This window comes from Chenopodium album, chromosome 2 (assembly GCF_948465745.1).
Source record: "Chenopodium album chromosome 2, dcCheAlbu1.1, whole genome shotgun sequence".
NCBI lineage: Eukaryota > Viridiplantae > Streptophyta > Magnoliopsida > Caryophyllales > Amaranthaceae > Chenopodium > Chenopodium album.
The window spans coordinates 9,358,089-9,502,267 of NC_137835.1; the positions used below are offsets into that span (position 1 = coordinate 9,358,089).

Consider the following 144,179-nt stretch of genomic DNA (forward strand, 5'->3'; position numbering starts at 1 on the left):
GCGAAAAACTTGAAACCCTAAGGGATACATCTTTGTTTATAAAATGTCGTTTTAAATATATCTGATCATTATATGTTGGCATAAACGTCCGTGGTAGGCTTTAGTTTACGAAATCACTACTAGTTGTGAACAGGTAAAATGACTGTTTAAAGGCATATTGGATGGTTCCACCGACCCAATTGACTCTCGGTGGATATTAGGGACCATGGTAAACATCTCGGTAATTTTTATTTTCGAGTGAAAAAGGTCTAAAAATTACAAAATTGAAGGCTATAATCCACGCTTTTTAAGGAATTTTGAGGTTTCGGGGCTCGGTGGCGAAAATCCTTGAGACCCTAAGGGATATATCTCGAGGTCATATAATTCCGTTTGAAACCACATATGATCATTATATGTAGTCATAAACGTCCGTGGTAGGATTTAATTTACGAAATCACTACAAATTGTGAACGGTTAAATGACCGTTTAAGAGCATATTGGATGGTTCCACCGACCCAATTTGACTTCGGGGGATATTAGGGACCATGGTAAACATATCGGCAATTTTTATTACCAGGCAAAAAAAGGTAAAAAAATTACAAAATTGAAGGTTATAATCCACGTTTTTTGAGGAAAAGTTTAGGTTTCGGGGCCCGGTGGCGAAAAGCCTCGAAAGCCTAAGGGATACATCTTAGGGTTATATAAAGCCGTTTGAAACCATATATGATCATTATATGTTGTCATAAACGTCCGTGGTAAACTTGAGTTTACGAAATCACTTCAAGTTGTGAACGGGTAAAATGACCGTTTAAGGGCATATTGGATGGTTCCACCGACCCAATTGGACTCTTGGAGGGTATTAGGGATCATGGTAAAAATCTCGACAAGTTTTATTTTCGGGCGAAAAAAGGTAAAAAAATTACAAAATAGAAGGCTATAATACACGTTTCTTAAGGAAATTTTGAGATTTTGGGGCCCGGTGGCGAAATGTGGCAAAATTGAAGGCTATAATCCACCCTATTGTTCGAGTATAGGCTGGGTTCAGATCATTGTCGGTTAAGGTCGGGTCCTCGGGTCGGGTCTGTTTTTGACAGCTTTAGGGACTCAATATTTTTTCCATCGGGTCCCGAAACCTCAAAAATTCCTCAAAAACTGTGGATTATATAGCCTTCAATTTTGTAATTTTTTTGACTCTTTTTCGCCCGAAAATAAAAATTGTCGAGATGTTTACCATAGTCTCTAATACCCTCTGAGAGTTTAATGGGTGGGTGGAACCATCCAATTTATCTTTAAATGATCATTTTACCCGTTTTCGTACATGCCTCTTGTATTGGCTATAAACTCTCACGGGGCCTTTACGTTGCCGGATAATGGTCATATATATATGGGTCCACACAATATTATATGATCTCGGATTCATCTCATAGTATTTCGTGAAATTCCAACACCAGTTCCCAACACCTCCTAAATCGCTCCATTAAATTTTTCGTCAAAATTTTAAATAGGGGTGGTGCAATAAAAAATTTAGGTAATTAAAAGGTGGTTTAGTAAATAAAAAAAAATATAAAAGGTGGTTTTTTCAGAAAAGTTGGACAAAAAAGGTGGTTTATACAAATTTTACCTAAATTATATACAAAGGACATGTCTATATAACTTTTTACAAGAACATGTTTATATAATTAGTCAATAGTTATTCAATAAATAATTTATTCAAAGGTTTAATGAGAAACTATTATAAATTATAAACAAATAATTAATAAATAAATAGTAAACAATGACCCTATATATCTATTCAATTACAAGTGCTACAAAAAATAACTCGGAGCATCGCTCAGGCCACACATTAGTTAAATAATAAAAAGGCCAGGTTGACATAATAAAAGCGGATGGCCAAAAGATTAGCTTAATAATTACAAATTTTCCAAGAAAATATTGGTAGATTTAACATATATAGGTAAGAGTCACCGAATTCTCACCGAGAATTTGAGCGATTGATCGGAGAATTGTGATTTGGAGAACATAGGGGGGTTTTGGCGAACATAGAGCGATTATTATTAGAAATTTCCATGATTATTATTGGAGATAATGAGTAGTATAAAAAATGATGAAAACGAATAGGAATATGTGTACGGTATAGATAGATAAGAAGTAGGAAGGATACAATAATTTTTATTTGATTATTACAATTAGGAGTTTCGTTGGTTATGGACTGTGTTGACGCTTGAAAAGATGAGCCCATTCAACGCTCAACTCTTCATCTTTAGGTGGTCTGGTGATGTATAATTGGCTGTGAACAATCCAATATTTAATTATTGGAAACTAAAAATATCTAACAAAGTAACAAGTAGCAATACTATCTAATGCACAATTATAGGGTTTGTAGCCTAAAATAAACACGAATACATAGTCGCAAATTACACCAATCTATAATTTTTACTCCTTGAAAGTTGAAAATATACAATCATATGAATAACTAATTAAAGATGAAAAGGGATCTGAAATATAAAGTACAAATAATTGAATAAATTGATAAAATTATTAATAATTTACCTTTGCGCCAAAGTCTCCCTTAAATTGATGAATGATGATAATTGGTAATGTATGTAAACTAAGAAAAGCATTGACACTATGAATTTGTGAAGTTTGCTAGAGAAGAAAGGATTGTTGGAGAATCTACAAAGGTCGAACTCGAAGGCAAAAGGGCGGTTATGTGACGTTTAATTCAAAGGTTTTTCTTATCAAATAAAGCAGCCCATAACTATTTTCGAGTATTAAATTTCGGGTTTGGTCCGGTCTGGGTTTTTTTCCGGGTTTAGAACGGACCGAACCGAAACCCAAAAGGTTAACTTTTGAAACCCAAAGACCGAACCGATTACCATCACATGTTGAGAGTAATGTCTATATAGTCAAATGCAAAGCCTCACGTGTTGAGAATAGCGTTGAATATTTAAAGACAGAGACTCTATGATTAACTATCCAGACCCTATTCTAAAGTCATGTTTGAGCCAAGTCGTATTCAGTTTCCATTTGAGAAATATAATAATAAAATAAAATTAACTTTTTCAAAGCCTCAAAACTACACTTTCTCTCATCTTCAATTTCCCTAACTGTCCAAGCTCCTTTTGTTTCCGCCACATCATATATAATACCTAGCACTGTCAAAACGGTTTGACAGTTCGGTTTCGGTTCGGTTTGAAATTGGTTCGGTAGTTAATCGGGTCGGTTTGGAATCGGTTTAATTGTCTCACGGGTCGGTTTTGGTTCGGTTTAAATAGTTTTCGGTTCGATTCGGTTTCGGTTTATTCTTAAGCGGTTTTAATTCGGTTTGGGTTGTAAACAGTTCGGGTAGTAAACGGTTCGGTGCAGGCGGGTTGCAGTTTGTTAACGGTGCGGTGTAAACGGTTTTTATCCCGGTTCAAACAGTTTCGGGTTGGAAACGGTTTCGGGTTAGAAACAGTTCGGTTCTTTTTTGGTTCAGTTTATAACTGGTTCGGATCTTTATCGGTTCAGTTTTTAACTGGTTCGGTTCTTTTTCGGTTCAGTTTATTACTAGTTTGGTTCTTCGATGGTTTAACCACTTTAACGTTATTCATATCGGTTCCATTTCAAGTTTACTAAATTACGGTTCGGGTCGGTTTTCGGTTTCAAAAAATAAATTGTTTATCGAGTTGTTTGGATTCGGGCAGTTAAATGATTTTGGCTTGAAATTTGATAGTACTTGCTAACCTTTTGCGTTCACAAGTGTTATATAAAGTCGGCAAGTCGCGAATCATTTCATATTTAGGCATCATATTATAAACAAATTTTCATTGATTTTATAAATACATATTATGTTCTGTTTCAAGTTTAGTCATACTGATTTTACTAGTTTATTACGAAGTTGATTATAAGAGTTAGTGTATTAATGTATTATTGTTTTACAATTAGGTTATTATATGCTTCTTATTTAATCATTTATATACTACGCATAGTATCATAATCATGATTTGATGAGTTCTTGACTTCTTATGAAATAGAAATTTGCAATTTGGTAATTCGATACTTGATTAGTCAACAAGACTGATAATTATGACTCGTTTATCATTATATATTTTCATGAAATTATGAAGGTATTACAAAGTGCTTTGATTTGTATAATGAAAGAACACACTAATAACTAATTAACATGGTAATATTGATTAGTTCAATCGATCATATGTACACATTATTAACACATGGCATCTAACCATCTCATAGTTAAATATTCGTATCATCGTTATTCGTATGTATTACTACAAAGTTATAGACTCATTAGTGATCTTTTTAAATTTATCTATTTATACATTTTATTAATATAACGTTTTTATAATTTTTACGTGTATGAAAATAAAGATATACTAGTAATTGTTTTAATACGTGTCTTGGGCACTGATCCCGATCAAATGGGGCAAAAAAATACTAAAGAATTGAAGGAATAATATTTTTGTAGACGAATGTACAACACACAAACACACACGGATCACCACTCTCAACCATAGATTAAAAAATCAATGGTTAGATTCTTTCTCCCACAACACACACGGATCACCACTCTCAACCATAGATTAAAAAAATCAATGGTTAGATTCTTTCTCCCACAACACACACGGATCACCAATCTGAACCATAGATTGAAAAATCAATGGTTAGATTTACATGAAACCCTTTCACTCTCACTTTACCACTATTACATTGACATATTACGATCTAAAAATTTCTTACAATGTTTTCAATTGCTCATTTATTTTGATCCATGGTTTCGCATTTCGAATTGTGAGGCTCGTAATGTGTGGAGCGGCGGAGAAGAGCAAGAAAGATTCAGTATAACTCGAAGAGCAGCAATTTTTGGTTGATTATTGGATGCTAAAATGGTAAGGGAGGAGAAAAAAATGGAAAAACAAACGGAATCTTCGCCGCCGATGTGTATCACTGTGAGATCTATGAGTTTTCCGTTCTTCGACCATTGAATTAGCAAGTGTTTGACTTTCTCCTCACGGTGCATCTATGAGTTCTCCGTTCTTCCGACCATTGAATTAGCACTACTTCTTCAGTTATCTTCCATTGAAGCATTTTTTAGAGGAACAAGAGCAAGGAAAAATTTACCAGTTAGTTATTTTTATTACTTAGATTATTTTGTTATTTGGTTTTCAATTTTAGATCTATTTGTTCTATTAATTACTCCTCTCACCTCAGATTTCATTGTAATTGTTTGTAAAAAGTTTATTTGTTTAATTTTATTTTTGTTAGATTTGTTTATATTTTTTGTAAGAATTTTTAGTATAATTAATTTTTGTAGGGATAATTGTCTTATTTGAACTTGTAAATCTGGGTTTGTAATAATATAAGTTTTTTGTACTTTGTATTTTAATTTTAATTGATTATTACTGTTAGAATTTCATACCAATGTTGGGTGGGTGGAGGAGATGGCGGTATAGAGGCAGTAGTGTGGCTAATAGTTTAAGGCAGGGCCTGAGGCTTGTTTTGCTCTTGTTTGTGAACACTGATTATCCTTAAGACCTTAATGAATGATTTGCCTTGCTATTTTTTAAAAAAATATTCTAAGATTTCTAATATTTAATCCATTTAATTATATTCCCGTCAAAAAAAAAAAACCCCATTTAATTATATAAAAAAGTTTGTAAACGGTTCGATTTAGAAGCGGTTTGGTTCATAAACGGTTCGGTTTATAACCAGTTCGGTTTACAATCAGTTCGGTTTTTAAATGGTTCGGTGCAAACGGGTAGCAGTTTGCTAACGATCCGGTGTAAACGGTTTTTTTGCCAGTTTAAACGGTTTCGGGTTGGAATCGGTTTCGGGTTAGATACGGTTCGGTTCTTTTTCGGTTCGGTTTTCTTTCAGTTCGGTTTATATTTGGTTCGGTTTGTTAACGTGTTCGGTTCTTATACGGTTTAACATTACTCGGGTCGATTCGGTTTCGGGTTCACTAAAATACGGTTCGAGTCGGTTTTCGGTTTCAAAAAAATCGGTTTTTAATCGGTTCGGTTCTCATTTGGGTCGGTCGGTTTCGGGCAGTTAAACGGTTTCGGTTTGAAATTTGACAGCACTAATAATACCAATTATGAACAACACTTTGAGACAAGAGATAACATGGTTGTTGAGTGTTTATTATTGTTGTGGCCGGTTTTAGTTTTAATTTGTTGGATGGGTTATTTGGCAGATTTTTCCGGCCCAAAATTAGGTTGGGTTTGGCCCAATTTTTAATTTTTTTTTTGGATGAGCTAAGAATGTGATTTATGCAATTTTAGTTGTTTTTTTTTTGCTCGGCCCAAAAAGCCCGTATGGCCCGACTGGTTGGGCAGCTTTGGACACATAAAGAAACTACCCTATCTTATCCAAACAACCATATGTTAATGAAACCATCCTATGTTATTGTATCCACCCTACATAATGGAATCCACCTTTTGTTATCCAAACCACCCTATCTTATCTAAACACCATATTTTAATGAAACCACCCTACTCTCAATCAATTAGACCCTACTTTCAATGCGACCCTACCGTCAATCAATTCAATCATTGAGACACTACCCTCAATCATAGAAACCCTGCTCTTATTGCTGAACCACCCTAGGTAATCTAAAGCACCCTAGAATACAAAAATCACTTTAGGTTAGCAAAACCACCTTAGGTTATCTTCACCACCCTAGGTTATATGATCCACCCTAGGTTAGAATTCGCAATATGTCCTAATATAAATACGGTTTAATCTAATACAATTACACAATCCTTACACTTGGATAATTAGCTAAAGGGGGAGTAAAAATTCCACCTTAGCTACAAAGGAAATCCATAAATGAAATCAATGTATAAGTCATAAAAACATAAATGAAATCAAGGTGTAAACTTATCAAGGTTTATACCTATCTATTAGTTTATGCTGCCTTTCAGATTTATTTGATGTTTAGTACACTGGTTCGTTCTTCTTTTAGCTTCTGCCCCCATTGATGCCTCCTCTGCTTGTTTCTGCTTTTTTTCCCACCTTTGCCTCCCCAACTTCTTGTCTCCCCAACTGCTTGTATCCGTTAGGAATCAGGCCAAACGTAGCTCTAGCCGAACCTCGCACAAGTGTGTGTATACCTCAAAAAGGTCTTTTTAAGGGTTATAACGTGGTTAGGCTAAAGGTGAAAGAAGAAGGGGATAAAGGCTCAAGACCCTAGATAAGCCCCCAAGGTGTGCAACATTGCTTTTGTATTTTCATGCTCGAGTTTTTCTCACTTTTGAGCTCTCTTTCTTTTTTTTATTTTATTTTTGCTCTCTGTTTATTTTGCTTTTGCTTTTTTTTTTTTTTTGAATCTTTTTTGTAAGTGTGGGCAATCTCGATCATGCGGTCTATCACTCAATTGGCATTCATGTTTCTCAGGCATGGTACCGAGCACTCGATAAGAGACGCAATCTGAGACGTGTTCTTATCAAAGATATTTTCATATCAAAGACATTGGAACACTTGCCCTTTTGTACACTTTTATAAATTTTCTTATTTTTATTTTATTCTTTTGAGATTACTCAAGCTTTCATATTTGGAACTTGCATAAGTTACACACCATCCCATCCCAAAGTTAGGTAGATGTGTGTTGAAGAAAGAAAGGTCTATCATTAGACGAGGCTCAAAGTGGTTCATCAAGAAAGGGATTATATATTTAAAGGGTGAAGATGGTATGATATGGCTACAAGGGGTGCCTCTAATCATGGGTATACCTTGTGCTTAGTTCGACCTTGATTTTTTTTTTTTTTTTTTTTTTTTTTTTTTTTTTTTTGTGCAATGCAATGATCATATGCAAGAAATTAAAATGTTCATTTTATTAAAAGGAAAAAAGAAAAAATCTATAGAATAAATCTAAGAAAGACAAAGGGTGTCTATGCTAGACTTATTGGGAAAGGTTTGAAAAAAGAAGAAGAAAGCATGAAATCTTAGTGAGAAGCTTGCCTTGTATTTTATCTCATCATTACTTTTTTTTCTTGTCAATCATATGACTCAAACTCGATTCAACATGCATAGATGGGAAGAGATCATGAAAGAATGAATGGAATGATATGTGTGGAGAAAGTATGTGGAGAGTGGGAAGATGATGTAGATGGAGAAATATGGAAGAAAGTATGTGGAGAGTAGGAAGAAGATGTAGATGAAGAAATATGGAAGAATTAGGAATAGAATGGACCCCCAACTCAAATGACGGGAAGACGACTCATGCATGAACCTAAGACATGGTCATGATGACACATACAAAGTGTGCGCTAAGACTAGTGGATGTAGGTGACATGTTAAGACTTGTTTCATGACCACGTGGCTAGACTATGTGACTAGACTCAAGCAAAGACTAAGTTAAGACTTCACGTATGTGCATTAAACTGGACAGGTTGTGGTATGTTAGTCATAACTTTTGATCTGTGACACTGATTGGAACGAAACCAACTCCAAATTAAAGATAAAACTCGGGGCTACAGATCCATAGGTTATAAGACTCGTGGTTCTTCCTAGAACTCCGGCTATGACCAAAACAAGTTGACGCATGTGCAGTATACGGAATAAAAATCCGGGTTGACTAAAAGGAATTATGACTTGATTTTAGGCTTATTTATTAGTTTAAATTAATTAATTAATTAATTAAACAAAGTCTTTTAGTCATTGGTTAGTTTATTAAAATTTATTTACAAACACAAGTCAAACCAAACGGTTAGTTTAGTTACATATATTAGCTATGCACAAGTAAAAGATGCACAAGTAGTCAAGTAGTCACAATATGATGCAATGAGTTTGCAACCTAACCATGGCTCTAGTTCTCTAAAGTAAAAGAGGGTCCATGGTTATGAGTCCGGATGCATCGCGCTGAAGCCTAACCTTGAAGGGTTGGCGCGTATGGATGGGACCCCGCAAGTTAAAAAACTTGCTTCCATGGTTTGGTGGATTAACTAACTTGCATGTACCCGTCGTTGCCAGGAGCGTTCGATTGGGTAGATGAAGTGTGAACCCCCAGAGGGTTATGGCCATATGTAGAACCCATATGGGTTTCAAAAAAGTGAGAAAAACTCAATCAGGAAGTAGAATCGAGCCAACAGTACTAGAATTGGTCAAAACAAGAAGGCAGAGTTCTGGCTCGGCATTGGAAGAACTTGGCGCCAGACTACAGGAACTGTCGCCGCAAAAGAACCTTTGTCGCCAAGCGACAGAAGCTCTTTACAGGCGACGGTCTCTGTTTTCTAGACGCTAGTTCCTACATGCCTCAGCAGGTATCTGTGTTCTTAGAATTTTCCAGATTTCGCAGTATTATTTCGATTCTAGTTGTGAAAGATATTTCTCAAATTTCCTACGTGTAAAATCCTATGTTTTTTACTCATTTCGGATGGTCTATCCAATGAGGACCTTTTTTATGCATATGACAATAATGTTAATCAAAATTACGCACATGAAATACTTAGAATTTTTCGAGTCTCATCCGCTCATTCTAAATCATTGCCAAAATAAATTTCAGGAATTAAATAGAAATCCTCCCCAGTGGAGTCGCCAAAAAACTGTAGGGAATATTTCAAGCACTATGATCCCAAGCTCGAACCCCACTGTGATCATACATTAAAGTATGGTGGCGTTCCAAAGGGAATGAAAAGAGAGCAAAAGAGTCGCCAACAAGTTTTAGGAACTTGTAAACCCAAAACGATCCAGGAGATCGTCAACTCCATAAGGTCAGGAACCAAATAGGGTTCGGGGATGAGGGTACGAATCCAATCCACAAAAGAAAGGACCCGCCCTATAAAATAGGCCTCTACTTTGTTCTGCTCGTATTCATGTGCGCTTTCTGACTAACATGCAAACATTAGATTAACCCTAAACCTGTTTATCTATGTTGGTTGAATATTAATGCACAAATAAATCTATTATTGGCGATCACTTGAATTAAAATCACATTAGCCTAAACCAAATTATTAATTATCTTATTAAGCGTGATTTCAAATACAAATTCCCTTTAAACATGCATAAAAGGCGTGATCAAGCAATAAATAATAATATAATATCAAGCAACATAATAATAATCATGATAATCATAGCATAATTATAATAAGGCATAATAAAGCTTAATAACAATAACAAGATCCTAGGCATGATACTAACAAGATTAATAACAAATCCTAGCATGTCACTAAGCAATAAAGATCAAAGCTTTAAACCTAACATGGTACTAACATGATAACATGATATTAGAAATAATAAAAGGCACTCTAAACATGATTCTAGAAAGCATAAATAACATCCTAACATGATACTAGGAATTAATCAAATCTAAACATGCTTTCTACATTGCGAATAAAATAGGGAGTAAGCTAATCTACTTACTTTGAAGCCTCGTACCTCTTTCTAATAACAAAATACACAAGTTAGTAAACTTCAATGAAAATAATAAAGATTAAAGAATTAAATTAAATAATTGAAAGAAAGAGTTAAAAAGTTTAGACTGGATTTGGGACCAAACCCTCAGAAATTATCAACCTTGCACGTCTAGGGCGAAGGCAATTTCGAATTTGGCTAGATGTTTCAAGATCTTGTGTATGCGGAATTGTGTTTGATAAATAGCTAGTTAAGAAAGAGAGAGAGAATTAAGCTATATTGCTTGAAGAGAGTTGAATAGAGAGAATTGGGTGATTGTTGATGAGAGTTGATTGATTGAAAAAAGGGGAGATATGACCTCTATTTATAGGAAAAAAGAGGGTCGAAGAATTAAGAAAAAAATCCGAATTCGAATCGAAATAAAACTCGTAGACATCAGTTTACGAATTTTGTTTTTATCATATCTTTTGATCCAGAAATCCAAATAAGGCATATAATATGCCGTTGGAAAGCTCTTGAAGTCTACTTTCCAACCCAATTAGAATCAGATTAAAATCTTTTGTAGATAAAAAGATATAGCCGAAATAGTAGGACGGTGTCAGTTTTGGATAGAGTTTCGTATTCCTTTCATATCTTTTTCGTTATAGCTCGGAATTATTATTATAATATATCATTGGAAAGATAATTTCAAGATCTATCCAACCATATAAAATTTGGATAAAAAATATTAGGCACGAAAATAATATCTGACTGTCTTTGAACATGCTTAAATTCGAATAGAATTAGGACTTTAAAAAAGGAAAGTTTATATTTAAATCAAATTCCTTAATCTTATCTTTTCAAAAAAGGATAATTAAGATCTTTTAGAAATTTATAGAAGATTCTAATCAATCCTAATTAGTTTAGGAATAGGATAAAACCTTTGGACCCTCCTCATGATCATTGGGTCGTAGGTAAAATCCGGTTTGGGCTCAGTTTAGTATTTTGGCCATAACTTCCTCATTATTCATCGGAATTGGGCTTATAATATATCGTTGAAAAGGTCTTTTCAAGCCCCATCCAACTACACCATTATTGGACCCTTATCATGGACCAAACTAAACTGGAATGGACATTTTCATAAAATAGAGTGGGTTTTCGAAAACAGAAAGAAAGGATTTTTAATAAAAACTAACCGCAACACTAGACTTTTCACACTTTCACTTCATTCGATGTTTAGTACACTGGTTCGTTCTTCTTTTAGCTTCTGCCCCCATTGATGCCTCCTCTGCTGGTTTCTGCTTTATTACCCCTTTTACCTTATCGTTCTTGTCTTCAGCTTTTTCAGCTTTTGCCTCCATTGTTGCCTTCTCCTCTTTCTTAGAACCATGCTTTTTTACCCCATCGTTCTTCTCTTCAGCTTTTACAGCTTCTGCCTCCATTGTTACCTTCTCCGCTTTCTCATAACTTTTATTTTCACCAGCAGTAACAGGTGTAGTAACAACAGAACTAGAAGAATCATCGTTTTCATCAAGATTGACAGCGTGATGAAGAGAAACATTAACAACTTCTGTACCACACAATTTTTCAAGGAGATTCCAGATTGACCATCTACATACTATCCGCCTTCAAATCGGTTACTAAGAAATCAATGATCTTTTGAGCGAGGGTCGGGACCTATAAAGCACCCAAGTTCTACATGCTGAATTGCATGTAGAACTGACATTTGAAGGAGGGCATCTCTATGATTTAACACTAATAATAGTTAGGGTGTTTTGTGTGTTTAATATTGCATATGCAACAAATTTGGACACACTACTTATTAATGAATAGTTTATCAACTATACTAGTTAGAGCACTGGCGGATCTACAGAGGAACAAGGGAAAAAGAAAAAAAAAAACTCCTTAAAACTACAGTATTAAAATTATTGTTTGGCTACTTGATCAATATAGTCAACGTTGCTTTGTTGGTTCGTAATGTGTGAAGAAGTAGCAAACTATTTCAGGGGTCAAGGTTCGATTCCTCATCTAAACAATTTTTTTTCTCTATTCTATTTTTTTGGGCTTGAACTTTAAGAATGCCTAATGTAAGCTTTTCTAGCTCTTTAGTTTCATTCATTTACAATTTTACACACTTAAACTAGCTTTAATTTTGAAGTACTCCCTCTATTAACAAACATTATTATTTGAAATACTTTCTATATTAATTGAAAAGCTTCCCAATATTTTATTTAATTTTTTTGAAATAGAAAATCTTCCATTATGAAGTAATATGTTTTCTAATGCTCAACTATGACAATTATTTAGTTTTATATAAGTAAACAAAATTTATTTTGGGCTTGAACTTTAAGAATGCCTAATGTAAGCTTTTCTAGCTCTTTAGTTTCATTCATTTACAATTTTACACACTTAAACTAGCTTTAATTTTGAAGTACTCCCTCTATTAACAAACATTATTATTTGAAATACTTTCTATATTAATTGAAAAGCTTCCCAATTTTTATTTAATTTTTTTGAAATAGAAAATCTTCCATTATGAAGTAATATGTTTTCTAATGCTCAACTATGACAATTATTTAGTTTTATATAAGTAAACAAAATTTATTCAACATTAAAATGTACTATATAAAAAATCCTATGTGATAATCTTTTTTTCTTATATACAACACAAAATTTGATTGCATTATTTTGATGTATAGAATATAAATTATTTTTAAGAAATAAAATTCCATAATAATAATAATTATTTAAAATTTAATGATTAATAATTTCTCCGGCCTACTCAATATGATTGACACATATGCCAACATAAATTTTGACTAAGCTAATAATGTCAATAATGTAAACGTTGATAGATGAAAATCAAACTAGACGTTGAGACAATTATACAAGCTAAATATCCATATTTATATATTTAATCGTACTAGTAAAACACCAATATTAGTCAAAGTGATGCATGTGAGTAGTAAAAAAGTCAAAAACGCATTATATAAAAACCTAACTTAGTTTGTTCGACTAACTGTTCTTTTTTTTTGGATCCAGTGCTACCCCTGATTTGAAATCCTGGATCCGCCACTAAGTTAGAGCATTTTGGTATTTCAGAATAGGAAGAAGTCCGTCTTTGCTATTTCTTAATTCGGGCCTCAAAATTTCGAAATTTTCAACTGAATTGCATGCAGCACATCAATAGTGTGAGGACAAAAAAATAAAACAGTTGCACACAAAAACTACCAAGGGCTGTTTCACTTCAGATATATAACTCATGTAGATACCTACAAGCTTTCAATTTGTGAACACCAAAATCACAAACACTCAACCCTTATCATCACCTCCTTAATTAACCATTCAAATACATTCACATTATAAGGGTAGGGAGGACAGAGATCACTCAAATCAGCATAAACAGATGGATCATTGAACTTATGCAATTTCCTCTATGTTGAGCCTTAACCAAATATAAAACATGTTAGGAGCTTAGAACAATTAAATTTATAGTTCGGAATGTAGATTTCAAGATGTATAAAACTAAGGCCCTATTAGCTTTTGTAGACCTTGTAGTAGTTGAGTTATTAGATGTTTATGAAATTAAACCATCCTATGTTATCGAAACCACTCTATCAAATCCAATTAACCCTATGTTAATGAAACCACACTATCTTATCAAACTACCCTCAGTTCATGAAACCACCCTATGTTATAATATCCACCCTATATAATGATATAAACCCTATCCAAACCACCCTATCTAATCTAATTCATCCCATGTCAATGAAACCACACTTGCTATCAAACTATCCTCTGTTCATGAAACTACCCTATGTTATCATATCCAGCTTAACTTATCTAATTCACCATATGTTAATGAAACCATGCACACTATGTTATGTTAAACATCCTAAGTTATCAAATCCAACCTATGTTATCTAATTCGCCCTATATTAAAGAACCCACACTATGAAATCAAACTACCTTCTATTCATGAAACCACCCTATGTTATCATATCCACCCTATATAATGATATACACCCTATCCAAACCACCCTATCTTATCTAATTCACCCTATGTCAATGAAACCGCACTAAGTTATCACATTACCCTCTGTTCATGAAACCACCCTATGTTATCATATCCAGCTTAACTTATCCAATTCACCCCATGTTAATGAAACCACATTATGTTATGAAACCATTCTATGAAATTCTACTTTTTAGATAATTATAAAGTAAAAGAAAATACACTTATTCTATGAAATTCTATGTTATAAAGTAACACACTATGTTACTACTTAGATATCGGTACTCCTATATTCAAAAAACAAGAGCTGGGAGGACATAATTTTAATTTCAGTTCAAATATAAAATTGCTAAGAATTTTAATTTCAGATCCGATAGACCTTATGCTTTGAAAAATACCCTTAAAGATAGTGATAAAGCAAGTTTATAAACATAATTGATGATAACAACTAAGTGGCATCCAACACATTATTAAAACACATTAAGAATTCAATGGCAGCAATCATGAAAAATCTTCTTAGAGTGCAAAGGTAGGTAATTTGTATACCTCCAAAATAGGTGAACAACCTATAAAGCAAAAGTTGGTGGCGGTGACTTTCTTGGCTCATTCATGAATGTTGTTCAATATAGCTGAAGCCTAATTAGTTTTTTCGAAGTTTTGACCATACTTGTAGCCATAAATGTTTTCATTTTATTTTTACTTTAATACAACATTTAACCCTACTTCGTATGATATTTCATGTTCCATTTTAATAAATATTATAAATAAAAGAAAATAAATAGGAGAACACAATGATTTAATGCACACGAAGTTGAAACATGTGTGCAATCTCTACAAAGCCAAATTCCGATTTGTTATACGTACAATTATTGCAATATAAGGATGATACATTTTTTACAATACTAATCGATCTTTTCTAACACTTAAAATCCTAAATACAGCTTAAATTATTATATTATTTAGCTTTTATTCTTTGTTTCTCTCTTTGTATTAAAACATATGCCCATAATATTGTCTTTTTAAAGTGATTTTTACATTATTTTTCATATCCTGTTTCATGTAATTTGTTAATTTTTGTTTTCATGTAAATTTTAAAGTGACTTGGGCAAGGTTAAGGGTTATTGTTATAAATTTTAGTGTAGGTTTGGGCAAGGTTAGAGGTTATTGTTGTAAATTTTAAAGTGGGATTGAGCAAACTTAGGGGTCAAGTTTCGATTCGGAGATCGCCTGCATCAACACAAGATTGAAGTCCATTCTGAAAATCCGAATCAAAACGTACCGCAAAATCATTGTGAGATTTTTTACTTCCTATTTTTTTGTTCAAATTAGGGTTTATATATGATTAGGACTTCCTGTAAATTAGAGTTTATGATTAGGATTTACATTCAATTAGGCTTTATAATTTATGATTAGGGTTTATAGTAAATTAGAGTTTAGCAGTTAGGATTTATAGAAGATCAATATATGTGATAATTATGCTCAGATTTGAGACTTGCTGCATGAATATGATCATTTGTGATGAATTTGAATATGATTTAAGGTTTGTTTCCTTAATCATATTATAATTACTAGGGGTTAGACTCCCGTGCAATGCACGAATATTAAATAATTATAAAAACAATATAATTACGTAGTATACAAAAATATTAAATCAATCACCAGACACTAACTATTAATAAACATGAAATATATTAAAACATGTGAAAGAAAAAATTAAAATATGTTATAGTTATATATAATGTGCAAGTTGATATTTTAGCAAGTTTACTCTAAATCAATCAATCAATTAACCTATACTAAAAGCGAACCTAAAGTGACACTTGTCACGATGTCATTAAAAATTCCCGCCTTTTTTTCTTTCCTTTTTTGTTTTTTTCTTTTCCAAATTTGAATGACTTTTATTTTATAACCCACAATAATACTTATTTTTATTGTGACAACACATTTACTCTAATTAAACTCAATTAATTTTTTTATTACTTTTTTATCATATATTTTATATACTAGGAATATAGTTACAAATATTCTAATATAGATTAAAATTAAGGTATTGAAATATATCATTATCCAAGATTATTATAATATTATTATAATATTATCAATTTTTTTTCGTCCAACTTAAAATTTATTTTAATTAAAAATAGATAAAAATTATTTTGGTAACATACTTTGTATAAATCTTAAAATTATACATAATGTTTATAGAACAACTTAACAAAATTATTTTATTATATTATACTCCTCCGTTTCTTATAAATTATAATTTGATTTGCACATTTGTCGAGACACAATTTTAACCATCAATATCTTTAATTAGAGACTATTATTTTGTTACAAATATTTTTTTTGGTTAAATTATTGTTGAATTAACACCATTCTTTATAATTATTGCTGTAAAGTTTAATTATGAACGTGCATGGCACGGGACTTAACCTAATTTTGTATAAAATAAAAGTCAAAAATTAGATTCAAACTTCATTGGTGGGAAATTTTTTGATAATATAACGCCAAGTGTCCTTTTAGATTTGGTTTTAGTAATATGTAATAGAAGATTATGATTATTTGAGTTGAATGAAACCCCTTTAAAGAGATGTGTTGGGTTTCCTCTCGATTCAGTAATGTAGAGGTAGAGAACTTGTAAGGTTGTCAAATGTTGGAGTAATTGAATATGAGTGATTTTGGGATTGACGAGCTCTAGTGGCCGGGTTGAGGAATGCGCCTTTTTCAGCCAAATTTATGAGTATACCATAGTAATTGAATTGGAATAACCTCTTTCATGGGCTGTGTACGTCCAATCCTTGTTCTACTATTCCTATCCAGTATTCCGTCCTTGATTAGTTTGATCATCTTTAGAGGTGCTTGATAGATGTTGCTGATTGATTTTAATGGAATTGTTTGGATGCAGATGTAATTAAAATTTTTGGAGTATGAGCTAGTTTAGTATTTTTGGTTTCGTGAACTTTTGACCTGAGTTTCTTTATCATTTTGTTATGTTTTGGACCATCAACTCTAGCACTAGGCCACTGATGATATGAATTTATAGTTCACATGCTTAAGAAAATCATAATTGATCAAATGCCTATTTTAATCAGATTTGAGACTTGCTTAATATGAATATGTCTTGTTATGAGATGTACTCAAATTTGAGACTTGCTGCCTATTTCAATTGCCATCATCACCCTCTACCCCTCAGATAGATCAGATGTTCTACGCTACAACTCTACCTCATTTAATTTGCTCTTGTTTAAGTCTATTGTTTATTTTGCTTAAGGGAATGTGTAGTATATTAGTATATAAATTTGATGATAGATGATTGCTATAAATGATGCTTTATGAGATTTTAGATTTAAATATGAATTTTTTTTTGCTGTAAATCTTCCTTGTTCCCCTTGGCATAATGCTTGTGCATATTTCAGTGTTGGGATCATGAAACTGCCGCTGAAGCAATTGGACCAAAATCTTATAACACTCTTATGGAGGGTCTTGTTACCTTGGAACAAGGAAAATGGAGAATGTGGGCAAGGATAAATCTGAAGAGAATGCATTGATTTTGCGGCTGCACTACTGTAACCTTGGGTGTTCCTTCCCCTATCTTTTCAAGAGCTAAATCTTTTGACGAGTCCACACATTCTTCTTATCATGATCAACAAATATTTGGAAAAGGAGATGCTGAGAAAGAGTACCTTCTAATACAGAAGCAGTCCCTGCAGGAGATGTAATGATATAAGAATGTGCATTTGTCAGTCACCTATTGATTCTACTCATGTATCCGAAGGACATAGCACCAGTTGACCATTAGATCTAGAGCCTACTGTATCAGCCAAGGATGATGTGCATGGCCATTTTGACTGTCTGAAGAGCGGGCTCTTTTACTTTTTCTTCACTGATGATAGGGAAAAAGATCATGACCAATTATTTCCTGCTCAACTTGGAGAAGTTTCCTTGTCAAATGATTTGGCAGAATGCAAGCTTGACACAACGATTCTCAGTGAGCCTACTACAGCAAAAGATACAGTAAATGATCACGAAGCTGAAAGCTTGTCTACTCCTGTAATAGATATCAGTGAGGGGTTGCAACAACTATCTTCAGAACAACCTTCTAGTCAGATTGCAGGTCATGCTGATTATGAACCATCTGGTGGCTTAATGCCCAGCATTGAAGCAGTTGAACCTATATATGAAGGGCAGGAGTGTACACTGGATACTGGAAAAACACTATGTGAAGATCGATAACCTGTCTATGAAGGTGAGGTGGTTTTGGCTGAACAGGCTGGCAGTGGAGTTAAAGATGCCTGTGATGTGAGTCCCAAGCATGGAATATCACTTAGACAGGGGATGGGGTACGTGAGGGGAACATCCCTATCTCGGCCAGGAAAGACACCCATTAAGAAGTGAAAAATTTATCTAAAAGAAAATTTAACTGCCAAAACAAAGCAATCTAGAAGGAATAAATCCTAATTCATCTTGACAAAAAAGCCTATTCTTCAAGATAGGAATAAATCCTATACATGTTAAAGCAATTGCTTTCCAAACCAAAATCAGTTAGTATAGCATGTACACAAACAACCTATTTAACAAGGAGGTATAATGCTTTTTAAAAATGGAAATTCACCCAAAAGAAATGCATGTAATATTTCAAGAAGCATCCTAATTCTAACAACTAATAATGCATTGCCCACACTACTTCTTTCCATTAGGCTAGTCTTTATATAGATTAATGACAATTCATGTATTTATAACAAAATTGCATATTGTGAGCAGAATACTTAATTACTAAGTGCTAAACCAGAAGTCTAAACTGACAACAAGACTAATAAATATCTCTAGTTGATGAAAACAATTAAGGAAAAACAGTTAAACTTAGGATCTTGGTGAGATCAGGCATGTGGAATTTATCACAGTTTATTTTTTTAAAAAAGAAGCAAATCCCCATATCACTCACAAAAGGCAGTAAGCGATGCACGTCAACCACAGAGTTCAATAATAAGGAATAAAACATAAAAGCATATTTTTGTGACTAACAGATCTGAATTCTTACATCATGGAAAATAAAATTTCAAAAACCATGATATCAAAGAGGCTTAAATATATCAGAAAAAAGAGCATAACCTAAGGCCTGGTAGAGCATCTTATCAGACATGAGAGAAATCAATAAACATAGTGGTTGATTACATTCCTCCATGATTGTAATCTCATAGTCATAAAAAAAAGGATTCCATGAATTCAATACCAAACTGTAATAGACCCTTAAGAAGAGTACATCTTCAGCAATCACGTTGTTATGCACCCTAAAGAAGAGTGCATCCTGGACTGGACAAACCTGACAATCTTATTTCATCAAAGGGATTTGCTTCATCACTTGCACTATAAAGTGTCACGACCTACTCATCACATCCTGGCACAGTCTCGCCAATTCTAATCTCTGATTTAATGTCCAATGACCTATAAACCAAAAGGGTAACAACTTTCAATTGATATATCTCATGAAAATGGACCCAGATATAATGTAACAACTCAAAATGCAACCAAACCTCAATATTGGACCACTTAATACTTTGAAATTTCAAAGAATGACCACTCATCTTTTACAAAGCTAAGACAACATACATTTAGCTACAATTATTATGGGTTATAGTGTTACACCGCTCTTTTTAGTGTGTCTCACTACTGCTATTATTCATGTAGAGACAGAAGAAGCAGCAAAGATAAATAAGTTCACATCCCTTGGTAACTTCTTGAGAATGATTTTACAGCCATTTATTTGTTTTACAACAAGCATTCCCATAATATTTTTTTGGCTTTCAGTTATATTTGAACAAAATAGGTTTTCTAATATGTTTTTGCATCACCCATATCACAAAAAAATAAAAAAAGAGTAATAAATAGACTACAATCAAAATAGATTATGGTATGTTTTTGTATCACCTATAGGCTATATCACAGTCCAAGAATTAATAGTGAGAGTAATTTAATAAAATTTAAATTATAGTCATTGATACTATAAAATTAAAGGTAGTAAGGTACAACCTCAAAATTGAACCACTAAAAGCTGTTGTGTATTCTCTCTTTCATATTCCTTCCTTTTCCTAATCTAATTTCTCCTTATCTCTCTCCCTTTTCTCCCTTTCTTTTTCCTTCTTCTTTCCTTCCACTTCCATATCTCATCTCTCCATCCTATGACCTATAAAAGAATTCTTGAATGATCTACACTCATATGCAGCATTCCCCACACTCTTAAAGTAATTTTTTCTGTCTCAATATCTCATCTCTGCCCTACATCCTACCCCATCCCCCCCTTCACTCTCATCCTCACCTTTTCTCATTTACTCTATCCCCTCCTCACTTCTGCTTCCTAACCTCCTCAATCTTCCATACCTTCTCTATTCCCTACACGACATTCTTAGCCATATCAGCCCATATGTGGATTGAACTTTGTCAAATTTCCCACATAATTTAGAACATGAATTTCCTAGCAGGCTAGAAGACTATTACAGGCGATAATGGGAAGAGAGGAGAGAAACAAAACTACTCTAGTTCTAAAAAAAAGGCCATGATACATTTTGCCTTTCTATCTCAAAGTATCTTCTTATTTCACATATTCATTAATTCAATTAAACCCTAATATTAAGTTTATAAAAGGAAGAAAAAAAATCAAACACAGAAAAAAAAAATGCTATTTTGAAGGAAGAGAGGAATTTTAAATCTAAATAACAACAAGACACAAAGTTAGGTTAGCAATGAGAACAAACCTAAATGAACCCTGATATTTGAACCCAAAACTGGTAAATCAACCATCAAACTTTCCCCAAAATTCAAACCCAGATTAAAAACAAAGATACCCAACTCAGTGGTTAGTTTAAAATGACCAAGAGCCGAAAGTACATACCTTCCACCAAGAACAAGATACACATTTTGTAGTTCAGCTTCGAGGAAATGGTGTCATGCAAGCACTTCTCATTCTGATATGAATTTTCTTCAGCACCAGAATATGAGATCAGCAATTTCAATCATCTTGTAATTACGATTTATAACGCCTATTATACTTTAGTAATCTCTTAATAGACATGGAAGCAGAGCATTGAGAGCTTCCAAGGGAACACTCAAAAACCTGAAGAGTAAAAATGATTTAAGACTCAAACTAACCTCTTGACATGCTCGTTCAATAGTGTTACATTTCAAGTCGCATTGTCTTGCAACATCTTAATCAACCAGCTGAAACCAACATGTGCAGTGAAATAAAATTAACAACAGAAAAGTTACTGACATATAAAAATAATTTTTTTAGAAATTATAGTCTGATTTGGTAACTCGATCAATACAGTATCGTAGGATAAATTAGACAAATCAGAACTGCACGCAGAAGTTGCTAATTTTTCAGATATAATAGTTGAATCCGATTATAGAACAATCCAGAATTCTTTTTCACAGGTACCAAAGCAATACACAACTTTTATTTTTTCTAACACATAACATTTTACATTAGAGCTATCCTTTTAAGTTACAACAAAAACAATGCAGTTGAAAACTAAGGTTTTAACAATGCAATTGAAGTATTTCCTTGTATATATATAGTAAGCTACTCAGACTTGGTTATTTGTGTCAAACTTCATTGTGTATCCAAGTATAAGACTCAACTATTTCAACAAAAATTCTGTTTTTAGTCCAAAACGGTGTAATCAAGATACATGCGACTCTCAAAACTCAGTTCTTTGAATACTTTTTATCATAGCGTTGGCACTCTATGGAAACTCATTCATCAAAAACCACAGCCATAACAACCTTGACTATATCTTAATTAGAGGGGGGAAAAAAACCCTATATGTAAAGATTCAAACCTACATCTTTGTGTGTAGTGTATACACAATGCTCGACCAACTGAGCTAATAGGCTTCCAACACGCAAAAACAAAACAACTAATTCATTATATTAGGAGCCCCTGTTTAAAGATATATACAAAGTGGTCGGAGGTACAATAAATAATACACATTAACACATAGATTAAAAAACAAAAAATACCTTGTCACATAGAAATAATGAGGTTTAGACAATGCCCATCATAGGTAGCATAATGTAACTATGTAAGCAAGTTCTTCCTCACAAAGAATCAAACATTAAAATACGAAAACATCCCACAAATTATCATATTAGTAACACAACAATTTAATTTATCAACTACCAAAACTTATAAAACCCAAATCAAATTTTACCTGAAATATTATCAAAGTTAAAATCTTAATGCTAAGATATCATCAAAGTTCACATCTTTTTGCTAGAAATTACATAAAAATTACTTTAAAATTGCACCCTTTTTTTCAAATTTCAGACAGATTTTTTACCCCAAAAAATTTAGCTAAAAATGGAAAAAGTTATGGATTAAATGAAAATTACACACAAGATTTTCCTGTGTATAGCAGCCATCATTAGAGGTGTTTGTTGAATCAGTCAACCATTAATCAACAAATGAGTCAACCCATTAATTTTGATTTGTAGAGGCCAATATCAAGCAATTCAATAACCATGTAAATCTACTAAATAATCGAATGAAAATGAACGAAAAGTGAGAAAAAATAAGATGAAAGAGTCAAATCACAAAGATTAATATAGCGATTCTTAGTTTCCTCATTGATTATCCAATCTCTAGCAACCAATCTCATTAGCAGCATAAAATTAGTCAACCCACACAGCATTACTAGTCTCGGTTTGTCCATTACGGCCTAACGCAATAGCAAGACAGCATGATAGCAAGCTAATAACATAATTTACTCAAACCTAGACCTGGTAATCTCTATTCTTTACCTAGACTTAATGCGATAGTAAGATTTCGAGGATTTTTGGTGCTCTAAGGTCACTGATTAATTATATTATCCAAGTTTACTCAAACCAACTAAAATCAGGCTTAAATCACACATAGAAACCAAAATTACACAAATTAAGAAATTTACACCTATGAATCTCAAATAATGTCATACTTCATCATAACTTAAGTTGAATTTACAACCCACAACCTCAACAGAACCTTCGTTTTGTCATTGCCAATCAAGATCATAATAATAATGGCAACAAACACAAAAATCGTGCTCCAAAGGTCGAGAACAACAATAGGAGTAGAGTACCAAGCAAAAATTACACATAAAAACCTAATCTACTAAAATCAAGCAAAATTACACAAAACACAATTCAAAAAATACTAATACGAAACTAAAATTGAAATCGAAACTTAAGAAATTCAAATCGAAAAATCAGTTTGATTTTCTAAAAAACGTACTTGTCACGAAAATATTTTCCGTAGTTTCATTAGAGTGTAGAGTAGAGTATTTATACAAGTGATTAGGGCTCAAGAAATAGGCCCGTTAACTATACAATATAAACACTAATTATAGGCCCTAACACCCCCCCTCAAGTTAGAGCATGCAAATCACAAATGCCCAACTTGCCAAGTAAATACATGAATTGACTTCTACTCAAAGCCTTGGTGAAAATATCCGCTAATTGGTCTGTTGTCTTCACATAAGATGGACTAATGATACCATCTTGAATCGCATCACGAAGATAATAACAATCAACCTCAATGTGCTTGGTACGCTCATGGAAAACCGGATTCTTCGCAATATACAAAGCAGATTGATTATCACAAAACAAACTCATAGCACGGGGATGGGAGACACCCAAACTCAGAAGAAGGGCCTTTAACCATTTCAACTCATCAGTGGTTTTAGACATTGAGCGGAATTCGGCCTCTGAAGAAGACTTGGCCACAGTGTCCTGTTTCTTAGTCTTCCAAGATATAGGAGAAGCACCAAGAAACACCAACCAGCCAGAGATAGAACGGCGCGACAAGGGACAACCTGCCCAATCTGAATCACACCAACCTGTAATATGTAAATCACAATCTGAACTCAAAAGGATTCCCTGACCCGGACATCCCTTCAAGTACCGCACCGTACGAAGAGCCGCTTCCCAATGATCCTGTCGCGGTTGTTGCATAAATTGAGACAAAATATGCACCGCGTATGCCAAATCCGGTCTAGTAAAAAACAAATAAATCAGACGGCCCACAAGCCGTCGATACTGCTCTGGATCAGAAAAGAAAGAGGACTCTGATTTCGCCAGAGTATGATTCTGCTCAATAGGAGTACCTGCCGGACGAGCACCTAGCAAACCAGACTCTGCAATAATGTCAAGTGTATATTTCCGTTGACATAAAAATATGCCTTCCGGACTACGAGCAACCTCAACACCAAGAAAATACTTCAAAACACCCAAATCTTTCATATGAAAACAGTCACTCAAGTATGACTTGAATGTTGAAATCGCAGAAGAATCATTACCAGAAATTATCAAATCATCAACATACACCAGAACACTAAGTTGTATAGACCCAGATTGCAGAGTAAAAAGGGAATAGTCAGAGTACGATTGCACAAATCCGTACCTTTTCAGAGAGGCGGCCAATTTAGAATACCAACAACGAGGTGCTTGTCGAAGACCATACAACGACTTCAGAAGACGACACACCATACCAGGTTGAGAACCATGAAACCCGGGGGGAAGCTTCATATAAACTTCCTCATCAAGATCACCATGAAGAAATGCATTGTGAACATCCATCTGATGCGATTCCCAATTCTTCGCAGCAGCGACAGCAAGAAAAGCACGAACAGTGACCATTTTAGCAACGGGAGCAAAAGTCTCATTGTAATCAATACCCTCAACTTGATGATTGCCAAAGATAACAAGACGAGCCTTCAATCTCTCGAGTGTGCCATCAGAATTAAGTTTGACCTTGTAAACCCATGACACCCAAGAGCTTTCTTACCCGGAGGCAATTTTTCCATTACCCATGTGCCATTTTTTACTAATGCATCAATTTCCGTTTGCATAGCCGCTTTCCACCCCTCATCTTGCATTGCCTCCTTGAAATTACGAGGCTCAACTACCGTATCAACAGCTGCAATAAAAACACGGTGTTGCACAGAAAATTTATCACAATTCACAAAGTGTGCTAAGGGGTAAGGAGTACCTGAGGAGCATGGAGTAGACGATGAACATTGCGAGATAGATGAACTAGGTAGAGATATAGTGTGTGCAACATAATCCCGGTGCCACCCCGGGGGTTGCCTTGGACGTTGAGCACGGTCCAACGCAATAGGAGAAGTAGAAGAGGAGTCCGGAACAACCACATCAAGACTGCCCGCACCTGTGGCCGAGGAGGCAGCAGAGGGGGCAGGGGACACCATGGGACTGCCGTGGTCATGGACAGCAGCCTCAGGTGACCCGTGGGGGGTAGAAGCAGTAGCACGGGGTTGTGAAGAGTTTTCAGGCACAAGAGAACCCTCACCAACCTCTAATACATATTCCAAATCATCAAGAAAATCGTGATACACCAACATAGTCATTAGGCACACTCTCGGCACCCACAGTAGAAGAAACCGAATCACCATCTTTCACAAACGGGAATTCATTCTCATGGAATTTAACATCACGGGAAACAAAAATATCAGCGGTTTCCAAATCATACAACTTCCAACCCTTCTTGCCATGAGGATAACCCACAAACACACACTTCCTACTCCTAGGTGCAAATTTGTCACCCTTAGCTTTTTGGTTATGAGCAAAACAAAGACAACCAAACACCCTCAAAGTATCAAAATCGGGTTCTTTGTCAAAAAGAATTTCATATGGGGTTTTATTGGCTAGCAAAGTAGAAGGAGTACGATTAATCAAATACACCGCCCCAAGGACACACTCACCCCAAAAAGTAATCGGCAAATTACCTTGAAACATCAAAGCACGACTCACATTCAATATATGTTGGTGTTTACGCTCTACCCGACCATTTTGTTGAGGTGTGCCAACACAAGAGGTTTGGAAAAGAATGTCATTTTCAGTAAAATATGGGATCATGGGTTTAAATTCTGTGCCATTGTCACTCCGCACACACTTAACATTGACATCAAATTGACACTTAACCATAGCAAAGAAAGAGAAAAAAGAAGAATAAACTTCGGTTTTGTCATTCAATAAATAAACCCAAACACCACGTGAAAAATCATCAACAATCGTCAAGAAATAATGAGCACCACAAGTAGAAGCCGTGTTATATGGTCCCCACAAATCACAATGTATCATTTCAAGAATACGACTAGCACGACTATCACTATCAGGAAAAACTGGCTCGGGTCTGTTTAGCAAGAGGACAAATTTCACAAGCTTTATGTAAACACTTAGTATCAGTAGTACCTCGAATAGCAGGAAGCAATTTGACAATTTTTTCCGATGGGTGCCCCAAACGTCGATGCCACAACTCAAATGTAGAAATCTCCGGACCCGTGAGTGCACATACTTTAGGGAGACGCCGGAAATAATATAGTCCATCTATCCGTTCACCGCCTCCAATATAATTAAGCTCCCCGAGGATTGATCCTGTATAGCACAAAGAGAATTAGTGAATCGGACAAAGCAATTAGAATCATCAATTAACTTAGACACCGAAATCAAATTGCAATTTAATTGCGGAACAAATAGAACATGTTCAAGAGTAATGTCATCCGCCAAGACAACACGACCCTCCTTAGTAGCCATGGCCTTAGCACCATCGGGAAGACCAACAGGACGAGATAATAGAATGAGCATCTTGTAAAAAATTGTCATTGCCGGTAACATGATGGGATGCTCCGGTGTCAATAATCCATGAGAACGATAAAGAGTTACTAGCCATAGAGTTCACAGAAGGGTCGAACACACCCAAAATAGAAGACAGAGGAGTAGTAGTAAACCGAGGGGCAGCAACAATGGAGGAAGCAGTGGCCGCGGGGTGGGGTCGCGGGATATCCCCGCGGCCTGGCAGAAGAGGTGTGGTGGGTGCAGCAGCCGCGGGACAGAGGCGCGGGATAACTCTGCGACCTGGCTGATCTTGCGACACAGGGGAAGCAATTGCCGAAGACGAAGAACGGCCTTTACTTCCATATCTGTCCAGCCACCAATCGGGTAGGCCGTGGACAAGAAAGCAAGAATTATAGTCGTGGCCCGATCGATTGCAGTGGGTACAATTGAGAATCGAATTGCGGTTGTCATTCACCATTTTTGAGCAAGAAGAAGAAGTAGTAGTATTATGAGAAGCAGCGCACAGATGGAGAGTAGTAGTATGGGAAGCAACGCACAACAATCGAAGGAGTAAACCAGTAGAATTAGGAAAGGCCCAAAATTTGATTTAGAACAGCAAGAAGATTCGTAGAAATTGCTTGATTAAAAAAAAATCCAGAAATTTGATTGTAGAGATTATGATAGAAATTAATTTAGGGATTAGAATGTAGAAAGTAGAAATTGATTTTAGGGATTAGAATGATTTTGGCTCCGATACCATGTCACGAAAATATTTTCCGTAGTTTCATTAGAGTGTAGAGTAGAGTATTTATACAAGTGATTAGGGCTCAAGAAATAGGCCCGTTAACTATACAATATAAACACTAATTATAGGCCCTAACAGTACTCCGTATAAAATACAATATTACACATATATTTAAAAACCTAACAATAACAAGCTAAAATACAACAATATGAATAAATCAATTTAACTACAAAGTTCACTGATTAGAAGCTAAAAATAAAATTACTCAAATATAGCAAAATTAAGAACGAATAACTCACTTGATCGATCGTAAATGATAATGGCAATGAAATTGACGAAGAATAGAAGCATTACAACTTTGATTTGAAAAAATAACGAGAAATTTGAAGAAAATACCAGAGAGTAGAGAAAGCAGGGGAGAAAGAAAAGACGCGTGAGAAATAGAAGAGTGAAAAACAAGCCTTTGGTGCAAAAAATTAGGATAAAAAACCAGCCGTAGGATTTGATGGCTCAAATTTGAGTGATAATCTACAGTCCAAATAGTGCGTTTTCATTCCTTATACTACCTCCGTAACAAATAATGTGCAACGATTTGACATAAAGCAGAGAGGAAAAATGTCTAATCGTCTGTTTTCATATGATCCTACTCGACTATTCCTTGGAAAATTAGGTAAGCATACCCAAAAATACTTCGTATTCCTTATACTAACTCTACCACAACTATTATCGAAAATTGTAATTAATATGTAACGAATGAAATATTATGGTGTGTTTTCATATGATCCTATCCTACTATTCCTAAGGAAATTAGGTAAAGCACACAAAAAAAAAGTTTGGTTTTAATTAGGAAACTTTTTATCTTTATAAATGTAAAGGATATTAGGAAACTTTTTTTAACAACAAAATTAGGAAATTGCAAGTACTATAAATCTGCCTCTCTGGACCCAAAAAATAAAAATAAAAATAAAAATAAAAAACAAATCAGAATTTTACACTTTTACTTGTTTCTGACTTCTGAGGCGCAACAACTCTCCTTAAACTGCTGCAAGCCTCCGAGTTCTTGTCTTGTTTAACTCTCGTACTGTAAGTCTACCTATCAATTTTTGGAAATTTTTTTTTCTCTATATGTTTATTAGATTTATCATTGTGATGCAAATTCAATTTTGTTGATTTAATTTGTATGTGTGATTTTATATTACTCTTATTTTTTGATTGGATAATGTGAAGTGAATCCATATTGATAAGAGTTTCATATTTACCTCTTATTTAAAATTAAATCGTGATAATCAGTTGCTGATTGAATTGGTATGCTCGATTTGAAATCTATTTGTTAATTGAAATTTTATTTAATTTGAATTCTGTTTCTTAATTAAATTTGTATTTGTATTTTGAAATCAAACTGTTATTTGAATTTGTCTTCGATTTGAATTCTGTTTGCTGATTGAATTTTTATTTGTTAAGTTGAAATCAATCTGATTTATGAATTTGAATTGTGATTTACAATGAATCTGTTTATTGAATATGTATATGTGATTCGATATGACTTAGTTTTTTGAATTTATGTTTTATGATAATACAATCTTTCCGATATGTGAAGGACTACCTCCAAAATCTTTGCTATCTTTTTTTTTTTAACTACCTATGAATCCTTGCAACAAAAGAATTCGTTATCTCTCTAATAATACCTTTTGTTGCAACTAATAAGGACTACCAACAAATCGCCCCTGATTTTTTAAGCAATTAATTTTTTTAATTGATTGTAAATAATTGTATTATTTTCCCTTTTGAAGGCAATGGAAAACATGGCAAATTGGAGTGAAATTCCTGAAGAAATTATTAGGAAAATCGCAATGGAGCATCTTGAAAGTTTAGAAGATTTTGATGCTTTTGGGTTGGTCTGTTCAACTTGGAGAAATTCAATAAAGGATGTCAACAACTTCTGTCCATGTAAAAATACCCAACTTCCTTGGTTGATGTTAGCCGACCCTCCCAATAATTCACACCGCAGACTTTACAGTCTCTCCAAACACACGTTCCGTAATATCAATCTGTCTGAGCCTCATGATGACCGATGGATGTTTTTTGCTTCGAATGGGTGGCTTATTTCTACTAGTCTCAGTAATCATAACATCACCCTTTTTGATCCTTCCTCCAGTAAAGTGATCAAGCCACCGAGTATTCTTCCAAAGCTATTGGATTTTTATGAAGATGAATTATTGGATGAGGTTACATCTTTATTTGTGTATCACAAATTCATTATATCGTCTTGGCCGTCTTGTAGTGATGATTTTGTTGTTGCAATGTTGTTCGACAAAACCCAAAGGTTGGCCTTTTGGAGACCTGGGCAGCACGAGTGGAGTATACCTGATGTGCAATTTACGGTTCATCAAGTGTCCGATGTCTACTACTTTAAGGGAGAATTCTATGCCGTAGATATATGTGGACAGGTAATGGCATTTGGATGTGAGGTAATGAAACGACGTTCAAGAATTGTTGCCAACCTCGATGTTCCTAAACTTCCTGAACTTGGTGCTGAAGTCTTTCCATATTTGGTAGAGGTAGAAAACACTTTGTTGGTAATATTTAGGATAGTGTTCATGTATGGTTATGGACATGTGAATGAAGACAAGTATTGGACTGAATCATTTGAGATATTCGAGTTGAATGTGGATGATGGAAAATTCAAACAAGTCCAGGGTGTGGGTGAACATGCTATCTTCTTGGGCTCAAACTCTACTTTCTCCGTGGATGCATCATCGTATAAGCATGGTTGTAAAGCTAATTGCATATATTTTACCGACGTCTATAGAGAAGCATTTCTTACTGGGGATGTATACAAAGGAGGAAGTGATATGGGCATTTACAGCATGAAAGAAAGGAAAACCATTGAACGATTATATGAAGGTCCTTCCCAATTCTGTGATATTACTCCACCTATGTTGGTAGAGCGCCCTCATTTTTAAAAATTGCAACTTGTTAAGGTTACTCCCAGTATATTACTGTAAGTTTATTGCGCCCACTTACTTGATTGTTCCTTATGACGAATTATGTTAGCCAACTCCAAATCATTTTGGGACTAAGTTTTTTTTGTTGTTAAATTGAATTAGTTTTATAATTAAGGTATCATTTCATTGAAGATTTGTAGTGTATGAAGTATATAATTTTCTTTTAAACATCAATCAACTCAAAGAAGCCTAAAGTCATAATTTTCTTTTGGTTATGACTTGATTTCTTCTGACTGATAGGATGACAAATCTTTTTCGTAATGAGTTGTTATATATATATGCTTCCAGTTTCCTGATGATCGAAATGTTTGTGTGTTGCGTTTGGCAGGACTTTGTATAAGTGTAGAGGTAAATTGGCTAGTGTAGCTTATTCTGGTAGCTTTTGAGTTAACTTTAAGAGAATTTTGTCTGTTGAATTAGATCCCAAATTTGGGATGCAAAGCAAAAAAAATTATAGATCAATAGAATTTTGAATCTGTAGAGGAAGTGAAAGTCATACATACGATTGAAACCTAACTGTCAGTTATACATGCAGGACTTTTTTTTTTGGTAGCTTAGAGTCATAGACTGATTTAGTTCTTTATTTTTTTTTTTTTTAGGGAAAGTATAGACTGATTTAGTTGAACCAAGCTTAAATCTTCATCTTTATCCCTTGTTGGGTTCGCAGGATTACCTAAATGATTCTCTCTCCGGTGATTCGCAGAATTGTAAAGTTTTCGATTTCTTTCAGCGAAAAATTGAATCTGGGAGTGAAATATGGAGTGAGAAATAAGAAATGAGAGGGAAAAGGAGGAAGGTAGTATGTCAGGAAATGTGATGTTACTGATATAAATGCGATCAAGAGTTGGTGTACACAGATTTTTAAGGGGTTAGACCATTGTCACATACATGATCTCAAGATCATTCATCGCAATCTTAACTGTGATGACATATTTGTTGATGGAAGATCGAGCATTGTCAAGATTGGAGAATTGGGTCTCGCGCTGGTTTTTGAACAGGGGGATACTACGGTACAGAGTTTTTCTTGCAGACCTGAGTTCATGGCTCCAGAACTTCTTGAAGGATATTATTATAATGAGCTGATTGACATTTACTCGTTTGGGATGTGTGTGCTTCAGATGGTTACTCGGGAAACACCATACATCGTATGCAGGACCAAGCAACACATTCTTGGTAGGGTTGGAAGTCGTAAAATGCTTGATGCACTAAGCAAAGTGACAGACTCTGAGGTTAAGAAATTCATGGAGAAGTGTCTGAGTACTGCATCTGACAGATCCACAGCAAATGAACGCTTGAATGACCAGTTTCTTCAACCGAGTGTTTCTAGCTCCGTAGCAGCAAGTAGTAGTCTGAGAATGAATGAACCTGTAGGTGATCAGCCAGGTAGACTACAAGTACAACCTATGCCTTTTAGGACAAGAGGGAAATCTTCGGACATTGGTCCTTTTGAGATGACTTTGTTTATTGCTGGTGAAGAGCCAATTAAATTTGGTTTCCCTGTCAATGATACAACTCAGGAATTCATGAAGAAAGAAGGCTTGTCAGCAAGCATGTTTGATGCAGAATTGTCATTAGTTTCTGAGCTTATGGAAAAACTGAAAACAGAACTGAGTTCTTTATATGATTCTCAGATGAAATTACTTCTGATGACAATTGAGAAGCATGAGCTGAGAATGAATGAACCTGTAGGTGATCAGCCAGTTAGACTACAAGTACAACCTAGGCCTTCTGGGATAAGAGGGATATCTTCGGACACTGGTCCTTTTGAGATGACTCTGTTTATTGCTGGTGAAGAGCCGGTTAAATTTGGTTTCACTGTCAATGATACAACTCAGGAAGTCATGGAGAAAGAAGGCTTGTCAGCAATGATGCACGGGTACGGCTCTGGGCTGCCGTCTCCCGTACCCGAAACGTCTCGGAGACGGGTACGCGACGGGGACGGCTAGGATACGTCCCCAATCCGTCCCCATCAAAAGTGGTACGGCACGTCATTTTGGGGACGGCTAGGGTCTTGATCGGATACGTTTCGGGTACAGGAAATCCAAATTTCCGCCGTACCCAAGAAGCCCAGCCCAATTTTTTTTAAAAAAAAAAACCCAAATCAGAACAAAACTTATCTCATACTCGATTTCCCCCAATTCTCACAAACCCTAAAACTTCGAACTCCTTCATCTTCTCCTTCCCTGTGCGATTTGATTGACGGCGGCGACCCGGAGACTCGCCTGGAGGCTGCAACAACCGACGCCTGGTTCAAGGCGGCGCCGGAGACCCACCTTCTTCTTCGCTGGAGACCCACCTGCGAGGCTTCCTGCTTTTCTGAGTTCTTTCTTTCTTTCTGACTCTCTTCTTTCTTTCTTTCTGTAAGTCTTTTGTTTTCTTTTTTAATTGTTTTTATTTGTTGTTGATAATATAGTGAATTGTAGTGACATTAAATGAGAATGTCAGTAGGTAATTTTTTCATGTGTTCATGTGTTGTTTCCTTTTTTAATTGTTTCCCCTTTCTGATTAGTTGAATTTACCACTTTTATTTATGGATTTTTTTTTTAAATGGATTTTTTTTTAAATGGATTTTTTTTTGCCGTATCCGAGCCGTACCCGTATCTTGATTTTTTTTTTTTGCCGTATCCAGTCCCCGTACCCGTACCCGTTTTTGTCCCCGTATCCGTATCAGTGCAACCTAGCTTGTCAGCAAGTATGTCTGATGCAGAATTGTCACTGGTTTCTGAGCTTATGGAAAAACTGAAAACGGAATTGAGTTCTTCATATGACTCTCAGATGAAATATCTTCAGATAACAAATGAGAAGCGTGAGGTCAGCCCAATTTTTCGAGTGACCACTGAGCAGCAGTCTGAAGTTGCGGATATGCAAATTGATTGATGAGCTGAGTAAAATTCCAGCATGTCTTTGAAGAGAAAATCAGTGTCGTAGTCGTAAATAGTAAAATTCTTTGCACATACTTCTCTGTTAGATGTAGTCAGTAGAGCAGCATTCTGAAGTTGCGGATATGCAAATTGATTGATGAGTTGAGAGTAAATTTGCAGCATGTCTTTGAAGAGCAAAACAATGCCGTAGTCGTAGATAGTAAAATTCGTTACACGTACTTCTTTGTTAGATGTAGCCAGCAGTAGAGCAGCAGTCTGAAATTGCGGATAGTCAAATTGATTGATGAGTTGAGAGTAAATTCCAGCATGTCTTTGAAGAGCAAATCAGTGTCGTAGTTGTAGATAGAAAAATTCTTTACACATACTTCTCTGTTAGATGTAGCCAGTACTATAGATCTATCTGGACATTTGTGAAGTCTAATTCTTTGCTTGTAAGTTGTTCTTGAGAACATTTAATAAAAGAACTTTTAAGTGTGTTTGTTGAACAAAGTGACTGATGCATCATATGTTATGGCTCAAATTTGCCTTTCTGAATGCAACATATTTGTGCTTTGAAACTAGTTAATTTGATGTGATTTTTCAGTCAAAATCTCTCCTCATGACTCTGATTGTATTTTATTATTTGGATTATCAGTTGGCAGTTAGCACATCATGATGCTGTCAATGCGTTCTTTATATACTACTTCCTCCTTATCAAAAATAAAAATTTTGCAGGGGGGGGGGGGGGGGAGTGACAGAAGCTAGAAAAATCATGGGAATTACAAACAGAACGCAAGTTAGCTAGAAAGAAACTTGATATTTCTTAAGAAGGGTATGTATTGGTATTTCCTGTTGACGTGAGGCAATTCGTGCTAGCAAGATTTAAGGAGATGTGCAGTACTGCAGTGTTATTGGGGACGATGTTGTTGGCAATGCTACCTCAAATAGCTAGATTGCTCGCTCTCATGGCTCCCCTTAACTCTGATTGAGCTGCTAAAGGGCTCCCCTGGACCAGCCGGAAATCGGAATTATACGAGATTGCACTAAGCAGTAGAGTATGGCTTAGAGCTAAGGATGGGGTATCACAAGAAATTCACGAAGCAGCATACCATCTGTCATATAATTATTTAGCCATTAGGCCCATGTTTTTATTAGCAAATTAAATTAATGCAATAAATAAAACTAACACTAGATAACACTCCAAGTCTTCTAAGAAATTAAAAGCACATTTTATTTATGAAATTTGCAACCACTGTCCGCCAGGAAAAAACCTTCCAAACACAATTAACATTTTTAATGCACAACTCTTATGAGGTAGCCAATGCTTGTGGGATGATAGGCTAATTTTATGAGAAAGTCCTTACCTTATTGATAATTACTCTTATCATTAATGATAGTAAAAAATTTCTATTACAGAGTAGTACTTTAATATTTTAATTATGTTGGTATGTACGAAATTAAAATTTCAAAATCTATTTCACATGTCAAGAAACACTTATATTACGTTGATATTGTAACTATTAAACTAATACTACGGAGTCATACTAATAAAATAACTTAGTTTATTGGGGTAATTACAAGATGTCATTATAAATTACTCAAGGCATAAGAGTCCAATTCAAATTCCTACTTAGTATATTCAATTAGCTTGGAAGCAATAGGGAAACGGAAATCCTTAGAGCCTTTGACGCATTAAATAAATTATGAAGGAAGCATGTATCAATGGATTACTTAATTAACACAATTATTATCGATTGAAGAAATATTAGGGATTCAGTTTTATTTTTCTTGAAGCCTCTTAAGGAATCATATGATATGATACTTATTAATATTAGGTTTTAAACTCAAATTTTATAATGCACACGGAGATAAAATAAACAACAAGATTATGAATTGACTTGTGATTGGAGCAATCTGGTGATGAATGATCAAATATTTGTGGAATTCAGCAAACATGATCTCAGTCCCTATATCTGTCCTTAATTTTGTACAAATCATAAAGTGTGTCAAAGCCATTTTATTTTGACATGACAAATATTACATTTTGTAAATGAGAGAGTATTAATAAATGGACCCTTTTAATCAATTAGATGTTGGTGTAGTGGTGATTGGGACTACACTTTATAGGAAGGACTTGTGTTCAATCCCCTGCAACAAAAAAATAAATGACCCTTTAATAGTGATGATAAAAAGCGCTCTTTTAATAAAAAAAATTCAACGAAAAAAAATCTATTGAGTCATTTGTAACTATTTTTACACACATAAAAATAACATTAATTATATATATTTATAATAGGAAAATTGTAAAAAATAATACAATCTTTGATCGGTTCTTTTATATTAATACAATCTTTCGATTATTTTCTAATATTACAGCCTTTAGGGAATGTTCATTTCTAAAAGGCAAAAACCAGATGATGACCTCTTTTAACAAGTTAATGGTACACATGTTGCTTTATTATTTGTTGAGTTTTTTTTTTCAACTTTTCTCCTCCTCCTTCCCCAGGCCATATCAAGGGAAATCAACCATTACCACCCTATAAATCACCACCACCTCGAGATTCAAACCCTTGCAACCACCACGAAAACCACCAAATCAACCCTTACCTCCGCCGCTCCTTAATAGATTCATAGTATAGTGTTAATGCATTGAAAGGTCATTCAGTAGTCATGCATGCTCCATTTCAGTAGTTTGATTTGTTTTAATGCATTGAATTGTCATTCAAATTTCATATTCATTGCTATATATACTTAATACACGATCTATACACAACCCACACAAAAAAATTCAAGATTTTAAAGAAATACAATGTCTTCCATTAGCTCAACTTCTAGCTCATCCGATTAAGATACATATGCCCAATTTGATGAGCTAGTTGATGAATTCTTCACAAATCAATTACCAACTATGTTGCTTTCCCAACAACAAGCCCAACTTCTAATTGAAAATGAATGTGACCCGGAAGCTCCTAGAGGGGATACAAATAGGAGAGATAGGGAACAGGGAAAAGCAAATTGACTATAATGTTTAGAATTGAGATGATTGACTTGGTTTAGATGATGATGAAATAGCTATAGCATAATATGAAGTTGTCTTGCACCTAAGAAAGTAGTATTGTGTCAATTGAGCTTCAGTTTGTCTATGTCAAAATTAACTACTCAACCACTCACTTTTTTTTTTTTTTTTTTTTTTTTTGAAGAAGAAACTCAACTACTCACTTTGTTGAGCCTTAGTTTTAATTTGATCAGAGCTGAGACTAATCTCTTTTGACCTCTACACATTACCGGGCTAGGATTAATAATAGTGGGAATCATTTTATATAATGTACTGTACTAAAAAACCAGAGGCCACAGGGTGTTACCGTCCCACATTAGACACCCCCCTACGGTTTTTTGGCGTCTGGGATGATTCCATTTGTAAATGTTCAGCTTCTGAACTGCAAAATATCTGAGTGTTAAAGATCTAAATGTTTAAAAATTTAGCTCCTGCCCAATCTTGCTGACTTCATGTAGCCCTTTGGACTTTTTCATGGAACAATTTTTCTCCATTTTAGCTAGCCCTTATACTTTTCAGTAAAGGCTTTGTATGTAAGCACATAAAACTTTTTAAAGATAAATAATTGTATTAGGCTGGGAATGCTTCCTGTATGACCTAAAATTTGTGTAGATGTGTCTTTAATTTTCTTTGCACTAGACTTGCTTAGTTTGATTGTAGACCCTAGGACATGGCATCAATAAGAAATTCAAATGAATGAACTATATAAAAATCTAACCATAGTATTATTCTTATGAACAGGTCTTTCCCTTTTTACCCATACTTTTTTTAATAAAGTTTTCCTTCCTTTTCTAGACTTCCCTCGTAGCCAAATCTCTACTTGCCACCATTCTCTCTCCTCACTCATTCATTCTCTGTTTTTTCTAGACTTTTCTCTGTTTTTTCTTCTGTTTAAGTTAGGTTAAATGTGTGTTGGGTTTTTTTTTTTTTTTTTAAGGATTATGAATTTTTGGAGTTTTGAAATTTTATTTGGTATTTTTGAGGTGAAATTTGATGAAACTGGAGGTTGTGGATATAATTATTGGTACAACTTTTTCGTTTTTCACATGATGAAATTGAAAATATGACATAGGACAGTATAGTAGATCGGAGGGAGGGAAGACAAATTTTGAATGGTGGGAGAAGGCGGTCGTGGTAGCGGTTGATCGAAGATTTGGAGGAAGACGAGAATATCAGCGACCACTTGAACACCATAAAACCCAGAAAAATAATTCTTAACCATATTTGAATCCAGGTAAATTTTCTTTATTTTTCAAATTTTCTGGTTTCTGTGGTTCTTATTGGGGGTTTGAGCCTTTGAGATGTGATTTGGGGAATTCTGGTTACAATCATCTGAGGCAATGCAGATTTTCTGCTTTTGAATTTGATTTTATGTGGAAAGTTTGGGTTTTCTTTGAAGTTGTGATCTCTATTATTCAACAAGGTTTTTATACAACTCAATACAATTTTTACTTTTATATTTCCATGTTTGATTTTCATTGATTTGATGATTTGAAAAATCGTCTTCACCCAATTTACCTTGTAGTAGGCAGGGAGGCCAGGAAAAGAAAATAACATTAGTAAACAAGGCCAAAGTAATAGTAAAACAATGAGCATTTGTATAAACCAATACGAATTACAAACTTTAAATGACTTTTGTAAGAGAAGCTACCAAGATGCTCCCATGGCCAATGCGTAAGAATACCAGGGGTATATGCCATAATTCTCTCTCTTTGTCTCTCTAAACTATATATCACATCACTAATAAGCTATAAGACTTAAGACATGCAATAAAATCAGTAATTTGCTGCTGAACCTATGCTTCATTCTTGTGGAACCACAATCAGTAGTGTATTTACTCAAATCAACGGCCTTGTCCTTCCTGCTCCTGAGGTGACTTCTAATTGCATATTTCACCATTTGTCAATCAATCAATCAATCAAAGCCTTAATCCCAAAAGTGGGGTCGGCTAACATGAACCAAATTTGATTATTCCGTGTAGTCATCAACATAAATCTTTCTCCTCCATCCCTTACGATCCAAAACTTCATCCTCACGTAAATCCATGCACTTCATATCCTTCCTCACTCCTTCCAACCAAGTCATCTTTGGTCTCCCTCTTCCTCGTTTAATCCCTCCATGGTCCCACTCTTCCACTCTTCGCACCGGTGCACCCTCGGGTCTCCGTCTTACATGTCCAAACCAACGCAGACGATTTTCCCTTAATTTATCTACAATGCCCGCCACACCTACTTTCTTGCGAATAACCTCATTTCTGATTCTATCTCTTAAAGTGTTTCCACACATCCACCTTAACATGCGCATTTCCGTAACCTCCATCTTTTTAATATGCTCTTTCTTAGAAGCCCAACATTCTGTACCATAGAGCAACACTGGTCTTATGGCAGTCCTGTAGAATTTTCCCTTCAACTTTAAGGGAATGCTGCGGTCGCATAACACTCCCGTGGCCGCTCTCCATTTAAGCCACCCTGACTTAATCCTGTGGGTCACGTCTTGATCAATGTCACCATTCTTCTGGATGATCGACCCTAGGTACTTAAAACATTCACTCATGGTCAAATCCTTTCCATCCAAACTCACCACTTCATTGCTTGTCCCCCTCTGAGTGCCAAAACGACATACCAAATATTCAGTCTTACTCCGACTTAGCTTAAACCCTCTAGATTCCAACCTTTGCCTCCATTGCTCCAACTTGACATTAACCCCATCCTTAGTCTCATCCACCAAAACGATATCATCTGCGAACAGCATACACCATGGAACCTCATCTTGAATTGGTCTAGTTAATTCATCTAGAACCGTTGCAAAAAGAAAAGGGCTTAATGCAGACCCTTGATGCAATCCGATTGTAATAGGGAAATCTTTTGTCAACCCTCCGCATGTCCTCACATTTGTTGACACATCCCGATACATATCCTTAACTAGGTCTACATACCTTCGTGGGATACCTTTCTTCAACATTGCCCACCAAAGTATCTCTCTTGGCACCTTGTCATATGCCTTCTCTAAATCAATAAAGACCATATGAAGATCTTTCTTCTTTACCCTATAAAACTCCATCATTTGTCTTATCAAATGGATTGCCTCCATAGTAGATCTCCCAGGCATAAAACCAAATTGGTTATCTGAAATGCTTGTGCATGCCCTCAACCTTTGTTCAATCACCCTTTCCCACAACTTCATAGTATGGCTCATAAGCTTAATTCCTCGATAGTTAGAACAATCTTGAGCGTCTCCTTTGTTTTTATAAACCGGGACCAAGGTGCTCTTCCTCCAATCTTGTGGGATCCTTGTAGCCGTCCATATCTTGTTGAAAAGGTTTGTTAACCAATCAATACCAATCTTACCCAAACACCTCCACACCTCTATCGGTACCCCATCAGGGCCAACCGCCTTCTTAGGTTTCATCTTCCTCAGTGCAATCTCCACCTCTACTCTCCTAATCCTTCGCACATACTCCATGTTGATTTCTTCATCACTCATAGAGGTATCTCCTATCACAACTCCATTACTTCCATTAAATAATTCATCGAAGTACCCCTTCCACCTGTCCTTGATGCCCTCCTCTTGCACTAGGACCATTTGGTTCTTATCTTTGACACACTTCACCATGCCAATATCCTTCCTTGCCTCTTGTCTTCTCTTTGCCATCTTATAAATGATCCTTTCTCCCTCCTTGGAATCAAGCTTTTCATAAACCTCCTGATATGCCTTTTCTTTTGCTTGGCGAACAGCTGCCTTTGCCTTACTCTTAGCCTCCTTATACGCTGCAAAGGTTTCATCACTCCTACATTTTCCTAAGGCTTGATAGCATTCCCTTTTTTGCTTAATTACTGCTTTCACCTCTTCATTCCACCACGAAGTATCTCTCTGTACCGAAGTTCTTCCCCTTACTTCCCCTAAGACCTCTTTGGCCACTCTTAGGAAACAGTTCTTCATTCGTAACCAAGTCATGTCCGGATCCACCTCTCCATCCCAATCCGCTTCTTCAATTACCTTTTCTGTAAAAACCTTAGCTTTTGCATCCCTTAGGGTCCACCATCTTATCCTTGGTTCTTCTTGTCTAACTTTTTTCTTCGCCTTCTCTTTCAGACGAATAGTCATTACCAATAGCCGGTGTTGGGTGACCACACTCTCCCCTGGGATAACCTTACAGTTTATGCAACTTTGTCTATCTATGCTCCTTGTGAGCAGGAAGTCTATTTGAGTTGCATTTGCTCCATTCCGAAAAGTTATCAAGTGATATTTCACCATTTGTGTTCTATGAATTTTGAAGTAACAACTTAGAGATGGATTCCTCACACATTTTTTTTCTGGTTTGGTTTCAGCTTACATGTGGAATAGGGGAAAATTTTTCCACCATAATGGGCGCTGGAATGTCAACAAGAAGGTGTGATTTGTTTTATCTGATAACTTAAGTTTGTCTGCAATTCCTCAAATTCCATGCCAAAATTCGCCTGTATAAAGAAAATCTGTGTGTTTTATCTGCCTACTATTACATTATGTCCTTAGTTGAATCCTAATTCGAGTGGAGGCCTCAAGGCAAATGGGTAATAAAAGTGGCCTGAACATCTCCATCAGAAATTTATGTGTTTGCATGTTGACAGTGGTTGGGTAACTTGAGACTTCTTATGCTAATATAGTATAAAAATGTCACCTCAATTCCTTGTTTATGCATTTATTTTCTTTTGTAGGAAGTTTCAACTTGTTACATAAAGTTGTTTTTGATAGGTATATACCATGGATGGACCATAATTTTCTATATAGTGACCATCTCAAGTCTTGACACAATCAAGAGATAGATAGAACATGTTTATTGTTATGGGTTTTGCTAATAAACAGATAGAACGTCTTGAAGGAAAACTAAAGTGGCCTAAACCAAGGGAAGAATAGAAAAGTGAAATGAATGGGTGGGGGGCAGTTAGCTTAGGAAAAGGCTTTCTAAAACGCTAAAAACTACATAAAAATAGTGGATGGGAGGAAGGAAGAATGAACAAGAAGGTGGGAGAAAGCAAGGGAGGGACAAAAAGGGAATGAAATAGGGTGATATACACAACAATGATGAGGGAAGAAGAGATAGGATGAACTTTAAGACAATTTAGTAATAACGGTTAGGGGGGAGCGAACATGAATTGACTTTTGGTATCATGGTTACAAAAAAAGGGAAAAAAGGCTTTTAATACTATTATATTTTTAATAGTAAAATAGTGGAGAAAAATATTGAGTCTCTCTCATAATACATGATTAGAGTGTAGTTCATTTTTTAAAAATCCATAGTCACAAGTATAAAAAACAGGTACGTAATACGATTGTTTAGGAGGTATTTATTAAATTTAACTAATTAACTTTATTTATTCACACAAGATGAAAAAAACACATTCAAGAATCCCTTAAAGACGGAATTGAAAGCAAAGTTGTTTTTTTTTTAAAAAAAAGGCTAGCTATATGTGTATTGATGAGAGAGAGAGAGAGAGAGAGAGAGAGAGAGAGAGAGAGAGAGAGAGAGAGAGAGAGAGATCACATATCAAAATCTCATTAAAAAGGTTAATAAATGGTGGAGGATAATTAGCTTAGGAAAAAGGCTTAGTATAATGCTCAAATAATAAAAGAAGAATGGATGAGGAACAATAGGGTGGGAGAAAATAAGGGAAGGATTAAAAGGAAAATGAGATAGGGAGAAGGAGCAATATAAAAGAAAGTGTGCACAACAATGATGAAGGAAAAAGAGGTAAAAGAACTTTAAGACAAGTGATAAAAGCACAACGGGGGACTGGGGGAGCGATCATAAATTTACTTCCTAATATTAGCAAAACCATAAAACAGAGAGTCATGACTAATTTAAATTACAGTTTTGATACTATTAGATTTTTTAAAATAAAATTGAGGAAAATGAGTCTTTCTAAGAAAGCATTATTAGAGTGTAGAATATTTATACGTTGATGTTAGATAGTAAATTGTCTTTTTAATGTACTTATAAATAGAGGAAATTTGATTATGAAGCTTTGTGAATTATTGTCTAGGGTATATCCATTCTTTTATGTTGTGCTACTACAATAGTAAAGAATAAATAGTTAAGAAAACAGTCACATGTAGGTATTCTAAATATTTTTTTTATGCATTTTCCTCCTTATAGATAGACTTCCAGATGCACACATTTCAATCCAAGGTTTCATACATGTTACCTAATTAAATTACCAAACATATAGTAAGATATTCAACAGGACTGTATTTCAATGGTTGTTTTTGGGATCATCATTGTACACCTTTGTACTCATGTATTTGCTCATCTTCCTACTGTATGAAGTTTAGGTAATTATTGAATGAGAAATTACATAGCATTCTAAAGCACCTATAGATCTTGAATACAGGTTATTTTTGGCAAATTCATGTTCGAATTTTCTGATTTGTTGCCATTCAGAGTAAAGCATTTCAAAAAATTAGATTAGTTTATCATTCCAGTCACTTGTTCCTCCCAGGTTTCCATAATCTTTCATCTTTTAGAGGATCTTTCAGAGTAAAGCATTTTCTTTTGTTGGTTTAGTATATCATTCCAGTCACTTGTTCCTCCCAGGTTTCCATAATCTTTCATCTTTTAGCGGATCTTTCAGAGTAAAGCATTTTCTTTTGTTGGTTTAGTATATCATTCCAGTCACTTGTTCCTCCCAGGTTTCCATAATCTTTCATCTTTCAGAGGATCTTTCAGAGTAAAGCATTTTCTTTTGTTGGTTTACCCCAGTCTTTACAGGGCTCTTTTGAATTAGAATTGCTTCAAGATTTTACTGCATTCCAACCATGTTGACAGATAATTACCTGTTCTTGTTGAGATAATTTCCTATTCTTGTTGAGATAATTTCTTGTTGATATAAACTCCAAAACATTGTTTTTAGAAACTAAACTCCAAAACATTGTTTTCAGAAACTAAACTCCAAAACATTGTTTTTAGAAACTATTTAGGCTTCTGGACTCAAGGCTTATTCCTATTGCTACTAATTCCGATTCTAAGGTCTTTTATCTCAAATTTGTTTCAAAAACTACTAATGCCGATTCTAAGGCTTAATCCTATTGCTACTAAATTACTAATGTTTTTGCCAGAACTTAGAATTTTGAGATAGTGAGATTCAAATCTGTTGCAAATTCAGCTAAATAGTCTAAGATGACCTCTTTATAGTATAGTTAAGGAAGAGATTATGTTCTTTAAATTCTTCTCTTACTGTTAAACACAAATGCTAAGTAGTCAAGTTCTTTACCTTTTGTTTCATTTTGCTTCACAATATGTACAATTTATTCTCAGAGTGTCTAGGATAACTTTCTTAGTCTTATTTCAATTGTCGAAGATATACAGAAGCTCGGGTATTCTATAATGCATTGTTATAGTCACAATGGCCGAAACCAACTCCCCAACCCCGATATCCCCCTCGAAAATCCTCAAATTCTCAATCTCTTTTCCTTAAATGAAATCAGATTAATTCCTCAAATTTTCAAAGCTTTAGGGTGCGATTTTGCTCGGTTTTAGGGTTTGATTTCCCTTTGAGGGTTATTTTTGCTCGATTTTAGGGTTTCTTTTGTTCGATTGTTGAAGGGGCGTTTTTCGCCGGTAAGGAAGGGAACACCGGCGATGGGAGGAGAAGAGGCTTGGTCACAGGAGAAAAAGGAGGGGGTCACCGGCGGTAGGAGGAGAATGTTCGGTCAGAGGAGAGAGAGGGTGGTCACTGACGGTGGTTTTGGCATTTGGAGTTTTGGGTTGGTGGTGGATTGGTGGTCTGGGTGGTATGAGCCGGTGTCTGAGTGGAGAAAAGGTTTGTGTTTTTTTTTTTATAATTAATTATTAAAAAATAAAAGATATTGACCATAGTTAGTGAATTTATATTAAAATACATATTCTCTTTGGTAATCCATAGTTAAGGTTTACCAAAGATATTAAGATTTTTCGCAAGTCACCACTGAAAAATGTAAAAACTATAGTGTTACCAAAGAGAATTTTTATAATCTGGGTTTGACTTTTTGTAGGGCCGTAAGGGAAGATAGAAAGGAGAAATTTTCCATTGAAGGGCCTTCTGGGTTTTCACTCTTCCATTGATAAAGCTTCTGAGGTTAACTTCTTTTTTTGAGACGCAGGTCAACTATCAAATTACATAAAATCAATTACAGAATACGAGTGTAATACCTTCTGGTTACTTCTATTTTTTGGGTTATATCTGCTTTATCACCAATTAAACAAGAAATTCTGTTCAAAAGGGGGCTCTTTGATGTAATGAAAGGATTCGTCTTTGAATTAAGTGGGTGATATCAAATTTCTTTAATCTATATCCTGTAACCTTATTATTTTTTTGCTTTGATTTTCAGCATTTTGATTCTTTTTTTATTGATCGGTTTGATATCTGAATTTTATCTTTGCTTGTTTATTTGATAGTATTGGATTATTGTTTTACTATAATCTATATCCTGCAAGTCTTTATCATATTTTAAGTATTCTTAAAGGACTCTATTATAATTTTACTCTGATTTTATGCATTTTGATCCTATTTTAATGATTGGTTTGATTTCTGAATTTTATCTTTGCTTGTTTATTTGATCGAATTGGATCGTTATTTTACTTCAACCGATTAATTTATGCAACTACTATTGTGGTTTTCAATTCGGTATGTTAGAACCTAAATTGATGGGTTTCAATTATATTAGTGGTTATGGTTTTTGCCTATGAATAATTAGGCCCAAACATAAATTAAAGCTAAAAAAGAATGGTCCTAAATGGTGAGAATTTCTACTATATCATAGTATCTGATTTATATTGTAACTTTATGGTGTTGATTTATATGCATTTGACTGCAACCGAACTTATAATTACGAAGTCTACTGTTATTATTACAAGTAGACATCATATCTGATTAGTATTGTAAGTTTATGGTGTTGATTTTATGTAATTGGATTGCAATTTAAGTCAAAATGTGTTTTGATGTGATGTTATGGATTGATGCTTATTTGTGGCATAGGCGATATTGTATTCATATTTAATAATGCTATTTTGTTTTGTATTAATCAATGTTTATGCTGCTAATTCATATGTAAATTGGTTGCAATTTGAACCGTAATTGTGCCAGTATGATGTGCTGTATTGGCAAGTGGGTCACAAATTTCTATCATCTCTAAACAACCCGGATTGAATTCTTTAATGGAAGCAAGAGGGTTTTAATTCTTCTCCCTTTTCTATGATCTGGATTATTTTTTTTGGGTATAGGGCTTTAAAATTCTTTTTCTACACTTTTGCTTGGATAAATATCGATTAACTTTCCTGTTGAATTCTGTCACATCTTTAAAGAGTTGCTTATAACCTTAAAGATTGAAATTAAAATGCAATGTGAACCTCAGGAATAAGTAAAGTCTTTGCATCGAGACTTCCATGAGTGGCATTCTTTTATATTGTTAAGAGATATACTTTATACGCTGGTTCCTTGGTGATCAATAATGGTTTTGGGTCAGTAATAACTTGGAATGAATATTTATTATAGTTGCCCAAATAACTTAGTATTCAATCTGATTTACTCACTGCTTCTGTTGTTGACGCTTGATCTTTATCTTTGTCTAGGTTGATGCAATATTAGACAAGGACAACTTCACTTTGGAAGAGCTATTGGATGAAGAAGAAATAATCCAAGAATGCAAAGCTTTGAACAGCCGCTTGATTAACTTGTAAGTGATTCATTTCAAAGTGATGTTTGTCATTTCCTTTATTGTTTCCATCTACCTTTGTCATAATTGTTCAAGTTTGTTCCCTGGTCAAGTTGCAGATATCCTATGTGTTTCTGTTTTTAAAAATCTTTTTGATTTGTAAAATTCCTCCAGCTTATGGGACAGAGCTCAGGTGGAGTAGCTTTTGTGCTATGTTGTAGAAGAACCTCCAGAGGATGCTGACAGCAAACGCACCTTCAAGTAAAACCCTTTTGACATCTTAACTGCAGTTTTTATATGCATTGGTTGATAGCTATTTTATGAGGCACTATTTAGTTTAATTTATTGTGTGAATTTGACTACTTAATGACTTAATGTTCGAATTTAGCTGTTTCTCCTGTGATGCTTTGATCCTTTGAATTAATAGGTGAATAAATCATTCTATAGTCACTAACTTTGGAGGAGTAAAGGAAGTTATTGGTTTCTAAACTCATATTTCCTTTTCAAACGTTAATCTTGTTTGTTTGAACTAGTTGTTACTGTAGCTAATTTAGTGTTGTTGCCTTTAACTTCAATTGAAGCTCCTTCGATTTCTCCTTTTCTTGCCTTTTGACTTTTAAAGTTGTTCGATCAACTTTCTTGAGCTTCTGAAATTATATTATTGCCAGAAATGCAGCCCTAAATTGCAAGTGAAACTCTGTTCGTTTGATGGTAGTTTATTTGATGTCTAATTGTCTACCATTGTTGAGAGGAAGTGCTTTGAGGGTATGACCAACAGATTTTGGATGAATGTTGTGCAATGCTTGCTTGAAAAGTTTTAAAAGGCTAATTTGGGTAGCTGAGGTATAAGCTGATACTTGATAGTTATTTTAATGGAAGCTCTTTGGTTATTCTTTGAGCCTTTGACAATAGTTGTTTTTTGATGAATGATGTGCAATGCCAACTCTCATTGCATGGTTTGATCCTTAAAAATTCTATATTGTTGGTAATTTTGCAGGTTTAGATTTTTTTTGGTGGGAGCTCTTTTGTTAGCGCTTATTGATCGTTACTCAGTGGCTCATGCTGGCCCTTGAAAGTCGAGGTCAGAAATTTCTATTTTTATCGTATATTCTTATATATTATTAATATTAGTAATCGTGTGTTTATCACTTTCCAATTTCTTTGTAATTGTATGATTTGAATTTTGGACTTTGTAATTCTAAAGATTATACTGGCAAATACTTGTTGGTTTGCTGTATATGTATCATGTATGCTACTATGCTCTCAGGGCCTTTCGCCTTATGCAGAAGATACTAAGCTATGATTCTGGTGTCTGTGTAGGTGCATGCGGTGGGATTAAATCATGGGTAAGTGTAATTATTTCTACGGGGCTTTCATGTAGCAATGGGATGCGGCTCAGGGATATTGCTATAGCTACTTCAAAAGGTGAATGCTGATGCAAAGAATGGGTATAAGATAATTCTCCATGACTAGAAAAGAAAGAGCGTGAATCATATCATACAATTATATACCCTATTTGCTTTACCAAATTATTTGCTAGGTTTTAACCACTGAATTTGATAGGTTTATAGTTTGTTATGAGAATGATCATACACCTTAATTTTGCTCTGCTTTGTAGAATTTCAGGGCAAAAGAGGAGATTGAGAAGAAGAAGATGGAGCTTTGTGAGTGAGTTCAAGCTCAACTCGGTCGAGTCAAGGAGGAGACTATAAATCATAATAGATACTGTAAGGTGAAGTAAAACTCTTCCATGGATTGAAGTATTAGACATATGTACTACTGTAGTCGTTGTAGATTGTTTAGTTTGTTTGGTTATGTGCCTTTGTAAATCAGAGAATTGAATTAAGCCTTGAGGTGACAACTAAATCTCTGCATGATAAGGTGATATTTGCATTGAGCACTTCCTTTCACATGCATAGTCTAGGATGTTTAAGAAACCCATCATACATGGTTTTAAAATATACACTTTTCGATTTTATGATTTTTATTGATGGCTCCTACATGTTTTTCTCTTACCCATTTGTAGTCTAAAGAGTTGACTGGATTGTGCCTGTTGGTTGAGGAAAATACTGCCTATGTTCAAATTAATTAACCTTTTCTTGGGCTAACAAGGGACATAGCCTGCCTACATTTGGCCTAAGTATGACAAATCATGATAATTTCAAATAATTTGTTGCTGTAGTTTATGGGTAGCTATAGTAATCAAATTTGATCATGCTTCTTAATTTCAAACAATGTGTTGCTGTAGTTTATGTGTTGATGAGATTGCTTTTGTTCCATTAATGAACATCACTGAAGCTGGCATCTCAAGCATGGAGAGCTTTCAAAATCCACAAAATGCTGATGAGAATCCAGATGGTCACAATGGGTATGGGTTCATGATCTCAGAGTTGCTTGGTAATGATGTCCCGAATTACTCTTTAGTTCAGCCTGATATAAATTTTATGCACAATGGCATGGGCCTTAATCATGGCGAGGTACAATCCTTGATTTTTTAAAATATTGTTTGATCTCATAATGTTATTTTATTCCGTAACTGTTACCTTTATATTTGGGGATGTCCCTTTTAATATGGGTGTTGGAGACTTGATGGTCATTGTGGAACAAAACAAAATAGGAGATTTATTGATTGTTGGGCTTCTAAGAAAGAGCTTATTAAAAAGATGGAGGTTACGGAAATGCGCATGTTAAGGTGGATGTGTGGAAACACTTAAAGAGATAGAATCATAAATGAGGTTATTCCCAGGGAGACCAAAAATGACTTGGTTGGAAGGAGTTAGGAAGGATATGAAGTGCATGGATTTACATGAGGATGAAGCTTTGGATCGTAAGGGATGGAGGAGAAAGATCTATGTTGATGACTACACGGAATAATCAAATTTGGTTCATGTTAGCCGACCCCACTTTTGGGATTAAGGCTTTGATTGATTGATTGATTGATTGATGACTATAATTAATTCTACTTTGTTCTTAGATTTAATATTGTATGAAGCTATTTAGACACTTATATTTTAAGTTTGATGCAGTAAGTTGGATCTTTATAGTGGTTTACTCTATAACTTATTTCCTACCAGTTACTATATTTGTTGAAAATAAAATAATTATTAAGGAAATAACAGACAGATTATGTGTAAGGGAAACAATGTATTTTGATAATGGTCTAGGAAAGCAAATGCTCTTAAATTTGTTCTAGATGGAATAATTACGTATAAAAACATAGAATATATCAAAAAGTGATAGGGGTATACACATGAAAAGTGAATAAAGTATAATGTCTAGAATTTGTTGTGTGTAATACACTACATGTAACAAAATTAGGTTTTTGTATCTTTGTGGAAGCTGAAAATGAACTATTAACTTCATATGAAACTACAGTAGACAGTTGGAGGAGGATAAATGATGTAGGAGAAGCTGGACATTGTGTATTAAAGATGAAAAAGTTATTTGCCTTTTCTATTCATCTCATAGATTGGAAGGTATCCCTCCCATTGAGAGAAATGTATTTGGTCCGTACCAATAGAAGCATGATAAGAGGAGCTTAGCCTCAGTACCAATAGAAGAATGACATATTTGGTTTTTTTGTTTGGTTTCTGTGCTTTTGAGTTTTCTAGAGAATTTTTACCAGGTTTAGTCATGTATCTTATTGTTTTTTTTAGATCATTGAGTCATATAGTATCCAAAACTGTGTCCAAAATCTTCATTGGATCGTCCTTAATCGTGGCTAGAACATGATTTTGGTGTATTTTAGCCAAGGATTGGTGTGCTTCATTGTTATTGATATTGCTCTTGAAGTTCATGCTGTTTGTAGTTAATTGTCTAATTCAATTACTGCTGATTGCTGATTGTGATATTATTTCGCGGTCGACCAGGCTCTCTTTTCCCTTTCAACTAATACGTCAAAATGAAGAACGCTTCGACTGTAAGGTTGATTGTGTAATTTTGGGGCTGAATTTTGAGTTATTTATTGTTGAATTTTTATTTATTGTGATTTAATTAACTACAAGGTTTGGTGAAGAATTGGGAGAATTTAGGCGACTTTGCAAATTCTGATTCTGAGCAAATGGCTGCACAGGTTTGGTTATTTAACTGTATACTGTTTGCTTACCCACAGGATTAAGTCAGGGTGGCTTAAATGGAGAGCGGCCACGGGAGTGTTATGCGACCGCAGCATTCCCTTAAAGTTGAAGGGAAAATTCTACAGGACTGCCATAAGACCAGTGTTGCTCTATGGTACAGAATGTTGGGCTTCTAAGAAAGAGCATATTAAAAAGATGGAGGTTACGGAAATGCGCATGTTAAGGTGGATGTGTGGAAACACTTTAAGAGATAGAATCAGAAATGAGGTTATTCGCAAGAAAGTAGGTGTGGCGGGCATTGTAGATAAATTAAGGGAAAATCGTCTGCGTTGGTTTGGACATGTAAGACGGAGACCCGAGGGTGCACCGGTGCGAAGAGTGGAAGAGTGGGACCATGGAGGGATTAAACGAGGAAGAGGGAGACCAAAGATGACTTGGTTGGAAGGAGTGAGGAAGGATATGAAGTGCATGGATTTACGTGAGGATGAAGTTTTGGATCGTAAGGGATGGAGGAGAAAGATTTATGTTGATGACTACACGGAATAATCAAATTTGGTTCATGTTAGCCGACCCCACTTTTGGGATTAAGGCTTTGATTGATTGATTGATTGATTGACTGTTTGCTTGTTTGATTGAAGAAGCTTATCACCCTTTAGGCGACTCTGCAAACTATTTGGCTATTTGCCGAATCATTGGAGAAGCAGAAAGGTTCAGAATTGAATTATGGTTGTGGGGTTTGTAGATTTTGCAGGTTTTTGATGAATTTTTGTGTGATTGCAGAAATGATGAGATTACAAGATGAGAGCTTCAATGACACTCAATTTAAACGCCCTTTTGGTGCTTCTCGAGGAGAACCATGAGTGCTCTTTCGATAGCTGTCAGAACAATGTCGATTCAAACAACCTTTTCGTACTATCAGGTTTATTAAAGTTGGTATTTAATTTTTCATCTTTGCCTTTTTTTTATTTATTTCTTTTTTATTATTTGTGTTAGACTATAAGTTATACATGTTTTTATCTAATTGATGCTTGTCTATGGTGCTTGCGGTGGGATAAAAACATGGGTTAATGTAATTTTTTCTACAGGGCTTTCACATATCTTATTTTCCGTTGGTCTAGGCTTCTAGCTGTTACCTTGTTCTTGGTGAAATTGGCTAAGCATCACTACATTTCAAGAGACGGTTGCAGTCAACTGACATTTGTATGGAGCGGAAAGTTATTCTAGAAGCTTCTGATGGTCTACAAAAGGCTCAGGTACCCTCATCTTCTCTGTTTACAATGGCAGTGAGAGGCTATCAACAAGTTGATCGAAGAAGCCATACTTGAGGCAGAGGAAAAAGGGATCAATGTAGTGAGCTTAGGACTTTTGAATCAGACAAGTTTACTTATGATTCTTTTATCTTCTGTTATATAAAACCAATGCGTATATAGCTAAGTACTTATCTTATGATCACTGTTATCTCAGGGGGAGCATTTCAATAGAAATGGCGAAATCTACTTGGAAAGGCACCCTAAGCTCAAAGTGAAAGTGGTAGATGGTAGTAGCTTAGCTGTCGCAGCTTTATAGTATCCCAGTGGGAACTTCTCAAGTTCTGTTTAGGGGTCGGCTTTCAAAGGTTTATTATTCAATTGTCTCCGCACTTTGTCACAAGGGCATCCAGGTAATTACCACACTGATCTTACATGATAAATTTAGTGAAATTGTAACATATTACTGTATAACCTATGCATTTCATTTCATACTTAGGTTACTACCATCAAAAAGGCTGAATATGAAAAACTTAAAAAATCCCTGACAATTGAAGCTGGCAATAATCTGACCCTTTCAGCAAAAGGCTACAATCAGAAGGTAGTTACTTTTAGCTTATTCAGGAGCATATTAGGTTGATTTTTTTTTTTTTTCTTTATTTTTTTTGTGATATAGCAAAAACAACTTCTAATGATAATTAGCTAGCCAATTGACATGGTTTAAAGCTCTTGTGTAATGGGCTAAAGGGGTTGAATTCTGTTTTACTTATTAAGGGACGAAGGGAGTGATATTTTGTTGAATGCAGGTATGGTTAGTAGGAGAAGATTTGGCAGAAATCGAGCAGTCTAAGGTGTCGAAGGGAACTAGAGGGAAAATTTTTGAATAATATTTGCTTGGTTGTTGTCTACTGACTAAATGTACAAAGGTGATATGCTGAATAGGTTTCGATACAATATAAGACGCTATATGATGAGGTTTTGATTATGGGCTTTCTGATATGTAATGTATGTGAAAGAATCAAAACGATATTCGACTCTAAATGACGAGGTTTTTGTTAAGGGTTTTCTGGTTTGTAGTGGATTTGGCTGCATTCTTAACAGTTTGTTTTTTGGTGAACCATGGTTAAATAGAAGGTAAAGGGTGGGGGTGGGGAGGGTTGTTTTACAATAATAGGAAATGAGAAATGTCTTCTTTTTGCTTCAATGGTTAAATAGAAGGTAAAGGGTGGGGGTGGGGAGGGTTGTTTTACAATAATAGGAAATGAGAAATGTCTTCTTTTTGCTTCAATTGGGTGGTTTTTGTTTGAATTAGAGGCTGTTAATGTAGTGAGTACCCCTGTTTTTGGTGTTTCCAAGTTCTGAAATATGCCCCACATTGTATCTTATTTACAGGCTTGTTGAGTTTGTGCTGTGATCACGAAGAGGTGAGAAAATCATGTCTCACTGCTCTGAAGAGGAGGATACTGACATTAGTGAATCTGAAATTGAAGAGTATGGAGACAACTTTTGAAGATCTTAAGTAAGGAAGTTCCAAACTCAAAGTCTCAGAAGAAAAGTATACTTGGCCATATTGCCTTGGGAAAAGGAAGCGGGATTTTCTGTACAAAGAATTACTTCAGCATGCTTCGGGGATTGGAAATGCTAGCTCCAAAAAAAAAAAAAAAAAAAAAAAAAAAAGAAAAAAAAAAGGAAGGAGGCAAGGGAGAAGGCAATCATCTTGGGCTAGCTTGATTTTTGGAAGATGAAGTGCGAAAGCAAGCTAGCTTGTTGAAACAGGCTAATGGTGATGCTCATGTGGTTGATTGTGACCATGATGACAAGTTTGTATGGCCTAGGACAGGAGTAGTGGTTAACATTCCTACTCGGTACAGAGAGGGCCGGTTTGTGGGGGAAAGTGGTTCAAAGCTGAGGGATGAGTTGAGAGCTAGAGGGTTCAATCCCAAGAGAGTCCATCCCTTGTGGAACTTTAGAGGCCATTCTGGTACTGCTGTAGTGGAATTCAACAAAGATTGGCTGGGTTTGAACAATGCATTGGTATTTGAGAAAGAATATGAACTAAATCAGCATGGAAAACAGCATTGGCAAGCAAAGGATACTGAAAAGTTTGGGTTGTATGCCTGGGTTGCTCGTGCTGATGATTATGATTCACCTGGGATTATTGGGGAGCATTTGCAGAAGATTGGAGATGTAAAAACAGTGTCCGAGCTTGAAGCAGAAATAGCTCGGAAGGCTGGCAAGCTTGTCTCAAACCTGACAACCGTGCTTGATCAGGCATATAATAATCCCTGCTTGGCTTAAGAAGAAGAGTTTGAAGGAAATAGAGACAAAATTTACTGAGACTTTCCATAACTTCAACAAGCTGGCATAAGAGAAAGACAAGCTTCATCAGGCATATAATAATCCCTTTCTCTCAATTACCTCCCAAGAAAACAAGGAAAGACTGCTTCTATCTCAACACACCATCATTAGTTGCTCCTAAATCATTTGGAAATTTGCATTCTTGTGAGGTTTGTACACTGTTCACATTTCCTCCAATTACATTTGACATTACCAATTGAAGTCCTTTTACTCAAAACTAGTCCATGTTTTTACTTGTGTAAGCAGAAGTGGCTGCCAAGAAGGGTGATTAGCGCGTGGCCGGGATAATCTAATTATAGCTTTGCAAAGTACAAGTAAATCTAATTATAACTCTGCAAAGTACAAGTGTAATCTAATTATAATTTTGCAAAGTTCAAGTGTAATCCAATTATAACTTTGCAAAGTACAAGTGTGATACATAGTGAATTTTTTTTTTTTTTTTTTTTTTTTTTTTTTTTTTAAGGAAGAAAATACTTTTTCTTATAGAATTATTGTATTTTTTTATGAAAGGATGGTCTATTACCCAAAAGTTGTTACGGAGTACTTTTTTCTTCCCCCCTTATATGAAAGGATGACCTATAAGTTTTGAATGACCTATTAGCCATCAATGCAAATTTATTTATAGGTGACACAATTGTGAATGATATTTAGGGGTGAGTAAATTATAACTCCTTTTGTTTTGTATTAATCGCAACATAACACTAGGTGTTATATAAAATTAAAGAACAATTGTAAGGAGACCAAAAGGCGAATTTTATAATATAAAGTATAGTTAGTGGGCTATATTTATTTGTTTGTAGGAGAGAGAAATAATAAAAAATAAATTGTGTATGGCACATACATAGTTTATATTGTTAGTCAAAAGATATTGTAGCTCATGTTGTTCTGCATGACTAAAAGTGATTATTTGGTTAACCGAATTGCTTGCTGCAGGTTTTAGAGAAGATCGTGAATGAAATATAAAGATTTGGGTTCCAAAGTAAAGGGTGGATCGAGCCTCCTTTAAATGGGGATGAGGCTACCATAGACGTGTGTTTATCATATATAAAGGCAACACACCACATATATTAACCATTCGATCTCCTAGGCTTTCATGAAAGTATTAGGCACCACTGGAGGAGAAAAAAATTTCTGATGAAGAAACACAAAGTTGAGAAAATGCTTTAATGGTGCCGGCTATTATCAGTTTACTAGGGTAATTAGCTTGTTAGGTCTTGTTTGGTTCACCTTATTTGTGCTTATCTGAACTTATCTGATTTGGTGTGATATGATCTGGTCTGATCTGTATGTCAAATTTGACCAAACTTTGACCTTAAATATACGATAATCTATACGGATAAAATATATCATATGGGTTCTTGTTAGATTCGTAATAATGTGTATTTTATTAATATTTAACTTTCATACTTTTTTTTATTACGAAATTAAAGATATTTAGCGATAAAAAAACTGCACATAAAATGATGATCTGAACTGAACTTATTTTTTCTGATCTGAATTTATTTTTTCTGATCTGATCTGATCTGAACTTATTTTTTCTGAAATAAGTAAAAGTAAAAATAAGGTGAACTAAGGTCTTAACAAGGGTGATGTAGCCCTTTGTTGTTCAGTTTTGTAATAATACCCATTTATGTGGTAATATGTTCTATCATTACCTACTTAGGGCTTGTTTACATTTACTGAGCTGAACAGAACTGAAATGATTGGAGCTGAGCTGAACTGAACTGAAATGATTGGAGCTGAGCTGAACTGAACTGAACTGATTGGAGCTAAATTGAACTAAATAAAGCTGAAATGAATATTTTATGAGAGAAGGAAATTAGGAGTTGAACTGAACTGAACTGATTGGAGCTGAACTGAACTAAATAAAGTTGAAATGAATATTTTATGAGAGAAGGAAATTAGGAGTTGAACTGAACTGAACTGATTGGAGCTAAAATGAATTGAACTGAACTTAAATTAAGCTGAAGTGGACAGACCCTTAGACCAGCGTTCTCTAGAAAAATTTACATGAAAAAAAATTCAAGTCAATAAATTTACCTTATATTTTTTTACGGGAATAAATTTACCTAATTTTAGATAGTTATGTTTTCATTAATGTAATCAATTGGTAAGAAGGATAATGCTTTGCAATGAGTTTAACTTTTTAGCACTAGTAATAAGGTTTTTGCAATTAGTTTAGTTTTTAGAGTTTTTAACAATCGTTATTAATGGATACTTTAAAGTGTAATTTGATTTTCATCTTGTAAAGTCTAATTATATTATAAAGTGTAAGTGTAACTCACTGTGAAAATGTTTTTCCTTGAGAAATGGTTATGGTTTTTTGATGAAAGGGTAGCCTATCATTCAAAGTCATTTAAGGTAGCCTATAATTTGTATTTGATTTTTTAAGGGGGAGAGTGAATTATTTAGGAATGAGCAATTTATTTAGGGGTGAGGTAATTGTATATATTAGGGATGAGTTAATTTGCATATGGTTTTTAACGGTAAACAATTTGCATATACTTTTTCTTATGCACTTTTTTTTAAAAAAAAAAAAAAATTATTTACATCACTTTCCTTTTTGAGGTTTTTTTTTTTTAAATGCATCACTTCTATATTTGATAATTTTATACTATATTTTATCATTTCTCTTTTTTTTCGTGGTCCTCACTAAAATAATAAAAATATATATCTCTCACATACTTTCTCTTTCATGGTCCCTATCTTATTCACCCACTCACAATATTATATTACTCTGCTAAAATTTTGTGCAATCCAAAGTGATGCAAATAAAAAACAGAGGGAGTAATAAATTCAAATCAATTTAAAAACAAACCGAGTTAAAATCATGTCGACTTAATATTAGTTCGGGTCAAACCAAAACAGATTACATTTGTTATTTCCAGATCAAAATTGAGTTAAAAATCAGATTGGGTTAATATCAAATTAAGTCAAAACACATCAAATTATATTAGGTATTTGTCCGATCAATATAGAATTTGCCAAAGCTTGGATAAAATCAAATCGGTTTCCTTAGAATTTTGATTGTTTTAGATAAGACGATATGTAACCAATTGTTGAAGCCATTGTTTTAGATAACACCCTATAAATATTTGCATCAACCATAACAAAATCACAATTCAAACCATATCTAAAAGCAAAGTGATCAAATCCAACTAAAACATTTCATACACTAGGTTAGTACGAAGTAATTTTCAATAACTATTTTTTAAATGAACATTAAATTAAATATTCGACTTTCATTTGTTATATTCATATCAATTAAATGCTGATGAACAAAAAAGATGGTAGGAAATAATCAACATGTATCGTTCTTGGTAAGTATTGTTGAAGTGTCCATAGTTAATTTAATAAATTTTTAATCACTTGTTCAAATTCTTAAATCAGATGTTCTAAACATATTACTCACATAAATGTTCTAAATTTTTACTCATATGTTCAAACAAAAGGTTTTGTGTGAGACCGGACTCACTTGAGACCGGGCTCAATAACAAAAGTCCAACAAAAAGGCGTGGGCTAACTAAACCCGATCGCGAGGCCCGCAACACCAAATATATGACAGTAATATTCTAATACCTGACAATAATATTCTTATACATGACACTAATATTTTAATATCTGACAATAATATTCTAATACATGACAGTAATATTCTAATACATGACAATAATATTCTTATACATGACACTAATATTTTTATATCTGACAATAATATTCTAATACATGACACTAATATTCTTATACCTAACAATAGTATTCTAATTCCTGACTAAAATGGTCTTAATCCTGATAAAAATTATCTTATTCCTTACTAAAATTATCTTATTCCTGACTAAAATTATCTTATTTCTGATAAAAATAAACTTATTCCTGACAAAAATTATCTTATTTCTGATAAAAATAATCTTATTCTTGAATAAAATTTTCTAATCCTGACCATACTAATCTAATGCTTGACAATATTAATCTAATACCTGACACTAAACATTTAATGAAACTGACAATATATTGAAATTGATAATCTACTATTAAAAAAAATCATCACTTCAAAGTCGCTTCAATAACGGCGGAAACCAATTTGACATTTTTTTTCATTCTCCATTAATCTAAAATCAAAGAACTATATTGCCCAAACAGAATGAAATTCATGAGAAGTGAGTGGAAGGGAGGAAATCAGATTCCTTCATCCATTAAGGTTTCGAAAGAGGCTTGTTCTTTGTCCCAACTTCGACAGAATACTCTTCGTTTCGCTGCTATCAGATGAACTCATCTATTCTAGGGTTTTGGATTGAGGTTCAGGAGGAGAGAGAGTAGATTTACGGGGTAGTTGGAGGAGCTTCATCGCCATCAAGTTGAGAGGAGGCGGAGAGTTGTGGAGGATCTGGCCGCCATTGATGAGGGAGGACAAAGAAAGGGGAAGAAGGAGAATGAAGATGGTGGACTCACGTGAGTCCGTCTCACTCAAAACTTTACCATGTTCAAAATTTTAAATTTGAGTGACATGTTCTAAATTTTAACTCGCATGTTCTAAATTTTAACTCACTATGTTCTAAATTTTTACTCACATGTTCTAAATTTTAGATCAGTTCTCATATAAGTATGAATTCTCACATATGGACCTATTCTCACCGAATATATATATATATATATATATATATATGCCTTCTCCATAGTTAATTATATATATTATTAATTGATTAAAATTTTAATCATAAATTATAAATTATTCAAGGAAATAACAAAAATATCCTTTGTTGATTTGATATTCACATTTTATTGTTAAAATTAATAGCTTCGTAATTGTGAAAATTATATAAATTCAAGAAAAAAAAAATATGATCTTGTTGTAATAAAATAGCACATTAATTTTTTTTTTTTTTTTTTTTGACACAATGTAGTACACATAATATATGTCTTTAAAAAAAATAAAATAAAATAAAAAAAGCTCTATACATCACAAATTATGTTAAGAATTTTTTATTTTATTGCTTAAGTTTATAATTGTTAATATGTTTTTGGAATACATAAAATCTTCTATTACACACCATAACATATTATTACCGTATATAGGTAAGGATTTGTTTCTTATATATAATTTTTTTCCAAAAAAAACAGAAAAAAATTAAGGAGACACCGGGAAATGACATGTGTCATTGGTGGTGTGTCTTATAGTATATAAATATTGATATTGATTGATGGAAAGTATAAATCTATCAATTTGAACATGTATAATATAAAATTTTCAAATTTGTTAGGCTAGGCCCAATTCAAATTACAAATCAAAAGCTTAATACCACCGTCAACCACCTCCTCAACACCACCACAACAGCCACTAAAACCACCCACTTACTCTCTCTTTCTCCGCCGTCATCACCACGCCCAGAAAGGCAGAAACCAACCTCACCTGATTCAGACCTTACCCGAAAGCTCGAACCCGAATTAAAAAGAGTTCAAACCTCCCTCACCCAATTCAGACTAGGCAATGTCAAAAATTTCGTCGCGCGGTGTCGAAGAAAGGCGAGTTCAAGACGGGGGGAGGAGATGGGGTGGGAGAAGTAGACCTGGAAATCCTGACCCAGACCCGTTGACCCAACCCGAATGACCCGACCCATGACCTAAAATTGACCCAAAAACATTGACCCGAAAATGACCCGACCCATACCTGACCCGAAAATAAAGTTGACCCGATCCTGACCCGACACTCGAACTGTCCCAACCCAAAGTTGACCCAACCTGAAATTGACCCAAAGTGTTTGACCCGAATAGACCCGATACCCAAAAATGGCCCGAACATACCCGATAAAGACCCAAACAGACCTAATACCCCCCGAACTAAAATTACCTTATAATTGAACAAAAAATGTCTTGTGCCAAAAAATAACTAAAATTCTTCATTTTCAACCATAGCTAAGCTCATAAACTGAAATATACACTATAAAATTATTGATTTTAGCTTGGTCCACAAATGAAACAACCCGAACATGACCCGACTAGTTTTGACCTGACCCGAATATACTTGACCCAAAATTGACCTGACCCGAACATACCAGACCCAAAAATTGACCCGATCCTGACTCGACCCGATATCTGACCTGAAGTTAACCCAAAACCCGACCCATACCCACCCAAATGTTAGTTGACTCGAAATGAACTGACCCGAATGTGACCCGACCCGAATAACCCATTTGCTAGGTCTAAGAAAAAGGTTAAGGATGTGGGGGCAACTATTCCCAAGGATGCCAACTTTTGGGTGGTGGCTACCACCAGGTGGTTTTCATAAGGGGATGAATTCAGGTGGATTGCTAGGGTTAGGCGAGGAGGTCAGCTGGGGTGGAGAAAAGCGAAGGAAAAAGGAATTTTGGGATTTAAAGGTGGTCGGGTTTGGGGATTGGGTGGGGGGGGGGGGGGTCTGCTGGACCAAGCAGTGAGGTTGGCTGGTGAGGCGCGGTGGTGGGGGGGTTCTGTTGGATCAGTCGTGGTTGGGTCTGTTATGGAGGGATATTGTACATAGTGCGTATTAAGAATAACCATCATCCGAATAGCAATTATTAGAGTCGGTTTGCTTCATTATGTTAATATTGTATATTTTTCAAGTTTATCTTGTTAGGAGTTTTAGGCTAGGTCTTGTTTCGTATTCTGTATATGTATGTGGTTAATATCAATACGAAATGCTAAACCGTTTTCTCTAATTGTTCTTAAGTTTAACATGGTATCACATCTCTCTAATTTTTTTAGAAATTTTTAATTGATCCTGGTGTTTGTTCTTTAATTATTCCGCAAAAGTTGTTGATATATTTATGAGATTGCCATTAAATAATCGTTTATCTCATAGATTAATGCGGATGTCCGCCGCCCCATCCTTTTCTCCACCTTCACCCACAGCGGCCTACGGCGCATCCTAAAAGTAACGATCGAACTTGATGTAATCCCCCCTCTCCTCTATTTTCCTCTCATTTTATTCCTTCACTTTCTTTCTCCTTCTTCTCTTCTCGCTCTCGTTCTCGCTGTCTCTTTCTCTTTCTTCTTCTTCTTCCTCTATTTTCTTTTTTTAAGCTTCCATTAGAGACTCATGCCACTTTGCGTTTTGTGTCAAAAGAACTTTCCAACTCTCAAATCTTTCAAAACTCACAACAAATCGAAGCATGATCACCTTAAATTTACATGCACTATTTGTTACGCTAAATTTCAATATTCCATTCAATTGCTCTAACACAGAGCCGATGATCATCATAATCCTCAACATAATTGTAAGTTTTTTTTTCTTTTTTTAATTATTTTTTATTTATTGTAACACTAAATTGCATCCAAAAAATTAACCTTGACAAGTTCATTTTAAAATTTACATGAAAACGAAAATTAACAAATTACATGAAATAGGGACATGAAAAATAATTTAAAAATCACTTTAAAAAGACAATATTTTGAGAATATGTTTTAATGCAAAGAGAGAAATAAAAAATAATAGCTAAATAATATAATAATTTAAGCTATATCTAATATTTTCCTTGCAATCTTAGTGGTGATCCCTAAATTCGAAACTCTAAGCCCTAAATTCCTAAACCCGAAATCCCGAAATCCTAAAATCTTAATCAGCATTTTTAAAGAGATTATTGCTAATATGTACATCAATCAGAAATAGTTAAAGGAAAAAAAAATACCAAAACTCACAATTATCTTGATTTCGATTTCGATGACTTTTGGCTTGGTGTTCATGCAATTATATCGCAAATCTGAACTTAGCTTTGCAAACCTTACAAACATGTTTGAAATTGTTGTGAGTAAATTTATTGTGCGATTCTAAAACCTTTACAGTTGGAAAAAATTCTTTGACACCACTCTAGTAGAAAAAAAATAGATTGACACCGGTTCAAAACCCCTCAATAATGTCACCGGTTTTGAACCGTTGAGCATTTGAGGGATGCCAGTTTTTTTAAGAAAAGTCAAGCATTGGCACCGATATTTATTTTTGGCACCGGTTAACCAATGCCAATAACCTTCTCGTTTTTTTTTTTTATTATTGTAGTAAATATAAATGGCCCCGGTTAACCGGTGCCATTACATGTATATGTTTTTTCCAGCAATAATAATAATTATATAAAAAAAAACCCTTTACATCGGATATTAATTCGGCCAGTAATATTGATATTAATTCCGCCATTATATAATTATTATTATTAATTATAATTCACTATAATTAATTATAATTACTAATAATTATAATAAGAATAATTTCTAAATTGAAATAAGAAGGGAGGGATCCGATGAGAATAGGTTCATATGTGAGAATTCATACTTATATGAGAACTGATTTAAAATTTAGAACATATGAGTAAAAATTTAGAACATGCGAGTTAAAATTAAGAACATGTGACCTCAAACTAAAATTCTGAACATATGAGTAAAAATTTAGAACATGTGAGTAAAAATTTAGAACATGCGAGTTAAAATTTAGAACATATGACTCAAACTAAAATTATGAACATATGAGTAATAATTTAGAACATTTGTGTGAGTAATATGTTTTAAACATCTGATTTAAGAATTTGAACAAGTGATTAAAAATTTATAAAATTTGCTTTATGAAATTTCAAACATATGAGTAAAATTTAGAACATCTGACTTAAGATTATGAACATGTGAATAAAAACTTAGAACAAACTGATATAGAATATAGAAAGTGTGAGTAAAGAATTTAGAACATACGTGTAAAAAAATAAAATATACGCTTTAAAATCTGGAACATATAATTAAAAATCTTTGAACACACGTTTTAAAATTTAGAACATATAAGTTAAAATTTTGGAACAAGGTATTTAAAATTTATGACGTCAAACTTAACTAATTTATGGTTTAGAACATGTGAATACTAAATTAGAACATTTGATATAATTTAGAACACCCAAGGAAAAGTTTAGAACATTAGATTTAAAATTTAGAACATACGAGTAAAAATTTAGAACATAAAGAGTGTTCTCATACAAGAAAAACTCTCACATAAGAAAAATTCTCACGAGAGCCATCCCCTATATATATTTATGGATAGATAGATATTAATAATCCCAAATGCAATACAATAAATAAAAAGTGTCATATACATATATACAAACAATACTAATTATTTAATAAGGGACGGAGGGAGTATTTATTCTATTTATTTCATCCATTAAATAAGATGAAATTTTCTTGAGTTGTTTATTTGAATTAATAATATGTCCTACACAATTAGACCATCATCACTCATGGTATAAAAATTTATATCATCCCTCTCTCTCTACCACTTTCTCACTCCTCCACATCATGTATACCACAATACAATATAATTTCTCCAAAAATCACCCCACCCATGGTATAAAAAAAGCTCTTATAAGTATTAATTATACAATTAATTTAATTATAATTATATTTTATTTTATTATTGGAAATAAATAATTAATGTTTGTAAAGTTAATTAAATAATATAAGCAATTAAGGTAGTAAAAAGCGAATTCGAAAAAATCTATAAAAGTATATCAATATGGGTATCAATGTGAAAATTATGAACAATGGTAATTTTTTCATAATTATTTACTTTATAATTTTTTCTTAAAATGTAATTGAAAAAAAAAATATATAAAAGATACATGATAACCAACCCACATGGCGTGACCTGGTTAGTTCATGTTACACGGGGTCAAAGCAAATGTTTACCATGAGATGGTGTATACCATTCCATGGTATACTTTTATACCACCATTGTAGTAAAAATTATTAGATTTTGGATGAATATATAGACTGGTATAAAATTATACCACGAGTGTTGATGCTCTTATTTAATTACTTTCACATTCACTACATTTAGTTTTATCTAATAGAATATGAACCACTTCATATTCTGTAATTATTGTTTGTGTAATTATGTAGAGAGTAAACTCTAATTATGCTTGTAATTATGCTTGTACATTGGCTATTTATATTGAAGCAATGAGAATACATCTCTTAAAGAGATTTACACAATTCTACATGGTATCACAGCCAATCGGAAAATTCCTTTCTAAATTCCACAACCCTAGGTCATAGGACCTTTCATCAACCGTAGCCTCCTTCTGCTATCTAAACCGTCAGCCTCTCCTATGGCAGATGACGATACACCTCCTCCACCACCCCTCCTCATCCCTCTACCCCTCCCTTTCACCCAGCCTTTGCTATATCCAACATCGAAAATTTGATGCCTATCACTCTTGATCAGGAAGAAGGATAATATGCAACATGGGTGGTGATGTGGATTAAACCACGGAAAGGGATAGCAATTAGGGTAAACCTAATTCAATAAAGTTTGATCTTTTCGACTAAAACAAGAAGAAAAGCAACGTTTTGAAATAAACTCACACGAATCAACCTCACAATTAATTTCCTTAAACTCAAAAACACATAAATTCTCATTAATGAAAACAAATATTTAAGGTATACAATCCCATGCCCGATAGGATAACGATAACTAAAAGATAATATTAAATCCTAACAAACTCTAATAATATTAAACCAACTACTAACAGGATAAAATAAGGAAAAATAAATCCTAAACAAAATAAATCTAGACCAAGATCCTTGATCCGCATCAGGTGGAATCATTCCAAATTCATGCTTGTGCGTTCAATGTCTTGGACCACATAGATGCGGATGTTACTCGGCCAATTGATATTGACTCTATGACTTGGAAGCGTTTAGATGCCATTGTTAAGCAATGGATCTATGGTATTATCTCTAAAGACCTCGTCCATACTATCATGAAGACCGGTGCAACTGCCCTCGAACTTTGGAACCGATTGGAGGAACTTTTTCATGACAATAAACATACCCGAGCCGTTTATCTTGAGGAGCAGTTCAATAACACTCGCCTGGAAAAATTTGCTAACATGTCAGAGTACACCAAGCAAATTAAACTCCTTGCGGATTAGTTGGGTAACGTGGGGAATCCTGTTTCTGAGAGCAAAATGGTGTTGCAAATGATCACAGGTATGCCGAAAGGGGAATATGATGATACGGTCGCTGCTATCATACAATAGTCTGACCCTCTTCCGAATTTCAATAAAGCCCGATCCCAATTTTTACTGGAGGAAACAAGAAAAACGAAACAAAAAGAACATGGTCATCAAGCTTTAGTAGCGCAAGGAACACCGACGACTCCTCTTTGTCGCCGCAGCCGACGTCTAATCAGCCACGCGGGGTTGGGGGTTGTGGCGGCAGCAACAATAATCGCGGCTGTGGCCGCGGTGGCCAGCACGGAGGCAAGGGTTGTGGTGCTGGTCGTGGAAAGCAGACCAACAACAACAACAGCCATCAACCTCAACTGGGCCACGATCAGCAGTCTGCCTAACGCTGGCCCAACCAGCAGCCTCAGCAAGCCCAGCAGCATTGGGCTGGTCCGATTTCAGGAGGGTGGGCGTCTCCTCCATGCCCTTTTCCTACCAACCCAGCAAGCTATTTTCAACAACCCCAACAATCCATTTTGGGCCCTCGCCCAAACCAGCAGGCACAAGCTTATTTTGCTACAGTCAGCAACAAGGGTATGGCCCTCCTTATGACTCCAACCGAGTTGGGTCAAGCCTATAGCTCTATGAGTCTTTCGTCACCTAATGACAGGTGGTACATGGATATGGGCACCACATCTCACCTCACTAACAATGCTGGAAACTTCCTTAAACTGTTTAATTTGAGCACTCCTAAGTTTATTTTGGTTGGTGATGGCAAACGCATTCCAATTCATGGATACGGACATACCTCCACACCTCCACCCCACCTTTTCTTCCTATTGAAAAACGTCCTCTTTGTTCTAACATCATTAAGAACTTAGTTTCTGTTAGGAAATTTATTTGTGACAACTCTGTTTCTGTTGAGTTTGACCCTTTTGGTTTTTCTATGAAGGATCTTTGTTTGGGGACGGTTCTAGCTCGGTGCAATAGTGTGGGGGATCTCTATCCTTTTTCTTCATCTTCCGCTGCAAATGATCTTCATCATTTAGCTCTCACCGCTATCTCTCCTTCAACTTGGCATAGTAGACTTGGACATCCCGGAGCACAAGTTTTTAATTTTCTTAGAACAAACAGTTTGATCAATTGTAATAAAGGGAAAAATACCCCATTTTGCTATTCTTGTCCTTTGGGAAAGCACACTAGGCTTCCTTTTAACTCTTCAATGAGTATTACTTTTTCCCCTTTTGATATAATTCATGCGGATTTATGGACTTCCCCTATTACTAGCAAATTGGGTCATATGTATTATTTGGTGTTTCTTGATGATTTTTCTCATTTTCTTTGGGTTTTTCCACTAAAATATAAGTCTCAAGTCTACTCTATTTTTCTTCAATTTAGAGCATACATTTCCACTCAATTTGAAAAACATGTGAAAACTTTTCAAAGTGATAACGGCCGTGAATTTGACAGTGGTCCTTTTCACAAATTTTGTGATGATAACGGAATTTCTTTTCGATTCTCATGCCCTCATACCTCTTCTTAAAACGGTAAGGCCGAGAGAATTCTCTGTACTATCAACAACAAGGCATGTACTATGCTCTTCCATGCCTCTTTAGCACCTTCTTTTTGGGTCTATGTCGTTCAAATGGTCGCCTATCTCACCAACATACTTCCGACCATTACTTTTGGTAACAAAACCCCCACCGAAGTCTTATATCGTAGGTTCCCTTCCTACGACCATCTTCGTACTTTTGGGTGTCTTTGCTACACGAACCTCTCTTCTACGGCAAAGCACAAGCAAGTTGGAACCTCGATCCACCCCTTGTGTCTTCTTAGGCTACCCATCCAACCATCGAGGCTATCTATGCTATGATCTTAGCCAAATTTAGGGAAATGGACTATGATTTTTTAGATGATTGTTCTCTCAACAATCTACTCCTTCAAGGCCCAGTGCACACGACCCAACCAGCAGCCAGTCCGGCCCACACGCCTATAGCCCACCCTACCTCTCCTATTTCCACCACAGCTAGTAGTGGGCATAATAGTCCACGCATGGACCGTGGGCTAGTTCAATCTGCCACGGCCCACACGTGGGCTACCCCTACTGTCTCATCTTCTCCTTCATCCTCAGCTACATCCCTTATGATCCAATTTGGATCATTTGATTCTATCCCAATTCCCATACAAGCCACACCAATACCCTCCTCTAGCCTGCCTTGCCCATTGGTGCCCACACACCCCATGGAAACCCGAGCCCAACATGGCATTTTTAAACCTAAAGTCCCCTTTAATCTCATGACTTAATCTATTAGTCCTCTTCCCAAGAGTCCTAAACTTGCCATGTTAGACCTGATTTGGAATGCGGCCACGAAAGAGGAGTTTGACGCTCTTACTAAACAGCATACTTAGGATCTTGTTCCAAGGCCTTCTGGTGTGAATATTATTCGTTGTATGTGGTTGTTCAAACATTAGTACAGGGAAAATGGTGACTTGGAGCGACACAAAGCTAGACTTGTTGTAAATAGAAAGTCCCAACAGGTGGGGGTTGACTGTGATGAGACTTTCAGTCCAGTTGTTAAACCGGCTACCATCCATACAGTTTTGAGTATTGCTTTGGAGAAGGATTGGCCGATACATCAATTGGACGTAAAAATTCCTTCTTGCACGGTGATATTAAGGAAACTGTGTATATGCACCAACCCCCCCCCCCCCCGTTTTGTCAACCCGGGGGCACCTACTCATGTTTGTCGGCTCTGTAAGTCTTAGATGGGCTTAAGCAAGCACCACGGGCGTTGTATCAACGGTTTGCCAATTATCTTCTAAGACTTAGGTTTGTGTGTAGCAAGAGTGATAACTCTCTTTTCATTTTGCATCGAGGTCGCCACTCGGCATACTTATTGCTCTATGTTGACGACATTGTCTTAACTGCGTCAACCAAGGCTCTCAAATCATAAATTATTGGGCTTCTTCAGGCCGAATTTGCCATGTCCAATCTTGGTAGCCTTCGATATTTCTTGGGTATTTCGGTCACAAGGACCCCTGGCAGCATGTTCCTATGCCAACATAAATATTCTCAAGAAATTATTTCTCGTGCCAAGATGGAATGTTGTAAACCCGTGGCCACCCCGGCTGACTCCAAGGCAAAATTAGGGGCTCTTGATGGCAAACCCGTGGTAGACCCCTCCCTCTATAGGAGTTTAGCTGACGCCCTTCAATATTTGACTTTCATAAGACTGGATATCGCGTACTCGGTCTAACAGATTTGCTTGTTCATACACGACCCAGGGGAGCCGCCGACTTTAATGCATTAAAACGCATCATCAGGTACATACAGGGGACCCTAGACTATGGGCTGCACCTCTATCGCTCCCCTCCAATTGCTCTTGTGTCCTATACGGACGCCAATTGGGGGGGGGGGTTGCCCCGACACCCGACGCTCTACATCGGGGTATTGCGTTTTCTTGGGCGACAATCTCATCTCGTGGTCTGCTGAGCGGCAAGCTACCTTGTCTCGATCAAGCGCCGAAGTCGAGTATAGAGCCCTGGCAAATGTGGTTGCCGAAACTTGTTGGCTCCACAACTTACTGCTGGAATTGCATTGCCCCATTCGCTGAGCTACTTTGGTATATTGTGATAACATTTTCGCTGTTTACTTGTCTAGCAACCCGATTCAACATCATCGAACAAAACATGTTGAGTTGGACATCCACTTTGTAAGGGAAAAGATTGCCATGGGTCATGTACGGGTACTTCACGTGCCCTCTTCTTATCAATATGCGGACATCTTCACCAAAGGTCTTCTTCGGCAGCTCTTCGCGGACTTTCGTTCCAATCTTAGTGTTCGGCCACCTCACGCTTCAACTGCGGGGGTGTGATAGAATATGAACCACTTCATATTCTGTAACTATTGTTTGTGTAATTATGTAGAGAGTATACTCTTAATTATGCTTGTAATTATGCTTGTACATTGGCTATTTATATTGAAGCAATGAGAATACATCTCTCAAGGAGATTTACACAATTCTACACTATCCTAATCGGACAAACAAAAGGGAACAAATGGATTTAACACCATTGTTTGATTTGTTTCTACTTTCTACTACATACTTCGTATAAAATAAAATGATGATGTATATGCCATCTCAATTACATATAGCCCTCTCTAAAAGGTGGTGAATATTTTCATGATAATACTATTTCATTCTTAACTAGCATTGAGATAGATAAAAGTATTATATATTAAGTTAATATAGTGGTGTAATTCGTTTCATAGTAAGAAAATATATGAATTTTCATCGTCCAAGCACATGTTATTGATGTTAATTAACATGATTTGAATAAATATATAAGGTATCAATGAGATCATGATAGATAAGTAGAGAACAAGATGGCAAATGACCCAATACGAGTACTATGTAGCTTGGTCAAGAAAAAATGATTTTGACACTCCTTAGTTTGATTTGGGCACTCATCCTTGTGATTAGAGACAATGAGACTAGAGCACCAATGTCAATTTATATATGAAATGTCAAAATAAAGACAAATAAATATTCAACTCACCTAAAATTAGTTGTGTAGACTATTTTAGGGAAGAGGAAACTTCATACTCCGTATGTATTACATGCAAGTAATAATAATGCAACTAGATTAACGACATTATTAGACAGAAGTATCCAATTTTTTTATTTTTTTCACTTGAAAGAAGAATATATGTATGTTGGACGGCATATATACGTGTCTTTACTAAAATTTTATTCATGGAAGTGTTTAAGATATAAAGTGAGAGGACAAAGGAAGACTTACGAAGACTTTGGAGAGAGACATTTGTATTAAGCATCTAACCTTTGTTTCCACCTTTCAAGTCGATTGGGATCGGAGTATGTTTTTATTTATTTATTAGTTTAAATTGTACCGACCATTAGTGTCTTTAATTTTTTTTTAATAGAATTAAATAATTTAATTTTATTATTAAAAATTTAAAAATTTGATATTATAGAAATATATTTGTTTTTGTATAGACTAATCTAGTGCAGAGTAGTGAAGTTTTACATACTAAATAATAATATTAAATAAAGTCAAAGTTAATATGTAAATAATACTCGTAGTACAAAATTTTTAAAATTTTTAAACTTATGCAACATTTTAATTTAAAATTTTTAAACTATATGTATAATACCCTTTTTGAAACTATGAAGTATATAGTTCCCTTAGATTATCATAGAGATATTTTAATAGCTATCATCAACGATAATTTGTCCTCGTCACGCCATTTTATATTGTCAAATTTAAGCTAATTTAGCTCCTATTTAACTTGTATTTGTTCAACCTATACTTTTTTACATCGAAATTATATAGAGTTGCACAAAATAGTGATGTAAATGAGAATCGTGCTACTACCCAAAACCTTGCCAATCAATTAAATATTACAATGAAATTGCCGGTTACTAGTTGTTACAATTGCTTGCTCACTAGGATTACAATCAATTATTGTCTGCCATTATCTCTAAAATAATATTACAGCCCACCTAAACCCTTAAATTTTCATCATTTTTCTTATCAAAAATTATAAAATCTCTAGGTACGACATATAATTAATTTTTGGATTTGACTTAGGTATAACGTTCATCACAAGTTCTCAAATGTAATTATGATGATGCTTGAGTTTCATCAGCATGGTATCAGCCACTTAAACTATTCAATTCACTACAAAGTACGAGTTCAATTTTCCCAAACAACCAAGGAATACACTACTTCAAATTTAACTCTCGGGTTTTGTAAATGTAAGTACTCGTACTCAAATACCTAGTTTAAGCTAAGTAGTCATCCCATGAAATAGGAGAACTTTTCACTTTAAATTTAAATTTAAGTAAAAAAAACGCCGTTCATATAATACTTTAACATTGTGATTTGGAAGTTAAAGTTTCTATTAAAGTACGTAGAATTAAGGTCGCGTAGTTTACGTGTATTAAGTGTGAAAGAATTTAAAAATTGTGAGCTGAGCTGACGTGTGAAAGATATACACTGTACATTTTCGTAGAACAATCATGCAAGTCAATTCATCAAGTCAAGGTTCAAAACATTGCTCTCAGCTCCACTAAGCAATTAATTCCAAAAGTCAAAAAGCAACCATATTGACTTAATCAACGTTACACAAAAGCTCTAAAAATAAAGGACAAAATAGATATTATATTAATTGATAAGAAAAAACATAAAATGATTGGTTATAAGAACAAAGAAGAGCAAAAAAAAAATAACAAAAACAGAGGAAAATCAAAATAATAACAATAATAAAGCATGAAATCTTCAAATGTAAAACTAAGATCAAATTTATGCAAATGTTATTGTTGCTTAAATCCTGTAAATAGTTTTCCAAACTCCTTTGATCATCAAAACTCAGCAAACGTTGATTCTTCAACTTTTCATTATGACTTTGCAACTGCAACTACATCATCTCTTTACCCAAATACACACTTCACTAACCCTGATTCAATCCCTACTTTACCGGAATCATTCCGGAGTTTCACAAGGTCATTTCCTCAGTACTTAACCACCGTTGAAGCCGATGAAATCCGCGCCAACGAGTACCGCCATTTATTCCTTTCATCTCAAGTTTGTCTTGATTATAGTGGTCATGCCCTCTTCTCTTCCTTACAACAACAACAACAACAAGGTGAGTTTGTTGCCTCTTCTTCCTCTTATACCGCGAAAATAACAAGTTTTGATATTTTGCATAAGGCTAATGGAGTGGTAATGTCATCAATGATTGAGAGTAAGATCAAGGAAAGAATTATGAGGTATTTGAATGTTACTGAGGATGATTACTCCTTGTTTTTTACTGCTAATCAAACATCCGCTTTCGGGGTTTTAGCTGAATCATACCCTTTCCAATCTAATAAGAATCTTATTACAGTATATGATCATGAAAATGAAGGTGTAGAAGCTATGATTAAGACCTCAAAAGGCAGGGGAGCTCGAGTTTCACAAGCCGAGTTTAAGTGGCCTAAGTTAAAGATTCATTGCAACAAATTAGAAGAAATTGTGGTAGGCAATGTTAAGAAGAATAATAAGAACAAGAAAATGAACAAAGGTTTGTTTGTTTATCCTGTTCAATCAAGAGTAAGTGGAGCAAGATATTCTTATCAATGGATGAGTTTAGCAAGGGAAAATGGGTGGCATGTATTACTTGATGCAAGTGCCCTTAATCCTAAGGAAATGGACACTTTAGGGTTGTCCTTATTTCAACCTGATTTTATTATTTGCACATTTTATAAAGTCTTTGGTGAAGATCCCTCAGGGTTTGCCTGCCTACTAGTAAAGAAATCGATCTCTCCAACACTGGATGTTTCGAGTTTCACATCTTCCCCTGGAGTTGTGAGCATAACACATACAAAAGATGAACAAGATCATGAAGAGTGTGAAGTTGAGTGTAAGGGACTAGACCAAGCAGACATGTTAGGCCTAGTTGTAATTGGTAGTAGAATAAGATGTTTGATTAATTGGTTGATTAATGCATTATCAGCTCTTTATCATCCACATTCCGAAAGAGGGGTACAACTTGTACAAGTTTACGGTCCTAGAGTAAAATTCGACAGAGGCTCTTCCTTGGCCTTTAACATGTTTGATTGGAAAGGCGAAAGAGTTGAGCCAATGTTAGTCCAAAAACTCGCGGATAGGAATGATATTTCGCTTGGTTGTGGATTATTGAAGCATGTATGGTTCTCTGAGAGGTATGAAGTTGAGAAGGAAAGTATTTTGATGAAGGGGACTAAAGAAAGCATTAGGAAAAAATTCAAAGGGAAGAAAAAGGAGAGTTGTGAAAGTGGTATATCAGTTGTAACAGTTAATATTAGTTTCTTATCAAATTTTGAAGATGTGTATAGTTTGTGGAAATTTGTTTCTAAGTTTTTGGATGCTGATTATGTTGAGAAAGAGAGGTGGAGATATACAGCACTTAATCAGAAATCTATTGAAGTTTAAATGAATTTAATTATGAAGTTACAACTTGTATTTTTTTAATTATGAGCTTTCAAAGTTATATCAACGAACATTGTTACTCGTCATTTAGATATTAGATATTTTTTGGTGTGTTTATTTCTGTATGACCACTTGAATTTTGGGTTTCAATACGTTTATCTTTTGAAATGTGTGGATAAAATTAACTTAATCCTTCCTCCATTTTTTTTTATTTTTTATTTTTTATTTTTTTTAATAATTGCAAGACTTGTAACAGTTTGACTTTTACATTATTCATGTGTTTCACTTTGATGGTTTGTATTTAAGTAAAAATATATTCATGTATGATTCTGTTAGATTCGTCTCAATTTATACCCAATTTTAATGTCAAATGTTTATAATTTTTACATATTGGTAATTAAAGGAATTTAAGATTGAAAACATATATCGGCAAGCGTAAAGAGAGAGAATAATATTTAGGACCAACTCTACTTGAATGAAAGTATAACTTAACTAGCTAAATTATACTTTGAAATTTAACTACATTATAGATATAAAGTATCAATGAGGTCTTATTTCCAAAAAAAAAAAAATAATAATAAATAAAAAATAAAAAAAATAAAATAAAATAAAATCAATGAGGTCTTGTATTAGTGAATAAGACTTAAGGGTATATCCCCGCCTTTGTGGCTCTCTAAACACCAAATATAAAATAAAAATAAAAAGGAAGGGGGGTTTATAGATATTATATCGCAGGTTCAAATCTCTGGCTCTATTTATAATTTGTATTGCCCTTGGCTTGTGATTTATTTAGAACTTGAAGTATGTTTTTATACCTTAGTTGCGTATTTTGGGCCTTTATAAATTGTAAGGCCGCGAAATCTTGGGCTTGGCCCTGCACAAAGACAAACACATAATGTTGGAGTGTAAGTTACAAGACCTAAATAATTGTTAGAGATATCTCTAGCCAACTACGACTTGGGAAACAAACACATGGGCTAAGCTCCTAGTAAGAACACATCAGTCGAACACATGGGCCGAATAACTGATATGACAAAAGGCAATAACAAATTAAGTACTCTATTCGTCTCAGAATATCTGGAATGTTGGACTTTTTTCGCTATTAGATTTGATCACAACTTTTACTAACATAACTAAAACATATTTCATCATAAAGTATGTTGTTCAATAGGTATTAATATAAAGTTTTACAATATAATTTTTAAAATAATTTTCATTAATATTTAATTATAATTAAAGTCAAACTTTTGTATTGACATGTGTATAAAGTTGAACAGTTGATTGTGTCAGATATTCTAGGACAGAGGAAGTATTCGGTAAAAAAATAGTTCTTGCATTTCCCTAATACTGTAACATTTACCATCTTTTAGAAGTTTCACAAATATAGCAAATAACAGCTTCCTATTTGCACATATTTTCTGTTATCTCTTTCTATATTTTAGTATTAGAGGAATAGATGAAGTATAACATATGAACTTAGTTTCACAATAAATGCAACATTTTGACTTTGTGCATTATTTATCTAACTTTGGCTACACTTTTTACAGATGTATAAAAATTTAAAACGATTATATAAAATATATTATTGGACTGATCGGGTATATTTTCAAAAAGTTTATTTCAAATTTTATTGTTAATTGTTGTGTACAATTTTTAATGGTGCAAGTGTTGTATTGTAAAGACAAATAGTCAAAACGATGCATATCATTTATCGTGAAAGGGAGGTAGTCCTAGTTCATTTCACCTTTTTTTCCACTTTATTTTGGGTAGAGGTGTTAATTTAGATGATCTGGTCGGGTTTGGTGAGGTCGGTCGGTTCAGTTCAATTTTTAAAGTAGAGTCATACTAAATCATTGTGTCCACACGAGTTGAAATCCGAATCGGATATTTTTCGGATTGATTTCAAATCAGGTCAGGTCGGCTATAGTTTTGATACCTCTAATTTCGGGTCTAATAAGTTTGTATGAGTTCAGTTAAGTTTGGATCAAATAAGTTTAGTTGAATAAGATAAGTACATAAGTAAAATCTAATTGAACAAAACCGTAGATCGTGCGAGTGTATCAGTGTATGTATAATACCATGACCAAGTTAAATATACAAATACCAAGTCCAGCTTGGCCTAGTGGATAGGAGAGTACCTTCCAACCATGAGGTTGGGAATTCAATCCCCACTAGTGATAATTTGGGGGAATTGAATTCCCTTATCTCCCCCCCACTCTTCCAAATTGTCTAGCCCGCTAATCCGAGTCGGGAGGACCTATGAGAGGTTCCGGCCCGATAGACCTCTTCTCCTTACCAACTAAAAATAAAGAAAAAAAAAAGCTATTAAATCCTCCACATGTCCTAATATCTCATAAATCTGACGTAAAAATTCATTATGTGTCGTACACGAATCCGGCAAACAATATGTAATCTTCTCCTCATTATAGACTCCTAATCGAAATAATATTGCCCATATACACATACATTTAATTTCCTTAAATTAATAACACGCATAAGGACAGTTGGCATAATTATATAAAATTTTGTCAACGCAAAACTGCATCATTCTTAAAAAAATTGATCTCTTTGAATAAAGAATCATCTGTTTGTGATCTTTCATGATTCCTTTTTAATCTTAATACAGTAATATACTCTTCACATTTTTATTTGATCACAAAGATCGAAATCAATCTAAAATTCTTTTTTTTTTTTTTAAAAAAAAAAAAAAAAAAAATCAATGTAAAATTCTAAACATGCAATAATATACCCGAAAGAAAAGCCAAGGAATTATTTTGTTGATATATTAGATTTTATTCATGTGCAAGGTGCAACTCCTTTAGATATTGAATGTCTAATTCTTTTTTTTATTCTTTTTTTTTTTTTTTTTTTTTTTTTTTTTGTATAGTACGGAGTATATAAATAAAACAAAGCCACAACGTGATGTAATGAATTAGGTGAAAGTGCCATATAATAAAACTATATTTTTCGTATAATTTTTGTATAACATCAAATTTTGAAGAGAAGAAAGCAGTTCACTTGTATGTAGTGCCCTCGAGGGGATCGTGGCATTTCATATCTCAATAGTATAATAATCAAATAATGTTGCAACTAACGTGGTTATTTTATGTCATATGTGAATTCTCACAACACGTGCACCACGAGGATGAAGATCATCCAACTTATTGCTTCTTCTTAACTTGCTTCCGCTTTATAAAACAACGTATAAAATAAAAATCAATACTAAATTTGGGACAGGTATATATTAATGATTGAATTTATATATTAACAAGCATAACTCGATATATTGATGTTTAATTCATACTTGATTCATTTTCCATGTATGTATAATTTTGATGTCTTATGAAATTTATTACAGAGTAATAATTTGTGAAAATAAATGCCATTAATTTTATTGTTGTTGCATTAATTACAAATTCTTAAATGAACCTGGTTCACACTAATTTATTGTGGACCACTAATATTAGAGAAACTATGATTGTTTTATTAATAAAAAAAAAAAAGTCACTATAATTAAAATAAGGTCACTATGTTGAAATAAAAGCTATTTTGGTAATATATAGGCTATAAGGGATTAATTTTTTTAATGAAATATATTATATACTGGTCAATATGAAAAATAAAGGTCATATGTTAAAATTAGGGTTATAACGTTGTATTCAAGTTCACAATAATATTAAATGTTATACAAGTTTTAATAAAGGTTACTATGTTAAAAATAAGGTTATTATGTTAAAAATAAGGGTCCCTATGTTCAATATAACGTCAGTTGCGTGTGTATAAATATCGGGTCCACAATAATATTATTGTGGACCAGGTCCACGCAAGTCTTTTTGTAATTTAACTCTCTAATTCAAAATATCTTTATATAAGTGAAATAGTACAATTTTTTTCTCAAAATAACTTTTCAATTGTAGTGTGTTACAAGTATTGTGATATCTACATTTTTGTCATTGCTATCGAGACCCTAATTACTGAGCGTGACTGGGAAGTCATGATAAGTCATTGCTATCAAGAGGCCAATTGTGTAGCAGATTGGCTAGCCAACTTTGGAGTGAGTTCGAGTCAGAAATTAGTCATCTTTGAGGCAGTCCGGGCTGGAGGATTTTCGTATGTACCATTTTATTAGAGGACTCCGGTCTCCGGTGGTGTCACGAGACCTAGGATGATTCCGGATGCATCTTAGCTCTAGTGACTAGTTTGATTTTTTTTTGTTTTTCTTTCTGTTGACTTTCTTTTCTTTCTAGTTCCTAGCTTTGTAATTTCCTCGTGCTCACCAAAAAAAAAAAGCATTTTTGTGAAGCGTTGCAAATATTAAAAAAAAAATAGAGGAAGTAATTAATACTCTGGAGAAGTATTAATCTATTATTGACTAATAAGCCACAAGGCCCATGATTTTATTAGCAAATTAAATGCAATAAATAAAACTAACACTAGATAACACTCCAAGTCGTCTAAGAAAAGCACATTTTATTTATGAATTTGCAACCACTGTCCGCCAGGAAGAAACCCTTCAAGCACAATTAAAATTTTTAATGCACAACTCTCATGAGGTGGCCAATATATACTATTGTACTTGTAGGATAATTATAGGAAATAGGATTATTTTATGAGAAAGTTCTTATCGAAAATTACTCGTATCATTAATGGCAATAAAAAGTTTCTATTATAGAGTAGTATTTTAAAATCTTATGTTGAATTGATAGAGCATTTATAGTATCAAAATATATATCATGTGTCAAAAAACACGTATATTTACATTGGTATTATATTTATGTCGGTAGTGTAATTATAATAGTACTACACTACTACTATAGTACTCGTAATAAAATAATTTCATTGGGGTAATTACAAGATGTCAATTCAATATAATAAACTCAAGGCATAAGAGTCCAATTCAAATTTCTATATTCGATTAGCTTGGAAGCAATAGGTAGGGAAATCCTTAGAGCCTTAGACGCATAAAATAAATTATGAAGGAAGCAAGTATCAATTAATTACTCTTCACAAAAAAAAATGATTACTTAATTAACAAAATTATTATCGATTGAAGAAATCTTTAGGGAATCATTGGTCATTAAGTTAATTAGCTTAGAAACTCATATTTTAATAATGCACACCAAGATAAATATAAAACAAGATTATGAATTAACTTGTGATCGGAGCAATCTGGTGATGAATGATCAAATATTTGTGGTATTCAACAAAATGATCTCGGTCATGTATCTTTAATTTTGTATAAATTGACTTTGACAACATAATAATAAATGATCAAGAGTGAGGATAGCTCAAGTGGCTAGATCTCCCCCTCCCGATTCCAAATGATCGTAAAATCCATTCTCATCACCCTTCCTTATTGCTCTGTATAAACACACAAAAAAAAATAGTAAATAATTCGAACTTTCATAAAAGGGGTATTTTAATAGATGGATCCTTGTGAAGTTGTGATAGTGATAATAAAAGGAGCTATTGGGAAGAATAATTACAAGAATGGACAAAAGAAAAGAAGGAACAACTAACTCTATTCAACAAGAGGGTGCAATTTGTAATAAAAGTAAATATTGAGGGTGGATTTATTTGAGATATATGAGGGTGGATTTATTTGAGATATATGAGGGTGGGTTCTCAAATCGTTCCATTGCAAACATCCTTTATAACAGAATTAAAGTTGTGTATACTATTAACATTTGTAACTTTCTCTACACACATAAAAAATATATATATATTTTCCGATGACAATGATATATCTTCAAAGTTAGATATATGCCTATACGATTGCATCACTAATTCAAATTCGCTGCACAAGACTCAAAATAGCTGTACTAATGATGATCGGTTCCAAGGCATCAATATTGTTATTATAATTATTTTTATTGTTATTTTTAGTTTATTATTAGATGACCGAATTTATTAGGATATTTTTGTTAGTTTAATTCGGTTAGTATAAGATAAGCTTAACTTTAAAGATCATATTTGCAAAATATTATCTTTACAAGTTAGAGTTAGTTTCCTAGTTAGATTAGAATTTGTTTTACCGATTTTTAGGCTAATTATTTAGCTTATAAATACGTGATGGTGTTTAACGAAAAGTATGATTGATTGATTTGAAATTTATAAAGTTTTACGTAAGCTTGTGCTTGTGTATTCTTGGCCTAGTTTAGGTTTTAAGCTCGTGTTGCTTAGCGTTTCTTGACCAAGACTCAAGATTCCAAACCTTTCAACTGCGATTGAAGGTTATATCCATCAAAATTCATATCAAATGAGCTCCCTAATATTGAATTACGACAACAAAAAAAATCTACAGTAAAAAGATTTAACTATGATGGTATGGATTTTGTGTATGATTGACTCATTAAGATTTAATTATTCTACTTTTTTCTATAAACTCTACATCAAAGTATATTGTGCGTGTCCAAAATAAATAAATAAAGAAAGTTAATAATTGTGAAAAGTCTTCCTCCAAGACATAAGCGCAATCTGTTTATTATACAAATCACTGTATGTGAGAGAGTGAGGGTAGCTCAAGTGGTTAGAGCTTCCCTCCCCGCCCTTGTGGCTCTCTAAACACCAAAAAAAAAAAAAAAAAAAAAAGTGTACGTTCATCTAAATACATGCATTTTTCTTTACTATATAAATTTCCATTACCACTAAATACTATTCAATTACAACATAAACTTTAAAAGGTGTGGGGGCTAGTGAGAGCAACTTTTTTTTGACACAAGTGAGAGCCAGCAACTAGTAGTTTTTATAGCATTTTTTCTTACATCAAAAGTATTTAATCCGTAACTACTAAATTAAAGGGGGAAAAAAAATCCAAAAGGGTTGAGCTCTATAGTTGGAGAAAAAAAAAAAACACTCAATAGGCAATACTATTCATATGGTAGACGATGATATATTAGTTATGACATTAAATAAGAAAAAATTGTTGGTTACAACATCGTTGACAATTTTGACATTATGACAAGTTGAAAACATTTCATACTCTCTATAATACGGAGTACATAGTTAAAGAAATTAACAATTAAAATCTAAAAAAGTACGCGTGTATTGAAGAGTGTAAAAATAATACTGGTAAACAAAACCAAACATCAATCAAAAACTTCAAAAGAGAACAAAGGGTACATCAGTACATGTATTCTCATAAATGTTGTTATCACCTCTTATTAGCATCAATCAACCAAGCCATATGTAACATCAATTGTATGTGTTTCTTGACTTCCTTCTCTTTTTATTTAGTTTATTGTAGCAGACGTATGTTGAAATTTAGTTGAAGTCTATTCTAGCCGAGTAGCATACAGATGTTGAAATTAATTAATTGATGTCTGCGTAAAGTATTTCTTACCCAGTTAAAAAAAAAAATTTAAAAATACGAAGTATAAGTTGTACTACAGTAGTTTTCAAAAAAAAAAAAAAAAAAAAATATTATAAGTTGTACTACGTATATAAATATTGAAAAAAAAAACCCAAAAAAATTACCAATCATGGACAATACATGGTTTAAGCCTACAATTTCTCTTAATTTAGTTTTCTACCACCATCAATATTCAATAAGCTGATATTTTAAGTCTTACCTTAAATTTTGTTACTTTGTTAGTATTATGGATCTTATCTACTTCCTCCGTTCTTTTAATATTGCATCACTTATTTTTTTTAAGAATTTTTGCAAATATTACACCATTTTCATTTTAGGACAAAAAATATTTTTGTTCACACTGCAAATACAAACATATCCTTACTTTTTCACACTTATTGTTTAGTTTATGTTTACATCACATGGATGCTTTTGTATTTTTACCTTTCTCTCTCTTTCTTTTTCCCACCACCAAAATTATTGTGCCAAACTTGTAAAGTGCAATAATAAAAAAACGAAGGAAGTATTACTCATTTACTCCCTCTGTTTTCCTTTAAATACATCAGTTTGATTGCTATGTTTGTCCACACGTAACTTTGACAATATAATATAATAAAATTTATTTATTTTATAATAGCAAAAAAAATTAAGTCATCAAACATGACATGTAAATAGTGCAGAAGTCACACTGATGCATTTTAAATAAATAAATAACAGAATGTGTAACTAATACTAAAATAGTTTTCGTTCACTTCACCTTATTTTGCTGAACTGAAATTATTTAACTGAGCTGAAATTATTTTTGCTGAACTAAAATTATTTTTGTTGAATTGATATTATTTTTACTAATTTTTAAATTATATTTCTTCTTTAAAGTTACTGAATTTTACTTAAATTAACTTATTTTTGTTGAATTGAAATTATTTTTAATTGACTGAACTTATTTTTAATGAACTAAAATTATTAACTAAGTTGAAATTATTTTTACTTAATAATTTTTAACGTGAAGTGAACAGGAACATGATACATTCTTATTTAAAGCAAAAGATCACATATTGCACTCTTTACATTTGCCAAATTAAGGAATATAACTGATTACTCGTATTATTCACTCCATTCACCTGTTAACAATTAGGCCTCGTTCACTTCACATTATTTTTGCTGAATTGGAATTATTTTTGCTTAACTTATATTATTTAACTGAATTGAAATTAATTTTACTAAACTGAAATTATTTTTTCCGAACTGCAATTATTTCTATTGCTTTAAAGTTACTGATTTTTATTGACTTGAAATTATTTACTAAACTGAACTTAACTTATTTTTACCGAACTTAACTTATTTTAGTTGAACTGAAATTATTTTTACTGGATTGAAATTATTTTTATAGAATTTATTTTTTAAGGTAAAATGAATAGAGCTTTACCTTGTTACGGGAGGGGACTGGAACCTAACCACCCAGAACTGATCCCCGAATCCGGATTAGCCCAAAGGGTGAACCGGATGGAACACCCAAAAAAAATAAAAAAAATAGAGCTTTACCTTGTTACGTAGCATGAACTAATTTTGTTGAATCATTTTCAATTAATTGAGTAATACGCACAAACCTAACCCAAAAGGAGGGGGTTTGACCGGTATTCTGAAATTTAAAACTCAAGTAATTAGAAATAAAATAAACTAGGATACTTTGTGTAAAACTTAACTCGTAATCAAATTACTATAGAAACTACACAAGATTATGCAAATTTTTGGGACACGAGTTGTTAAGTTTAACATGGTTTAAGACATCATTCGTATGGTTGTATTTGGCCCCATTTGTTATCGGCTAAAGATATATTCTGTTTATTTAGCAAATTTATTTTGGTATTTGAAAAGTGGTGGTACTGGAACTTTATTGGCCCAAAAGATGAAACGAAGACTTACAAATAACCAAAATCCGCAGATCTTCAATTCCAACCGTCTAATACACACTAGTAACAAACGGTTAAACAAGCCAAATCTGAACTACGTAATAATATTTAGTCTAGATCGATTTAGTGTCGAGTTAAGACTAATTCCCTATAAAGGATAAAATAAATCTTGAAAAATCTACCTGGAATTTCCTTGTTAGTAGTAGTAGGTGTCATGGACTAATAACATACATGAAGACATGATGATACATCTAGTCTATATAAGGCACAAAATTAAGGCACCCAAAATTCACTTCTCAAATACAAAAAAAAAACCTCTCTTGCTAACTTCCCTGTTTTTGTTCCTTTGCCAATCTTTCCGGACCCTCCGATCTTCTCTCTCCTTTCTCTCAACTGTCGTTGTAATCGAGGAAGAGACTTGCAGAAAACTTGAGAGAAGAAATTTTTCATTTTTTTCATCTGTAAAAATAATGGCTTCTTCTGTAAAGAATGTAGGAATTCTTGCCATGGAAATCTACTTCCCTCCTACTTGTGTTCAACAGGTAAATCAATCTTATAATCCCTATTCTCACATAAATATCAATTAATTTTATTTTTTATTTTTATTATTATTATTTTTTTGTAATGGGGTTTATGATTTATTTATGATTGTACAATCAAATTGGTTTTTCCATGATTTTGGGATTTTCCCAGAAGCTATTTTAGTTTCATCTGTGAATGGAAATGTGCTGGAGAAATTTGATTGCCATGTGGGATTTTGCTAGATTACCAGGAAAATATAAACAAATAAAACCCAAAAAAATAAAATAAATGGATATTTGTTATTTTATTTCATTTTATTTTTTTGGGTGTTATAACATTGATTTTTCATATTTTTTCTGAACTTTGAGAGATATGACAAATCAATTTGAATGAACAATAATTATTTATCAGCCTTTTTACTGATTAAATTAATCATTTTGTAATTTGGCCTAAAAAAAAAAGCTTCAGAAAGTGAGATACTTTGGCTTAAGTTGGTAGGTTAATGAGATCATGATGGGTCCTTAACTTGGGTATTAAGTACCCAATTGAGAATTTGCCCAATCTAATTAGTTTTAAGCTTTTGATTAAGATGTTTATGTTTCATTGTGAAGTCAACTCTTTGAAAATCAGAGAAACTTTTGCTAGAATAGTTTCTAAATTTCCTTGAATGTTGGAAATTCCATCTTGAAGTGATTTTCTGGATTTGAAGTTAAGGATCATAACTTTAAGATGTTATAGTTGCTGATTTAAATGTCATATGAGTAACTCATAAGTTAAATTTGTTTTTTGGGAGTTTCTTGTTTGTTATGTCATCATAAATCTTTGATGGTGTATGTTAAACAGGAAGCATTGGAGGTCCATGATGGGGCTAGCAAAGGAAAGTACACCATTGGACTTGGACAAGATTGTATGGCATTCTGTACTGATGTGGAAGACATTATATCGATGAGGTTTGATACCTACGTTCGAACTTACCTCTATACTCTATGATCAATTGTTGCATCCATATATCTAAAATTTACTCTTTACTTAGTTTTCAAGCTCAATAAATCAGCTAGTGAATGTGTTTTTTGTATTAGTCATCGTTTGTTTTTGAATGATTTAAATCTCTAAGCAAGATGGTTAAATTGGCATTTCTATGTGACATTTTTTGATCGAACTTGTATGAAATTATGCACGTATTTCTGAAACATCTTGTTTTCTCTAGGAAGTCTTTTTTGCATATGAAATTTTTTAAAACAAGTTGAATAAAAGAGAACATTACTTGATTCTCTTGCTTTTGAAAAGGTTTGCTTAGAAATTATGGTTAGTTTTTTTATTTTCCAGAAAGTTGGGAAATCTTGTGGAAAATTGAGAAATGATGTGTCTAATCTCTATAGATATCATCTCTTGATACTTAGAAGGTGTGGATAGCTGAGTAGTCTATTATGTTGTTTGGAAGGATTATTGAATTGCCTGTTACAATTTTAAGTACTTGAAGGTGGAGCATTTATCAACCTTTGTTGTAACATAACTTTATAGTTATGAGATGGGTACCTCTCTGATCATCTCTGTACTTGTAGTTTGACAGCAGTGAACAATCTTCTAGAGAAATATCATGTTGATCCCAAGCAAATTGGTCGGCTGGAAGTAGGCAGCGAGACTGTCTTGGACAAGAGCAAATCTATCAAGACATTCTTGATGCAAATTTTTGAGGTACTATTTGAAATAAGTGCATAGTCATCTTTGTTTCATATTTATTCTTCTATCTGGTTTTTTGTGGGTATAGCTAGTATCCCTCATGTCTGAACATACTTGATGTTCTTTTGTTAAAAAATGATTAGGAACATGGAAACACAGACATTGAAGGTGTGGACTCAACCAATGCATGCTATGGTGGAACTGCTGCATTATTTAATTGTGTAAACTGGGTGGAGAGCAGTTCATGGGATGGACGCTATGGCCTTGTTGTATGCACAGACAGTGCGGTATGCTCAAATTATCTCTCTTTTTAAATTACATATTTTAATAACCTTATCATAGCAACTTCATGTGGAATACAAGCTAATTTGCACTTCATTTGGTATGAACTTTCAATCTTATTGATTTTGTGAATATTCCTTTACCAGGTCTATGCCGAGGGAGCAGCTAGACCCACTGGAGGGGCAGCTACTGTTGCAATGCTTGTGGGCCCAGATGCCCCCATCGCTTTTGAAAGCAAGTTGAGGGGCAGCCATATGGCTCATGTTTATGATTTTTACAAGCCCAACCTAGCCAGTGAATATCCAGTAAGTCTTAGGCTCTGCACAATTTAGATGGGATAGAAAATGGTGCCAATGTCAAGCATATGGTATTTGGAGAATAAATATTACTCAAGTGTTTGCTAAATAACTCAAGCTTACATATATCTCATGTTTATTGGTTGATGCTCTCTGGAGATGTGCTATAGGTTTTTCGTTTTCGTGGATTTGTTATGTCTCGTTCATTAAGTAAAACTGATCTATTGACGTGTTCTGCCGTAGGTTGTTGATGGGAAGTTGTCACAAACTTGTTATCTCATGGCGGTTGATGCTTGCTACAAACATTTCTGCAGCAAGTGAGTCATTAATAGAATCTTTAACTGCCCTTAAGAATACATTGTGTCCATCACTATACCTTTAAGCTTGTGAAGCTAAACTATTCTCCCAACTGTAGGTATGAGAAGTTTGAAGGCAAGAAATTCTCTATTGATGACGCCGAATATGTCGTATTCCATTCTCCATACAACAAGGTATACCTCTGATGTAGTTATGTTTGAAATAATTGATGTTCAAAACAAGTGTACTTGCAAATTTGACAATCTTAAAATAATGCCCCTCTCTTATTTTCACAGCTTGTGCAAAAGAGCTTTGCCCGATTGGTGTACAATGATTTCTTGAGAAATGCTAGGTATTGTCCTCTTCTTACTATAATGTAGTGGCTATTGTTATTGGGATTATGTCAATTTGTCTAATGAAGGGCTATAAACTTATCACCATTGTGCTCTTTTACCAATATTTGCTTCATTGATTGGCAGCTCCATCAACGAAGACGCTGGGGAGAAGCTTTCCCCATTCTCCAATCTGTCTATTGATGAAAGCTATCAAAGCAGGGATCTTGAAAAGGTGTGTTATCGCTGATACAACAAACTTAATTGATAAATATAAGAGTTAGTAAAAAATATTTATGTTAGTAAATTTTATCACTTATAGGTAGCTCAGCAAGTTGCGAAGCCCTTATATGACAAGAAGGTTCAACCGACCACCTTGATACCAAAGCAAATTGGGAATACATACACAGCATCCCTATATTCAGCATTTGCTTCCCTTATTCACAATAAACACAGTGAATTGGTGAGTACTTCAGGCATATTTATATGATTTGGTCGTTTTACGTTGTTAACTTGGTTTAGTATTCATGCTTTTGGCTATTAATATATTTCAGGCTGGCAAGAGGATCATAATGTTCTCTTATGGAAGTGGTTTGACAGCTACAATGTTCTCATTCCGGCTAAATGAAGGGCAGAAGCCCTTCAGCTTGTCCAACATTGCAGCAGTCATGAATGTTGCTGACAAGTTGAAGTCGAGGCATGAGGTAATTCCTCTTTAGCATCCCTTTATCTGGTTTGGGAAAGAGGGTTTTAGGTGGAGTAATAACAGTAAATTAGTCGTATAAATTTGATCATGGCTTAATATCTGACTTATATGATTCGTCTGCAGTTCCCACCTGAGAAATTTGTCGAAACCTTGAAGCTAATGGAGCACAGGTATGGGGCAAAGGAATTTGTGACGAGTAAGGATACCACCCTTTTGGCTCCGGGTACTTACTACTTAACCGAGGTAGACTCTATGTATCGAAGATTCTATGCCAAGAAACCCGCAAATGATTCTAATGGCGCACAAGAAAATGGTTCAGTTACCAATGGTCACTGATGCTTAAGGGTAGTTATCCGCCCGTAATTGCTGCAACTCTGAAGAGTGATAGTCTTTTTGGATGTTTGCAGCATTGGGTGGATACTATGCTGTTATAAAATCAGCTGAAATGGTTAGAAATATTGTTTGATCATGCAAAATATTGCATCCTTTTCTTACATTTTAATATTATTCATTCTGGTAGTGTGAGCTTGTATTGTGCTTCTTTATTCAAGCTAATTTATTTAGAGTTAATATTGTTTCAAACTAGAAATGTATTGTATGTTTGGTAATTAATAGACAGTTTAAGAAAATAAAATAGTTGAGAAGCTGTCATTATTCATTTATTGGATCTTTTGGGTTTTCTTGGGTTTTCTTGTTATTTAATTTATTTGTTTTTATTAGAAAGTGACATTGTCACACACATGGCCGCTGCCACAGGACCAGATCATTAGATGCCTTAGCCTGAGGAGATTGGTACCACAAAATGATTGTTTTTAAAAGTTGTACAAAAGTGTGAGGTTAAATGACTACTTGTACTTTTAATCTTAAGCTAGCCAAAGGGTAGTGAAATTACGAGAGTAGATAAGGGTAGCTATGTAGTTTCACCAAAGTTACAACTCTTTTACTCCGTAGTTCCATATTGGTACTCCCTCCATTTTTAAAATATTTGCTCCATTTCTCCATACGCGGAGTTTTAGGAGAATTTGGAGAAAGTAATAAAGTATGGAGGTAGTGGGGTAGGTGAAAGAATAAAAAACTGTAAAAAGCAAAAGTAGTTGGGAGAATTGAAGGAGAGAGAATATGAAATTAATAAAATATGATTTATGGTGGGTTCACTAGATGAGAGAAATAAATTAAATATTATACAAACTTTTTTAATAAGGAAATAGAGTAAATATTTAAAAACGATCAGAAAAGAGACATAGAGCAAGTATTTAAAAACGGAGAGAGTAAGTTTTTAGCTACGACTATTTAAAAATTGCATATAAGAACTTATTCTGATCGTTTTTAAGGCTTTTTTAAACCCTTAACCCTTTTGGGATTAAGGCTTTGATTGATTGATTGATTGATTGATATAAGAACTTATTCTATACCATTGTAGTTACTCTTAAGTCATAACTTCGTCCTCTTTACGCATGCTAGCATAGAATACGAGTCCCCCTAATATGACAATCCAAAAGGGTTAAGGGTTTAAAAAAGGGTTTGAAGATAAATAATTGAGATTTTAGATTTTAGATTCATATAGGTATTAGATACCCACGTGAAAAGCCAATGGATTTTGGTCATGTGTCCCGCTAGTTGTCGAATATAATAATTGGGGATCCATAATTTACATGTTTAAAGTGGGGTTGGTTGGTCAAGTTATCAAATCTGGTAAGTGTGAATAATGTGTGACACTGACCCAATGAGTAGACTCCAATGTTTCCAGACTTCAGTGAAGTTTATAGAGTAGGTGCTGAGAAGAAAATTTATGTTTCCATGAAAGAAAATAACCCAAAGGGAGAACCCTAGCCAATTCTTCAAGCACAAAAGCCACATACATGTACTAAAAGACTTACCCTAGCCAAAGGGTAAGTCTATTGGTACAGGTATGTGGCACGTAGGTACGAAGAGAATAATTGATCCCCCCTCCCCCCCATCGATGGTCCTCTCATAGCATCCTCCGGAAAAGTTATCTAATGTAATTTGTAGTTGTCTAAGTTACAATGTGTGTCAATGTCGTATTAAGCCCTTGAACTTATTAGTCTAGTTAGGAGCATCTGGTCTATAGACCGTTAATGTTTTCTGACCTTCTTTACTACTCCCCCCCACACACACACACAAAAAAAAAAAAAAAAAATTAAAAAATATAAAAAGTAAATAAATAAATAAAAATAAAAAATTATACTCATTCTTATGATAAAATGCTTGTTTAGGTTGTTGTTTGGTTGACACAGAAACATAATTGCAAAGAAAGTGAAAGTTCAAGATAAGTTAGCAAACTTCAACTTGAATTGGCCAATCAAAATTTATAGGAAGTCTAGTGTCTAGATTAATACTACTTGGTATATGTCAATCAAATAGGTGAAAAAAATTCCTAAAATATCTTATGTCAATGTAACATCTCATTGTTCCATGTAAACTGAACAAGCACTAAATTAGCCAAGAGAAAAATGAGTAGCAAAAGGTTAGGAGCCAGCAATGGATGATAATGAGCTCTATAGCTTGGGATTGATCACATAAGAGGAAGAATTGAATGGGCTTTAGGTTCAGTATAATAGCCAGTAATCTAAGTTGACAATCTCATAAATATCAATATCATTCAAATTCTGATTATCAATTTTAGTTCAATTATCACCCTTAGCTTACTAAAGCCTTGGGAAAAGTTGGTGACAAGACTACATCAAGGCTTAAGTAGGCTAGGCCTTCCTAAAAGGCCGAACTGGACCATAAAAATAGGCTAATTCTGTACAAAGAAGTTTAAATTTTTATATTAGGCCCGTTTGGTTTAATTCTGTTAGTAGAGATGAAAGCCTGTACCAATCTCCCTGTAATTGCTTGCATATATAGCTGCAATGATGACATGCAGCTCAAGGCTCTGCATCAGTTCAGGTTATTCTAGCATGGACTTCGGTGTAACCTCCATTCTCCAACTTCGCAAAGTTGTGATCTGTAGCCAGACGCAAGCAGAGCTTCGCTTCTGCTGGTGAAAAAGGCTTTAGTTTGATATTCAAACCTGCTGATATGATGGACTTGATATTCAGCACCAGTGTATGCTTTTCAGTTCCAAGTGAGAGTATTCGTTTAACAAGTACTGCGGTTTATAAGCAAAAGCCTCTGCAAAGGTTGGACAATAGTATAAAGTCGTAGCACGCTGTGGCAGGGGCAGACATGAAGATTACATCTGGCTATGGTGTTCATTCTACAGAATCAAATCTCGTGTTTAATTTCATAGTGGTAATATAATTTCAACTTCGCTACTTTCTTCAACCAGGATTGGTAGGATTAGGAATTATCTCTAATTGCTCTGAGTACTGATCTAACATTCTAAGCACTGCCTCTTCAATCTTTTGGTGTACAAGAAACAAACAGGATTTGTAAATACTGCCTTCTTCCAGTCACTGTGTTCAATCTTTAATCGGACTAACTCGGCATCTCCTTGGTTTTACTACAGTTCACACTAGGAATTCAATTGTTAACTTTCATGGTTTCAACACAGATGGTGCATGGAAAGGTGTAACCTTGGATATAATAGTATTCATGAAGCTAACGAAAGATTGGTTTTTGGAAAATTTCTCCGTAAAGAGATCTACATCTGTCTATTTTCGTGCAAGACAGTTTGCTGTAAAAAGAACAAAATCCTCTGAACTTTCTAATGGAAAACGCATCTGGGCTTCATAAACTGGTAGACGAAGCAATATTAGGCTAAGCCCTTGATCTTGGAAGCTTGAGCACGAATAAGAATTCAACAATGAAAGGGCTTCCTTTCAACTCGATGGTTTCATCTTAAACACAAGGGATTATTTTCGCTACTTGAGCTTTTGTTAACGATGTGTTCCGACAATATGGAATAACTTACTTACCTAGTTACCTAAGCCTTTACCAAAAGGTACAAAACCATAGAGTAGATTTAATCAAGCAGAACATGGGATAAGTTGAACAAACAATCATTATATATTGAAATGTAATTATGGCACAAATCTCAGCCTCAACTAATTTATTCAAAATCCAATTGTTACAAATACAAAACATCACTCCTTTTTGTGCTTAAGAAGAAAGAATACAAATAGACATAGTACATAATGGCAACAATTACTCGTAATTTTCAATAATAATGATGCCTAAATTGAAGTATGCAAAACCCAATTCAACTCGGTCCAAATAATAGAAATTTAGAGAGTTGAAGTAAAAGTTCTGACCTAGACAGACTATCATCAAGCTGCAACTTCAGCTGTTTTCTTGTTTGGCTCGAACACATACTTTATGAGAGACTCCTTAATGGGTAGAAGCTCAGGAAATTCTGTCTTCAGTTTGGTGGTCTCAAGCTCATTGTTGCTTCTTGGAGCAACGATCACCTTAGCCTGCTCCTCAAGGGTAAAGTTTTTCCATGTGAATTTGGGGTCAATGTAATCCCTGTACATCTCTAAAATTTCGTTGTGGCTAACAACGCCAGGGTTTGTGAAGTTGTAGATTCCTGTGAGGTTTCTCTTTGCCATCTCAATGGAGATGGGAAGCAGCTCATCCAAGATTGTCATTGAGTTGGGAATGTTGACCACCTTCTCATACCTGGCAATCTTGGTAATGAAGTTGCGGGGATTGGATAAATCAGAGGAGATTGGCATGCGCACCCTCAATGTGCATACATTCTCGTAATTCTGAAGTAAATCCTCAACCTACACAATCCATAACAAGTGCACTTGCATCAGTAAAGGGTTAAATGTTAGGTGATAACTGAAGAGTAGTCTGAACACAAGACAGTACATGTGAATTATGATACACATACGACCATTCAGCTTATCAGAACAGGCAATAGAACTCAACACAGACATTCAGGACACTTTAAAAACCAATAACAAACAAAGATCCTCCCTTTTATCTTAATTCGGGGTTATTTTTAAGGTTAAAATTCCACCCTGAGTCAGTCATAATATAATGATAAAAACTTAATTTTTTGAAAAAAAAAAAGAGTATACTTTTAGTACAGATCCAATTGCATAGCTTACAATTATCAACTAATATACTCTACTAAAATATCCAAATAGATGAAATTCATGGTCAATCTTCAACGTCAAATAAGAGAGGAAGGGTGTTTGGGAGGAGAGCGGGGGGAAGAGAAAGGGATATAACAACTACTGTACAACACAAGTATGAGAGGATAGAAAGTGATTAATAATTCATCAAAAAATTTGTGTCCCATGTTTATGTATCTCTGACTATTGTACTTTCCTTTTGCTTACTTTAGCATTTAGATCCTTATCATAGGCAGTCCTTATCATTGTCTCTTGGGATGCAACTTTGGTATAACCTTTCACCATACTTGATAAAAGATTGGCTATATGGCGCCTAAACCTCTTATGTGCCCAGCTATTTTCTGAATATTCTCCTAACGACACGCAACTTATAGTCTACACATAGCATCGGTGAACAAAAAATTTGTCATAATATACAATGAACAAAAACATGTACATGAATTTTGATTGAGAATGTGGGGACATTTGTAGAGTTTTCTGTATATGGCACTAAATATGAATGGAGACTATGAAACCCAAAAAGGCCAAAACATGAACATTACAGGACAAATTTGTCATGGTATGACAAAAGGATACTGCAAGACTGAATCCTAGGATACTAGATAAAGTAAGCAACCATCACAAAGACTCAATTAAGTCTAGATTCTATGCTAATACTAGATAAGATACTTAATATAGAAAGTCATCGCCACAAACGCTCTATAGATATAATAGTGGTTACCATCCCTAGCTTGAAACCCAACAATAACTTAAACATCAGACATATATCCTCACATTCTACATCACATCTACGACTAAACAAAGTTAAGAATGACACCAAAAACACCAGATCCAATAAACAATTCATCATCTCCTTGACTATGTGGAGTGATCTAGATCTTGTTCAAAAAACCACATTGATATCTCATTATGATATAAGTAAATCAAGACGTGGAGCTAACCCGAGTGATGTTTCATATCATCAGATGCACAAACAACCAGAAAAAGGATCCATAGCACACAAAGTTTATATTTTTAGCAGTTGATCATACTTCTTGTAATGTGGGATCAATGACTCACACAAAAACTCAACACAAGATCCATAAAAATACTTATTTCAACTTCCATCTCAATCTCCATGACACAAAATACAAAAAATGTGCATCCGATCTCAATTGTGATCCTCATTATTAGATCAGTAATCTGACATCCAAGTACAATTCAAATCAACAATGAAGCACATTATTCAAATGTCAATCCAGAATCAATGTAACACAAATTACACAATGTAACACCTATATCCAATCAATACCCATATGACATCATTTGTCCAAGTGTCAGAATCAACTATAAAATGAAATGTACACGCCCATGTCCGAATGTTGAGAATCCAACACGGGTACTTGAGGTAAAAAGGTAAAATGAAGAGTCCGAGTAACATAGATTAAACGGACCGACACGCAAAACATCAAAGATCCATCATCAATAACATAAGATCTCAAATCCAAAACAACACCAAATCACATTACAACAAACACAACTTATTCAATTCTCAATCATATAATTCAAATCAGATTAAACAATAACCAATCAAACAAATATGAAGAAAATCAAATGAAAAAGAAACATACCATAGCTTTGGTCTTAGAATAAAAAGACCCAATAAAATTAGGAGTATCCACTTCCTTAAACCCAATCCCAGAATCAATAGGATGTTTATCATCATACTCAAAAATACACCCAGTAGCATAATTGATCAAAACGAGGCCGTTTTGACGACAAACATCAGCCAAAGTAAGAGTCCCAACAACGTTGGCACGAATAGTCTCAACTTTATGGGACTCACACCAGTCAACGTTAGGACGACCGGTAACTCCGGCAGCGTTGAACACGTGGGTGGGTTTGACAGCCGCCACGTCAGCCTCCAAGGAAGACCGGTTTTCCAACCGGCCAGAACCGTAAGTGTAGGAGATTCCTTGGGAATCGCAGAGTTTGCCGAGTAAACCACCGATCCAACCGGTTCGACCGTAGATGAGGAAGTTGAAGGATTTGGGGTCAGATGAACCGTTTCCTTGGAGACCCATTTTTAGAGAGAGAAAATTTGGTAAGAAGAGAGAGAAATGAAATGGGGTTGTCTGAAATTATGGGTTGAATCTAGAATGGTGTCTCTCTTTTAAAATGGAAGGGAAGAGAAAGAGATGATGAGAGGTGAGATTTGGGGAGTGTTGTAATAAGGACAGTGACGGTCTTTTCCATGTGGAGGGCTGATTCACCAAGCTTTGTTTCCACCGTGGTGGGTTTGTGCATTACGCGTATACTATACGTGCGTTGTTCTTTTTTAATCGTAATGTTTGGAATTTTACAATATTTTTAATTTTTTACATATTTATTTTTAAAAAAAATTTAAGGTAAGAAGAAAGATCTTACCTCAACTTTTACCGTTTATTTTATTCAATATTTGTGGATAAGACATTTTAATTGTGAGGGGAGGATAAGACATTTTGATTGTGAGGGGAGAAAGGGTAACAGATTCCCACCCTCAAAGTGTTTCTTATGAAGATTAAACTTTCCATCCTCAATATTGGAACAATCTTTTAGATCAAGACATCAAGTTTAGCTTAGTACAAGATTTTTTTTAATTGTTGTGGACCTCCTATGCTATCAAAATTATATGTACATGAAAAATTTGTATGAGATATTGTTGGATTAGTCTTAGTATTGCTTTCATATCATCAAATCTTTTTGCTGATAACAATGGTTGTTGGGTATCTCCTGAAGCATGTTCGAAGGCAATTAGGGTATGTTCTTTTCAACTTATTTTCAGTTCAGTTCAGTTTCAATAAATTCAGTTCAGTTCATTTCTTAATTTCCTTCTCTAATAAAATATTCAGTTCAGTTCAGTTCAGCTCAACTTAATTCAGTAAATCAGAACAGGCCCTTACTTGGGTTTTGAAACCGACTATTCTTGCAAAGACGATGTTATGTAGATGTATTTGTAATGTTTGTATCACTGAAGTTAGTAAAACTTCTTTGGGTAGCTTACCGAATTTACTCCATATTGTCTAATTCTAAAAGTCAATTAAGCATATGTAATAAATAAATAACATAACATAACATAATGCCATATAATTTACTATTTCTCCTTCTTATATACACTACAATCAAACATTCATTCACCCAACCATTCTTCATTATTAATTTCATTTTAACATCATCAGAACTTTGTCACTCACCCTCTTCTCCCTTCCGACCTTCCCTTTTAGATAGAATATTAATATTAATAAATTAGTTCATGTAGATCATTTCCAATTCTAGCAAATGCAATTTGAGTCAAATTTAGAGATAAGTCAATTTGATTTAGGCTAATTTACTTTGAATACTATTCAGTAGCCAATCTACAATCACTTTCAAGTAGTTTCTTTTAAAAAGTAGTCAAATTTTGGCTCTAATCATTTTCAAGTTTGGTTTAAAAATAAATAAATAAATAAACAACTTAAATCAAAAGATTAATACTACATCATCCATTTCATATACACTATTTATCCACACTCTCATAATATTATGAATCCCATCCATAAAAAAAAGTTTTACTTGTGGTATAATCTGATATTGTAGGACCCGAATATTTAGATACTCTTAATCACATAATGAGTTTTAAAGTCATCAATAACATCCTCTTCTTTTTATGTGGGATAAACTTTCCGACCCTTCACCATTGAAGACAACTTACAAGTGTTACAACATTTTATACAAAAGGGTTATGTGTATAGACTAATAAAATTATAGAGAACACTTCTGAAATTTTGATCTATATGCATAGATCTTAAACATATTTCCAATACATCTATCCCATGTCTTAGATCATATTTTAAACGTCTATTCATATAATAAATTCAAGAATATTGTTGAATAGAACAAGTAATAAATTAATGAAAACTCATTTACTAAAATTATAGAAGTAAATAAAAATAATTGATAGTAGTTTAATTTAAAATATTGGTGATGGAAAATGAGTTGGGTTCCTGTATGATTGTATGGTAGATCTTGATCCCATCTCAATAAGTCCTCTTCCATTTGCATGCATGTCTAACCTCTAACATCCAATTAAAAGAGTTTTAAACTCAAAACATATCAAACAACTTTATTTTATAAATTGATTTATGACAATAAATTAAAGAATTATGATCTGTTAATCATGGGGGACTAGTAATCTCCCATTTACTACCTTCTCTTAATTAAAAAGTAAAAGAAAATTGACTTGTGAGATTGAGTATTTATAAAAGACCAAGTATTTTGTTACATCAACCAATGAATGTAAACCTTGAACGTAGATGATTGGGCCCACGTGCACGTAATGACAATGAAGTTTTTGGTCGTCTAATTGAGTAACTTAAGATTCAGATCTATATCCATTAATTATTATATTACGGTAATTCAACATTTTACTCGTACTTTAATATGTGGGGTGTGTAGCCTACAAGTATTAATATTAATATGTACTCGTACTTTTGATTACTTTCTACACTATAAATTCAACATTTTCTGCAACTTACTTCGTATCATTTTACTTGGAAATTGCTAGAGCAGGGTAGGGGATCTGATAATATAATTGACATTATGCGCAACGTTACATGGGTATATTTAGAGGTGTCACTTCGGATGTTTAGGTCGGATTTGGTGAGGTTGTGTTGGATCAGGTTGAATCTATTTTACTTTTGAATCATGCTATATTAATTTGTCCATACAAATTAAATCGAAATCTAAATTCGGTTTTTTTTTTTTATGTTGGTTTTTGATCGGGTTGGTTGGGTTAGTTTTTGACACCTCTATACATGTGATCTTGTTTGAGAGTTGAGACTACATAAAGAAGACTTGAGCTTTTATTGAGCTTATAGCCTTATATGATCTTATATGAAATAAACTATTGTATATATAGTGCTACATTAAAGTCCCAAGTTATATAGTACTGTAATATACTAAGGTGAAGGACTAAATTTAAGCAAATATATATATTAAGTTAACATAACAAAAATGAAAAGCTATTGAACCTATCTTAGCTAGTACAGTCATTCAGTCATACATACATGGTTGTAGAGTTTGTGAAGTGAAGTGATCACTCCGCAGCGGATCGGAGCAATCACTCTTCACCACACCTTCAAGTCCTTTCTTACAGCCTATCCATTATCTTTGACTTGATATGATCATTGCTATTTTGATGATGGTTATTCTTATTCATACTCACTATGTACATACGTGTGCTCGTATGTTGATATATATATGTCTTACGACTTAGAAACAATATTATGGAGTAACATTTTAAAACATTTTTAGATGTATTTACACGAGACACGATTGTAGTTTAGATAGATCGTATCCCTACATGTTTCTTATAAAACTTCTACAATAAACATAAACTTACTCGTCCTTTTGGAAGATAATAAGAGAGACAAATAATTACGAGAAATAATACAAAAAGGAGAGGTGGTCGACATCTCGCCTGAAAAGGACGGCAAACACCTTTGGCTTTTCATGTTAACATACAAAAATACAAAATGAAGATGTGCATACGCACATATGGAGTAACAATTAGTATTAGTGTTAGTTGTTGCGTGAGTGAGATGTTGTGGCCTTGTGGATGTGAGCATATCATGTTTTGTACGATTAATTAAGGAAAATGCATGTTAGATGTTACCACTAAAAGGTCATAATTATAATTCACTACATCACCGTCAATTTAACATCTTACATATTTTGTTTTAAAAATATAATTTAGGTATTTTTCATCAAGGTAATATGGAGTGTAAATTAAATTAAAATTTAAGGTATGTTACTTCAACGTAAAACAGAGATATGGTCAAAATGAGCTTATGCTTGCAAAATTCTTGTAAGAGTTCATGAACGTAAAGGCTAGTTTAGTCAGCAAAAAAAATTTAATCCGTATTAGTTACATGGTAACTTATTTTAAATGTCGTCTCATGATAATTTTGTTAGTATCACTTGCTCTTGTACTTGTATACACTGTATTTACTACATTGTTGTTTAAAATTGATTAATGGGGAAGTACATAATAGCATTCCCAAAAAAAAAAAAAAAAAAAAAAAAAAAAAAAAAAAAAAGTAAAGAATACAAATCATTCACATCCTATTAAATCAAATAGGAGAGCGTCTTAAAAAAAAAAAAAAAAAAACAAATAGGAGAGCAACATTGCCAATAGTAAAACGATTATCTCCGGCACAATTCAAATTTAGTTTCATCTAATTGGTTTTTTTCCGCTATTAATCAGCACACCTGAGATTCCAGCTTGACGTCAACAACGATGACACAGAAATGCAAAGCCATGGATTTACTTGATGATAGATGCAGTATTAATCAAGGGATGATGCAGAATATGCAAGTTATAAACAAGTTTCCTATTACATTACATAAACCAGGGACCTAATATGCTCTACCAACAAACAAATTAATATGAACACACACCCAAAGTTCTCTTCGTCACCCAATAACAACCAGCAGCATGGAAATGACAAATTTATACTTGTATTATCAACAGAAACTTGCTAAATTCAAAATTAAATGTACCCAGTGATATTCCATGCTTGGGACTTGCATCAGAGGCATCTTTAACTTCATTTTCAGCCATCCCACCGCCTTACATTCAGAGACAGATTCTTGATCTTCCCAGAGAGTTTTCCCTTGATCCAGTATACACTCCTCCCCTTCATAACCGAATGTCCTTTTCTTGGCGTTGCAATCCTGAATTAGAAACCAATTTTTAAACCATAAGCCCTAAATTGAAACCCAGGACCCTAATTCCCCAAATCCAGAACCCTAAACCTAACCCAAAACCCTTAATTACAATAAATAAAAAATAATTAAAAAAAAAGAAAAAAAAACTTACAATTACGTTGATGATTATGATGATCATCGGCTTTGTGTTGGAGCAGTTGACTGGAATATTGAAATTTCGCGGAACTGTAGACACCCATTTGTGTCTCCCCAAAATCAAACTCAGTGATGAATACCTTTCATGTCATTTGATTATCGAACAAAGCGAAAGTATGAAAAGAGTGATGAGGATGTTTTTATTAAAATATCTCTTATTTCTGTTTTTGAAAATATTTCTTTTCTTACCTTATTTTAAAAAAAAACGTGCATTCCAGTTTAGTTTGATTCATGATAAGGGTAGGGATGTCAATGGGGTGGGGCGGGGCGGATGTTGGCCTTCCCATCCCCATCCCCACCTAATATTTTCATCCCCATCCCCGCGGCGGGTCCAATTGTCATCCCCATCCCCGCCCCACCGGGTACAACTCCAAAACCATCCCCGCCCCACCCCCCACTTGGATATCCATTCCCGCCTAATCCCCACCAAAGACCCGCCTAATCCCCACCCAAGATCCACCTAATATCCGTATCTCAAATAAACAATCTTACATAATTAATACGAATTATAAAATAAAACATTCTATACACATTTTTGTGTTATAATATAAGTGTCGTACAAAGTATTATAATTAATATTGTATTTCCTATAATTATTTTATAAATAGATGTAATTTTACTTTAAAAGATATATAGATGTGGGTATGAGGTGGGGATGGGGCGGGTACGAAGTGGGGCGGGGCGGGGATGGGGCGGGTACAACTTAAAATCCACCCCCGCCCCATCACCCATGGTGGGTATAGTTTTTATCCCCATCCCCGCCCCACCACCCGCCAAACCGAGACCCATTCCCGCCCCATTGGGGCGGGGATGGGGCGGGTCAAGTAGAGACCCGCCCCACTGACATCCCTAGATAAGGGTCCAATAAAAGTGTAGTTGGATAGGGTTTGAAAAGACCTTTTCAACGATATATTATAAGCCCAATTTCAATGAATAATGAGGAAGTTATGGCCAAAATACTAAACTAGGCCTGATTTGATTTTTATATGCGTCACAATGATCTAGAGGATGACCTATTATTAATTATCATTCCTAAAGCTATTAGGATTGATTATAGTCTTCTAGAACACTCTAGAAGGTTCTTTTAAATCCTAATGGAGTTAGGATTGATAATTATGTTTCAAAGAGTTTGAAATTGAATAAAACTACTCCTTTTTAGAATCCTTGTTTTGTACGAAGTGGAATATATTCAGATTTTATTTTTGTGCCTCATAATCTTTATCCAAATTTTATATGGTTGGATAGATCTTGAAATTATATTTCCAATGATATATTATAATATTAAATCCGAGCTATAACGAAAAAGATATGAATGTGATATGAAACTCTATCCAAAACTGACACTCTTCCACTATTTCGGTCAGATCTTTTTATCTACAAAATATTTTAATCTGATTCTAATTGGGTTGGAAATTAGACTTCAAGATCTTTCCAACGACATATTATATGACTTATTTGGACTTCTGGATCAAAAGATATGATAAAAACAAAATCCGCAAAAACTGTTTTGCAGCGCCGGACGCCAAGCCTAGCATCTGGCGCTAGATTTAGCGTTTGGCGCTAGACTCCAGCGTTTGGCGATACACGCGTTTTTGATGTTGCGGTCGTGTTTTATTCTTTTCGAAACTCTGATTCGTTTTTTATCACATCCGGCTGATTTTCGCTATAAATAGCCTCCTAAGACCTCCGTTTTCATTCATCAATTCTCAATTCTTCTCATCAATTCTTATTCTTTTTATCACCAAATCTCATCAAGAATCTCTTGATTACTCTCTCTCTTTTCTAAACTAGCCTTTTGCATACAAAATTCCCCATTCACAAGATCTAGAAACACCTAGCCAAGTTCGAAGTTGCCTTCGCCCTATACGTGAAAGGTTTTGAATTCTCAAGGTTTGGTCCCAAATCTAGGCTAAACTTTCTTAATTCTTTATTTCAATTATTTAATTTAATTGTTTGATTATTATTTTTTTCCTTGAAGTTACTAACGTGTGTATTTTGTTATTAGAAAGAGGTACGAGGCATCCAAGTAAGTGCTTTAATTGATTTATTGATACTATGATATAGAAATCATGTTTAGGATGTTATTTTGATTCCTCGTATCATGTTAGGATGATCTTCTTAGTATGATATTTAGGGTGATTTGCTTATATCAATTATGATTCCTGTGATGCTTCTTATTTTCTTTCCTAATATCATGTTAATATCATGTTAGGGTTAAATATTTGATCTTTGATGTTCAGTGACATGCTAGGTTTTGTTATTAATCTTGTTAGTATCATGCCTAGGATCTTGCTATTAATATTAGGATGATTTTACAGTAGTCGTTTGAAAAATGACTACCATATTATTTTAATAGTATACAATATGATTGGTTTATTTTTTTCACCTTATAAAATGGTCACAATTCGCATATTCTCAGGTACACACTCATGCACCTAGAAATAGGTGTAACAACAGCATAATATGAACATTAGTTTTTCATAAAGTGAACATAGGCATAAAAAATATGAACATTAGCTTTCAAAAAGTGAACATAGGCATAAAAATGTGTGATTTTCGATTTCTTATGTGTTGACTTTGTGATTAACTTCGATTGATTAGGTTATACTACCTCCGTTACATTTAGTTGCAACTTCAGAGTATTATTTGAGAGACATAAAATATTCCAAAGTTGCAACTAAATGTTAACGGAGGTAGTGTATGATTTTCTTAATTCTAATGATTTGAATTTTATCTGATTTTCCGCATTTATTTTTTATATCAATGAACATAATCATGCAAAATATGAATATATGCATAGGATCCCTTAAATGTGAACATTAGCTTTTCAGAAAGTGAACATAGGCATAAAAAAATATGAACTTATGCATTTTAGAAAGTGAACATAACATTTCAAATATGAACGTAAGCATTGGTTTTCTTAAAGTAGCATTTAAAAGGTGAAAATATACGTAAAAAAAATATGAACATAAACCTTTAAGAAAGGCAACATATGCATAAATAGATTCCCTCAAAAAAAAAAAAAACTTATGCATAAACAAATTTAATTAATATTTCATGAACAACGCTAAATATTTACATTATGAATATTTGAAATTATATATGAACATATAAAATATTATTATGAATATAATGCATTTAATTATGAACATAAAAATTTGAAGAAATAAAAAATAATATGATTATGAAACATATGCATTATAAGTATTAAATGTTCATTTTTTTAACGTGTTTATTTTCTGTTATTAATTGTTCATTTTTTTTCATGTTAATATTTTTTTACTAAATGTTTATATTTGTTTACTAAATGTTCATTTTGTAGAGCATAGTATTGATTTTTTTTTTTTTTTAATTTTTTTTTTTACGTTGTTACACCTATTTAAAGTGCACAAAGGTGCACCTTAGACTAATTGGTCACAATTAGCCTTATTATATCTACTATGCATACATATTTATTGAAAATTTTAATCCAATATATAATAAATTTTTTTTTAGAGAAACTATAAAATAAGAATAAAAATTACATAAATATTACTAAAAATTTGATAAATCAAAAAAATGTTGATAATACTATTTTATACCTAAAATTAAGTAAAATAATTAATTATCTGGAAAAAAAAATGTATCAATTATAAACTTTATAATCATGAAAACATTATAGTAGTCATATTTTATATTTCAAATGACTAGTGTAAAATTTTCATTAATATTATGCTTTAATATGATTATGATAATTATGATTATTATTGTGTCGAATTATATAGATTTGTTAATTTACGAATTATTTCATGTTATTTGTTAATTAACGGATAACTTATATATAATTTGTCCTTCTTCTCGCTCTCACTCTCTCTCACTCACTATCTCTCTTCTTCTTCCTCTGTTTTCTCTCTCTAAGCTTCCATTAGAGACTCATGTCATTCTACGTTTTGTGTAAAAAAGAGTTTCTTATTCCTAATTCTATCATCGCTCACAAGAAATCGAAGCATGATAAGCTTAGATTTACTTGCACCATTTGTCCTTTTTACACAAAACGTAGAATGACATGAGTCTCTAATGGAATATTAGAGAGAGAAAACAGAGGAAGAAGAAGAAGAGAGAGATAGTGAGTGAGAGAGAGAGTGAGAGCGAGAAGAAGGAGAGAGAAAGTGAAGGAATAAATTGAGAGGAAAATAGAGGAGATGGGGGATTACAACAAGTTCGATCGTTACTTTTAGGGTGCGACGCCCGCATTAATCTTCGAGATAAACCAAATTTGTTTATCTAATGACAATCTCGTAAATATACTACCTCAGTTACATATTGTTTGCAACGATTTGACATAAAGTAGAGAGGAAAAATGTTTAATCGTTGCACATAATATGTAACGGAGGTAGTATCAACAACTTTTGCGGAATAATTAAAGAACAAACATTAGGATCAATTAAAAATTTCTATAAAAATTAGAGGGATGTGATACCATGTTAAAATCAAGAACAATTGGAGAAAACGGTTTAGCATTTGGCATTGATATTAACTTTTTTTTTTTTTTTTTTTTATGGACGTATTGATATTAACTACATACATATATATAATACAAAACAAGACCTAGCCTAAAACTCCTAACAAGATAAACTTGACAAATATACAATATTAACATAATTAAGCAAACTGACTCTAATAATTGTTATTTGGATGATGGTTATTCTTAATACGCACTATGTACAAATGTACTCGTATGTTGATATATTTGTGTAAAAGACTTAAAAACAATATTATGGAGTAACATTTTAAACATTTTTAGCTGTATTTACACAAGACACGATTGTAGTTTTAGATGGATCGTGTCTCTACATGTATTGGATATTTTTCGGATCGAATCAGATGTGCTTTTGACACCTCTATTCATATCAATTTTATATGACATCACCATCATTTTAACATCTTACATATTTCGTTTTTACAAAAATTATTAAAGCTAAGGTATCTTCGGTGTATAATAGAGATATGGTCAAAATGAGCATATGCTTGTAAAATTCTTGTGTGAGGCACATATTCACTTATTGTAAGATCCATGAGTTCATGAACATAAAGACTAATTTAGTTAGCAAAGAAAATTTAATCCGTATTAATTACATGGTAATTTATTTTAAATGTCTCAAGATAATTTTGTTAGGCTCATCCGCACTTGTACTGATTAACACTTTATAACTTTATTCACCACATTGTTGTTTAAAATTGATTAATGGGGAAGTACATAACAATCAATAAACAAAGTCATAATAGCATTCCAAAAAAATTAATAAAAAAAGGAAAAACAATATAATAACCTTAGGTCAAGCAAATACATGGCAAACTAAGCCAACCCAAAAGAGCCACAATTTATCATCACTTATTCATTCAACTTAAGCAAAGCTTACAAAATTCTCAATTAATTACAATTATCAAGTAAATCATGGGTATAATCAACCACCTAAATAATATTGTTTCAAAAAATTAGTGTTATGGTCAATGATCAAATTGTAAGATTTTCTTGAATACCAGAGAAGGTTCCCATGACTTTCCCACCTAAATCAGGAAATGTTTCATAACCAGGAAGTGGGCTAACAATTCCTGATTTATCAACTTGCAAAGGATACTTGAGAAGGTGCCCTTTCATCTCTGTTACCTCATCTGCAGCAAACTGTCTCCAGTTCTGCTCACCCATTGATCTTACTCGTCTCACACACTCGATACTCTCTGGCTGTGCATAGCAGTCTTCTACCTTTCCTAGGTGCTCGGTCCATAGTGACATCCTGTATCCATATATCTGCAATCATTGATGAAGTTTGTACATTTAGCTTATCAGAAGTGAATCACGCGTTTAATCTTAACGCGTGCTATTAAAATTCATCCATATGCATATATACCTGTCCGCGTGGACTAGAATGTCTATTAGCCCAAGTATAGTTTGGCTGATATGCACCCATTGCGATTTCAGTGTCTCTAGTGCCTTCCATAGATCTCTGGTTGATGTTTGCAGAACCTAGGATCACATACTCATCGTCCACTATCATGCCTTTTGAGTGAACATAGATCATGAATCGTCGATTCTTGGTTGAAAGAGCCTATTATTGAAGGAAATATTGGTTTATAATGTGCTAAGAACAAACCACTTTTAAAGAGCTACATACAAATGAAGCTAGAAAATGAGATAATTACCTGAGGAGTAGTTCCATTTGGAGTACTACCAGGATCTCTAGCACGGTCATCTAGAACCTCGCGGTTTCCTAGGCAGAAGAAATTCAAGAAGTCTTGAGGCTCATACATGCTGTCCATTCCTGTTTCTTCCAAAGCTTTGTAGATCATCTCATACATCATTTGCATTGTCTTGTACTGCAGTTCAAAAAGGGAAAAGCCGAGGAAATTTGGTTAATTGAAACTCAAATGTTGTAGAAAACTAGCAATTAGTAGCAAGTTCATGTCTATGATTGTGGCATAGTCAAGAAGCCTACAACTTTACGATCTGCATTATACCTGCCAAAAAAGAATACGCTGCATGGCAAGACTTTTAGGGTCACCCTCTGGCCACATAGGAATGATAATGTATGCAGCAAACCTCTCATTTGCTTTTATTTTACTGACAATCTTAAGAGCAATTTCTACTGGTATCAAATTGTTTGCACCTGCTCAGAATAAGGAAAATACAGGGTCATGCAAGTTATCGGTCAAATAGTCATCCATTAACTATTACACAACAAGAAACTGAAGATTATTTTACATCCAAATAGCATTAGACATTGACCCTCCCTCATCCACCACATAAAAAAAAGGAAAGGGAGCATATCCGATGATCTAAAATGGAGAAAATGCGTATATGTAATCCCCACATTGTTGAGAGTTATGATAGCTTGATTATATTTGAAACTATTGGTACACGATGGGATGGTCAAGTTCTATTATTTGCAACTCCAAGCTTAGTTTGCTAGTGAGTTAGGCTTAGCCAGTTAGCAAGATCACCTAAGAGAATTGTAACACTAAAAAAAAAAATTCCTACTGCATAACACTTTGTATCTATCATTGAGCTGATACGAAAGAAATTCAGAACTCTATTATTGTGCAAAATTAAATGAGAATATCGAATACAGGATTGTGATAAATTACCCAAGTCTTTGTAAGAATCCCAATTATATGAGGAGCCAAGAAAGTATTGGTTCTCAACATAAATGTAATGCTGGGCAGAACGGATGGCATGTATATAAGCTGCTTGTATACTCATGTCTATGAGTACGTTCTTTCCACACATAAGGTTCTGGTCCAACATACAGAAAAACCAAATGTTCGTTAACAGTCTATACTAAGAAGGGTTGTATATCCACAGAAGTTAAGAGGAAGTCAAGATGCTAACCCATCGTATCCCATCTCTAGGATCCTTTGGAAATCCTTTCACAGAATTGGAGTCTATTGAGCGGAAAATCTGAGATAGTTTAGTAAATTAGTCAGTCGAAAGTAACAGCTTTAAATAAAAATCTGAAAATCTAAAAGAAACTTTAAGGAACCAGCTGAAAAAGATTAAGTTACCTGCACATGCCATGATTCCCTATCATCATGACTGTGTCTGATTACATCTTCTATTTTGAGAATATCAGGAACCCTGTCTACTTGAAGTAGATGATCATCGTAAGATTTTGACATTTTTTGTATCCCCCGAGGTTTTGAAGCCTTTAACCAACGCTCCTGAAAGTTGGCCATGATATCATATGCAGCTGGACCGTCAATTTGACAGTGCAAATCATGCCAAGGTTCTCTTGGACATCCATCAGTTGGACCCTGTAGAATAGAGGATCAATATATTTGCATGAAAATGCATCTACACACCTCAGTAACTATATGTTATAGGCATCTCCATATATTGACATCAATCTAGTGTATTAGATAGTGAAAGAGGAATTGAGAAGTATGATTTACAGTGAAGTTTGGCTGATGAAAGTCATCCTTGTGTACAGTCTGCAATGTTCTAAAAAGAGAATGCTCTGGTGTATCATATCGCCCTGAGCAGAGGTCAAGCCCGCCAACAAAAGCAATTATCTTTCTCCAGTTGTTGCCTGCATCAGCATCTACAATTACAGTTTTCTGATGATGGGTATAGATTGCTCCAGCTTCCTGATCATATTATAATCAAAGGGACACATCGGATCAAATACAAAACTAATACAACTGTCCAGGTAAAATTACAAATACAAAATTGTACACTTATGAAGCAAAGAGAGACAATGATTTGATTCAGACAAAGTAGCATGTGAAATACCTGCTGCTTGATGATACTATGTCCTTTTCCTCCAGATCGTGGGCAAAGTATGACATGCACTGAGGAGTTTTTGAAGAATTGGAAAGTTACTTCATCATCTGTAGCTAAGATGCCTTGCTACATATCAGATGCACAAATCAGTAAAAAAAAACCTTTTTTACAGGACATGTATAAGAATCTAAAGATGGAAAATTAGGAAAACTGGTAAGGCCGAAGCAAATGATCCATAATAGGTAGAAACTAGGAGGGCAGCAATTCACAATTTGGCATTCTCATTGTGACAGAAAAAATGTATTTTCATATCCACTGCTCGACAATTGTCTATTCTAATAATCACTACAGAAAAGTAAAAAAGGAAAAAAAAAATGGACATCAATCAAGCAGAAAAGTGGAAAGTGCAATGTACACTTCTTATAAGATTCCTCAAGTATTAGATACTAAGATTGAAAGAAAGTAATCTGGTCACAAGAAAAACTCGCGAACAATAACAGTGAGAGTAGGCAGGAAAATCCACTTACAGTAGTAAAGTTCAGAATATTCTGAGAAGTAGGGTCATCCCACAAAAGGAGCAGCACTCTAACACCCTCCTGTGCTTTAGCTTTAAGAAGAGCTCCTAAAGTGATACCCGAGCCATCTCTAGCATCACGAACAAGTTTGACAAGGTGGGTTACAGACCACCCAGTAAGGTAAACCAATCGACGAGCATGAGAAATAGCATTCAAGATATCCCTCCAGCATTTCCCATGCACATAATGCATATCATTGTCAAGCCTAAAATCAGGAAGCATACCATCCTCAACATGTGCATCTTGGTAAAGTGTTAATCTATTCCCTTGTCTAAGTGGAAAATAAGTCCTAGGAACACCATAATAAGTAGGACCAGGACCAACACCCAAATGATAAAGATTCATTCTATGCACCGGTATATACTGAATCGAAACACTCAGGACTGCTCCTGTCTCCCAATTCTGTCCATTCGCCTTAACAACAGGAAAGTACCCCTCAATCCTTTCACCTGAGTATAACTGCTGTGCTGGTATACCAACAGCACCCATAATCTGAGCACCTACAACATCATCATCTTTCACTACAAATTGCAATTCTGCAGCAGTATGTGCAACAGGCACAAAGAAATGCTGCATCCAAACCGGGTTATCATCATTCCTCATCACAAAAGTTCTGGCAATGATAGCACCAGCAACAGATACAATGACATAAGGATCACTCGTTAACCTCTTCGAGGATCCCATAATTGATAAACCCCCTAGTAAATTAGTCAAGGTTTTATGAAACATGTCCATATTAGGAAGGTTCCTAGCCTCCTTAACCCAAATGTCTAAATGCCCATGTAACAGCATAACTTTTAGAGACCCTTGAGAGGTCTGAAATGGCAAGTACTCAGTTCCTTGACCATGTTGTGAGCCATCAAAGGAAGGTGAATGAACTTGACTAAAATGTGCCATATTTTTTTACACAATCTTCAAAAATCAATCTTGTTTAGAAATACTGCTAATTAAGCAATCAAAACCCAACAAAAACTTTCTAATTCTGTTTCTTTCTGATTAAATTTGATTGCAGAATGATTAAAGCTGTCAAATTAACCAAAGAATGAACTATATAATCTACAAAATAGTCTGAAAAGCTGATAAATCTGTCAAATTTACCTGATTTATGAGCTGTATAAATGTGGGTGTGTGAGATTACAAAAATCAGGCTTACAAGTTGAAAAATCTTGATTAAAAGAGCCTTAATGAACTGGGAAGTTGAAGAATTGAAAAAATCAATAAAAAAGATTGAATTTTGAATGATTGGAAGAGAGTGGGAAGCCAGAAATAAATTGTGGGCACATTAATTTGAATAAGATCTTGCATTGACAAAAGTCAACAAGATAGACTAGGCTGCTGTTTGATTTTCAAATGATTCAAAATTGTTCAATATTTGCAAATTGGTAGAAAATTAAATTAGATTAATTATAGAGAGATGGGTTAAGGAAACTTCTAAGTAAAAGAGTTGATGTCAAATTGGTTGATCAATAGTTGCGACTTTCTAGTTTGGCAGCACCTTAAAGCTAAATAGTTTGCTGCAATCTGTTTTTACAGTTGAAGTCCTGTACTGTTCCCGTGATTTTTTTTTTTTTTAAGATTTTTGTTTTTTTTTTTTGGGTGAAAATAGAAAATTGGACGAACTATTGATAAACTTGAGAACTATTATGTTTACCAAATTTTTACTTATTTCATGAAAAAATAAAAAGTTTAAATAAGATAAAGCTCAAGATAAATAAAGCTAGATAAGATAAATTTGAGAAGAAAAAAAAAATAAAGATAAAATTTGATAAGGGTCATCTTTGTTCAATTGAATGCCTATAAAAAAATTAAAAAAAATAAAGTTTAATTGGTCGATTGTTTCACTAAGCAAATGTAACTTTTTCATTTTCGCTTCAAAGTCAATTTTTCAACTAATTGAGATATTTATTTACGAAACAAATTTAATTATATGACTAATGAGATTTCAAAAGTCAATAAAAAATCATTGACCAAACAGGCTTTTAAACATACTCCCTTCGTTTCTGAATAATTGAAACAATTTTAATTTTCTTGTTTAAACATCCATGTAATCTTATTTCTTGTTGTTTGGTTTTCAAAGAGTTATTAAAAGTTTCACTAATGCGCGAAAATTTAATAAAAACAATAATTTGTAACTTTTTTTTCCTCCTTCTTATACTACTGTAAAAAAGCTTAACTTTCTATTTTTTTTAAAAATAAATAAATAGAAAAAATTCTGATAATTTTGTCAACCAACCAACTTCACTCTTTCATTTTCAAGCAAGAAAACACTAAATCGTAAAACACAACAAAGACGGTACAAAATCCTCGTTTTCATCTATTCAATGATAGGCGTGTTTCCGTAACAATCATACGATGAATGGAATTGAAACATTCCAAGTATAACATGGGACACACTACATGAGGGAGACGAATAGACGATCCTCTTGTGAGTTGTGACAACCTTCATCACAACTTCACAATCAACCATTTTGCATTGACTTGGTTTATAGTTTTCATATATGCCAAATACTACTAACGATTATAGGTCATTAGACTATTATGATATATCCATCTTTCACTATGATATAATGAAACTCCAACATCATTTCAATGTAATATATCCATCTATATATTGTACGGCGCTAACTTAGCCAAGTGATGGTCAACAACATTCACATCCCTCTCTCCCTCTAATTATAGATGAAATGTTCTTCACATTTTGACTCTACACGTTTGTCAATGCATTACTTAATTTTTTTTTTGGAGGGATTATCAATGCAGTACTTGACCATAAAAAGCATAATTGCATATTAGTAAGAAATGAAGTACAACTATTGAAATATTGAACATTAATAAACTACTTATTGATACGGATCAAATAAGACTTAACATGACTATTTTATGTTTGATATATTGATAGTAACATAAAAATTCTCTCAATTTATATGTAGTGTAAAGATTCCAAATAAGAAAAACAAAAAGGATTAGAGGGAATACTCCGTATTATACATTTTTGGATTGGAAAACTTTTCTAAGTTGCTTAAATTGCCCTTTGTCTAGTAGAAAATATGCTTTGCCATACTCATCAGCTATATAGCCTTGAACTTGGGCTAAATCAACCCTCAAAGTCGAAAATGGAAATGATGATAACTATGCTAGTCCTTTAACAATGATGAGAAGGCAAATAGATTCAACGAACCCAAGATCCTAACATCACATGTGCCTTGGCAATAGTCTCAAACAAAAGAAAATCATGAGTGAAGAGTAACTTTCAGCCATAGGAGGACTAAGAATATTGAAAAGATCAGATCATAATAATAGGATATATGAAGAAGTAGTATATTACATCATTACTAAGAATCCAAAAGACCTAATCTGATCCCCTCTATGCATTATCATTTTTCTTTACACCAGACTGTTGAACGAAGTCGCATATCCTGCATCCTAACAGTAATTCCATGATTGAATTTCAGTATATATATCACAAAAGTAACAGTGGTTTTGGTTAGATTGATATCAACCTGCACGAGAAGTTACATACAAACTGATGGAAACGCGATACAAAAACGTATATTTGCATATGATCTTGCTGGTCTGATCTGTATGTCATTCTGCAGGAATGAATCAGGTGGGATGGCCTGTTTACCGCTTGCGCTTGGACTTGAGAGTATTTGCAGACTGAGAGTTGTTATGCCAGTTGCGCTTCCTTTGGTTGATAAACCAGTTGTTAATCTGCTTAAGTTGTAACCCTGTTTCCTCAACTAGTTTCGCCTTATCATCTTCCTGTAATCATAAAAAGCAGGCATCAGGTTGCTGTCAACAAAAAATATAAATCTGATGAAAGTTACAAACCATGAAGAGATATATATGAAGATTGAGTAGTGTATCTTACAGTAGGATAAGGCCACTTCGAATGCTGTTGCCACCATGCCTTAAGAACAGAAGTGGTATCCCCTGGTAGTTTCCCAGCTCGCCTTTTGCGCAGAATTTCCTCTCTGACATCTTCAATTCTGGACTTGAACCCCTGCAAGGACATTGTTCTTCAATCATTAAACAACAAAAGCAACCTCTATATATAGAAAATCTGGACTCTTTGGATGATTTATACTCCTGTTGAACATAGTGTACAGATTTAATTACCTGCTTCAACTCGATCTTGAGTTCATGACGCACTCTTTCCATGAGAGACCTCTCAGATTCAGTAGGAAGTAAAGGCCCGAATCCCATCATGTCATGTGCATCTCCCCCAGATGACTGATCCATAGAGTATTCCAACTGCAAATCATCCTCATCATCGGACATTGTTGCACCTGTTCCTTCTCCTAGAGTCGCGCCTACAATTGTCAAATAGCAAATGCTCGTTACAACGTAACATCTAACAAGGAATGTAACAGTAAATCAGTAGATAGAATAGCATGCAATTATGCAAATCATAAGCAAAAAGAATAACACAAGTTCATATATGTTACTAACACAAAATATTAGCAAACTGATTTTGAAAATGCCTATTCATTAGCTGCCCATCAGCATTAGAAAATTCGGATAATATGACTGCTATACATCAGTTTTAGCTATCTTTTTTATGTTTAGTGTTCATCCACCTTGATCAGTGGAAAAAAAGGAGTTTGAGAAAGAACACATATACATAGTATGATCTATGATAGTAATATAAGTAATAAATTTGATATTGTGACTAATTGGTGCTCCTACTTTATCTTTATGTTATGAAATTGGCATATAACCCAAGTTTTAAGTGCAATATTTCCGTCATACCACTTAGATGCACATATATTACACTAAGTTAGTTGGCTCTAAAGCTCAAAATATAAAGTTGTCACACTTAATCCACTCAAATATTGGTTGTGTATGCATGCTTTGATGCACAATACATGCAAGTATAAGCACATGCTTAGAAATCTTCTTTGTGAGCAAAAGTTATGGTGGATGACCACATCTTTTATGTAAGCGCCAAAATAGATCATCTCATTTTTATGTAAAAAAAATGAAATGACACTTATTTTTATTGGTAAATGTTACTCCATAAGTGAATGGTCCACCACTTTTGTATTCAATTTAGAAATGAATAGAGAAATGTGGACCAATAAAAACAAAGATCATTCATATCGGCACACAAAGTAATATGACATGCTCATATCTTTTTTACATTTGATAGAGACCAAACCCTCCTCACAAGTTCCATTATTCTCAGCTCCCCATTTTATATAATACTCCAATTAAATATGCTATTTTCTTAAAAAAAAAAAAATTACTCTCCTCCTAGAGATTCCTTACTCATCAAGTAACAAATTCTTAATTTCTTAATTAATCAATGAATGTTGAATTGGCCAATCTCCCTAAGTTCTTTAAAATTGGACAATGACAAGTAAACAGTTGATTAAGTATATAATAAGATTCTAAAACACGCATTCTCTTACATCAACATTGACAATGGCTTTTTTTTTTTTAAAAAAAAAAATCTATTAAATTGTCACTAATTTTTCAACATGAATAATTAAGAAATAATACCTAAGTTTTCTAGCTAACAAGCACAACTTGACAAATAATGTGTTAGCGAGAATTTCACAATTTCAACCACTAATTAATTACTTTATACGAGTACATACTAACTAAATTAGACCTCAAAGTATCACATATGAAGTAAGTATGTAATACTTTCTTCACAATTAATACCAAAAAAAAAAAAAAAAAAAAAAAAAAAAAAGCGAAAACTAATCTAGAGTGAAAATGTTCAAGTTGTGTCAAATTTATTAATCACAAATAAGATTAGCAAATCTAGTGGTTATGATTGCATTGTTACAATGGATTTAACATTGACAATCATTGTAAATAAATCCCAACCGGCCATTACCAAATCAATCACCATGCATGTTAGATTAAACAAAAAGTGAAAGTCATATCAATCTAATTTATAAATCAATGTGCTCAAACAACCCCACTTCAATATCTTTGGAAAAACAAATGAAAATATCTTTTTACTGTTAATCTAGATTGACATGACATAATGAGATATCAAATTATGTTTTTGTATTTTTCTATTAAAAAAAGTACTCCCTAATTAATTTTAAAGTCTTAACATTATTATACTAGCACTATTCACATAGTTCATTGTAATCATCTATTATTTGTATTATACTTGTACGGAGTATATGCAAGGAAATTACATTATTATTATTATTATTATTATTATAAGGTTTTGTTAGATTCATCTTTACATGTGATTTACTTTATATCGTCTAAACATTGATTATTTTTCCTCGGACACTAATTGGCTATTTTTATTTATTTATTTTTTTAATTTTTTTACAAACATGAAAAGATAAAGTGTACTCGAAAAAAGACCTAAAATGCTACTCCGTACCAAAATATCTTGCCTAATAGTAACAACTACTCATAACAAATGAATGCTTGACCACATCATATTGTTAAGTAAATAGTAATCTTCATTAATCAACTAATCAATCATTCAATACTTTCTAGATAACACCAACAATAATATTCGATTATTGGGTGTACCTTTCGATTTGTAATTGGTTGGGGTTGAAGCTAACACATAATAATATATGTATAGTATACATCTTGCTTAATTTGTTAACCCTTCTTCTTCTTCTTCTTCCCTCCCTTCCTCACCAACTAACTATCTTCTCCTAACTATAAATTAAAATTTCCTTTTCAATGGGACCCACTTCCACCCACCCTTTTGTTTGTCAACACAAGCAATTGCAAAAACCTCCAAATTTGTCATGGATAATTTTATTTATTTATTATTATTTATTATATATATTTTTATTTGTTGCCCACCAAACTAATCAATCATCAGAATAGTGAAACATAGGAAACCCAAATGTATGCAAACTTCATTAATCAAGCAAAATGGATAGAATATTATTATATCATATGTTTTGTTTATAATATACAATATCATATGTATGTTTCTTGAATTTTATACATGTATTGTTTTATTATTCCTAATGGTCTTTTTCACCACACCAGATAATAATAATAATAATAATAATAATAATAATAATAATAATAATAATAATAATAATAATACATATGACACATACATTGATTTATACAGTCATACATAGATCTAATAAAATATGTACTCTCTATTCGAAATACGAAGTAAATTATTACTGTTACTATCACCGTATAATTTAAACTAGTAATCCGACAACTAAATTCAAATAGAGGCAGTATCGAGGACATACCAGTAAGATTTTGCAAATTTTGTTCGATTTCACGGCATGCCATGACAGCTTCAACAGCATGGACTCTAACATGATTTTGTAGCTGCTCTTTGAATGAACACAACACCAACAAATATTGTGCCTAAAAAAAACAACACCCCAAATCATTAATTTAACTTTTCAAATCACAAACTATATATTATAATAAAAAATAGATGAGTATTATTAGAATTATTACCAAAAAGTTGTCAAGGTCTTGGCGTTCATGAGGAGAGAGAGAGTGATTATGTTGAGAATTAGTAGCATAAGAACGAAGTAAATTATGAGATTGATTATATTGAGCTTCAATTAAAGGCAACTGATCAATTGGTGTTGCAACTCTCAAACAAGCTACATGAGCCGCTAACAGCTGTTCATACAGCGGATGTGTCGCAATTTCAGCTTTTAGCTGTCTATATTGATCGGAAAACGCCATTTCTCCGGCCATCAATCCGCTAAAACCACCACCACTTCCGCCTCCGCTTCCGCCTCCTATCATCCCTAACCCCTGTTCCTGCATTTTTCTTTAAAAACCCTAAAAATTGAAAACTAGATTTTGATGGAATCAATCAAAACCTTCAAAAGGGTACTTGAATTAGGTGATTATATGAAATGGGTATGAAGAAAAAATGAGATAAAATTAGGAGAGAGAAAGTTTAAGGTAGAGAGAGAAAGAGGGGAAAAAAGAGGGAAGAAGGAGTAATAATAATATAGGGAGAGGACCACAAATATAGGGTGAGAAAAAATGAAGGAAAGAGAGAGAGAGATTGCTTTAAACTTACTGCTAAATCAGTAAATCAGATAGTGAACACTGAACTGTAATATAAAAACCTAGAGAGAGAAAGACAGATTATATTTTATGATATGATAAATTTATTGGGATCTGAGTCAAACAGTATGTAAGCTTTTTATAAATTTGTTTTTCTAGCTCAAAAATGAAGTTAATATTATAAAGTTTTTTTGATTTTTATATATAATGAATGCAGAAGATGCTGATCATATGAAAGTATAACAGAGGAGAGAGATTTTGAAGAGAGAGAAAGAGAGGTTGGTTGGTTTAGAGAGAGAGAGAAAGAAGGAAGAAAGAGATCATTACTATGAAAGGGAAGGGAGAGAGAGAAAGATGATCAAGATTATTAAAAAAAGCTGTTTGGCTGTGTCTGTGATCCTGACATCTTGGCTGCTTTTTTCTCTGATTTTTCTTTTTTTTTTTCTTTCTTTCTTTTTTTTTTTTTTTAGCTTTTTTGTTTAACCTCTTTTGTTGTATCTAATCTCTATCAAAAACTAAAGTGTTACTTGGATCAAATTAAAAGATGAGTTTTATTGTGTAGGAGACTAGGAGGAGTATAATGGACCACTATTTTATTTCTTACAACTTTATTGGTTTTGCGTCGGGGGAGAGTTATAAATGACAAATAATGAAAATGAAATAATGAGATAGGATTTTAAGTCTCAAATAGGAGTGTAATAGTGCAAAATTTTACCAACTAAATTAGTTACTCCGCAGTATCCGTGCTTTGTTGGTGGATGATGATACAGTGAGGCATTTAATTTCTACATGTTTGGAAAATAATAAACTTGTAATTAATTATTTGAAAATTTTGTTAGAAAGTTGTTGAGTTGATTGAGTTATGTTTATGGAGTATTCGATTTGAGTTCTTAGAATGAATTTAGGGGGTCATACGTACGGAATATACATATGATTTGTCGACTTTAGCTTTTCTTGGGAGGGGCCTAAATGGAGGGGTGGATCACATAGTTATCAGATTGTGATCCACCCTTTTCTTCACAACTTTTATTTGTAGGGGGGTTATATCTTATCATGCTATCGAAGAAAACTAGTTGTATATCTAATCATGTAAAGTAACAATAATTTATTATCTATTGCATACATCTTATCTCTACTTATAATGGTTGTAGTAAAGCGAGTCGCAGAGAATTGATTGACAGATATTACCACAGATAGTTAGATAGACGATGGTGCTATCATAAGCGACAAATTAACATAATCTTGTTCAGATGAGTCTTGAAACCAATACATGTGTTATAATGTAGTCTAACAAATACTGCATTAAAAACAATCATCAATAAGAGCCTCAAATTGCTCTCACCTCCATAAAATGAATTCACAAGAACAAATTATATGAACATAGATAACACGTGATGGAAATAGAAATGATAGACATTTGGTTAATAAATATGTGGCAGTTGTATGCTTCTTTATATAACCAATCAAGCATTTTCATGCATGAATGAAGGGTTATAATTAGAAAGGGGTATGTAATTGTAATGTAACTTTAATTTGAGAGTTTAAATAAAATAAAAGAAAAGATGAATATGCCAGACAAATGGGGCTCCTTTGTCTTCAGCCAGTGTCTGATTTACACTACCTTTATCAATTTTGTCATCTTCTTCACCCTTTTTTTATTTAAGTCAAACATTGTTTACATGAAAGCCTTTTCTATTTTATTTTTTTAATTAAGGGTACATGATAGCTTTTATTTCAAATGATTTGACAAAAGAAATTGCTGCCATTGTGTTCACCGTTCACCCATATGTGATATAGTACCAGTAAAATTATGTGATGATTAAGTTCCTAATGTTGGGGTGCCATAAGAAAAAAAAAAAAAAAAAAAAGGAACAGTTGTATAATTTGTACTCCGTATATGAGTATATCTGTGTGTTTTTATTCGTATGTGATTTTTGTAAAAAGGTGTTTAAAAACAAATTTACGCAAGGTAAGTTAAAGTGGATAATATCATACTAATGTAAAATCAAGGTGAGCATATAACTTAATATATTGGACGGTGAAGAAGTCTTAACAATTGGTATTAGAGCCGATGGCTTGGGAGCTGGACCTTAGTAGTGGGCAGAAGCCTTAGACGACACCAAACTAATGTGAAATCAAGACGAGAATCAGATGAATAGATGCAACATCCACTATATATCAACATACATCTAAATGAGTTTTTAAAAAGAATATACTGTAACTCTGTAAGTAGAGGTGGCCAGTGGGCCGGGTTGGACCCAGCCCACCCTGACCCGCACGGCTGGTGGGTCAAATGGGTCCAGCCCGGATCCGACTCGGCACAACCCGGCACAACCCGTTTGAAAAGGTGGGTGCGTCATGGGTCCAAAAATTCTAGGCCAGCCCATTTCGACCCAGCCCATTTTGACCCACATGATTCGGCCCAACTCGTTCAACCCATTTCGACCCACGTGATTCGACCCACCCAACCCACGAACCCACCCAACCCGACCCATCACGCACGGCCCACCCAACCCACCAACCCGCACAACCCGCCAGCCCACCCAACCCGCCAACCCGCACAACCCACCAACCCGCCCAACCCGCCAACCCGCACAACCCGCACAACCCGCCCAACCCGCCAACCCGCACAACCCGCACAACCCGCACAACCCGCACAACCCGCCTAGCCTAACAGCCATATTCCAAATAATTTTCAAAACTAACGGCTACTTTTTTTTTGAATTTGATGAAGAATGTTAACGGCTAGTTTTTTTGTATTGTATGATCATCCCCTCAATTTTTCCTATAAATACCAATTCCATTTCATTGAAATTTCCACACAACTCAAGCTTTCTTTCTCTCTTACTCAAAAATTCTTAATTGTTCTCAAATTCTCAAGTGTTATTTAGTGTTATATAGAGTTTTATTTTTGTTAAAAAAAAATCTCCTTACTATTATTATTAGTATTCTTAAGATTCTAAAAAAAAAAAAAAAAAAAAAGTTCTTCTCCATATTATAATTAGTAATCATAAAAAAAAAAAATGGGCTCAAGAGGAGGAATGGGAAGGAGTCAAAGTGGTGGTCGAAGTGGTGGCCAAAGGAGTGGTGGTGCAAATTTTTCGTATGAAATTAATACGGAAAATTTAAACCAATTTGTCAATGAATATGGAGATTATGGTTTAGGAGATGGGCAAAATATTCAAACGTCTCCACCACAACATTTCTCCCACCAATCATCGAGTTCAACTATGCCACCTCCATCACAACCAACATCTCAACCTTCATCTCAAGGTAATTTCTAATTTAATTTTTATTGTTATGAATATTTGAAAAAAACTATTATTAATGATTATAAAGTTCGTTTAGTTCCAATTTTCTATGATTTATAATTACCATGAAAAATGCGTTTAAATAATTATAATTAAAATATTTAAAATTTAAAAGCTTATTTTCATGAATAGCGTTTAAAAATTAATTTCAATAATTTGATTTATGAAAGGTGGTGGCGGTGAAAGTAGAGGTCGAGGACACACTTCTTGGGTGTGGAAACATTTTGACGGTGTTGACGTCACACCCCCGGGATGGCAACCCGGTCAACCAAAGAGGTTCACGTATACATGCCTAGTTTGCAAGGCGCTAGGTGCAAATGACAAGTCATATAGTTGGAAAACGGGAGATGGAACCGGAACCTTTAGTCGGCATTTGCAAAATAAACACGACTTGTTCGAAAATGGCCCCCGTCCTTCGGGGGGTAAGTTGCCCGTCCAAACACAATTGGGTGGATACATGAGCCATCTACCAGGCGGAGGTACACCTTTCCATTATAATAAAGATAGAATGATTGATGAAATGAGTACTTTAGTTATTGCTAATGAATACCCTTTTAGTTATGGTGAAAATGCAAATGTTGAGCATTTTAATAAAGTTGCATTACAACCTGCATTTACTCGTGTCCCCCGAAACACCCTAAGACGTTATACACAAACTTCTTATTATAAATATAGGAGTGGTTTGATTGAATTATTTCGTACTTTTGATGGTCGTGTTAGTTTTACAAGTGATACATGGACTTCTAGTATGGGCGAACCTTTTCTTTGCATTACTGCTCATTGGGTGGATGATGATTGGTTTATTCAAAAACGTATACTATGTTTTCAAGCTATGGAAGAAAGGCATACCGGTTTTAACATCAAAGTTCGTATTTTGGATTGTTTAAAAGAATTTCACTTGAATAATAAAGTTTTTTCTTTGTCTCTTGATAATGCAACTGCAAACACAAAGTGTATTGACTATTTGAAAAATGACTCCGAGTTGCATTTGTTGTTGGGTGGTAGTCTCTTGCATGTTAGATGTTGTGCTCATATTTTGAATTTGTCTGTTCAAGAGGGTCTCGCTGAGTTGCAACCATTGCTAAACCCAATTAGAACAGTTATAAAATGGATTAGGATAACTCAGTCAGTTAGACGAAAGTACATAGCTATGTGTAAAGAAAGAGGTCTTAAGAAAAGACAATGGTCTATTGATACCCCTACCCGTTGGAATTCTACTTTCAATTTGTTGAATGATGCTATAAAGTATCGTGATATTTTGACCCAACTTTACAACGAGACTCGTGTTGATCCTACTGAGTTATTAACCGAAAGTCAATGGACTAATGCTTCTTTTGTTCGTGATGTTTTAAATGCTTTTGATAGTGCAACTCATATTTTCTCTTATATCTACGAGCCTAACATTCATTTAGTAGTAATTGAGTGTGTTAAAGTTGTTCACACCATCGAAGAGCATATGAAGATTGATGAACTTCGTCCCGTTCTTGATAGCATGAAACGTAAGTGGCATACTTATTTTAGTGAATTTCCAATTATTTATGGAATTGCTGCTATTCTTGACCCCGGTGTCAAAGCTGAAGGTTTGGAAAATCTTTTAGAATTTTATTATACAAGTTTAGGAATCGATTATGATGTTAGTGAATATATTAACAAATGCAAATCTGTTTTGGGAGACCTTTATGATCATTATGCATCTATTTATGGTTTTGATTTAGCTACACCAACTAATACTAGTACTTCCGATTCTAGATTTGGTTTTCTTGATAAAGTTATGAAAAAAAAACACAAAGCATCTACATCATTCTCATCATCATCTTCTTCAACACTTGCTATTAATGATTATTTGTCATATCAACATGAGACCAACAACAGCTTTCAAATTATAAAATGGTGGCAAGAACATCAAAAAAGTTTTCCTATATTAGCGAGAATTGCAAAAGATATACTTGCAGTTCCCGCTTCATCAGTTGCTTCCGAGTCTGCTTTTAGTGCAGGTAGAAGAGTGTTAGATGAAAAAAGATCTCGCTTAACTCCGGAAAGCATTCAAATTTGTGTTTGTAAGAAAGATTGGGATCAAGCTGAAAGAAGAACTCAAGGTTTAAAGCAAGACGAAGACGATGAAGATGATCCTGTGATGATATTGGAGTCGTCAACGGATGATGCAGCTTCCGGGGATGATGATGCAACAAACATGGGTGGCTAGAAAAGTCTTAATCAGGTACGCTAAGAACTACGTGGGCTTTGATTCTTTCGGGATACGTAGGCAACTTATTTTTCGAAAATTAGAATTTAATTGAAAAATTAAATTTTAATTTTCTAAAGATAGGTCCAAGCCCCCCTTCCTCCCCCAAATTCCAAAATAAGTACAATATAAGAACTACGTTGGCTTTGATTCCTTATTTTGTGATATAAGGATACGTAGGCATCTTAATTAAGAGCAAGCCATCAAATTGTTAATTTTGTAAAAATTAAAACATCACACACCCCATTTAGCCGTTTCACCCACCCGACCCTAACACACGAACCCACCCGACCCTAACACACTAACCCAACTCAACCCAAACCCACCCTTTGACCCACCCTAACCCATGAACCCACCTCGACCCACCCTAACCCACCTCGACCCACCCTTTGACCCACCCTAACCCACGAACCCACCTCGACCCACCCACGACCCGTCTAACCCACGAACCCAGCTCGACCCACCCACGACCCATCTAACCCACGAACCTAACCCTAGTGTGTCCAACTTCTCCGACCCAACCCACGACCCGGCCCACCCTACCTAACGTGTGTCGTGTCGTGTGTCATGAAACCCCAACCCGCGACCCACCTAACCCTAACCCAGCTCGCACGACTCGCACGGTGGACACCTCTATCTGTAAGTAATACAAATACAAAATGAAAGTGATATATCATGTGTGATTATTAACCAAAAACAAATACATGGGTGGAAGTATATGGAAAAAATATTCGTGAGTATTATTTTTATCATCTAAATGCATAGAAGATTCTCCCATTCAATACAGTAGTACAGTACAATGGTGATTAATACATACTAACATAGGAGTAGTACATTTATCTTTAAGAGTATGTAATCGTTGTTCATTAATATGAGTAACCTCAATTATTCCTAAGAAATTAAGGATAACCTTAATTACTTTACCAATTCGTAACTTTATTTTATTATATACGAATTATATGAGTGTGTACCGTTAATTAATTCAAAACATATAACCTCACTTGTTCATTTAATTTGAGTAGTTCGTTATTTGTTTTAACTAATAAAAAGACAATTTCACTTATTTATAAGGATAAACCCATTATTCCTTTGCGGTAACCATATACCCCTCCTTTGTCGTGGTAACCTCATTTGATCATTGTTATATATAACCCTCGGCTTATTTGCTCAATTAATTGCATATGTAAAATGGTCACACCATTAACTAATGGCGTAGTTAACTATATACAAGAATTTGTGATGATAAAATATGTGAACAATTTTAAAGTCAACGAAGAGCGAGGAATTACATATTTTATTATTACCTCTATTTTCCCACAACTACAGTGTACTCCGTATAAAAAAAATAAAAAGTTGTATATATTAGTATGTCTCAATTAATTAAAAAATAATCATTTAACACGTATTTTCTATGACATTGCATGTAACTCTTGATAATTAAGATAACATCTAATAACTCAATTCTAACTTATATTCTAAAATCATTTCCCATAATAATTGAATAAATTAAATTAAAACAGAAGGAATACCAATAATAAACATATATCCATAAGTAGTTGCTATATTCTCCTAGATGATAATAATACACGAGAGAAACAACCAACCAACGGTTGCTGAGCCAATGTAGCCGACGTTGCAAACTATGAAATTAGAATAAACCAATTAAAGGGCTTTATATATCATCCAACAAAAGGTCACCAAATCAACCAAATATGTTTCAAGTCTTTATTAATTTATCAGAAATTTCGGCAGAGAAGATTAATCTTTAAATATTGTTGTTTCTTCACGTTTATACTCTTTGTTTGTTATGGCTTGAAAGATCGTCCATCGTACCAAACGTAGATTCAGCTATCGTGGCATTTAAGAATTCGTTTTGGACCCTTTTTAATTTTGTTACATTTCTTTTTTTCAAGGATGTCTAATTGTCTATTTCAACATATGTGCCATAAGATGTGAAGCCGTTTTCAACTAGTTTTCATCCCGTGTAATGTACATAATGTTAATCTTACATAATGAACAATTATTAGATGAGAAAATAAGTGTAATGTGATTATAATTAAAGGGTAACTTTAGTTTGCGTAAAATAACAATTAAGAGTGTTAAATGAACAACTCAACCAAAAGGTTGTAGCCCAAGAATATGTTTTATACTCTATCACACTTCATGCCCCCTCATATAAGAGCCCTTTGAAAGTGGAAGGTGGATGAGACTTAGACCTGTGACTTTTGTGTCATGCTGGCTCCGATACTAGTTAGTGGACCAACTCAACCAAAAATTCAACCTTATATACTCTATTAAAGAGTTTGATAAATAATAATGGTTAAGTGAATAAGAGAATCCCTTAGGTAAATTGAGACTTATCTTACATCAAAGAAAAATGTAAATAAGAAAAGAATATACCTAAGTGTTTGATTTTTTTTTTTTTAAGGTTAGTTACAAAGATGGAGGTTGATTTCGCACAAAAGTCCGTATTGATGTGGTTACTCTATATATTCTCTTTTGATTTTTAGAAGGAAAAATGGAATCTAATAATCCCACCTTTAGTTGATTTTCCATAAAGGATCCCACCTTTAGAAATTCTAGAAACAATCCCACCTTTGACCCCATCTTTCGTTAAGAATCCCTTTTTATTTTACGGCTATTTCACCGAATGCCACTGAGTACTTTAAAAATTCACCAAATGCCATCGGGATTTTCAAAATTCACCAAATGCCACTGACAAACATTATATTGTCATTGCGTGTTATTAATGAGGTATGGCCGTTAACTTTCCGTCACTATAATTCTTAATTCACCAAATGCCACAGACTATTTTTGATATTTCATGAAATGCCATTATTTATATAAATTATTACACAATATAACTATGACCTAATGAGTTATAACGACTAGTTAGTTTCACCTTTTTTGAATTTTTTTTGGGATAACATAGCCATTACACCCAATTTGTTGTATAAATTTGAATGTATACCTAAATTGTTATGCCATTCTAGTTTTTGAACATTAGAAGTCAGCAGTGTTGAATAATTTAGCGATCGAGCGACGGAGCATATTTTCTAAACCTCACATACGCGCCCGATCAAGTGGTGATGACCTCATCGGGCAGCAATTCAGTGAGTTTTACCCTCACTCTCGCGTCGATCGTGTTGCGTTAATGGAGTTTACTACTCCTTGATTTGCTCTTATTACTAGTTTAATTAATTGCATCACCATTTTCAAAGCAAATAATTAAACAACATGCAATTTGTCTCAAATACTCTAAATTATTCAACACTGCTGACTTCTAATATTCAAAAACTAAAATGGCATAACAATTTAGCTATGCATTCAAATTTATACAACAAATTGGGTGTCCCGGCTATTTTACCCCAAAAAAATTCAAAAAAGGTGAAACTAACTAGGCGTTATAACTCATTAAGTCATAGTTATATTGTGTAATAATTTATAAATAATGGCATTTCATGAAAAATCAAAATTAGTCAGTGGCATTTTGGTGAATTAAGAATTATAGTAACGGATAGTTAACGGTCAGACCTCATTAATGGCACGCCATGCCAATATAATGTTTGTCAGTGGCATTTGGTGAATTTTGAAAAACCCGATGGTATTTGGTGAATTTTTAAAGGACTCAGTGGCATTTGGTGAAATAGCCTTTTATTTTATTTTCTCTTTCTAAATCTCTCTTTGGACCACCATAACACCACCTGAATTGCAACCCTTCCATGGCCACCTTCACCCCCACCCAGCACAAAACTCTCCAGCCATAACTAAAAACCCTTTAACCACCCTGAATACCCCACCCAGACCTAAAAACACCCCCCAACCTCAAAAACTCAACCCCAACCCACAAAAAAAACCACCCCAAGCCCTGAAAAAACATCACCCAGCCCCAAAAACACCACTTAGAGCATCCCCATCAATGAGCATTTTTTTGCTCATGAGCAAAAATGGTAGAAGATGTTCCCCATCAATGAGCATATTGAAAAATGCTCATGAGCAAAATGAAAATTGCTCATAGGATGAGCATTTTTTAAGATGAATAGTAATCATGTGGGGTCCACAATACAAGTAAAAAAAAGAATTAAAAATAATATAGTAGAGAGAAATATAAAAGGGTATTAGTAAAAGTAAGAGAGAAGATGTACTAGAGAGAGAATGGGGAAGAATTTTTTTTTTATCATTGGTGGGATAAAAATATAATCACAAAAATGCTCATGGGTTGAAAGAGAGAGAAAGTGGGTAGAGAGAGAATGAGGAAACCAATTTTTGTTCATTAGTGGGAATGCTCTTAGCCCCGATACTCCACCCCCAAACCCAAATACTTCCATCCCCAGCCTGTAAAACCCCACCTAGCCCTGAACTCAGCCCCAAAAAACTCCACCCTATCCTCGAAAAACCCCACTTAGTCAGCTAGCCCTGAAAACTCCAACCACACTCCTGAAATAACCCTAACCACCCTTAAGAACTCCTCCCTCGTCACCATTTCTCTGTTGATGGCGGTATTTGATTTCCCCCTTTTTTCTAAGGTTTGATTTAGATCTATTGTTGTTGATTTTTTGTTTGATTAATTGGATTGTATTTGGGTGGTTGCGGTGAGGGAGGAGATGGCGGATGCCGGAGCCGTCGTGGAAGGGGAAAGCGAGTGGCTATGGGGCTGCTGGGGAGGGGAAAGCAGGGTAGATTTTAATTAAAATTTTTAATAATAAAAAATAAGATAGACCTAGTAAAATTTGCCACATGGCAGATAACCTAATAAATCCGGTTACCAACTTAAGAATACCGGTCCAAGATTGTTAGTGAAGACCCATGTAAAAGGTGAGATCATTTCTAGAATTTCAAAAGGTGGGACTGTTTATGAAAGACCGACTAAAGGTGGGATTATTAGATTTCATTTTTTTTTTTTAGAATTGATCATCACTAAACTTATATTATACTTGAACCCTTGTCCGACATGGAATAAGTTTAGCCCAATATTTAATCATTAATAACGTATGTAAAATGTTAAAAACTAATCTAACTAAAATAACCCGACTTAATTCGGAATGGCAAAGTGATCCAATCTAAAATTTGATTTATGTCAACACAAAAACTTAGCATGGCTCCAAAATGATCAACCCCAAAAAAAAAAAAAAAACTCAATCAAAGTGATCTTTATTGAGCCCATGAACAACCCACGTATGAGCATTCTCTTGTCCTACACTAAAAAACTAAAGGTAGAGTGTAGTGAAGACCTGATCAATGGGCGGACCGGGGCCTAAAAAATCATCCCATTTCTCAGGCCGGGCCGGGTCGGGTCTAGCTTCGGGCCAAAATTTTCATGCCCAAACCCGCCCAAAATGGACGGGCCGTACGGGCTTTTCGAGCCGGGCCAAAAAATTGAACTAAAATAGCTTTAAAATGCATTCCCAAGTCCGCCCAAAAATATAAAAAAATCGGGCCGGCCCGACCCGACCTGATTTCGGGCCGGAAAATGCTGCCCAAAATCAGGTCGGGTCAGGCCGGGCCAACGGGCCGGGCTTGTTTTGATCAGCTCTAGTGTAGTGGTAATGAAATCCTACATTGAAAGAATTCAAGTGTTACCATCACTATATAAAGCTAAGGGGCTACTCCCCTTATTGTCATTTGGTTTTGAGGTGAAACCTCCTTGGATTTGTGAAGTGGTGGTCTAGTGGACTTGCACTCTCCCGTGACGGGTGTGGCTCAGACTTGTATTTGACACACTTATACTTCCTCCGTAGGATGAGTGGTTGTTAGGAGTATAATTTAGTGAGTCATATGTTTTAAATAAGGGAAATAGTATAGTTTTTTCCTAAAGTAATTTTTCTTTTATAGTGTGTTGCAAGTATTGTGACATTTCCTTTTTAGGGAAGTATTGCAAGTAAAGGAAAACGGAGGAAGTAGTCCATAGTATCATTAAAGCTTTTTTTTTTTTTTTTTTTTTTTTTTAAATGAGCCAAAATTTAGTTATATATTGAAAACTGACCACCTAAACTAAAATCAATTTTAATTGAATCATTTTGGAATCTAAAGTGGGTGGGTCCTTTTGATTTCGAATCTGGTATCAGGTTTGGGTACTTGACTTTTTTTTTTTTTTTTGTAAGAAAGCAAACCATGGTAATACGATATGACAGTAACGACGGTAAAACAAAAGGAAGGAATATTTGTACAAGTATATAAAACTGATTTATTAAGCGATTAAGACATATTATCGTCCATAGTACTGACATAGTGACATTTAACAAATTTGGACTATGCCTTTAATTAAGATCATTTTAACGGTGTATTTTAACTTCTACTCATATATAAGATATTGCTGCTGGAATCTTCATGGCCACACTCCTACTCATATATAAGATCAAAAGAAAGCATAATTTATACGCTCCATATGCAAACCAATTACGAGTACTTAACGAAATACTTCCTCTATTTTTAAATAAATTTTTTTTTATTGTCTTTTACATTATTTTTTAAATAAATACTTCCTCATCTTTTTGTTCAGATACATTCTTCTTTGACATATTTGTTAGAGTGATCTCCATGGAAATTGCTAAAAAAAATAATCAAAGTTTCACAATTACACTACTTTTTATTAAAATTCCCTACATTTTTTTTTTTGACGGGAAATTCCCTACATTTATCTCCATACCCAATATCTACTTATTATAGAACGGTACGAGTAATAAATAATTAAGATACTTATTTACTCATTTTCTATTAAAATATTCCCCTAAAAAAAAAAAAAAAAAATCTATTACATACTGGTACACGTCTTTTTTTTTTTTTTTTGGTATCATACATAGTTTGTGGTTTTGAAATTTATTAGCTGTTTGGGTCCAATTTAGTCCAATTGGGCCAAGCCATTAAATGATCAATCGTGCTAAAGTCAAGATCAGTCCACAGAGCAAGTCAATTGGGCCAAGGCCCACTCCTCCCATATGTGCAAAGGTATAAAAGCCATCAATATCACATTTGTACACAGACACATATACACACAAAGCCTCAAGCAATTAATTCTCTTGCATAGCTTTCTCTCTCTACACATTGTACTGACTTTAGCATCGGAGGGGCCTTCCTCGGCAACACCCCGAGGCTAGTTTACGTGTGTTAGCTGTGCAGGAAACCCTCGGCCCAACATCACTTGGACCGAGCCCAGTCTTCACCACTTCATCGGACCTTCGGCAAGGTCCCATTGTTTTCATCCGAAACAATTTGGCGCCGTCTGTGGGGAAGACTTTCAAAAACCTTTAAGCCAATCAAAATCATCTTGCAATCATCTTAGTAACAATGGCTAAGAACCGCAAGAGCAAAAGCCTCCGTCAAGGAGCGGGCGAAAGGCCTAAAACTCCTACACCATCACCCTCACCGGACCGGAACTCGTCTAAGGGTGCTAGTTCGGGGGGGGGGGGGGGATCGTACCGGGAGGATTCCCTTTCTCCCGTAATTCACAACTCTCATCATAGACCGAGTCCCCCTCGGTCTAACAGAAGTCAGTCCGATCATAGGACTCATTCAGTGCCCCAGAGCCAACCTTTGACCATTCGCTCTCATTCGCACACTCAGCCGAGGACCCCTTTGACGGGGCCCAGCTCGGAAGAGGTGGCGAGAGCGCTGGCAGTGCTCATGGAGGCAATGAGGGCACAAAATATGCCTCCACCTCGTGATCGAACTCCTCCGCATACCAGGCATTAGCGGAGGAAACTAGACCACGACGGGGAGAAACCTCCCTCCTTCCGGGAGCTGGAAAAGTGGGAAGAGGATACTTGGAGAACTGAAAGAGAAAGGGAGAAGAACCCTCAATTTTTCAAAGGATCCTCAACCTCTTGGCCAGCAACGCACAAGAGCAGTAGCTCAGCCTCTCGGCCGGAATCTGTCCACCGAGAGCGACCTGAAACTGTCCGCCGAAGCGTACTCGACCGACTCGGCGGCAGGGAGCCGAGCGTGCACAGCCGTCTCTCGTTCCCTGTAACTGAGGCCCAGACTTCCCAGCCAGGGACGAAAACCACTCCTACCTCTCTAAGAGGGCGGAGCGCGGTCCCTTCGGCCAGGAACAAGGGCAAGGCCGTTATGCTACCCACCAGTTCCCCATTCGAGCAATGGATTCTGGAAGAGCATGTGTCCACGGTTAAAATACCGTCGCACATTACATACGATGGGACTTCGGATCCGAAGGACCATATTGCCTCGTACGAGGCTCATATGCATCTTTGCCCCAGGTCCGAAGCGACTTGGTGCAAATATTTCCCAACCACTCTCAAGGGGGTCGCGCAAGCGTGGATCTCCAAGGGAGTGAAACAAGGCTCGATCACCGGGTGGGACGATCTGTCCTCCAAATTTAAGAGCAAATTCTCCACGGCAAACCGCCGAGAGAAGACCACTGCTGAGCTCATGGGCCTGCAGCAGGGGGAGGCTGAGAGTCTTCGGGACTACCTGACCCGTTTCAGCAACGAGTCATCCAGCGTTTCTCAACTGGACCAAGGGCTGGCTTTTTTTGCAATGCAGAATGGCCTTCAGCCCGGGAAGTTCCTAGACTTCATGGTCATGCACACCCCGCATACCTTGGAGGAAGCACTGAATGCTTCGGATAAGTTCATCCGAGCTGAAAAGTGGAACAAAACAAAAACCCAACCTCAATCTGGGGGAGGGAAACAAAAACAAACACCCTCGTCTGAAGGCCAAGGCCAGAAGGCAAAGGGAAAGGCGAAAGCCTCGGAACAATCTTCGGCCAACGAGTCGAAGAAGGAAAAATCTGCCCCTTTTACGAGCAGATACGAGTCCTACACTCCACTCTCTCTTCCGCGCGCCAAAATTTACAGCGTGACAAAGGAGGAGCAGAGTTACAGAAAGCCGAGACCACTCCCAGAGTGGTATCAGCGGAAAAATAAAAATCAGTGGTGCGAGTTCCATGAATCACCGGGACATAACACCGAGGAATGTATCCAGCTGAAGGACCAGATCGAGGACATGGTCCGGAAGGGATACTTGAAAAAGTACATCGCGGATCACCGCGAGAAAAAAGGAGGCCGAGAGGTCAGCAAAGGACTCTCGGCAGGACCTTGACTTCCCCCCGGAAAAACAGAAAAAATGCGGAGGGAAAATTCTCTCCAATCAATGTTATCTCGGGAGGAATATGTTCTCGGAGGGAGCACAAGCGACACCTTAGGGCTCTGAACCACCAGGTGAACAACGGCGACATTCAGCCCCCTCAGTCGCCGGTGCCGAACATGACGTTCACAGCCGCCGACTGCCGGGGGGTAACATTCCCTCATGAGGACCCGTTGGTGATCATCGCCACGGTGGCCAACCACGACGTCAGCAAGGTTCTTGTTGATGGTGGAAGCGGAGCAAACATTCTGTTCCGAAAGGCCTACAATAAAATTAAGCTGAAGCCCAAGCACCTTACGCCGGTACCCTACCCGGTATCCGGATTCAACGGGGCTTCAACTTATCCAGACGGGAAGGTGACACTTCCTGTCACCATCGGCTGCGATGAGGCAGCCAGGAACGTCATGACTGAATTTTTGGTCATCGATGCTCCTTTAGTGTACAACGTGATTTTGGGGAGACCCATAATTCACGAGATCTAAGGGGTCGTCTCAACTTATCACTAGCTGATGATCTACGTTTCAGACGCCGGCTTCCCCGAAAGGATCCAGGGTAGCCAAAAGGACGCCCGAAGGTGCAACTACCTCAAGTCATCCACTAGTCGCCCAGATGGCGATGACGAGGATGAGGAGGAGAAAGAAAAAGAAAGAGATCCGAGCACAAAAAAGCCGAAAGGTCTAAGTGCTTCGGCCCAAGGTTCTGTGCCCAAAGAAAAAGGGCCAGAAAAGGAAAAGGCTAGCTCTTCATTTGAGCTGAAAGACTCAGAGAGCCAGTCGAAGAAGAAAAAGTCTGGGACGCCTGCTGACATAGACAGCAGGCCAGATTGTGAAGAGTCCAGCCCATCAGCAATGGACATGGACCAACAGACTGAAACGGTTGAGTTGACCGAAGGAGATGATGAGAAATGTGTAACAATCGGGATGGACCTTGATCCGAACACCCGTTGTGAACTTATTCAACTCCTTCGGGACAACAGAGATGTGTTTGCTTTCTCGGCAGCTGATATGCCTGGGATAAGTCCAGACCTCATCTCCCATAAGCTTAACGTCGATCTAGCGTGTCGGCCAGTTAAGCAAAAGAAGCGGAATTACTCCGCAAATAAGAAACGAGACATCACAGCCGAGGTCAAAAAGTTGCTGGATGCAGGCTTCATCGAGCCTTGTCAATATCCAGAATGGCTGGCAAATGTGGTGATGGTTCAGAAGGCCAATGGTACCTGGAGAATGTGCGTTGACTTCACGGACCTAAATAAGGCTTGTCCGAAGGATTTCTATCCCTTGCCGAGGATCGATCAGCTAGTTGACTCGACAAGTGGCCATGCCTTGCTTAGTTTCATGGACGCATTCTCGGGGTATCATCAGATCTTCATGCACCCCGACGATCGAGCAAAGACGGCATTCGTCACGAACGCCGGGGTGTACAATTATAAAATGATGCCCTTCGGATTGAAAAATGCGGGGGCAACTTACCAAAGGTTGGTGGATCAAGTTTTTGCCGATCAAAAAGGCCGAAACATGGAAGTTTATGTTGACGATTCAATCGTCAAAAGCAAAAAATCTGAAGACCATGTTAAGGACCTGGTTGAAACCTTCGCCACCTTAAGAAAACATCAAATGAAGCTGAATCCGAAGAAGTGTGTCTTCGGCGTGAAGTCAGGGAAATTCCTTGGGTTCATGGTCAGCAAGAGGGGGATTGATGCCAATCCCTCCAAAGTCAAAGCAGCGCTCAATCTTCCTGAACCGAAAACAAAGCGGGATGTTCAGCGGCTCACCGGAAGAATGGCAGCCCTCTCGAGGTTCATTTCAAGAGCTTCGGACAAGAGGTTACCTTTCTTCAAAGCCCTGAAACTCCCAAAAACAAAAGAGCTCGTTTGGGAGGAAGAGCAAAAAGAAGCCTTCAAGCAGCTTCGGGAGCATCTGGCTCAACTCCCAGCACTGGCTAGCCCAGCAGAGGGAGAATCTTTGTATCTGTACGTGGCTGTCAGCCCAGCCACCATCAGTGCAGTGCTGCTGAGGGAAGAAAATAAAATTCAGCAACCGATCTACTTCGTCAGTCACACTCTGACGGATGCTGAGACTCGCTCCCCCCTACTCGAGAAAGTCGCCTTTGCAGTAGTGGTAGCTGCTCGGAAGCTGAGACCCTATTTTGATTGCCATCATATAGTGGTCTTAATTGATCAGCCGCTGGAAAAAGTTCTCGGCAAAGTTGAAAAATCTGGTAGGCTGGCCAAGTGGGCTTTAATTTCGAGCTCACCGAATTCAGCATAAGCTACCAGCCGAGAGCAGCCATCAAGGCTCAAGCTCTAGCGGACTTCTTGGCCGAATGCTCGTACCAAGATACGCTAGACGATGAAAAGAAAATCTGGACCGTGTTTACGGATGGATCCTCCACCGTAAATGGTTCGGGGGCAGGGGTAGTGATAACCTCTCCCGAAGGCAAATCCTTTGAGTATGCACTAAAATTTTCTTTTAAGGCTTCGAACAACGAAGCTGAATACGAGGCAGCAGTAGCTGGCCTAGAATTGTGCATCTCTTTGGAAGCCGAGCATGTCTGCCTGAAAACAGACTCTCAGCTAGTTGCACATCAGATCGGTGGCAGCTACGAGGCCAAAGAGCCCTCCATGATAGCCTATCTGGCCAAGATCAAATCAGTCATTGCAAAGCTGAGAACTTTTGAAGTTCAGTTGATCCCCAGGGGTCAAAATGCTCAAGCCGACGCACTCTCCAAGCTTGCCAGTTCAACTCTCACTGAGCTGAACAGATCTGTATATGTGGAAGTGCGCCGAGAAAGAAGTGTCGACGAAGCACCGGAGGTGTGCTGCGCTGACCCAGAACCCAGCTGGATGGATCCCATCCTAGATTTCAAGCTCCGGGGAGAAATTCCCGAAGATAGAATTTTGGCCTCCAAACTGAAGAGAACCAGCTCAAGGTTCATCGTCTTCAGAGGGGAGCTTCTGAAAAAGTCCTTCTCAGCCCCATTGCTGAAATGCGTGGGACCAACAGATGCAAATTACATCCTTCGGGAGATTCACCTCGGCATCTGTAGGAACCACATTGGGGGAAGGACCTTAGCCCACAAGGCATTGAGGGCCGGACATTACTGGCCCACCATGATCTCAGATGCTAAGGAGCTGGTCCGAAAATGTGAAAAATGCCAAAAATTTGCACCAGTCATCCATCAGCCAGCTAGAAACCTTCAGCCGATCCTTAATCCACTCCCATTTGCCCAATGGAGACTGGATATCTTGGGACCCTTTCCAGATGCACCTTACCAAAAAAGATGGTTAATAGTCGACATCGACTATTTCAGCAAATGGACTGAGGCTGAAGCAGCTTCGAATATCACAGAACAAACTGTCAGGAAATTTATCTGGCAGAACATTATTACCCGCTTCGGTATTCCGAAGGTCCTTGTCTTCGATCATGGGAGGCAATTTGATAATCTGCCGCTTAGGCGGTACACAGATCAATTCGGCATCAAATTGGCATATTCAGCAGTGTGTCATCCACAAAGTAATGGCCAAGCCGAAGCTGCAAATAAACAAATCCTCAATGCTTTGAAGAAAAGGGTTGAAGATCAAAAGTCCAAGTGGATAGAGGAACTCCCAGGAACCCTCTGGTCGCTTCGGACGACTGAAAAAGAGGCAACGGGCTATTCACCTTTTGAGCTGGTGTATGGTGTCGAAGCCGTTCTTCCAGTGGAAATCGGCTCTGAAAGTTTACGAGTGCACCACTTCTCGGCTGAGAATGAGCAACTTATGAAGGAATCTCTCGATTTTCTCGATGAAGTAAGAGACTCAGCCCGAGACAAAATGGCTGCTTATAAGCAGAGAATCAGCAAATTTTACAACCGAAGGGTCCATGCAAGGCCTCTCAAAATTGGAGACCTTGTCCTTCAGAATGCTGCTGCAGTTCAGAAAGGCCGAATCCTTGGGAAACTCTCAGCTGCATGGGAGGGACCCTATGAAATCTATGATGAGCTTCAGCCAGGGACATACCGACTTCGTCAGTTAGATGGAACTGAGCTGAAAAATCACTGGAATGCTGATGTACTTAAGAAATATCATGTGTAAACCCTTCGGGGCAGAACAATCTTTGTAAGTACATTTCGAATTATTAAGGAAAGACCTCAGAGCCACCATTTCTATAATTATTTGCAACTTTTTATTCTTTCAAATTTTCTTTATTCTATCTACTCTTTAAGGGTTTTTATTCAGCCTCGTCCGAAACCTTCGCCTTTGGGTGACTGGGTTTCAGATTGCTGACAAACTCGTCTTTTTAAAGAACTCTGGTCTTTCAGCTGAAGTCAAACTTCAGTAAGACTTGTTCTCCAAAGACATGAGTCCATGGACAAGTCTGAGATATTGCCTTAACTGAGCTTCGTATCCCATAAAGCCATTATCTGAAACATTGCCTTCAGTTGGCCTTGTGTTTCAGATATCAATTTTTAAAGATAAACAGAAAATCAAGGATAACAGCAACTGTTAGAAATTTTTATTCAATTCCGTCTGAAAGTCAAAGAAACAAAACCCAACTCAGCAATCCAAAGACTTGAGTCTTCAGATTTCTGGGGGGAGGAAAAAGGCACTATCAGTGCAAGTCTATCTTCAACAGAATTCTTCAAGCCGAAAGCTTTGTACTTAACAAATTTTTGAGAAATTTCTCAAGTTCAGAAACAGTAAAAGCATTCAAAATAAGACAAAGCAATTGAAGAAAAGGCGTCAGATTAACTAGAGTAAGGCTCAGAAAGTGAGCTACAAGTTCAAATGTTCAAAGAGCATAATAGAGCATCGGCAGCCGCCCACAAGCGGAAAATTACAGCTGCCGAGGTACATACAAAAACAAGAAAGCAGTTTGTACATCAAGGCAAGATGAAGCAAAAAACAAGGCAAAAAATTCAGAAAGCGGCAAGTCTAAAGTTAAGCGCACGATGAACCGCAAGATTCTGAAGACGACTGCCCGAGTTCCTATGCTTCAACCTGAGAATCAGACTGATCAGCATTACTGGGTCCCATGGTGGCCTCAGTCCCAGCAGCAGAAGAAGCAGGCTTTGCACTCTGCTGAGCCTCCCTTTCCCTTCGTTCAGCCTCCAACTCTTTTCTTTCAGCTTCTTCTTCGGCTTCTTCAGCCGTAAGAATTTCAGCTTCGATGGGAGTTGCATACTTCATGTGAGGGTCTTCGGGATCCTGGATCCACTCAGCACATTTGGACCAGTCCAACTTCGGCTCAGCATGTAGGCAGACTCTTCGGCACACTCTGAACCCGTTTCTGAAACCCATTTCATATTCTTCTTGGGTGTAGATACGGACCTTGAGTAGAGCTTCAGCATCAGCCAACTTCTTCTTTGTCTCCTCCAAGTCTTCCTTGGATTTCTTCAGCTCATCAGCGAGCTTGGAGGAGGAATCTTTCTGCTCGTTCAGCTCCTGCTGAACTTGGGAAGCTTCAGTCTGAGTCTGGGTTAGTTCATCCTTTTTGGCCCTCAGCTGATCCTCAACCTCTTGGAGCTTAGCTCTCTGAGCTTCAGCGGCAGTAGCAGCCGCTGAGAGTTGGACATTTTGAGCTTGGAGCACCTCTTCAGCAGCCATTCTACTGGTTTCAAGAGCTTCCAGTTTTTGTTGTACTTCAGCTTTTACAGCAGCTCCTTCTCGGGCTCGGCTCTCAATGGCAGCCTTGAATTTGGAGATGTCCACTCCCAGATGCTCCTGAAGGAATTTCTCCCCTTCTATCAGCGGGGGAAAAACTTCCTTTTCCATAGCAGCGCAGAAGGTCTGAAGGGCCTCAGCAGCCTTTTTCTCATACTCTTCACCCTTCTGCTGCTTCTCTTCCGCCGCTGCTTGCCTCAGTTTTGCAAGCTTCAGCTCCTCCTCTGCCACTTTCTTGTCGTACTCAGCGGCATCTACCCTATCTTGTAGGGTATCTATCAGCTCCACAGTGAGAGTCTGATTGTGCACAAACTGGGAACAGAGGCACAAGTCAGAAAAAAAAAAAAAAAAAAAAAAAAAAAAAAAAAAAAACTGAACTGAAGAGCTGAATTGAAAAAGAGATAAAGGCAAGGAAGAAGATTTACCTGCATCATCAGCAGTTGGTTAGACCTGGCCGGGTCTGGAACTGATCTGCTGGATTCGCCCATCCCAGCAGTGGCCTTCAGCGACCAGATCCTCGCCCTATCTACTTCGGACATGCCAGCAAAATCGCCGAAGTAGGCTGCAGCACCTTCTCGGTTCTGGCCCCATATGAGGTCCCAGATGTGATCTGGAATTAGCATTCGGGGGGCCGAGAAACCCATTTCTCTAGACTGCAGCGTCTGGAAAGAAGGAAAGGATGACGATGGAGCTTCCTGAGTCTTAGATGGCTCAGCATCCTCCTTCTTCTCAGCAGAGTCAATTATTATGACTTCTGCTTCTTCTTCAGGTGTGAGGACGAAAGCCTCAACCTCTCTTGCAATGTCAGCTGTGAAACCCTCAGCATCGGGCATCACAGCATCCTCAGCTCTGTGCTCAGCAGCACTCTCTTGAACCTCCTCTTGGACCCCTCCCTTAGGATCGGGAGTTTTCTGATCCACCTCCATCTCAGGAGGTGTCGAAGGGGTCTTCGGTGGTGACTGAGGTGGTGGCTGGGGAACACTCGGCGATCCACCGCCTTCCTCAGGTTCCCTTATTTCGATGCCGACGGTCCTCGGCCTCGTCTGGAAGTCGTGGGGGCCGATGATGGCCATCCTTCGTCTCCTTTTGTGAAGAGGCTGCTCGTCCATGTCCGACTCTTCGGATTCTTCTTGTATTTGATCTTCGGGACAAGCAGGGGCTTTCCCTTCTTTTTGCCCTTTGCTCTCTTCAGACTGCAAAGGAGAGGGGGGCAGAAAAAAAAAAAAAAAAAACTAAGTAGGCAGAGAAGAGAAGCTGAAAAACTAAGACCAAAAACTCACCGAGGTTTCCAGCAAAGCCTCGTCTTCTTCAGCTGCCCTGGCCGCTGCTTCTTCAGCAGCCCTGGAGGACCCTTCTCCTCCTTCACAAGTTTCAATAACCCGTGCAACCTCTTCGGCTGTACGGGCAGCTTCAACTTCTTCGTCTAACAACTGAAACCAGGGATCTCTCTTCTTCCACCAGGGCTTCTGCTTCTGATATAGAGCAACAGCCTCAATTTGGAAATGGGAATGATCTAGATGAACTTCCATGTGCTTCGAATCGGTGATAGAAGGGGCCCGGTCAATTACAACTCTTTCGCGGTTGACGCCGAGACGATTGTAGTTAATGCCGACGTTGGTCTCGTCTCGCTCTGAAAAAAAAGAGAGCAAAGATTAGTCCAGCAAAGAGAGGAGGCTAGATTGGCTCAGCAGAAAAGTTCGAAGCACAAACAGAGAAAAAGAAATAATTAAGAGGCCTCGGCCCCAGCCGAAGAAGCTTACCATCCCTAAACTTTCGGTTGAGGCCGACAGCTGCTAACATGTTCTCTTGGAAGACGTAATGCGTATCTGGGAGCCAAGTCTCCGGGATATGCTTCATTCGACCGCTGCCCCCTCGGTTCAACAGCTTGCCGAAGATATTCTGTTGATTAAGGTTCAGATCTGGGCCGTTATCTTCGGGGGGACCTAAGCTTCCCATTTCGGGATCAGGTTCAGCAAGATACCTGGGAGCGCTGAAGACGCAAGGGTGGTCGGGATCCGTGGGCGCTCTAACCCAAATCCATTGACCCCTCCAGTCTTTGTCCGAAGAGTCGTTCGGCCACATTGTTAGGTACTGGGGCCGAGATTCGATCCGATACCACCCAGGACCATGATCTCCGTGCCCACTTTGAATATTCGGCACTAGCCGATGGAGCTTTTTGAAACAGTGCAGATTCAGCACATATCTGAAGAACTTACAGACCCATAAGTATGTCATCACCCTTCGGATGCTAACAGGAGTTAGCTGACATAGGGAAATATTATAGTGGATCAGCAAGTCTCGGACGAATACGTCCAAAGGGAACCTCAGCCCGTACTGAAGTTGTCTTGTGTACACCCCCACATATCCCGGGGGTGGACGATGGATCCTATCGGAGGCCACAGGCATTCGGCACCAATACCCATCAACTTCAAGGATGCCGTAATGCAATTCAATCTGCTCGGCAAACCGATATTGTTCAGCATTCTCAATCCACCACGAGTAGGGGCAGTTCTTTATCATGGCCGAAGCTACTTCAGCATCCTCCCACTCTGAAAATCCAGGGAGGATATCCCAAAGGATGGCGGGAACTTCTTCGTCCCGCCCAGAAACGCTTGGCCCCTCCGTTCCCTCAGGAGGCGCCGAAGAAATTGGAGTTGCCCTGATCCCTTCAGCAGGATCAGACCCCGCTCTTTGTCCATTCCATGTCCCAGTCCTGTTCCTAGGATGGATTCTGCCTTGCTCTTCTTGGAGCACGGGCCCTACCTCTAACTCCTCTCACCATGGTTGAGTTTCGAAGAAAAAGTCGAAAAAAAGGGGAAAGAGTTTGAATTCGAAGAAAAATAAACTAAAATCAAAGGAAATTACCTTAATCTGAAGCGGAATTTGCCGATCTACGAGTTGGTAGTGACGAATTTCAGTTTCTAAGCTTAATGCTCGGGGAATTTGCGAAGTTTTGACGCGGGTTCTTGGGTTTTCTCGAGAATTCTGGGTTTGTGTCGGTGAAGAAGTGAGGAGAGATGATGCGCCTCTTTGATTATATCTCCAGAAATGGGGATTCTGGGAGTCCGCGCTTTAATTTCTCTTAAACACCCCACTAAGTAACCGTTAAACACACGTTCCCACGATTAACCGCCCATTATCCGTCCAACTTCCATAATTATCCATCCAGCCGCCGTTATTTCATTAATTGCGGTTTAAATTCAAATTTTTTGGGTTAATTAAATCATTTACTTCCCTCCTTTTTCTGATTAATCAAACCCGACCCGTCCTACTTCCAAGTCGGGTCTGGGGGGCAAGTTGTTTGGGTCCAATTTAGTCCAATTGGGCCAAGCCATTAAATGATCCAATTAAAAGCCCAAGGTCAAGGTTCAACTCTCCAATCGTGCTAAAGTCAAGATCAGTCCACAGAGCAAGTCAATTGGGCCAAGGCCCACTCCTCCCATATGTGCAAAGGTATAAAAGCCATCAATATCACATTTGTACACAGACACATATACACACAAAACCTCAAGCAATTAATTCTCTTGCATAGCTTTCTCTCTCTACACATTGTACTGACTTTAGCATCGGAGGGGCCTTCCTCGACAACACCCCCGAGGCTAGTTTACGTGTGTTAGCTGTGCAGGAAACCCTCGGCCCAACATCACTTGGACCGAGCCCAGTCTTCACCACTTCATCGGACCTTCGGCAAGGTCCCATTATTTTCATCCGAAACATTAGCTATCCACATCACTTAGATGGTAAGTATCATATGTTTATTTGATAAGGTTAGAAGACTTTGAACTTTAAAACTGTTGCGAGTCTTGTGACCAATAAAAAAAAAATCATGGACCACCCGGAAATAAAAATAAATTTCTGAGATGATAACAAGTGTAAAAAAGTGGCAACAGATGCGGACAAAACAAAAGTCAAGGACTCATCACTCATAGAAGATGCAGCCACAACAACGAGCTCATACATATTGCTGCGAAATCATTCAAAGAAAACATAAACCAAAGTAGCTATAATTCTACACTTGACCAATACCTCGTCTGTAAGCCAAAACATGAACCGAAGTAGCAATAAATCCTACACTTAGCCACACCTGCACCATTCCGATGAATCGGATGACAGCATGACCAAGATAAGGCTCAAGCCATAGTCGCCAAGTGACAGTCTATTTCACGTGGATTATTCCTGAAGGATACAACAAGAAGATAATATCCCGTATATATACACAAATTTTTCCCCAACATTTATAAAAAGTACTACCTCCGTTACAGGTTATGTGCAACGATTAGACATTTTTCCTCTCTGCTTTATGTCAAATCGCTGCACATAATCTGTAACGGAGGTAGTAGTAGTAGTAATAGGTCACTAAGACTGTCAAAAAAACATAAATACACATAAATCTCAGTAGAAACTTGAATGATGGTATTAAATTTTACAAACAGGGGTAGCAGAAAAAGGAAAAAAATACATATAATAGTGATAAAGAAAAAATTTCCTAAATAAATCAACTACTTACACCTATAACCATTAGTCCATTACAATACAACATGAATAAAAAAAAAAAAAAAAAAAAAAAAAAAAAAAAAAAAAAGACCTTATATAACGAAATTCATTAATTTATAGCATAACTTAAACAACGGAACCTGCAAGAGAAAAAGAGAGGAAAACAAAAAGGAGGAATTCGCATTGCAAGGCCTATGGCAATATTATACCATCATTATTTACAGCCCAAAAGCATGAAAATCAAGATGCAAAACCAATCTAGAGGGGATTTTGAATGGATACATCACATGTACTGCTATAAAACAAGTTAGAGACACAAAATTTACACTTACAATTTGACAAACTCCCCACCAAAAAATGTCACATAATTTTACAATTGGATTTATCTTTTGATTTTTGATCTTGCCTCGGGGTCGATGATGACGATGTTGCTTTTGCACTACTTCGGGGAACCTAGAACACCATCATAATTCACTTGGTCATACACTAAAACAAACTACTAAAACATAACACAAATTACATAAATAATAATAATAATAAAATAAATTTTTTTAAAAAAATAGATATAAATGTTAAAAATTTACGATCAAATGGTTATAAGTTTTTAAATCATCAATAACAAGTAAATTCATCTTAATAATGATAAACATATAATCTTTAATGTGTTTAGTAAACCTGAATGGACAAAATACCAACATTAATTATGATTCTATTCCACAAATTGGAAGCTCCAATTTCTATGTCATCAAATTACAAAATCAAAGAACTTCAAACAACACATAAAAGGGTTTTTTCTTTTCTTCTTTTTGACAAAAATAAGTCAAGACAATTTACATTCAATATTCTCTCTATTCAAGAAAAATCCAAAATTTCAAAGCAAAATAAATCCTAATATGAATCTCAATGATATACTTCCTCTATTCCACTTTAGTTAACATGTTTTTTTTTCAACTTTGCCAAAGTAAAAGTTAAATGATTAATATCTCTAATTATTTATAAATAAAAATTATAAAAAGTTTGATATTACAAAAGTATGCTATGAGACAATACTAACAAGATCCCACATAACTAGGTTCTATCATATCTACAAATAACAAAGCTGGTCAAAATATTACTTATAAAATAGTGTAAAATGTCAAAAGGTGTCATTTAAAAAAGAACAAAGGAAGTATATGTCACTATAAATGTAAGTTGATAACAAAACATCTTTCCACATTAGATGGGGAGACCATGTATCCTTTGATATAAATATTATGTAACCAAAACACACTTCATTATATTTGTCTGGAACGAGAACCCTCAACAGATTACATATACAAATACTCCTACACTAAAGACTAACAACTCCAATAAATAGGGAGACAATCATACAATTACAAAAACATCTTAATTAATAAATATTCTAAGATCAATTTTAGACACTGATATATGTGATAATCAATGAATAAAAGTTATACTAATTTGATAACACAAAAGTATAAATTGAGGTAAATCTAACCAGAGCCACATGACTAATTTTCATTAAACATAAATCACAAAAAATAGTCAGAGTAGAGTATGTGAATAGTGCAAAATGTATTGCTAAAAGAAACGGAGAAGAAAAAACAATCTCATGCAATGATATTTCATAAATTACAGTAATTTTGTAATTTTATAAATTGAGCATTCACTAAAGATTATGACTTGAGAAGCACTTGAATTAGATGATGGAATGAATAAGGTAGGTGTTGAGTCTTGAGTGTCCTGATAGCTTTGAAGACTTTCCTTTAATTCTGAAAGATATAGGTTACATTTGATAAACCAAATGAACATAACTATAAGGGTTAGGCTATGTCCATACGGCTATTTTAAATGAATGATTCAATTAGCACATTCAGTGACATAAATTTTTGTCATACCTAATAGTCCAAATAGCTAGTAACTATGTTCATTTTAAAATTCTTTTTCACTACTTCAAAATCTCATGCCAAGTTTATTGTTACCAAGCCACCACAAGAAGTTGCATATCTTGTACGGCAGGCTGTGGGGGCAATGGTACCCAACAATTTACACACTTTTGTTAGTCTATTGAGCATTAATATCAAAGATTAAACAGAGCAATCAGCTTCTTATTTTTCATCGTTATTAAATCTCCCTCTCACCTGGGGACCTGTTATAAGCCTAGAACTGCCAACACTAGAAGCTTGTTGTGGAGGATTCCGCTGCTGCTGCTGCTGCTCAAACTCCTGTTGTTGCAAAGCGATTGCCAACTGTAGATCGGAACTGTCAAGATGCACAGAAAAATATTATTAACCCCAAATGAAAAATAAAAAGAAAATGTTTGACTAAAGCAACCAAACTATACCCAGCAGAACAAACAGTACAGTACAGAACAGAATGACTAATCAAATCATAGAGCACAAAAGGCTATAGGAGAAACAAAAGGTTATTATTTAGTTGGAATAATTACTTCATATTTGAGTCATTCGTTGTTGAGTTATCAATGCTAGCCAGATAGTCCTGAGAAAAAGAAAGAATTAGCAACAGAAATCACAAAATGACAAGTCCTGCTCTTCAGGGAGAATTAAATCAAACATAAATGCATTCAAGCAAAGCTAGTTGAATCGAATGAAAGAGAATTACATTAATATATATAAACACACACGAGCACTTTACCCTCATTCCATTACCCCCTCCCCCACACAAAAAAAAAAGGTAAAAAAAAAGGAACAGTAAAGAATTCAAATTATTCACATATTAAACCAAATAGGAGAGCAACACTGCCAATAGTAAGACGATTATCTCCAACACCATTCCAATTTAGTTTCATCTAATTGGTCTTTTACATGTATGTCCACAATGCAAGCTAGTAAAGGCTAACACTAATAGCAGGTAGCCAGATATAAGCATATATACTTCAGGTAATTATGTATAGTTCAGTTGTACACGTGCACGTAGCCAAATAGGAGAGCAACACTGCCAATAGTAAGACGATTATCTCCAACACCATTCAAATTTAGTTTCATCAAATTGGTCTTTTACATGTATGTCCACAATGCAAGCTAGTAAAGGCTAACACTAATAGCAGGTAGCCAGATATAAGCATATATACTTCAGGTAATAATGTATAGTTCAGTTGTACACATGAGCACAGCATGACCAAGAGAAGAAAACATAGAGATGGAAAATTCAAAGATAAAGGGACATACAGCAGTATTAGCTACAGCATTCTGTTGATCCCATGTACCATTTGAACTGCTTTCCAGCCTAAATTCCTTGAAATTACTAGTCATGAACAGTGTATCTCCATTGACCTGCAGAGATTTGTTGACATGAACATAAGTTACACTATTAGGTTAAAAAAGAGAGAAATGAGGATGAGAGGAAGAGAGAGAGCGAGCAAAAGAAGCCATGTATAGATTGACAATGAAAAGAAATGAACAATTATTTCCTACTACATAGTAGGATTTGCCTGCATTTGAATTATAATTCATCACCTCTTGGCTTTTGGTAATCAAAGTCTCAAAGATACGTAAATACATTCAGCAAACATATTAAACACATTATAATTTAAAAAATATTTGAGCATCTCAGCCAGATATATAACAAAAAAAGAAAAAGAAAAAAGGATGTCTCAAACATAGTTCCTATCACACATCATCTTTTGCAACAAGATACTCTGTCATGCAGACGTAGGGCCAACAGCTCATCATTGCAACAAGACAGTTTGTCATGCGTACATGATACCAACAGCATTTGCCATTTTATCTTTCAAATCTTTCATATAATTGGAAATCCAGGGGATTGCATTGGTTGACTGTAAAGGCAGGGAATACCTTTGCAGATCAAATACCTAATATAACTTGGTTTTCCTCTGCTACTTATTAAATAACTGTAAAATAAATAGTAGCAACTCATTACCCTTAACATCTAATGAGTATTGCTTTGGCAGAAACAGCATTACAGCAGTAAGCAATTTCACGGGTCAGGGGCTTCATATGGCTGGCACACTCAAACCCCAACACACAACTCACAGCCTTAAGCACTTTATAATCAGCATACTATGATGCAAAGCTTGCGCCTCACAAGGGTCTTCTCCCCTACTAATCATACCAAGGGGAATAATATTGCTGAAATAGAACTAAAATTTTGGGCAAACAAATAGTGTTGCATATTGTGTTTTATTGATGACCACAACTAAATATAATTCCTTTTTTCTTTTATTTATTATTATTGCATCATTATGTGTTTAACTTTACATTTGACAATGCACAACTTATACCAATAATATCTTAAAATAAAGGTTAAGATTATGAAAAAATATATATCAAACTTTACAATTATATCAGAAAAGATGGTTAAGGAGG

At 35.2% G+C, this 144,179-nt stretch overlaps 7 protein-coding genes and 2 long non-coding RNA genes across 15 annotated transcripts in view; 4 read left to right on the plus strand and 5 right to left on the minus strand.

Moving 5' to 3' along the window:
* Positions 1-19,431: 19,431 nt before the first annotated feature.
* Positions 19,432-28,197, minus strand: LOC145595475 (uncharacterized). Of its 2 annotated transcripts, XR_014102961.1 has the most exons (4): positions 27,974-28,195; positions 21,470-21,538; positions 21,213-21,299; positions 19,432-19,768 (listed from the first exon to the last, which is right to left on the minus strand). It is a non-coding gene; the product is annotated as an uncharacterized LOC145595475 (long non-coding RNA). The 2 variants fall into 2 exon arrangements; XR_014102960.1 differs by having other exon boundaries at positions 21,213-21,538; positions 27,974-28,197.
* A 435-nt stretch (positions 28,198-28,632) lies between these two features.
* On the plus strand, positions 28,633-33,989 carry LOC145595486 (putative F-box protein At5g55150). Of its 6 annotated transcripts, none has more exons than XR_014102969.1 (4): positions 28,633-28,757; positions 29,998-30,675; positions 31,347-33,039; positions 33,309-33,366. XR_014102969.1 is itself a non-coding variant. In XM_081651920.1 (4 exons), the coding sequence occupies exons 3-4, from the start codon at positions 31,720-31,722 to the stop codon at positions 33,554-33,556; spliced, it is 1,011 nt and encodes a 336-aa protein (XP_081508046.1). In that variant the 5' UTR covers positions 28,633-28,757; positions 29,998-30,675; positions 31,347-31,719; the 3' UTR covers positions 33,557-33,989. The 6 variants fall into 6 exon arrangements, 5 of the variants coding, with proteins under 5 accessions (XP_081508046.1, XP_081508038.1, XP_081508031.1 ...); XM_081651920.1 differs by having other exon boundaries at positions 31,347-32,533; positions 33,360-33,989; XM_081651912.1 differs by lacking the exon at positions 33,309-33,366 and having other exon boundaries at positions 28,656-28,757; positions 29,465-30,675; positions 31,347-31,717.
* Positions 33,990-37,381: 3,392 nt separating this feature from the next.
* On the plus strand, positions 37,382-54,565 carry LOC145595526 (uncharacterized). The gene is made up of 15 exons (XR_014102972.1): positions 37,382-37,829; positions 40,924-40,985; positions 44,603-44,871; positions 46,179-46,282; positions 46,436-46,522; positions 47,259-47,342; positions 47,582-47,709; positions 47,880-47,993; positions 48,510-48,738; positions 50,131-51,256; positions 51,423-51,684; positions 51,802-51,997; positions 52,084-52,185; positions 52,977-54,091; positions 54,189-54,565. It is a non-coding gene; the product is annotated as an uncharacterized LOC145595526 (long non-coding RNA).
* Positions 54,566-71,141: 16,576 nt separating this feature from the next.
* Positions 71,142-72,954, plus strand: LOC145582575 (uncharacterized). The gene has a single exon (XM_081639559.1). The coding sequence runs from the start codon at positions 71,189-71,191 to the stop codon at positions 72,869-72,871; it is 1,683 nt and encodes a 560-aa protein (XP_081495685.1). The 5' UTR covers positions 71,142-71,188; the 3' UTR covers positions 72,872-72,954.
* Positions 72,955-82,414: 9,460 nt separating this feature from the next.
* Positions 82,415-86,902, plus strand: LOC145595533 (hydroxymethylglutaryl-CoA synthase-like). The gene is made up of 12 exons (XM_081651951.1): positions 82,415-82,671; positions 83,495-83,601; positions 84,214-84,346; positions 84,475-84,618; positions 84,760-84,918; positions 85,153-85,226; positions 85,325-85,400; positions 85,503-85,558; positions 85,686-85,773; positions 85,861-86,001; positions 86,093-86,242; positions 86,368-86,902. Exons 1-12 carry the CDS (start codon positions 82,600-82,602, stop codon positions 86,578-86,580), a joined length of 1,413 nt encoding a protein of 470 aa, XP_081508077.1. The 5' UTR covers positions 82,415-82,599; the 3' UTR covers positions 86,581-86,902.
* A 3,295-nt stretch (positions 86,903-90,197) lies between these two features.
* On the minus strand, positions 90,198-93,469 carry LOC145595543 (bifunctional dTDP-4-dehydrorhamnose 3,5-epimerase/dTDP-4-dehydrorhamnose reductase-like). The gene is made up of 2 exons (XM_081651961.1): positions 92,903-93,469; positions 90,198-90,935 (listed from the first exon to the last, which is right to left on the minus strand). The coding sequence occupies exons 1-2, from the start codon at positions 93,353-93,355 to the stop codon at positions 90,477-90,479; spliced, it is 912 nt and encodes a 303-aa protein (XP_081508087.1). The 5' UTR covers positions 93,356-93,469; the 3' UTR covers positions 90,198-90,476.
* A 9,991-nt stretch (positions 93,470-103,460) lies between these two features.
* On the minus strand, positions 103,461-108,384 carry LOC145582586 (phospholipase D beta 1-like). The gene is made up of 10 exons (XM_081639567.1): positions 106,998-108,384; positions 106,480-106,596; positions 106,140-106,334; positions 105,753-106,001; positions 105,580-105,648; positions 105,336-105,483; positions 104,709-104,857; positions 104,394-104,567; positions 104,102-104,299; positions 103,461-104,001 (listed from the first exon to the last, which is right to left on the minus strand). Exons 1-10 carry the CDS (start codon positions 107,940-107,942, stop codon positions 103,708-103,710), a joined length of 2,538 nt encoding a protein of 845 aa, XP_081495693.1. The 5' UTR covers positions 107,943-108,384; the 3' UTR covers positions 103,461-103,707.
* A 1,933-nt stretch (positions 108,385-110,317) lies between these two features.
* On the minus strand, positions 110,318-115,313 carry LOC145595555 (homeobox protein knotted-1-like 7). The gene is made up of 5 exons (XM_081651971.1): positions 114,474-115,313; positions 114,257-114,377; positions 111,165-111,358; positions 110,917-111,048; positions 110,318-110,807 (listed from the first exon to the last, which is right to left on the minus strand). The coding sequence occupies exons 1-5, from the start codon at positions 114,792-114,794 to the stop codon at positions 110,667-110,669; spliced, it is 909 nt and encodes a 302-aa protein (XP_081508097.1). The 5' UTR covers positions 114,795-115,313; the 3' UTR covers positions 110,318-110,666.
* A 24,679-nt stretch (positions 115,314-139,992) lies between these two features.
* The window catches only part of LOC145582597 (uncharacterized), an 8,861-nt gene continuing 4,674 nt past the window's right edge, over positions 139,993-144,179 (minus strand). The window contains exons 9-12 of the mRNA XM_081639577.1: positions 143,022-143,126; positions 142,283-142,332; positions 141,975-142,095; positions 139,993-140,286 (exon numbers count right to left, since the gene is read on the minus strand). Coding sequence (XP_081495703.1) covers positions 140,194-140,286; positions 141,975-142,095; positions 142,283-142,332; positions 143,022-143,126 — 369 coding nt within the window. The 3' untranslated portion in view covers positions 139,993-140,193. The remainder of the gene's footprint in view (positions 140,287-141,974; positions 142,096-142,282; positions 142,333-143,021; positions 143,127-144,179) is intronic.

Bases quoted from the DNA above. Each gene is read 5' to 3' on its own strand.
- LOC145595486 (XM_081651912.1), top strand. From the start codon at position 29,468: ATGGAAAACATGGCAAATTGGAGTGAAATTCCTGAAGAAATTATTAGG.
- LOC145582575 (XM_081639559.1), top strand. From the start codon at position 71,189: ATGAAATCTTCAAATGTAAAACTAAGATCAAATTTATGCAAATGTTAT.
- LOC145595533 (XM_081651951.1), top strand. From the start codon at position 82,600: ATGGCTTCTTCTGTAAAGAATGTAGGAATTCTTGCCATGGAAATCTAC. The intron at 83,602-84,213 runs GTTTGATACCTA...CTGTACTTGTAG, and splicing joins GAAGACATTATATCGATGAG to TTTGACAGCAGTGAACAATC. The intron at 84,619-84,759 runs GTATGCTCAAAT...TTCCTTTACCAG, and splicing joins TTGTATGCACAGACAGTGCG to GTCTATGCCGAGGGAGCAGC.
- LOC145595543 (XM_081651961.1), bottom strand. From the start codon at position 93,355: ATGGGTCTCCAAGGAAACGGTTCATCTGACCCCAAATCCTTCAACTTC. The intron at 90,936-92,902 runs GTATGTTTCTTT...TGGATTGTGTAG, and splicing joins ATTCTAAGACCAAAGCTATG to GTTGAGGATTTACTTCAGAA.
- LOC145582586 (XM_081639567.1), bottom strand. From the start codon at position 107,942: ATGGCACATTTTAGTCAAGTTCATTCACCTTCCTTTGATGGCTCACAA. The intron at 104,568-104,708 runs GTATAATGCAGA...TTTGAACTGCAG, and splicing joins AGCGTATTCTTTTTTGGCAG to TACAAGACAATGCAAATGAT. The intron at 104,300-104,393 runs GTAATTATCTCA...CTTCAATAATAG, and splicing joins CAAATGGAACTACTCCTCAG to GCTCTTTCAACCAAGAATCG.
- LOC145595555 (XM_081651971.1), bottom strand. From the start codon at position 114,794: ATGCAGGAACAGGGGTTAGGGATGATAGGAGGCGGAAGCGGAGGCGGA. The intron at 111,359-114,256 runs GTATGTCCTCGA...TGACAATTGTAG, and splicing joins AAATTTGCAAAATCTTACTG to GCGCGACTCTAGGAGAAGGA. The intron at 111,049-111,164 runs GTAATTAAATCT...ATGTCCTTGCAG, and splicing joins TCAAGATCGAGTTGAAGCAG to GGGTTCAAGTCCAGAATTGA.